The following is a 121863-nucleotide window of genomic DNA, read 5'->3' as shown; positions in this document are numbered from 1 at the left end:
CCAATCCCGCCCCGGCCACTTAGCCGTGGGACCTGGGCCGAGTCACTTCCTCTGGGCCTCACTTCCCTCCTCTGTACAATGGGGATGAAAACCTGGGACAACCCCAGTCCCTTCTATCCCCCCCCCCCAGCGCTTAGAACAGTGCGTGGCACATAGTAAGCGCTTAACAAATCCCATCATTATTATTATTATTAGTATTCTCTGGGCCTCAGTTCCCTCATCCGCACAATGGGGATGAAGACCGGGAGCCCCAACCTGGGACAACCCCAGTCCCTTCTATCTCCCCCAGCGCTAAGGACAGTGCGTGGCACATAATAATAATAATAATGTTGGCATTTGTTGAGCACTTACAGTGTGCCACGCACTGTTCTAAGCGCTGGGGGAGATCCAGGGTCATCAGGTTGTCCCACGTGAGGCTCACAGTCTTCATCCCCACTTTAGAGACGAGGTGACTGAGGCACAGAAAATAATAATAATGATGATGGCATTTATTAATAATAATAATGTTGGTATTTGTTAAGCGCTTACTATGTGCAGAGCACTGTTCTAAGCGCTAGGGTAGATCCAGGGTCATCAGGTTGTCCCACGTGAGGCTCACAGTCTTCATCCCCACTTTAGAGATAAGGTGACTGAGGCACAGAAAATAATAATGATAATAATAATGATGATGGCATTTATTAATAATAATAATGTTGGTATTTGTTAAGCGCTTACTATGTGCAGAGCACTGTTCTAAGCGCTTACTATGTGCAGAGCACTGTTCTAAGCGCTAGGGTAGATACAGGGTCATCAGGTTGTCCCACGCGAGGCTCACGGTCTTCATCCCCGTTTTACAGATGAGGGAACTGAGGCACAGAGAAGTTAAATGACTTGCCCACAGTCACACAGTTGACAAGTGGCAGATGCGGGATTCGAACCCATGACCCATGACTCCCAAGCCCAGGCTCTTTCCACTGAGCCATGCTGCTTCTCTATTTATTAACGCCTACTAGGTGCCAAGCACTGTTCTAAGCGCTGCGGGAGATAGAAGGGACTCGGGCTGCCCCACGCGGGGGCTCCCCGTCTTCATCCCCATTGTACAGGTGAGGGAACTGAGGCACTGAGAATAATAATAATAATAATAATGATGATGGCACGCTGTTTAGTGCCATTGTTCTCGTCTGTCCGTCTCCCCCGATTAGACCGTAAGCCCGTCAAACGGCAGGGACTGTCTCTATCTGTTGCCGACTTGTTCATCCCAAGCGCTTAGTACAGTGCTCTGCACATAGTAAGCGCTCAATAAATACTATTGAATGAATGAATGAATGAATGAAGCGCCTACTATGTGCCAAGCACTGTTCTAAGCGCTGGGGAGGATACAAAGTGATCAGGTTGTCCCAGGTGGGGCTCACTGTCTTCATCCCCATTTTCCAGATGAGGTCACTGAGGCCCGGAGAAGTGAAGTGACTGGCCCAAAGTCACCCAGCTGCCAAGCGGCTGAGCTGGGATTTGAACCCATGACCTCGGACTCCCCAGCCTGGGCTCTTTCCACTGAGCCACATCACTTCTCATAGTAAACGCCTAACAAATACCAAATTTATTATTATTATTGAGCGCTTACTGTGTGCCAAGCACTGTACTGAACGCCCGGGAGCGTCCACTAGAACAAGAAGAGCAGACACCTTCCCTCATGGGTCTCCGAGACGCCGCTTCCCGGGGAGCCCCTGCCTCCGGAACCCCCCGCCCCCAACTCCTGCCGGAGAAGCGGCCTAGTGGTTAGAGCCTGCGGCTCCTCCCCAGCGCTTAGAACAGTGCTTGGCACATAGCAAGGGCTTCACAAATACCAACATTATTAGGATTATTAAATTAAAAGTGCCGTCACATCGTTTCCGATTCATAGCGACTCCATGGATAGACTTTCTCCAGAACGTCCCGTCCCCCGATCAGGGAAAGAGGCCGGGCTGGGGAGTCGGAGGTCTTGGGTTCTAATCCCGGCTCCGCCGCTTATCAGCTGTGTGACTCTGGGCCGGTCGCTTCACTTCTCCGGGCCTCAGTTCCCTCATCTGGAAAATGGGGATGAAGACCGTGAGCCCCACCTGGGACAACCTGATCACTTTGTATCCCCCCAGCGCTTAGAACAGTGCTTCGCATATAGTAAGCGCTTAACAAATGCCAAAAAAACCCCAAACAGAGCAGCTCTTCTAAGGGTTCTTCCGTTACGGTCCTCCCGGTCCACCCGGTTGGCGGTCGGGCTGCCTCTTCCACCTTTTCCCCGGACTTTCCCTAGCGTTAGTGTCTTCTCCGGGGAATTCGTCCTCCTGATGATGGGTCCCAAATCTGCTCATCTAGGTGGAGTCATTTAAGAAATGCCACTTTTAAAAAAAGGAAGCGGTTCTCCGCAGCGGCCCGACTGCCGGACCCCCCCATTAGGCCACCCCTCCTTCGGGGCGGGGGCCGGACCAGGGGACCAGGGGACCAGGGGCTTGGGGGCAGTCATTCATTCATTCATTCATTCAATCGTATTTATCGAGCGCTCAACTCTGTGCAGAGCACTGGACTGTGCGCTTGGAATGGACATTTCGGCAACAGACATGGAGGGGTCCAGACCAGGGGAGCGGGAGTGGGGGCGAGGCCTGGTCGGGGGGACCGTCCGGGCCTGGTGGGGGTCCAGACCAGGGTGGGTGGACGGGGCCTGGGGACGAATGAGTGAATGAGCAGGGGGTGGGGCGGGGGAGGGGCCTGGGGACGATCGAATGAATGAATGAATGAATGAGCAGGGGGTGGGGCGGGGGAGGGGCCTGGGGGCGAATGAATGAATGAATGAATGACTGGGGGCGGGGCCTGGGGACGAATGAATGAATGAATGAGCGGGGGGCGAAGGCCTGGGGATGAATGAATGAATGAATGAGCAGGGGGTGGGGCGGGGGAAGGGACTGGGGACGATGGAATGAAAGAATGAATGAATGACCAGGGGGCGGCAGCCTGGGGACGAATGAATGAAGGAGCAGGGGGTGGGGCGGGGGGAGGGGACGGGGGACGATGGAATGAATGAATGAATGAATGAGCAGGGGGCGGGGGCGATGGGATGAATGAATGAATGAATGAGCAGGGGGTGGGGCGGGGGAGGGGACAGGGGACGATGGAATGAGTGAATGAGCAGGGGGAGGGGACGGGGCCGGAGCGGAGACCGTGAGCCGGTCACTGGGCAGGACCGGTCTCTATCGGTGGCCCAATCGTCCATTCCGAGCGCTCAGCGCAGTGCCCCGCTCGTAGTCGGCGCTCAGTAAACGCTAGCGCCGGCGAGGAGCGGGCGTGGGGGCGGGGCCGGGGCCGGGGCCGGGGCCGGGTGGGGGGCAGGGGCGGGGGGCAGGGGCGGGGGGCAGGGGCGGGGCCCGAGCGGGCCCCTGAAAGTGAAAGCATGAAGTGCGAGCGCGGAGGCTGGGCCGGGGCCGCAGGCCGGGCCTGAGCGGGAGGCCGAGCTCAGCATGGCGAAGGCTTGCGGCGTGCGGCTCAGCGGGGAGGCCCGCAGGCAGGCCAGTGCACGACCCCCCTCCGAAACCCCCAGCCCCTCCTCCCCCACGCACCCCCCTCCGGGGCGGATGCTCGGGAACCGGGGAGGGGGGCCCCATGAGCCCCGGGAGGAGGGACCCCCTCAACCACGTTCCCTCTCCGCAGGTCGATGCCTTCAGGGAGGGTCTCTTCAGAGAGGTGAGCCCCCCGTCCCCCCCCAGCATCCCTTGACCTCAGACCCCGGGACCACCCCCACCCCCACCCCCCAGCCTCAACCTTTCACTTGGTCCACAGGCGGAAGAGTTGCTGTCCGTATTCCTGCCCCAGAAAATCGCCCACTTGAATCAGCTCTTGAAGGTGAGCCCGGCGTCGGGTAGGGATCGTCTCCATCTGTTGCCCAAACGCTTAGGGCAGCGCTCAGCACGCCGTAAGGGCTCGGTCGAATGAGTGCATGAAGGAATGACCAGCCTGGCACCCCCCCACCCCCCACCTCCTGGGCCTTTCCCCCCCATCTCCTCCCCCACCCAACTTTTGGGTTCATCCCCTCCCGCCGCCCCAGATTTCCAGCCTTTCCCGCCCTCCTCCTCCTTCGGCTCGGAAGCAGCCGAGGGGCTTTCCCCATTTGGGGAGCGATCGGGGGGGACGGACGGCGTGGGGGAAGGAGGAAGGAGGGACGCGGGTGGGGGCTGGGGAGGCGAGGGCCCCGGGGGCCGGATGCTAACAGGACGTTCTGGGCAGAGCGACTCCCTGAACGTGGCGGACCCGTCTTCCCTCCGAGCCCCGTTGGACATCCCCATTCCGGACCCGCCGCCCAAGGAGGATGAGGTGAGTCCCCCCCTTCCCGGGGGTCGGCGAGTTGAAGCCGTGAGCCCCTCTCAACCTCGTCATCCGCATCGTTTATCGGGTGCCTACCGTAGAGCACCGTGCCGAGCGTTTGGGCGGGTACCGAGTCAGGAGGACCTGGGTTCTAATCCCGGCTCCGCCGCGCGTCTCCTGTGTGACTCCTGGCGAGCCGCTTCACCTTTCCGCACCCGTTACCTCACTTGCCTCTGCCTTCTCCCTGCAGATGGAGACGGACAAGGAGAAGAAGGAGGGTGAGTGGGACGGAGGGCCCATTGGCAGCCGGGCGGGCAGGGGCTTGGGTCTCCCTGGCTCGTACTAATAATGATGGCATTTCTTAAGCGCTTACTATGTGCGCAGCACTCTTCTAAGCGCTGATGCCCCCGTCCCCCCTTCCCCACAGTCCTCAAGTGCGGCTTCCTCCCCGGGAATGAGAAGATCCTGGCGCTGCTCGCCCTTGTTAAACCCGAGGTCCGGATCCTCAAAGAGAAGTGTATTCTGGTGAGGCCGGGGGCGGTCTTCCTCCAGGCCTCCGTCGCCAGGGCCGAGACCCCTTCCCTCTTAACTCCCCACCCCGATCCTAGCTGCCCCTCCCCACCGTTCGACCGGGTGGAGAGCTGCCCCAGGATCTCAGCGAATCTGTTTCTGGCTCAGGTGATCACCTGGATCCAACACCTGATCCCCAAGATTGAAGATGGCAATGACTTCGGGGTGGCCATCCAGGTAAAAAAAAAAAACCCCAAAACCCTCTTCCTGCCACGGGGAGGTGGCTGTGGGGGCGACGAGCCAAGGCCTGAACCCGTTCACTCGATGGACGCCATTTATCAAGGAGGTACTCTGTGCAGAGCAGCGTGCTAAGCACTAGGGAGAGGTCTAATGCTCCGTAGAGGTGGTAGACACCATCCCTGCCGGCAAGGTGCAGAAAATCCGGGGCGGGAGAAGAGGTGGCGGGGGGTGAGGGTGAGGCTGTGCGAAGCCCCCTCCCCTCTTTCACCCCCTCGCCCGCCTCCCCGACAGGAGAAGGTGCTGGAACGAGTGACGGCCGTGAAGACCAAGGTGGAAGGGTTCCAGACGGCCATCGCCAAGTGAGTCCGGCTGCGGAGTCGGGGGGAGGAGGCTGGAGGGGTCCCCCCCAGCCCCCCGACGCCTTGGGACCCCCGGGAAAAGAGAGGGCTTGATGGACAGCGCTGAGAAGGGAGCAGTCTGTCCCTTCAGGCCCCACCCTGTCCCCCCTCTTCTCTTCCGGCCAGGTATTTCAGTGAACGTGGGGAAGCTGTGGCCAAAGCCTCCAAGGAGACCTATGTGGTAAGTGCCACCCCGCAGCGTTATGGGAAACTCCCTGGGACCAGGGATAAATGGCTGTGGTCAGGGAGGGGCGACGCAGACAGCCCCATCCTCGTAGAGAAACAGCGTGGCTCAGGGGAAAGAGCCCGGGCTGGGGCGTCACGGGTTCAAATCCCGGCTCCGCCGCTTGTCAGCTGTGTGACTTTGGGCAAGTCACTTCACTTCTCAGTTCCCTCAACTGTGAAATGGGGATGAAGACTATGAGCCCCATGGGGGACAAGGGCTGCATCCAACCGGATTATCTGGTATCTACCCCAGCGCTTTGAACAGTGCCTTGCGCATAGTAAGCATTTAACATTCATTCATTCAATACTCTTTATTGAGCGCTGTATGCAGAGCACTGTACTAAGCGCTCGGAATGGACAATTCAGCAACAGAGACAATAAATACCATTAAAAAAAAAAAAAGCAAACAGGAGCGCAGGGGTGATCCTGTCGGGCTCCTTCCCTCTCCTCAGATGGATTACCGGACCCTGGTCCACGAGCGGGACGAGGCAGTTTACGGGGAGCTGCGGGCTATCGTGCTAGACTTGCGTGCCTTCTACGTGAGTGGGGCTGGAGGATGGACAAGACGAAGGGCAGTATTTGGGCGGGGGGAGGGCGGCGATGATTGGGAGGGGTGGAAGGTGGGCAGAAGCTCTGGCCCTGACCCCCTGCCCCTCCCGGCTCCAGGCAGAGCTATACCACATCATCTACAGCAACCTGGAGAAGATCACCAATCCCAAAGGAGAGGAGAAGCCGTCTATGTACTGAGCTGCCGGGGCAGACTGGAAATAAACTGGGTCCTCCCCGCCCTCTGCCTCTTCTGTCATGGCCTTGGGGACCAGTTGGGGCGGGAGAATACTGGTGTGGGGGCCCCAAAGCCACTGTGGAAAAGGGAGGTTCCACCTCTGCCATTCAGGGAGGGGACAGCAGGAATGGGGAGGGGAGTCAAAAGGTCCTGGTTCATTCATTCATTCAGTAGTATTTATTGAGCGCTTACTATGTGCAGAGCACTGTACTAAGCGCTTGGAATGGACAAATCGGTAACAGATAGAGACAGTCCCTGCCCTTTGACGGGCTCACAGTCTAATCGGGGGAGACGGCTCTGCCCCTTGTCGTGTGACCTCGGGCAAGTCACTTCACTTCTCTGGGCCTCAGTTTCCTCATCTGTAAAAGGGGGAACTAAGACTGTGAGCCCCCCGGGGGACAGGGACCGTGTCCAGCCTGCTTATCTTGTAATAATAATAATAATAATAATAATGTTGGTATTTGTTAAGCGCTTACTATGTGCCGAGCACTGTTCTAAGCGCTGGGGTAGACACAGGGGAATCAGGTTGGCCCACGTGAGGCTCACAGTTAATCCCCATTTTACAGATGAGGGAACTGAGGCACAGAGAAGTTAAGTGACTTGCCCACAGTCACACAGCCGACAAGTGGCAGAGCTGGGATTCGAACTCATGAGCCCTGACTCCAGGGCCCGTGCTCTTTCCACTGAGCCACGCTGCTTCTCCCCCAGTGCTTAGAACAGCGCTTGGCACAGAGTAAGTGCTTAACGAATGCCATCGTTATTATAACGGCCTCCAGCCTTCCCGGGTTGGGTGGAGGTCTTCTGCGGCGTGGCTCAGTGGCAAGAGCCCGGGCTTGGGCGGCAGAGGTCATGGGTTCGAATCCCCGCTCCGCCGCTTGCCAGCTGTGTGTGACTTTGGGCAAGTCACTTCACTTCTCTGTGCTCCAGTGACCTCATCTGTAAAACAGGGGATGAAGACTGGGAGCCCCACATGGGACAACCTAATAATAATAATAATAATAATGTTGGTATTTGTTAAGCGCTTACTATGTGCCGAGCACTGTTCTAAGCGCTGGGGTAGACACAGGGGAATCAGGTTGGCCCACGTGAGGCTCACAGTTAATCCCCATTTTACAGATGAGGGAACTGAGGCACAGAGAAGTTAAGTGACTTGCCCACAGTCACACAGCTGACAAGTGGCAGAGCTGGGATTCGAACTCATGAGCCCTGACTCCAAAGCCCGTGCTCTTTCCACTGCGCCACGCTGCTTCTCAATCAACCTCATATCCCCCCCAGCGCTTAGCAGAGAGTAAGCGCTTAACAAATGCCCTCATCCTCATTATTATTCGAGGTGTTTTTTTCTCTTTTTCCCACCCGGGTGCTGGAAAGACCCTCCTCTCCCTGAAGGGCGACGTCGGGGAGGGAAGGGGGTTGCCCGGGCCTTGGCAGGAAATGAAGGCTCAAAATGGGGGAGCCCCTCCCGGCCTAAGGATGAGGCGGGGGACCCCAAGTTTAGGGAAGTGGGATTTTTGGAGCGGTGGGATGAGGCGTGAGGGGAGACGCAATCCACCTCCACTGCCCCAAAATGGGGACCAAGAAACAGGTGGAAGGCAGGCGGGGCCCGTAGATGGCGCCGCTGTCTTTGTCTCCTTCCTGGGGACTAATAAAGTTGGCGCCGGTTTGAAACGAGCTGGCGAAGGTGGACGGCGGGACGCTCTACCCTGCAGTTTTCGTCTCTACTGCTCCGCGCCCCCCATGACCCAGCCGCCGGCGCAGGCGCACACCCATCCCCCCTCCACTTCTCCACCTCCTGGGCTCGAGGGCGGGGGGGGGAAAGAGGCGCGTCATCGGGTCAGGGGCCGGAGGTCCGCCAGCCAATCAGGGCGAAGCCAAGCGGCGGAGGACCAATGAAGCCTCGGGGGGGTTTTACCCAATCGGCAGGGGGGAGAGGCGGGGGAAAGGGAAGGCGCCGGCGTCGATAGGGCGACAGGAGAGGAGGCCGACCAATCAGAGGGAGGGGCTTGACCTAAGGGGCGTGGCTTAGAGGGGGCGGGGCCTCGGCCATTTGGGCCTCCTGCTGCATCCACCAGCCCAAGTAAGGGGGCTTAGAGAGGGGGAGGGGGAGAGGGAAGGGGGGGACACCCAAGCTGATTTATTATTATTATCATTATCACTAATATTATTTATTATCATTATCATCATCATCATTATTAAAGTGCCGCCCAGTCGTTCCCTTCCTAATCCAAGCCAGAAGGACCAGCACGGCCCCTTGGCAAGCCCCCCGGGCTTGGGAGTCAGAGGTCGTGGGTTCCAATCCCGCCACCTGACTGCCGAGTGAGCCCGTCCAAGGGCAGGGACTGTCTCTGTCTGTTACCGATCTGTCCATTCCAAGCGCTTAGTACAGTGCTCTGCACCGAGCAAGCGCTCAGTAAATACTAGTGAATGAACGAGTGACCTTGGGCAAGTCACTTCACGTCCCTGGGCCTCCGGGACCTCCTCTGGAAAAGGGGGATTGAGACTGTGAGCCCCACGTCATCATGCTAAATGAATAATAATGATGATGGTGGCATGGGTTAAGCGCTTACTCCGTGCCAAGCGCTAGGGGGGATGCAAGGTGATGAGGTTGGCCCCCGTGGGGTTCACGGTTTTAATCCCCATTTTAATGATGAAATAATAATAATGATGTTGGTATTTGTTAAGCGCTTACTATGTGCGGAGCACTGTTCTAAGCGCTGGGGGAGATAGAGGGTCATCAGATTGGCCCACGTGAGGCTCACAGTCTTCATCCCCATTTGACAGATGAGGTCACTGAGGCCCAGAGAAGTGAAGTGACTTGCCCACAGTCACACAGCTGACAAGCGGGGGAGCCGGGATTCGAACCCATGACCTCTGACTCCCCAGCCCGGGCTCTTTCCACTGAGCCACGAGATGAGGGAACTGAGACACGGAAAAGTGAAGTGACTTGCCCAAAATCACACCGCTGACAGGCGGCGGGGCCGGGATTAGAACCCATGACCTCTGGCTCCCCAGCCCGGGCTCTTTCCAGCCCGGGCTCAGTCGGCTGAGCCGCGCTGCTTCGGGACAACCTGATTACTGTGTGTTTACCCCAGCGCTTAGAACAGTGCTTGGCACCTAGTAAATGCTTAACAAAATGCCATCATTATTAATTATTATTATAAGACCAAAGGTTAGAGGTGTGTGGGGGGGAAACTTGTATCCATCCCGCCACTTAATTCCACCGCATTTAGTGAGCGCTTACTGTGTGCGGAATAATTGTACTTTCCAAGCGCTTAATACAGTGCTTTGCACACAGTGTAAGCGCTCACGCGATGCAACGGAATGGATGACTTGTAATGGCGGCATTTTAAGCGCTCACTATGTGCCAGGCGCTGTACTAAGGGCTGGGGTGGATACAAACAAATCGGGTTGGACACAGTCCCTGTCCCGCGTGGGCTTCACAGTCTCCATTTCCATTTTACAGATGAAGGAACTGAGGCCCAGAGAAGTGACTTGTCCAAGGTCACACAGCAGACGAGTGGCAGAGTCGGGATTAGAACCCATGACCTTCCGACTCCCAGGCCCGGGTTCTGTCCACTAGGCCCTGCTGCTTCTTATACTAAGGCAGAGTAATACAGTGCTTGGGACTTAGTAAGCGCTTAACGAATAGCGTTGTTATTACTATTAGCTCATGTCCGACAGCTAATAACTGTCCCTTCAAAGCGTTATGGAAGGCCCATCTCCTCCAAGAGGGCTTCCATTCATTCATTCAATCGTATCTATTGAGCGCTTACTATGCGCAGAGCACTGTACTAAGCGCTCGGAATGTACAGTTCGGCAACACACAGAGACCGTCCCCGCCCAACGAGGGGCTCACAGCTCCCCTTTCCTCTTCTGCCGCCCCCTTTATTCATCCCCACGGCACTGATGTCCAGATCTGTCATTTAATAATCAGAATAATAACATTGGTATTTGTTAAGCGCTTACTACGTGCAGAGCACTGTTCTAAGCGCTGGGGGAGAAGATACAGGGTCATCAGGTTGTCCCACGTGAGGCTCACGGGCCTCATCCCCCTTTGACGGATGAGGTCACTGAGGCACCGAGAAGTGAAGTGACTTGCCCACAGTCACCCAGCTGACACGTGGGGGAGCCGGGATTCGAACCCATGACCTCCGACTCCCAAGCCCGGCCTCCTTCCACAGAGCCACGCCGCTTCGGTTTCTGTTCACGTCCGTCTTCCCCTCTAGACCTTAAGCTCGTTGCGGGCGGGGAATGCATGTGTTTATTGTTATGATCTCCCAAGCGTTTAGTGCAGTGCTCCGCACACAGTAACTGCTCAATAGATACGATTGAATGGGGGGGGGGGGGGGCGAAAGGTTGAGGGAGGAGGAGAAGGGGAGGGGGCGACAGGTTGAGGGAGGGGGAAAGGGGTGGTGGAGGAGCCGGCCCCTCGACCCCACGACCCCCGCTCTGCCCCCCCGGTCCAGCCCAGGATGGCGGAAGTGGAGATCTCGGCCCGGGCCTACGCCAAGATGTGCCTCCACGCCGCCCGCTACCCTCACGCCGCTGTCAACGGGCTCCTGCTGGCCCGGGCCCCCCGCCCGGGGGGCTGCCTCTGCCTCAGCGACTGCGTCCCCCTCTTCCACAGCCACCTGGCCCTCTCCGTCATGCTGGAGGTGGCCCTGAACCAGGTAGGCCCCGCCCCGGCCCCCCGCCCGCGGCCGCCGAGGGGGTTCTGACGCTCCCTTCCCCGGGCCAGGTGGATCTGTGGGGTGCCCGCGGGAACCTGGTGGTAGCCGGCTATTACCACGCCAACGCGGCCCTGGATGACCAGAGGTGGGTGAGGGGAACGGGAGGCAGAGGAGGGCGGAGAGGAGTCGGGGGGCGGGGGGGCTTCGGCCAGGGGACCCCCGGGGGGGAGCCCCGCCGGCGGTACTTCCCGGCCGGCGGCCCGCACTCGCCTTGGAAACGTCCCCGCGGACCCTGGGCGGAGCCGGTGCCCGGGACGGAGCGGGGCGGACGATGAGTCGCGCACAGTAAGCGCTCAGTAAAGGCCGCCAAGGCCGCGCGGGTGGGGGGTCGGGAGCTGCCCTCGGAGCCTGGTCCGAATCTCCTCTTTCGCCCCCTCGCCCCGTTCAGCCCCGGACCCCTGGCCCTGAAAATCGCCGGGCGCATCGCCGAGTTCTTCCCCGAGGCCGTGCTCGTCATGGTGAGAGCGGGCGCGGCCCGGGGGGCGGCGGGGAGGCCTCTCCCTCCGACCTCTCCCCTCCTCCGACCGTCCACCCTGCCCCCTCCAGCTGGACAACCAGAAGATGGTGCCCCAGCCCCGGGTGCCCCCCGTCCTCGTCCTGGAGCAGCACAACCAACGCTGGGCCCCCAAGGATAAGAACGTGTGAGTGGGTCCCCCCTCCTCCCCACCGTCCGGTCCTCTTCCCGACCACCGAGTCCACCCCGCCCTTCCCCGTCGGCTTCCACGGCGTCTCCCCCATCACCCTCCCCTTCCGCCGTCCCCCAACCCCCCCCCCCCCCCCCCCCCGTCATCGCAGGGTGATGTGGCGGGAGTGGGAGGAGTCGCGGCAGCTGGTGGGGGCCCTGCTGGAGGGCCGGGCCCACCGGCACCTCGTGGACTTCGACGCCCACCTGGACGACATCCGGCGGGACTGGACCAACCAGAGGCTCAACGTGGAGATCGCCAGGAGGGCGGCCGCCGCCGCCAACGGCAACGCCACCGTCCAATAAAGAGGCCGCCGCCGCCGGGCACCGGTGTGGCGAGGTTTATTGGGGTCCGGGGGCGGGGGCGGGGGGGCGGGGGCCGGAAGGCCCAGGACGGGAGGGCGGACGAGGCGCGGGGGGGACGGAGCCGCGGCCGGACCGGTCGTCGCGGCTCCGGTCAGGCCCGAGGGGAGGGGCCGGATGCTCCGTCCGTCCTCCTGCCGCCCGGGGCCGGCGGGAGAGGGAAACGGCCGGCGTGGGCGGGGGGGGGGGGGGGGGTCGCTTCAGTAGATCATTCCCTTGGCGTCTCCCCGGGGCTTCTTTATCTTCTCGAAGTTCTTCAGGATGATGTCGTAGAGAACGGCCTGCGGCCCGGCGGGGAGAGGGGGAGGCCCGGTCACCCCGGGGGGTCCGCGGTCAGCGAGCCCCGCCCGCCCCCCCCCCCCGATCCCCGGTCCTCACGTAGGTGTTGCGGATCTCCATGGCCATCAGCCGCGTCTCCCCGTACTGGGCCTCGTCCAGCTCGTGCACCAGCTGCCGGTAGTCGCCCTGGGGAGGCCCCGGGATCGGGTCCGGCTTGCCCTCCCCCTCCGCCCCGGGCCCAGCCGAGCCCCTCCCCGACCCTCGGCCCCTCACTCGCGCTCACCACGTGAGGCTGCTTCGCCGCCTTGGCCACCGCATCTCCTCGCTCCGAGAAATACCTGGAGGGGCAGGGCGGGAGTGGGTGGGGACGGGAGGGGACGACGCGAGGGAAGGGGACGACGGGCCGGGGCAAGGGCAAGGCGGGGAGGCAGTGGCGAGGGCCGGACCGGGCGGGAGTCGGGGGCGCTCACTTGGAGATCTGGGTGTGGAAGCCGTCCAACTTGGTTCGCAGTGCAGTCATCAGCTCGAACACTTTCTCCTGGGGAAAGGAAGAGGCCGGGAGTGGGAGGGGAGGGTGGGCGGAGGTGAAACGCCGCGGCCTCGCGGATCGAACACGGGCCTGGGAGTCGGGAGGAGCTGGGTTCTAATCCCGGCTCCGCCCCACGTCTGCGGTGTGACCTGGAGCAAGTCACATCTCTCTGCCTCAGCTACCTCGTCTGCAAAATGGGGATTAAGATCGGGTGCCCTGTGTGGGACGGGGATTGCGTTTTAACTGATTAACTCGTACCTGGCCTAGCGCTTAGTTCAGTGCTTGGCACACAGTAAGCGCTTAAATGCCTTAAAAAAAAATGAATGGTATTTTTTGAGCACTTTCTATGCGCAGAGCATCGTACTAAGCGCTTGGGAGAGTGCAAGGGAGGGGTTCTCACCTGAACGGCAACGCCAAAGTTGTTTCCGTCTTCGATCCGGGGCACCTGCAGCTGTAACCACATGGAGACCTGGAGGAGGTTGAGCAGAATAATAAAAATATGAATAATAATAATGACGTTAAGTGCTTACTACGCGTCAAGCACTGTTCCGAGCGCTGGGGTGGATACAATCGAATCGGGTGGGACGCAGTCCCGGTCCCACGTCGGGCTCACGCTCTCGATCCCCATTTTCATTCCAACGTATCTTTTGAGCGCTTACTGAGCGCGGAGGACCGGAGTAAGCGCTTGGAAAACACAACGCGGCAATAAAGAGAGACCATCCCGGCCCAGGTGAAGGAACTGAGGCCCGGAGAAGTGAAGTGACTTGCCCAAGGTCCCGCGGCAGGGCCCCGAGCCCCGCCCTCCCACGCCGGGGCCGGGGGGCCGGGTTCCGGTCGGCCAAGGCGGCGGACGGAAGGGCAGCGGCTGCCGTGGGCAAGGGTGGGCACCGCGGCGGCGGGGGGGCCGGGGGAGGGACTCGCCAGATTGAGCTGCTCCTTGACGTCCCTGATCTCGGGCTTCAGCCGCCCCAGCAGCACCACGATCTTCTCGTTGCAGCTCACGGGCCCGCAGGGGGGTTCTGAGGGGACACGACGGGGTCACGACAAGGGTCTGGGGCGGGGGGGGGGGCACGTCCTACCCGATCACTCAGTGTTATTTACTGCACGCCTGCAGTCCTCGGCACCTGGGAGGGTCCAGCAGAGTTGGCGGGCACGATCCCCGGCCTTACGGTACGGCGGGGTGGACGCGCTAAATCGCAGATCGGAGATCGAGTGCCCGAGACCTACCTCGGGTCACTAATACTAAGCGGGAGGTGTTTGCTAAGCGTCTTCTACGCGATGAGCACAGAGGAAGAAGATAAAAGCCGAGTAGACACAGTCCCTGCCCCACCGCAGTCTAGGAGGGAGAGCGGGTATGGAATTCCCGTTTTACAGATGACTGAACGAGTACAGAGATGTTACGCGACTGGCCCAAGGTCACCCAGCAGATAAGGGGTAGAATCCAGGTCATTCGGTCGTATTTATTGGTGCTTAGGGTGTGCAGAGCACCGTATGAGTGTACACTGTAACAGAGTCGATACGCGCACGTTCCCCGTCCCCAAGGACGGACGTTAATATAAATAATTACGCCTATGTGCTGTGGGGTGAGTAGATGGTGCAGATCCTGGAGCAAGGACGACGCAGAAGGGAGTGGGAGAAGAGGAAAGGAGGGCTTAGGGAAGGCTTCTTGGAGGAGACGGGCCTTCAATAAGGCTTTGAAGGAGGGGAGGGCGACGGTCCGCGGACGACGAGGGAGGGCGTTGGCGGGACGCGGGCGAGAGGTCGGCGGCGAGACAGACGTGATCGAGGTGGAGTAGGTTGGCATTAAGAGGAGCAGAGCGGGTTGGGTGACAGGAGAGGTACGGGGTGAGGGAGAGGAGACTGAGGGCTTTAAAGCCGACGGCGAGGAGTTCCCGTTTGATGCGGAGGAGGCTGGGCCCCGACGGGGGGTTCTTGAGGAGCGGGAAGACGGAGACCGAACGCTTTCACATCAAAAGATCTCCCGCCCCACTCCCGTGCCCTTTCCGCTGGGCCACGCTGCTAAGGGAGGAAATGACCTGTACCTTTGTCTTCGTCGTCCTTCTTCTTCCCGTCCTTGTCCTTCTGGAGAGGGAGAAGCGCGGTCACACCTCGGGGCCCTGCTTGGCCTCGGCGCCCCCCGTCCCAGGTCGGGCCCCGGGGGACCCCCTCACCTCTTCCTGCTTCCTTCGCTCCTCCTTCTCTTTCTCCTTGGCCGGGTCTGGCAGCGGGATGTCCAGCGGGGCCCTCAGCAGGCTCAGGTCAGCCTCATTCAGGGAGGGATCCTGGCAGGGGCGGGAGGGAGTGTGGAAGGGGACCAGGGGGCTTCCCTCGACCCCAGTTCCATTATCTTCTATCTACCCCAGCGCTTAGAACAGTGCCCGGCACGTAACAAATACCACCGTCGTCATCATCGCTCGCTTGGGCCTTGAGTCTCCGTCCCTCACCCCCCGCTCCCCTTGCCCATCCCCCCGGCACGGCCTAGTGGAAAGAGCCCGGGCCCGAGAGTCGGAGGTCGTGGGTTCTAATCCCGGCCCCGCCACGTGTCTGCTGCCGCGTGCCCTCGGGCGAAGCAGTCGACTTCTCTGGGTGCCTCGGTTACCTCGTCTGTCAAATGGGAGATCGAGACCGAGAGCCCCATGGGAGACAAGGGCCGAGAGTTCAACCTGACGACCTCGCATCTCCCCGGGCGCTCAGAACAGTGCTCGGTACACAGTAAGCGCTAAACGAGTACCATCACTCCGGCGCTTAGAATAACGTTCGGCACACGGTAGGCGCTTAACCGACACTAACGGGCCAGGGCTCAGGACTGTGCTCGGTACGTAGTAAGCGCTTAACAAATACTATCACTCCAGCTCTTGGGGACCGTGCTCGGCGCCAAGTAAGCGCTTAATAAATACCGTCGTCATTACCTTCAGGAAAGCGTCCAGCTCCGCAATCTTCTTGGGGAAGTAGCTGCCCAGCAGGATCTCCGCCTGGGACCGGGGATGGGGAGACGCACGGGGGTCCCTCCTGGGTCGGGGCCCCTCTCCGCAAGCCCCGCAGACCGAGCCCGCCCCCCGCCCCTCCGGCCGGGGGTTCTCACCTGGGAGCACAGATCTTCCCGGAACGAATCCACCTGTGGACGGAGAGGCCGCTGAGGGGGGCCGGGCCGGGGCCGGGGGTCCGGACTCCGGGGGTCCCCGGGGGGAGGAGGGGATGGGGAGGCGGGACGCGACCCCCGGGGGTTTCCGCTTCACTTGGGCCCAGTGGGCCGGAGCCGCTTCGCCCGGCTTGGCGTGGCCCGGCCCGGCCCGTTCTGTCCCGGCGAGGTCCGTCGTGTCCCGTCCCCGCGTCCCGTCCATCCACCCGTCCGTCTGTTCTGTTCTGTCTTGTCCTGTCCCGGCCTGACTCGTCCTGTCCTGTCCCGGTGCTCCATCCATCCATCCATCCATCCATCCATCCATCCATCCATCCATCCGTCCGTGCATGCATCCGTCCGTCCATCCCGCCCTGTCCCGTCCTGGTGATGCTGACCCGGTCGGTCCAGTCCTGTCCCGCCCCGGCGCCCCTCCCCCCGCTCCGTCCCTCCGTCCACCTGCCCGGCGGGGCCCCCCCCCCCCCAGCCCCCCGGCCCGGGCCCCCAACCTTTGCTTGGGCCTCCGGGTTGACCCTGAGGGTGGCCATGGCGGCGGGGGCCGGGTCGGGGGGGTCTCGGTCGGTCTGCGGGCGGAGGGAAAGCGAAAGCCGCTTCGCTCGGCCGCGCTCCGCTCGCCGCCGCCGGGGACTTCCCGGGCGGGAGGCCGGGGGGGGGCGGGGCCTCGGTCTTGGGGGGCGGGGCCTCGTGCGCGGGGGGCGGGGCCTCGGACGGGGGGAGCCGAGGCGTCAAATGTGGGCGGGGACAACGCTCGAGGGGGCGGGGCTAAGGGGAGGTGGCCCCTAATAAATAATAATCACGTCGGTATTTATTAAGCGCTTACTATGTGCCGAGCACTGTTCTAAGCGCTGGGGTGGACACAGGGGGGGGGAATCAGGAGAAGCGGCGTGGCTCAGTGGAAAGAGCCCGGGCTTTGGAGTCGGGGCTCATGAGTTCGAATCCCAGCTCTGCCACTTGTCGGCTGGGTGACTGTGGGCGAGTCACTTCACTTCCTCTGGGCCTCAGTGCCCTCATCTGGAAAATGGGGATGAAGCCCGTGAGCCCCACGGGGGACAACCCGATTCCCCTGTGTCTACCCCAGCGCTTAGAACGGTGCTCGGCACATAGTAAGCGCTTAACGAACACCAACATTATTATTACTATTATTAGGTTGTCCCCCGTGGGGCTCACAATCTTAATCCCCATTTTACAGATGAGGGAACTGAGGCCCAGAGGAGTGAAGTGACTCGCCCACGGTCACACAGCTGACAAGGGGCGGAGCTGGGATTCGAACCCATGATCTCTGACTCCCAAGCCCGGGCTCTTTCCACGGAGCCGCGCTGCTTCAACGTTGGCATTCGTTAGGCCCTTACTAGGTGCCAAGCGCCGTTCTGATACTAATGTTGGTGTCTGTTAAGCGCTTACTCTGTGCAGAGCGCCGTCCTAAGCGCCGGGGGAGAGACAGGGTCATCGGGCGGCCCCACGTGAGGCGCCCGGTCTTCATCCCCCTTTTCCAGATGAGGGAACTGAGGCCCAGAGAAGTGTAGTGACTCGCCCACGGTCACACAGCTGACAAGGGGCGGAGTGGGGATTCGAACCCATGACCTCTGACTCCCAAGCCCGGGCCCTTGCCACCGAGCCACGCTGCTTCTCTGTTCTAAGCGCCGGGGGGATACAAGGTCATCAGATTGTCCCACGTGGAGCTCACGGTCTTCATCCCCATTTTCCAGATGAGGTCACTGAGGCCCAGAGAAGTGAAGTGACTTGCCCACGGTCACACAGCTGACAAGGGGCAGAGTCGGGATTAGAACCCATGACCTCTGACTCCCAAGCCCGGGCTCTTGCCACCGAGCCACGCTGCTTCTCTAAAGCCAAGTGACTGGCCCAAAATCACCCAGCTGACAGGTGGCGGGGGCCGGGATCAGAACCCAGGACCTCTGACTCCCAAGCCCGGGCTCTTGCCACTGAGACGCGCCGCTTCTCACAACAATTCGGTGCCTCGTGGAAGAGGAGGTGACCCCCCCCGACCCAGACTGAACCCCCCTTTTTCTCCGCTCCTCCTCCCCTCCCCATCACCCCGACTCCCTCCCGCTGCTGCACCCCCTTCCCCGCCCCACACCACTTCTATTTGTACGTACTGATTACTCTATTCATTTTATTAATGAGGTGTCTATATCTCTCGTTCTATTGATCTATTTCGATGCTATCGACGCCTGTCTACTTGTTTTCTTCTTGTCGCCTGTCTCCCCGCGACCCCCTAGACCGTGAGCCCGTCCTCGGGCAGGGATGATCTCTCTCCGTTGCCGTATTGGACTTTCCGAGCGCCGAGTCCCGTGCCGCGCACACAGTCAGCGCTCAAGAAACACGATCGAATGAATGAATGAATGAGTGGAAAAGGGCCTCGTGGAAGGAAAGGCGGGAGACGACGGGAAGAGAGAGAAGGTGAGGGAGAAGGTGTGAGCACCCGAGAGAGCACCTTGCCTCTGAAGGCCCCTGCCAAGTTTCAGCGTCTTGACCCTCCGGCCCCTTCCCCAAACCCCGTCCTCCGCCCCCTTCAGCCCCGACTCTCCCCCCGACTGCTGGCCAGAGGTGAGGATGGTGGATAAGACTGGATAAGATGACCCCCCTCTCGGGGCGGATCATCGTAATAATGGGATTTGATAAGCGCTTACCACGTGCCAGGCACTGTACTAAGCGCTGGGGCGGATGCAAGCGAATCGGGCTGGACACAGCCCCCCGTGGGGCTCACCAGTCTTCATCCCCACTTGACAGGTGAGGGAACCGAGGCCCAGAGAAGCGAAGCGACTTGCCCAGGTCACACAGCGGACAAGCGGCGGAGCCGGGATTAGAACCCATGACCTTCTGACGCCCAGGCCCGGGCTCTACCCACTACGCCATGCTGCTTCTCTAGAGGGGGAGGGCCAAGCCACCTTTTAAAGCTCCCCCCTCCCCCCGGCCCCTTCACCCCTGCCAAACCCAGCCCGTAATTTATTTTCTTCTGCTCTCGTCTATCAATCACCTTCCCTCTAGACCGGTAAACTCACCGGGGGCAGGGAAACGTGTCCGTTTATTGTTGTACTGGACTCTCCCGAGCGCTCAGAACAGTGCTCCGCACACGCTAAGCGCTCCGTAGGTACGGAGGCCGTTACTGGGAAGGGACTGTCTCCATCTGCGGCCGCACGTTCCTCTCCGAGCGCTTCGCACGGTGCCCCGCCCGCGGCAAGCGCTCCATAAATACGCCTGGGTGAATGAAAGAAAGAGAAGGAGCCAGAGCCCGGGTCCCGCGGCACCTTTATTGGCCTTCAGTCGTGCTTGGGGCCGGGGCGCGGCCGGGTGAAGAGCCCGGTGCCCGGGCGTCCCGGCGACCAGGGCTGGCGGTACCAGCTGCCGTAGGTGAGGTACCAGGCGAAGGTGCCCACGGCGGCGCCCACCACCTTGTGCGTGTACTGGTGGAAGTAGACGACGGTGCAGAGCAGGAGGAAGTTCCAGAGCGCCAGCAGCAGCACGTTGAGCAGGAAGACCAGGCGCAGGGGGGCTCCGGCCGGCAGCCCGTGGGCCAGGTAGCGGGCGAAGACGGCGGCCTCCTCGGCCATGAGCAGGCAGCAGAAGGTGAGCAGGAAGGTGTGGGAGGAGACGGTGTAGCCCCGCCACTGGTGGCCGGCGGCCAGGCAGCTGCGCCGGTCGGGCAGCTCGTGCAGGAGCAGGCCCTGGGGCAGCGGCTCCAAGCAGGAGCCCGTCAGGTCCTCGATGAGCAGGAAGGCCCGGCCGGCCCCACGCCACACGGCGGCGCCCACCACCAGCCGGCTCAGGTGCCGCGCCGTCACCGCCACCCGCCGCGTGGCCAGGAACACCACCAGCAGCACGAACCCGCCCAGGAAGGTGCAGGTCCAGCCCCAGGCCGAGTTCACGAACTTGCTGCGGGGACGGGGCGGGGGGACGTTAGGGCGGCCCGCCCCCGGCCCGCCCCGCCCGGCCCGGCCCGGCCGCCCCACGGCGTGGCCCCGTGGGTCGAGCCCGGGGCCTCGGAGTCGGAAGGACCCGGGTCCCGATCCCGGCTCCGCCGCTCGGGGGACCTCTTTCCCTTCTCCGGGGTTCCAGAGAAAAACGGGGACGGGGACCGGGAGCCCCGTGGGGGACGGGGACCGGGTCCAACCCGACCGGCCCGTGTCCGCTCCGGTGCGTCGCTTTTTGTATTATCATCCGTCAAGCCCCCGGTGGCCCATCCCCGGGGTCCCGTCTCTCCCCCCGTGATAACAGTCGTCGTCACCGTGGTATCCGTCGAACGCTTACCGCGGGCCAGGCGCTGTACCGAACGCTCCGTCTCGCCCGATCACCTCGTCTTTACCCCACGCTCGCCACAGGGCCCGGCCCGCCGTAAGCGCTCGGCGCATACCACGGTGACCGTCGGAGCGGACGCGGACGACTCGGGTCGGACGCGGTCCCCGTCGCATCTGGGGCTCGCCCTCTTAATCCCCATCTCAACACCCGAGGGAACCGAGGCGCGGAGAAGGGAAGCGACACGCCCAAGGTCACGCAGCGGGCAAGCGGCGGCGCTGGGCTGAGAAGGCGGGCCCTTTCCACCCCACCGGGCCCGGGCCCAATCCTCTAGGCCACGGCGCCTGGCTCCACGCCTTGAAGACCCCCCCCGAGGCCGAGCCCACCTTCCGGATCGCCCCCCGCCCCGACCGGCCACCGGTGCCCCGGCCTGGCTCCCCCGCCTCCCCTCCCCCACCCACAGCCTAACCTTCCCCTCCTCGTCCGGGTCTATTTATAACTTCGGGCTGGCGGGGGGTCAGCAGCCCGGCGCTGAGGGAGCCCGGGACGGAGGGAGCCGGCCCCCCGGCCCCCCGGCCCCCCACTCACATGTTGAAGAAGTTGCCGTGGCTGGCGAAGATGGTGCGGGGGTTCACGTGGAACTGCAGCAGGGGCCCGAAGATGACGACGGCGGCCAGCCAGGCGTGGTAGAGGCGGCGGAGGCAGACGCTGCCCAGGAGGCGGGCGGCCTGCTCGCTGCCCACGTAGAGCAGGGCCGACGCCAGCCACAGCAGCGCCCGCAGCAGCCGGCCCAGCGCGGCCCGCGCCGGGCCCCCGGCCGCGGCCCCCGCCCCCGGCCCCCGCTCCATGCTCCCTCCCCTCCGGCCGCTCGCTCTGCCGGACGGCGGAGGCGGGGCCCCCCGGATCGGGACGGGCGGCAGCAGGTGCCGGAGACGCAGGACGGGGGCGGGGGGCGGGGGGCGGGGGGCGGGGGCCGGCCCGTGGGCGCCTGCGTCAGCGAGGGGGTCCGGCTCGGGTGTCGGGCGCACGCTCCGGGCCCGGGGGAGCCACGCCGACCCCGACCCGCTCACCCCGAGGAGACGGGCCCGGGCCGGCGGTCCTTCGGGCCTGGGCCCAGGCTGCGGCCCTCAGGGGCGGGGACCGGGTCTCTCGGTCATCGTAATACTAGCGAGGATAATGCTATTTGCTGATGACGACGCTATGCGTTAAGCGCTGACTACGTGCCAGACACTGTGCTGAGCGCCGGGGAGGACAGGCGCAGATCGGGTCGGACCCAGTCCCTGCTCCGTGCGGGGCTCACGGTCTGGATCCCCATTTTTCAGAGGAGCGAAGCGACTTGCCCCAGGTCCGGGGCGGGGATTGGAACCCCCGACCTCCTGACTCCCAGGCCCAGGCTCCGGCCCCTATGCCTGCTGCTTACTACGTGTCAAGAGCCGTTCGAAGCGGCGGGGTCGATCCAAACTGATCGGGTCGGCCACGGTCCCCGGCCCCCGGGGGCCTCGCGGTCTCGGTACGGAGCTCTGGACACGTAGGGGTTCAATAAAGGCTATTTACGGATCGCTCGCTCGCCCCCCCGGGGTGAAGTGGTCTCTCCGGGTCCACCCCGGCCCGTCCTCGGCCCCGGGTCGCAGCGGGGCCGACGGTCAGCGGCGGCGGGGCGGCGAATGGGACTCCCCGGCGGCTCCCTTTGGCGCCCGTCCCTTTCCCGCTGCCATCCTGTCCCCACCGGAGCCATAGCACCGGATGTCTCGGCCCCGCTCCTCTCCCCGGCGGCGGCAGCCGAGAAACGTGTGGGTCGCCTCTTCCCGCTTCTTCGGCGGGGGGGGGGGGGCGGGGCGGGGCGGCCGGGGTCCCCTCCATCCCGGCGCCCACTCTCCGCTCCAGGCGCCGCTGCCCCCTGCGCTCCACGCAGGACAAACCAGCCGGAGCCCGGTTCCCAGCCTGGGTTTATTGAGGAGCCGAAGCCAGTGTACAGCCGGTGAGCGGGGACGGCGGGGAGGGGCCCGGCCCCCAGAGTGAGGGGAGATGAGGGGGGCGGGGGGGGCGGCAGAGAGCCGACGGGGCCGTGAGCCACCTCCCCCCGGCGCCCCCCGGCCCCGGCGACGTGGCCGGGGGAGAGGGCGGACTCCCGGGCCGGAGCGGGGGAGGAGAGGGTCCCCTCTGGAGGAAGCGGCACACGGGCCTCAGGGCAGTCTGGGGACGGGGACGGAACCGGACCTCCGAAAGGCCGGCCCGGCCCCCGGTCGAGGGGCCGGGGGAGGCGATTTGGGCGGGCCCGGGACGGCCCCCGTGGCTAGCGCCGCCGCGTAGAATCCAAACGTGAATAAAAAACACCCACGGGGCCCCGGCCGGCCCCGCTCGGGCCGGTGGGGGGACTGACGGGGAGGGGCGAGGCCGGCGGTAGCCCGGGCCCTCTCCGTGCCCTCCCACCGCCACCTCCCCTGCGAGACGGTGGCCGGCAGACCGGGAGGGCCGGGACGGGGCTACTGGGAGGAGGAGCGCGGTGCGGAGGGGTCGGGGGGGTCGGCCGGCGACGGGGCGGCCTGCGGGTGCGGCTCTTCGGCCTCCAGGAGGTCGTCGCCGTAGTACTCGGCCTGGAGGTACTGCCAAAGGCGCAGGTTCCCGTCCCACTGCGGCGGGAGGGGAGGGGGAGAACGGACCGGACCGGTCGGCGCGACGGGGCGAGAGGACGGAGCGGGGGAAGGGACCCCCTCCGCCAGCCCCCCGGCCCTCCGCCCCCCGCCGGCCCCCTCACCGAGCTGCTGACGATCTTCTCCTCGTACGGGTGCCAGCTGACGTCCCGCACGCAGGCCCTGTGGTCGGTCAGCTTCTTCACGATGCGGCCGCTGAGGAGGTCGTACACTGCGGGGCCGGGGGGGGGCGACGGGGCCGGGCCCCGGGTTGAGCCGCGAGGGTCCCCCGCCCTCCGGGTCCCCCCGGGACGGCCTCCTCCCCGACGACCCCGAACCCGTCCGCGCCGGGGCGGGGGAGGGACCGGAGGGGAAGGGCCCCCCCCCGGCTCCGGCCCCCCCTTACCGACCACTTTGCCCGTGGAGCACCCGCTGTAGATGTAGCGTTGGCCCGTGCTGTGGGCCGGGGAGAAGCGGCAGCGGATGAGGGTGTGCAGGACGCCGTGGCCTCGGTAGGTCATCAGAGAGCTGTCCCCCGGCAGTTTCTGCTTGCGCCAGGCTGGGCGGGCACCCCGAGGGCACGGGTCAGGGAAGCCCCTCCCGCCCCGGCCGCCGCCCACCTAGGCCCGAGGGCGGCCGGCTCCGCCCGGGCCCCCGCGGCCCCCCACCTGGCCAGGTCCGCCCGGTGCCAGGGTGCGCCCGACCCCCTCATCCCAACCCCTCTCCCTTCGGGAAAGAAAGCAGGGGCTGGGACTCCCCCTTCAAACCCAGCGGGTCCTCCCCACCTTCAGAGCCCTCCTCCTCGGGCACTCCCCGCCACCTCTAATAACGCTGACAACTGTGGGATCTGTTACTACGCGACGAGCGCCGTACTGAGCGCCGGGGTAGGTACGAGGAACCGGGTCCCGCCGGGGGCCCGCGTTCTCAGCAGGAGGAAAGCACGGGGGCCGAATCCCCGTTTCGCAGACGAGGCAACCGAGGCCCAGCGGCGTTCGGCGGCTGGTCCGAGGTCACGCGGCGGAGCCGCCCCCCACCCCCCCGCCCTCCTCCCCCTCACCTTTCTTGGGCACCTGCTGCCAGCGGTAATCCCAGTTCTGCTGCGTGGCGGCCTGGCGGGAGGCCTCCATCCCCTCGCGGCCCGAGAATCGCCGGATGTCCCAGAGCTTGATGGTCTGGTCCTTGGAGTTGGAGATGAGGTACCGGGCGTCGCCCTGCCCCGCAGATACGGACGCTGGCGTCGGGCCGGGCCCGTCGGCGGGAGCCCCCGTCCCCTTACGGCCGGCCGCCTGTCCGCCCCGGGCCCTGCCGCCTGCTCCCTTGGGCTGAGCAGCCGGGCCGCCCGGCGAGCCTTCTTTCTCGAGGACCGGACGGGCCTCGGCCGGCTGTGCCCGCTCTGGGGACACCATCCCCGTCCCGATCCTTCCCAATCCCCACCTTGCTATCGATGAAGGTGATGCCGTCCTGGTGCCCGGCCAGCGCGCCCACGGGCTTGGGGTCGTCCTCCCGCATGGTGCGGCGGTCCCACACCTTGCAGATGGCGTCGTCCCCGCCCGAGAACAGGATGTGGGAGCTCGTGTCAGCGAAGGCCACGGCGTTCACGTCGTCCTCGTGGGACTCGATCTGGGGGAGCGGGGCAGGGGAACCGGGTCAGCCCGCCCGGGGCCGGAGGGGAGGGAGGGGAGCGGAGGGGGGCCCGGCGGCGGGTACCTGCAGGGTGCGGCGGTTCTGCTCCCGGTCGAAGACGTAGAGGCAGCCGTCGTTGGCCCTGAGGGAGGAGCAGGAGGTGGGCGACGAGCGGCATTGGCGGAATTAGAATAATTACGGTGAATCGACCAACGGGGCGCGTATAAGGGAGTGACATTTATTAAGCGCTTACTAAGCGCCGGGACGGATACGAGCCGATTGGGTTGGGCGTAGCCCCTGGCCCACCTGGGGCTCCCAGTCTTATCCCCATTTTGAGCGACGTGGCACTCAGTGATGCGTTCTTACTAACAATAATAACGGTATCTGTTAAGCACTTACTACGGTCCAGGCGCCGTATTAAGCACCTGTACAAGTGCTTACAAGCACTTACAAGAGTACAAGCAAATCAGGTTGGACCCAGTCCGGATCCCACACGGGGCTCACGCTCTTAATCCCCATTTTACAGATGAGGGAACTGAGGCCCAGAGACGTGACACTCGTCCCAGGTCACGCAGCAGGCAAGTGGCGGAGCTGGGATGACAACTCGGGTCCTTCTGACGCCCAGAACTGGGCTCTGTCCACTAGGCCACGCTGCTTCTCTGGCTCGCCCAAGGCCGGACGGTGCAGATAAAGCCCGTCCGCGGTTTGTGCTGGGTCGAAGGGAGGACGCCCACCCTTCCCGCGGCGGCCGCCCGGCCCGCGAGCGAACGCCCCGCCGCTCACTGGGGCCTGCACCTGGGAGGTCTCGGAGACCCTTCTCGGGGCACCGCGTACGGGAGGGGGTCCTACGGCGCGACGCCGACCGTGGGGGTCCCTCGGGGCCCGCCCCGCTGGTCTGCCCCGGCCCACGGCCCCCGCGGGGCACTCACCCTCCGAGGACCTCCCGCCCGTCCGAGGAGACGGCGATGGAGAAGACGGCAAACCGCCGCTCGTCGGGCCTGGGGGAAGGAGAGAAAGGGAGCGAGCGGGAGACGCTCTTCCTCCTCCTCCTCCTCCTCCAGCCCGACTGCCACGGCAAGGCTCTGCGCCCCGATTCGGGGGAAACTGAAGCTCCCACAAGGTCTCACTGAAGGGACGAGAACCCAGGGGTCCTGCCGCTTGCCAGACCGCCCCCCTCACACCCGCTCAACTCCTTCGTTCTCTTTTCGGGGCCGCGTTCCGGGGGCAGGGGGGGGGGGGGGGGGTACCTCAACCGGCCCCGAAAGGCGACCCCACCTCGCCCCCGTAGCGCCAAGGGGCAGGGAGCTACCTCAGGTCCAGGGCAGTATGGGTGTCTCCTTCTCCGTAGATGTTGCAGATGTGAACTGGGAGAGGCAGAGGGGGACAGAGTCGGCCGGGAGTGAAGCCGGGGGGACGGGAGGCGGGAAAGGACAGGGCGGGGGTCGGAGCGCCGACCCCGGGGGGGCCGGGGATAGCAGCGGGGAGGATCGGGAGGGACGTTTGCGGGCCCGGGGTGCGGGGGCGTGGAGGAGACGCACTGTAGTCAGACCAGCTGGAGTACAGGAAGTTGTTTCCGTCGGGGGTGAAGGCCACATCCAAGACGCTCCAGCCCACGTCCCGGGCCTTGATGCTCTTGAACTTGCGGAAGCGGCCGTAGCGGCAGTCATAGAGCCGGATGGTCTGGTCTGGGGCCGGGGGGTGAAGAGGGGGGGGGGGGCACGGATCGCCAGGGGGACGGGGACACCCTTCACCTCACCTCCCGCCCCGCCCCGCGACGCGACCACCCCCTGACGGCAGAGACCCCCTTGGGGCCGCGCCCTCCCCGGGTGCAGAGGGGCATCCGGGGAGCCGCGGTCCTCCCTGGGACGCCGGGAGACGGTGAGCTCCCGGCGGGCGGGCCGGCAGCCCGGCTTTCACTTCTTTCGGTCGGGCTCCCCCGCGCCCGGTCCCGTGCTCGGCCCACGGGGGGCTCGGGCGCCGGCCTGCCGCTCCCCGTCCCGATACCTTGGCAGGCCGACATGAAGATCTGCCCGTCCTCGCTGTAGATGCCGCAGAAAGCCTTCTGGTTGAAGGAGTCCGTGAAGCCCAGGTGGTTGGGCAGGAAACTGGAAGAGAAAGGGGCGAGGGGAGGATGGGGCGGGGCGAGGTCGGCTACAGACCGCAGCTGGGGCGGGGGTCCCACGCCACCCTCTTTTGCCCCCTCTCGGATTCCCCGTGGGATCCCTGTCCCTCCCTCTCTCCCCGCCTTCCACCCGTGGGACCGGAGAGGGGTCTCTCCGGAATGACTCCCCCCCCCGCTTTCAAAGCCTTATTGCCCGTCTCCTCCAAGAGGCCTTCCCTGATTCCACCCCCCTTTCCTCTTCTCCCACTCCCTTCGGTGTCACCCCGACTCGCTCCCTCTCTTCGTCCCCCCTCCCAGCCCCACGGCACGTATCCGTCACTCACTGACTGACATTCACGTCTGTCTCCCCCTCTAGACCGCAAGCCCGTCGGGGGCAAGGGAACGCGTCCGTTCCCGGTTAGAGCGCAGCCTCCTAAGCGCCGAGTACGGCGCTCGGCACGCGGTGGGCGCTCACTAAATGGGACCGACCGAACGAGAGAACCCCGGGGCCCCCTCCCCGCCGTACTCACTGAGACACGACCCTGGACCGCTCTCCGGGGGAGAAGCCGCCATGGTGGCAGAGACCCCGCTCCCTCTGCGGAGAGGGGGCGGGAGTGAAGCCCCCCACCCCCGGGGCCGACCCTCCCCGGCCTCCCACCCCCTCCGGGCGCCCCCGCGAGGAGTCCCAGGGATCAACCCGGCAGAGACGGAGTCTCGCCCCGAAGGGCTGGAGTCGGGGTGTCCGGCGGCGCCCCCCGGCCCGCGTCCGGCGGCCCGTCCGCCCCCTTCCCCGGGGGTCGTCCTGCGGGATGCCCCGCCGGCGGGGCGGCCTACCTGCTGGAGCAAGCGGGGGAAGCTGCGCTCTCGGGCGGCCCGCCTCGGTCCCAGACACCCCGTGGCCAGCTCCACCTGGGTCTTGATTTCGTTGCGCTCCAGGTCCCGCGTGTCAGGGGTCGGGTCAACTGCGGCCGCGGGAGCAGACCGTCCCCGCCACCCCCGGCCGGGATCCCGTCAGCGCCGCCGGCGGCCGGCGCCGGGCCCGAGACGGGGGACGCGGGTCGCGGGGCCCCCTTCCCTCCCGCCCCCGAGACCCGCTCCCCCCTACGCTCCTCGAGGGCGGGGATCGCGCCCGTCCGCATCTCCGCTCCTCTCCCGAGGGCTCGGAGCGGCGCTCGGCGAATGGCGCCGCCGGACGGACCGGGCCCCGGGTCCCGCGGCCCCGAGCTCCGTCGGGGGGCTTGGCCGTCCCGCCCCCCCCCCCCCCAGTACCCGGAGGATTGTAGCGGTCCCCGAGGCGTCCTTCCCAGGCGCTGTCGTTATCCTCGTCCGAGTCGGAGAGCGTCTGGATGAGCTGCAGGCTGGCCGCGCCGCCCCCCTGCACCAGCCTCACCTGACCCCTGGCGAGAGAGGCCGGGGTGACCGGCCGGCACCGGGGACGGCCCGGGACGGCTCCCGGCCCGCGGCCCGTCCCTTCCCGGGCCTTCCCGCGGGCGGAGGTGAAGGCGTCGAACGCGACGCGTCCCCTCGGGGCCGTCACGCCCCTCCGCCCGCCGTCCTTCCCGCCGTCGCCGGCCGACGCCGGGTTGGGTCCCGACTCCTCTTGCGCGGATGATCCGGTGCCCTCGGGGGCGTGGATTTCGACGGTCGCGATTCCCCCCCGCCCTCCGTTCTTCGGCAGCCCTCGCCCACCGGTCTCCCCCTGGGACCGGCCCGTGGGCCCGTCGACGGGCGGGGACGGTCTCGGGGGCCGAACCGTCCGTGGCGAGCGCTCGGGTCCAGTGCCCTGCACGTAGTAGGCGCTCGATAAACGCTATCGGGTGGATGCTTGCTCACTGGGGGATGGGAGGGCCCACCGGCCGCCCCTCCAACCCCCGCGAGCCCCGGGTGCAAATCCTGCGCTCCGCCACCCGTCTTCCGTGCGACCTGGGGCTCCTCGGGGGCTTCTTCCGCGGAAGGGGGGCGGGGCCTCGGATCCGACCCGACCCGTCCGTGTGGCCTCCACCCCGGTGCTCAGTACGTCGCCCGGCCGGGGGTGGGGGGGGGGCTGTGGGGGAGGGGCCGAGCGCTGCAAAACGGCACGCTGGTTAGCGCCGCTCCGGCGGGTCGGAGGGGAGCGAGGGTCCCCCGAGGGGAGGGCGCCGGGGCGGAGTTTACCTGCGGAGGAGATAGGCCAGTACCTGGGCCAGATCCACATCTTCATCCTCCTCTTCCTCCTCCTGGCCGCGGGGCAGGCCCTCCGAGGGATCTCCGGCCCCTGACCCTGCGCTGCTGCTCCGCGACCCCATCTTCGGGTCACAGCATCCTCCGGGCCTCGACGGGACCCGCTCCCGTCGCTCTCTCCGCTCGGACCGGGCCCGGGGTCGGCGGGGGTCGCGGACTCCTCGGAGGACGCCTCCCCCGCCCCCGCCCCGGACGATGCCCTCTGACCCCGGGAGGACCCCGGCCCCCCTCCCCCCTCCCCGCCAATCGGCGGCCTGGGGATCGCCCGGCCGATGCTCCGCGGCGACGGAGCCCCCGGGGCCTGCCCCGCGCCCACCAATCAGAGGGCCGGACCCGGACGCGGGCCCCGCCCCCTCCCCGACATCCACCAATCAGCTTCCTCTCGCCGATTCTTGCCCGCCCATTTGACCGATCGGGTCTCTTTGGAGGGGGGCGGACGACGGAGGGCCTCCCCCCCCCCGCGACGCCCTCCTTACCCACCAATCGCAGCTCCCTCCAGCCCGGCCGGGAGGAGCGGCAGCCAATGGGGTTGGATTGCGGTTTAACACCGCGTCCCCCCCTCCCCCACGCACACTTACGCCGCCTGACGCCCACGTGGTGCTCCTGGCGCGCGACGGGGGGGGGGAGTAGTAAGCCCCGCCCACTGACGTCAGCGGTGTTATTTTTTTTTGGCCCCAGCGCGCACGCGCGCCCCCCCTCCCGCCGAGCAGCCGCGCCGCGAGGCCTTGTTTACGACCCCGGGGGCGGCCGGCCTGCCCGTCACGCGCCCGGCTCCACCCACCTGTGACGTCACGAGGCCCGCCGCGAGGGCGCGTGACGGGATGACGGACGGGGGGCGGGGCCTAGCCGAGTCCTCTCTTCCGATTGGTTAAGGGGGGAAAAGGAGGGAGGGAGGGAATCGCTCAATCCCGGCTGGGGATTGGGTAACGACCGGGGTTGCTGATTGGCTACCGACAAAACGGTCCCAGTTTAGGGTCAGAATTTCATTCATTCATTCACTCATTCATTCATTCGTTCGTTCGTTCATTCATTCATTCGTATTTATTGAGCGTTTACTATGTGCAGAGCACCGTACTAAGCGCTTGGAATGGACAAGACAAGCACAAGAACAGCTTTCCGTCGGCCTCGGTGCTACTTGTTGAGCGCCTACTACATGCACAGCACCTACTCTGTGCAGACCGTTCTCCTAAACTGCCCCAAACTTTGCAGACGCCCCCTGGTGTTTCTCTGCCCCATGTAATAATAATAATAATGTTGGTATTAAGCGCTTATTAGGTGCAGAGCACTGTTCTAAGCGCTGGGGGAGATCCAGGGTCATCAAGTTGTCCCACGTGAGGCTCCCAGTCTTCATCCCCATTTTACAGATGAGGGAACTGAGGCCCAGAGAAGTGAAGTGACTTGCCCACCGTCACACAGCTGACAAGTGGCAGGGGCGGGATTCGAACCCATGACCTCTGGCTCCCAAGCCTGTGCTCTTTCCACTGAGCCACGCTGCTTCCATGTGGCACAGGGGCTCTGTCCAACCTGATTAACTTATGATTATGATGATATTTCCTAAGTGCTTACTACGTGCCAGGCACTGTACCGACCGCTTAGAACGGTGCTTGGGACATAGTAAGCACTTAATGAGCAGCGGCTTAGCCGAAAGAGGCCGGGCTTGGGGGGCAGAGGTCGTGGGTTCTAATCCCGGCTCCGCCACTTGTCAGCAGGGTGGCCTTGGGCAAGTCACTTCACTTCTCTGGGCCTCAGTGACCTCATCTGGAAAATGGGGATGAAGACTGTGAGTCCTACGTGGGACAATCTCATTACCTTGTATAATAATAATAATAATAATGGCATTTGTTAAGCACTTAGTATGTGCAAAGCACTGTTCTGAGCGCTGGGGTAGATACAGGGTAATCAGGTTGTCCCACGTGGGACTCACAGTCTTCATCCCCATTGTACAGATGGGGTCACTGAGGCACAGAGAAGTTAAGTGACTTGCTCCAAGTCACCAAGCTGACAAGTGGCTGAGCCAGGATTTGAACCCATGACCAGTGACCCCCAAGCCCGGGCTCTTTCCGCTGAGCCACCCTGCTTCTCTACCCCAGCGCTTAGAACAGTGCTTTGCACCTAGTAAGCGCTTAGCAGATGCCATAATTATTATTATTATTATTATTACCCAAGCGCTAAATACAGCGCTCTGCACACTGGAAGCTCTCAGTAAATATGAATGAATGAATGAACAGTGCGGGGCACAGAGTAAGCACTTAACAAGTACCATTATAATAATAATTATTATTTAGTCCCCCGCAGTCCGGTCCCACCTCGTTCCTCGGGCTTTATATGTGTGTGTGGGGGGGGGGGGGTCCCCCAACAGTCCCGCCCTTCGGAATCTCCCTCCCTCCCTTTGCACCCCGTCGTTTGTAGACGGCCCCCGGGCCCGGGCATTCCTCCCCCTCTAACCGCCCCTGAGGTCCGGGCCGGGACCCCGGTCTCTCTCCGCCGGGTTAACGTGTAACCGGGCCGCGGGGCCAAGGCCGGGCTCTGCCACGTTCCTGGAGTCCGGGGCGAAGTCTCCCCTTCCTCCATGCCCGACCTGCTGAGCCAACAAGCCCGGATCTAGGGCAGGGGGGAGATCCCCTGGGGGTGGGACACCGGGAGACCCCGGGGATTGGGGTTCAGGGTGCGGGGAAGGTCCCGCAGGTCGGGCCGGATCCTTTTCCTCCCCCGGGGTATCGCTCTGCCTCTGGGACGGAGCCCCCCGCCGACCTTCCCAACCACAGGAGCTTGTCCTCAAGACTGAGGTCGTGTGGGCGGGAAATGTGTCCGTTTGTTGTTGAAGGGTGCCGCACGGTAATCATGATAATAATGGTATTTGTAAAGTGCTTACTATGTGCCAAGCACTGAACTAAGTGGGAACAAGCAAAGCGGGGTGGACGCAGTCCCCGTCCCCCACCGGGCTCGCGGTCTCAATCCCCATTTTGCAGATGAGGGAACCGAGGCCCGGAGAAGTGAAGCGACTCGCCCGAGGTCACACAGCGGACCAGGGGAGGAGCCAGGATTAGAACCCATGTCCATAAACGAGCTCCATAAATGCATCTGAATGAGCCAATGAAGGAAGGAGCCGACTCCAGCTCGAGTGTCCCCCGGGGGTCTCCCCGGCCCCCGCGGTGTTCCCCGCTTTGAGCAGGCAGCCGCCCCTCACCCTATCCGCAAAGGGGGTGCGAGGGAAGAGCATCCCCAGGATCGCAGGGTCCCCTCTTCACGTCAAAGAATTGGGGGAAGTTCTTCCCGTTGTCCTACCCCAGTGCATTCTCCTCTAGCGCCTTCCCGCCAACCGTCTTATCTGCACACGCATTAAGGCCGTTCTAAACCCTCCGCTCCCCATGCTCTCCCTTGGGCTAAATATGGTCAAGTTGATTATTTCAAGGGTCGGATTAGACTTCTGCCTCCCGCAAGCTCCATCCGGATCTCCGTCGGAGGGCAGGCAACACCAAGAAGGGGGCAGAAAACTCAGAGATAATAATAATAACGATAATGTTGGTATTTGTTAAGCGCTTACTATGTGCAGAGCGCTGCTCTAAGCGCTGGGGGAGATACAGGGTCATCAGGTTGTCCTCCGTGGGGCTCCCAGTCTTCATCCCATTTGACAGACGAGGGAACTGAGGCACAGCGAAGTGAATTGGCTTGCCTAAAGTCACACAGCTGACAAGTGGCGGAGCGGGATTAGAACCCACAACCTCTGACTCACGAGCCCGGGCTTTTTCCACTGAGCCACGCTGCTTCTCTACATACTCTATGTACTTATGTACATATTTGTGATTTATTTAATTTTTGTAATTTATTTGTTTATTCATATTAATGTCTGCTTCCCCCCAAACTATAAAAGATCATTGTGTGTGCTTATTATTAGATTGTATTCCCCCTAAGCGCCTAGTAGGGTGCTCGGAACACAGTAAGCGCTCAATAAATACGATCGAATAAATGAATATGTACCTATTTATTATTTTTATTTGATTAACGATGTGCATATACCTATAATTCTATTTATTGATATCGATGCTGTTGATGCCCGTCTACTTGTTTTGATTGGTTTGGTGGTCTGTCTCCCCCCCTTCTAGACCGTGAGCCCGTTGCTGGGTAGGGCTTGTCTCTATCTGCTGTCCAACTGTACTTTCCAAGCGTTTAGTACAGTGCCCTGCGCACAGGTCAAGCGCTCAGTAAATACGACTGAACGAACAAATAAATGAATTTAAAAAAGCATCCTGTCCGATTTCCCAGAGTCGTTTTCCACCGACACTAGACCGCTTTTCTCCGAGCACGACGGTAGGTAGAGAGCTCGAGGCGAGAGATGCTTGCCAAGAAGGAGAGCAGCAGCCAGGACGGAAATTTCGCGCATGGAACCAACTCCGTTCCCTCCACCGTCCGGGGCCCGAGATCACGTAGCTCACGGCCGCCTCGATCCCACATCCTAAACCTTGGTAGCAGTGACTGTATTTATTGAGCGTCGCCGGGCTCCCGGGACCGTGCCAAGCTCTTGGGAAAGTCCAAAAGAAGCATGAGAGGCCCGCTCAGGCTTTCACGGGGTGACCAAAGTAAACATTCTTTGCAAATAATCACAACACGTTAACCGGATGTCCATTTAATAAGAAGAAGAAGAATGTGGGTATTTGTTAAGCGCTTACTACGTGCGGAGCGCTGTTCTAAGCGTTGGGGGAGATGCAGGGTGATCAGGTTGTCCCTCGTGAGGCTCACGGTCTCAATCCCCATTTGACAGATGAGATAACTGAGGCACAGAGAAGTGAAGCGACTTGCCCACGGTCACACAGAATATACACAGCTACACGAATGCCCAGTATAACAGCGATCGTATTTAGTGGGGGCCTCACAGCCTGAGAGGGAGAATGAATATTTTATCCCCATTTTACAGATGGGTAAACTGAGCTACAGAGAAGTTAAAGCCCAAGGACCCACAGCACATAAGTGGTTGGAGCCTAGACAAGAACACTAACTCTCAGTCCTATATTTAGCTGGGCTCTACATGTAGTAAACGCTCAATCGATACGACTGATAAATTGATTTTTTTTTTTTCCACTGAGGCTATGCGCTTAGTACAGGACTCTGCACGTGATTAGAACAGTGCTTGGCACATAGTAAGCGCTTAACGAATACCATCATTATTATTATAAGAACTTGATAAATAGATAATAGGAGAAGCAGCACGGCTCAGTGGCAAGAGCCTGGGCTTGGGAATCAGAGGTCATGGGTTCAAATCCCAACTCCTCCACTTGTCAGCTGGGTGACTGTGGGCAAGTCACTTCACTTCTCTGGGCCTCAGTTCCCTCATCTGTAAAATGGGGATTAACTGTAAGCCTCAGGTGGGACAACCGGATGACCCTGTATCTTCCCCAGCGCTTAGAACAGTGCTCTGCACATAGTAAGTGCTTAACAAATACCAACATTATTATTATTATAAATATGACCGATGGATTGACTGATTTTTTTTTTTTTTTACTGAGGCTATGCCTGTGAGCCCATCATTGGGCAGGGCTTGTCTCTATCTGTGCCCAACTGTACATTCCAAGCGACCAGTACAGTGCTCTGCACATAGCAAGCGCTCAATAGATACTATAGAATGAATATGCCATCTCGGGTCTGTGGCAGATGTATACTTTTCCTGGTATAGATGAATGGGCAGAACCAGGCCAAGCCTCGCAAACATCGACCGAGACAAGGGACGAGCGCTTAGCACAGTAAACCCTCGATGGATTGACGGCCTTTTGTAGACCTCGTTGGCCTTCTTGATCTTACATTCCCTCACGGGGAAATTTCACCGTCTTCCAAGACCAGAGATGGTGGACCCTAAGAGACCCCCATCTCCTTGCAGTCCATCGGTTTCATCTCTGCTGCATCCTCTCATTTTCCATCCTCTACATTCCTCCATGACCAGCAGCGGGGCACAGGGGATAGAGCCCGGGCCTGGGAGCCAGAAAGTCATGGGTTCTAATCCCGCCTCTGCCACTCGTCTGCTGCGGGACCTCGGGCAAGTCGCTACCCTTCCCTGGGCCTCGGTTACCTCGTCTGTAAAGTGAGGATTGAGAGTGTGAGCACCGGGTGGGACGGGGCCGTGTCCAACCTCATTAGCCGGTATCCACCCCAGCGCTCAAGCCTCCTGGAGCATAGTAAGCGCCTAACAGACACCACCATTATTATTATTATTACCACCGTCGTTCCCCCCGGGGGTCCAGGTGTGTGTGGAGAGCTACCTCGGGGTCCGTAAATGTTCCATTCCTGCTTGGGCAACCTGGGATCCTGCTTGCTTTTCTCTAACCCGGGGACCAAACTACCGAGGGTTGCAGCCTGCGGCCCCCTCTGACCCTTGGATCCCTCTGTCGGGCCTCTAGAACATGAAGTCGTCGCGGGCGGGAGACGTCGCTACCAACTCCGTCGTCGGGTGCTCTCCCAAGCGCTTAGTTCGGTGCTCCGCCCAGGGTAACGCACAATGAACACCACCGATCGATTGATTTTTTTCCGCCCCGCAGGTCCGTAGCCGACTGGCTGGTAGGCGGGTCATCGGTCAGTCTCGTGATGAACGTTCATTCTGTCCCCTCCGCCCAGAGCCCGCAATTCCACTGAAATGGAGGATTGGAGGGGCAGAGTACAAGGTCGGAACCAAACGGCCCGAAAGCGTCTCGGCCAAGAAAGAAGCCTTCCTCTGGGGGAAGGTCAGAGCCGTGGCCGACGAGGAGAAGCCCAACTAAGACACCCAGACAGACCAGACGACCGGGAACGCGAGGGTTTCACCTGAGGATAGAGAGGCCGCTCTTTCTCCCCTCCGTCCTGCCTCTCCTCCCGGCTCTCGCCCGATCTTTCCTCTTTTTCTCGTCATGTTGTCATTTGTCTCTAAATCAGCCTTTTTTTTTTCAAATGGCATTTTATGGTATCCACCCCAGCGCTTAGGAGAGTGGTCGGCACGTAGTAAAGCCCTTAACAAATGCCAGGGTTGTCGTTATTCCATAATTCCCTCACCCTGCCCAGCACCAGGATGGCAGAGGCGAAGACGGCGGTGATGGTAGCCAGACTTTTGATAATAATAAGAACTATAGTATTCGTTAAGCGCTTACTATGTGCCAAGCACTGTTATTTCATCGCATTCGGGGTCTCTCTCCCCGTTTCTGGGTCTTTCCTGACTGGAAATGTGGCTGAGGGTGGAAGCCCTTGGGAATTCTCTTGTTCCTGCGGGGGATCTTCTCCTTTCCTCCCCTCCGAGCCCCCCTACCCCTTCCTACTGGGCAGCAGCACTAAGGAGCCACGGGGTTCTCCGAGAGCCACCTCTGTGTCCAATCCACCATCAGGGCAACGGTGCAGGGAACAAGGAGCCCGGGGCCGGAATCGACTAGTTCTGCCACCTGCCTGCTGCGTGACCCCAAGGCTAAGTCACTTCCCTTCTCTGAACCTCAGTTTCCTCATCTGTAAAACGGGGGCTTGATACTTATTTTCCCCCTCGCTTTGACCTTGAAGGAAACAGGGACTGCGTTCAGCTTGAATCTACCCCAGCGTTTAGTACAGTGCTTTACAAGTAGAGTAATCCAAAGTTGGTATTATTAGGTCACGGCCAGTGCTTGGCACAGAGTAAGCGCTTAACCGGTACCGTTATTCCTATTAGGTCAAGGCCTGTTGATTGATAGAGGCGAGAAGGGTAGTTGAGAAGTCACTGGGTGTAAACAGAGTCAGAGCCCGCTATTTGACGGAAGGAGCGGGCGCGGATGAGACCTCTCAAGGGTTCAGTACAGTGCTTTGCACACAGTAAGGGCTCGATAAATATGACCGAATGAAGGAACTCTCGACGAGGGTCAGGGAGGGGTTCCCTGAAGTGGAGACTCGGGTGGGAACAACACCGAAATGTGGCCCAGCCCACCCTGTCCCCAAGATTCTTTCCCCCATCCCGGGTCCCCCCGAACCCCGGGGCCGGAGGGACCCTCAGGGGACCCGTCTTCTTGGCTACGACGGACTGCTGAGAGGAAGGGTGTGATCACGGGATGGCTGCGTGCCCCGTTTCCACCCCCGGAGATGGTCACGCTTATTGAGAAAGAGCAATAAAGTCGAAACTGAGGAGACTGGAAAGAGCACGGGACCGGTAGGAAGAAGACCAGAGTTCAAGTCTCAGCTTACCAGCCCGAGTGACCTAGGGCACTCATTCACCCCTCTGGGTCGGTTTCCACAGCTGTAAAAGGGGGATGAGATAAATTACGAGTCCCGAGGCGGACAGTGTCTCGTGAACTCCCGTCTCCCTGGGGACATGACCCGCGCTTAATAAATGCCGTAATTAATTAAAGGAGGGTTCAGTCCCGAGCGCTGTTTGGGCCGCGGGGCCGCCGGCGGGAGCCGGTTTGGAGGAGTGATTAGAAGTCGGAGTCAGGGCTCACCTCCGCCTCCTCGGGCTTTATACTCCCCCCAGGGTGCTGTCGACCCCCTGAGAGGGAAGGGAACTAGTCTTAGAACGAAAACAGGGATCCTCCCGCCGACCGACGGGACCAAAAGGGCAAGAGAGCCAGACGGTCCCGTTGGATGCTCGGTGACATGCTGGGAGACGGGGACAGAGGGAGGCACTGGGGAATTGGGGGTGAGCGAGATGGGCAGCCGCTCCCTCAGCGGCGACCCCGCCCCCCTCACCCCACCCCTGCCAGCCACTGAGGCACGAGGAGCCAGGCCAGGGGCCGGGAAGCAAAACCACACCAAGACGCCACGTAAAACGGACGAGTACCTCTTATTGTCGAGTCGCCGGCCAGGCGTCCCCCTCTCCCCTCCCTTCCTCCCGTCCCCACCTCCCCCCAGGCCGCCCCCGGCTCACATCCGGCGCACCCGGTCCTCCAGGGCCTCCAGCTCGGCCAGCACCTCGCGGGGCAGGTCCCGGTTGACCTGCTCGCTGAGGTACCGGCGGACGTCCCGCACCTCCTGCTGCCAGAACTCCCGCGGCAGCGAGAAGAGCTCATCCACGTCGACGGGCCCCAGGCCCTGCAGGTTCAGGGCGCCGTCCCGGGGCACCAGGCCCACGGCCGTCTCGCGGGCGCTCTCCTCGCCCTCCAGGCGCCGGCAGATCCACTCCAGCACGCGGGCGTTCTCCCCGAAGCCCGGCCACAGGAAGCGGCCCTCCGCGTCCCGCCGGAACCAGTTGACGTGGAAGATGCGGGGGAGCCGGGCCCCCCGCCGCCCCTCCATGCTCAGCCAGTGCTCCAGGTAGCGCCCGAAGTTGTAGCCGAAGAAGGGCCGCATGGCGAAGGGGTCGTGCATGATGGTCTTCCCTGGGGGAGGGGTCGGGGGTCTCGTTGGCAGGGGAATGGGGGGGATGAGGGGGTCGTGGGGGCGGCCCCGGGGGACGAGGCCTGGGGGATGGGCCGACCGGAAGGGGTTTGGAGGCGAGGGCTCGGGCCAGGCCCTACGTCATTTTGGGCCGTGCAGGGGGCTGGGCGAGGGGGCCGGGGCCGGGCCGGGGACTCACCTTTGTGCTCCGCTGCAGCGGTGGACTCGGAACGCATGGCACTGCCCACGAAGACGCCGTGGCGCCAATTGAAGGCCTCGTACACCAGGGGCACCCCTGGGGAGTCAAGCGGCCCCGTCACGGCCCGCCCCTCCGAGCCCCTCGCTGCCCACCCTCCTCTCTCGCCCCAGTCCCTGCCCTTTCCCCTGGGGGTAGATGCCATCATGGAACCGGACTTCCCATCCTAGCCAAAGTGCCCTCCCCCAGGGTCGGGGAGGGCCCCCCACCTCGCGCCCAACCCGGATGCAGTTCCCCGATACGTCTCGAGACTCACCTTTGGGCCTGCGGCCCCCGAAGATGATGGCGTCGATGGGGACCCCCTCGGGAGCCTCCCAGGCAGGGTCGATGATTGGGCACTGACGGGCCGGGGCACAGAAACGGGAATTGGGGTGGGCGCAGGGCTCCTTGTCACCTGCCGCCAGGAGGGAGGGAGAGACGGACAGACAGACAGGCGGCGTCACCCTGGCTCCCACCGCCATTCTGCAACCCCCGCCCCTCGGCCAGAAGTCAAACGGGTCCCACAGGCGAGCGCTGGGCCCGACCGGTGGAGGTCCGGGGTCACGTCATCTCTGTGTGCCTCAGTTTCTACATTCCCCAAGGATGCTTGGTGAGTCGGGTTGGGAAGCAGGGATCCATTTTAAGACAGAGAGAAGCAGCGTGGCCAAGTGGATGAACCAAGAGCCTGGGAGTCAAAGGGCCCGGGGGTCTAAGCCCGGCTCCACCGTGGGACCTGGGGCAAGTCACTTCACCTCCCTGGCCCTCAGTTCCCTCATCTGGAAAATGGGGGTTAAGAATGTGAGACCCATGTGGCTGTGTCCAAGCCGCCTAGTTTGGACCTACTTCAGCGTTCAGTACAGTGCCTTTCACGTAGTAACAAATACCAGAAAACCAACCAGGGAAGACTAATGGGCCTCGGGGAGATTCTTCCAGCTTCGACCGGAGCCCCGACGGGAGGGTCGAGCCCGGTTCGGTGGTCAGAGCGGCTGAGACAAGCAGGCGACTGAGAGAGGGGCCAGCGGGGTGGGAGGGCGGGTATAATGGAGGGATTGGGAACTGCCCGCGTGGGAAAATCCAAAGACGCCGGGATGATCACGGCTCGGCAGGAAGGCCGAGAGACTTAATGACTGCGTTTGAGGCAATGAACGGTTATTATCCAGGCCGGGACTGGGGCCCGGCCGGGCTGACCTCTCGGGGAGGGGGAGACAGCCCAACTCGGAGGAGGAGGCCCCGGAACCGCGGCGGGGGCTGCCGGCCGCCTCCTCGCCCCTCACCGGGTTTCCAGGGCCTGCCGAGCCAGGAGGTGACGGTGACCCCGGGGGTCAGGGGCTGGTCGATGCCCTCCCAGTAGACCCCGCCGTCGCTGGTCTCCGCCACGTTGGTGAAGAGCGTGTTGCGGCTGATGGTGGCCATGGCGTTGGGGTTGGTGGTGGCCGAGGTGCCGGGGGCCACGCCGAAGAAGCCGTTCTCGGGGTTGATGGCGCGGAGGCGGCCTGGGCGGAGGAGGGGGCGGGACGTGAGCCGGCCAGGCCGGGAGGAGGGAGCTTTGGCTCCGTCCGGGGCCGGGGGGAAGGGAGAGGCCGGGGCAGCGGGAAGACGCCGTTCCCGGAGGGGAGAGTCGATGGGCGGGCACCCCCGAAAACCACGGGAACCCCAGGGGTCCAGCGGGGATCTATCTTAGGACTAATGGATTTCGCGGGGAATTTCCGACCGGATCCCGGCTGGAGCCCTGGGTCACTTCTGGAAAACCGAGGGTGGGCCGGGAATGGGCCCCGGAGGAGAAATCCGTCCGGCTCTCTCCCGTCGCCACTTCGGCCACCTGGGAACCCCTCCCCCCTCGACTCCCAGCAATTATGTACACATCCTTAAACTCCACGGCTTCCTCCTGCTTGTGATTTACTTCGGCAACCTCTCCACCCCGCTCCGACCATTCATTCGTTCGTTCAGTCGTATCTATTGAGCGTTTACTGTGTGCAAGGCACCGTTGGAAGCGCTTGGGAGAGTACAGTCCAACAACAGACACGTTCCGTGCCCGCAACGAGTCGATCGTAAACTCCTCGAGGGCGGGCAACTTACAGTGTGGGCAGGGAACGTTTCCGTTTATTGTTGTAATGTACTCCCCCGGGCGGTTCTAATCCTGGCTCCTTCTCTTGAGTGCTGTGTGACCTTGGTCAAGTCACTTGACTTCTCTGCTTCTCGGTTCCCTCATCGGTAAAAGGGGAATTAAGACGGTGAGCGCTACGTGGGACAGGGACCGTGTCCAACGCGATTATCTTGTATCTACCCCGGTGCTCAGAACGGTGCCTGGCCCACAGTAAGCGCTTAAACAAATACCTTAATTATTATTACGAGTAGTCGTAGCGATACAGTGCTCTGCACAGGGTAAGTGCTCGATAAATAGGATTGACCGATTGGCCGACTGCGACTCTTCCAAGAGCTCAGTCCAGTGCTCTGCACAGAGTGAGCGCGCAGTAAATACTGCCCGACTGGGTGATTGGGAAGGAGGGACCGTGGGCTTAGGTGAGGGCACTGGGCCCCTCTCGCTCTCCGACCGTCATCGTCGAACTGCATCCAGGCGATGTCGTCGCCCACGCACTCCACCTTCCAGCCGGGCAGCGCCGGGCGCATCATGGCCAGGTTGGTCTTGCCGCAGGCGCTGGGAAAGGCGGCGGCCACGTAGCGCTTCTTCCCCGCGGGGCTGGTGATGCCCAGGATCTGGGGGGCGGTGAGGGGGCAGTCAGGGCCACTACCAGGCTTTGGGACAGGAAGGGGAAGGGGATGTGCCCTGGAAACGGCTGTGGGAGGGCGGGGAGGGAGGGGGGCAGGGGCTGGGCCCTGGGCGATGATCATTATTATTACGGTATTCGTTAAGCGCTTACCATGTGCCAGGCACTATTCTAAGCGCGGGGGTAGTTACAAGGTAATCGGGTTGTCCCACGTGAGGCTCACGGTCTTATTCCCCCTTTTACGGATGAGGTAACCGAGGCACGGAGAAGTGAGTGCTTCTCGGCTAGTGGGACGGGGAAGGGGGAGGAGGGGCAGGGGCTGGGCCCTGGACTACGGGGGTGGGGAGAAGGAGGAGGGGACGGGCCCAGGGCTGGGAATTCCCCCGGCCCAGGTGTTTACCGGGAAGTCTGTTCCGAGAACCGCCCCACCTCCCGGTGCCACGCCACAGGTGCCGCGGGCCGGGCGGCCGCGTGGCCCCGCCGGGGGCCCGCCCCGGGTCCCGCCCTCACCAGCATGTGCTCGGCCAGCCAGCCCTCGTCGCGGGCCAGCCGGGAAGCGATGCGCAGCGCGAAGCACTTCTTGCCCAGCAGGGAGTTACCGCCGTAGCCGCTGCCGAAGGAGACGATCTCCCGCCGGTCCGGCACGTGCCCGATGAGGGTCTTCTCGGGGTTGCACGGCCACTGGTTCACCAGCTCCCCTGGGCGGAGGGAGCGGGTCACGGGGGGGTCTCCGCCGCGGAGCCTCGGCGGGGCGGAGGGCGGGGGCCGGGCTCACCTTCCAGGGGCAGCGGCCGTCCCACCGAGTGCAGGCATTTGACGAAGGGGCCGTCGCCGAGGGCTCGCAGCACGGGGTCCCCGAGGCGGGTCATGATGCGCATGCTGGCCACCACGTAGGGCGAGTCCGTGAGCTGCACCCCGACGCGGGACAGCGGCGAGCCCACCGGGCCCATGCTGAACGGGAGCACGTACATGGTGCGGCCTGCGGGGAGGGCGGCCGGCCGGGGTCAGGGGTCGGCCGGTGGGGGCTGGCCTCGGGGGGCCTCCGGCTCCCCTCCCCCCGCCCCCCGGGGTCCCGCCGGGGTTACCCCTCATGCAGCCGGGGAATCTCTCGTCCAGGGCTCTCTGGAACTCGGCCGGGGACATCCAGTTGCCCAGCTGCCCCCGGGCGCCGTCCACGGGGATGGGTACCGTGTCCCGCTGGGATTCGGTCACTATCACGGTCCTGCTCTCCACTCGGGCCACATCTTTGGGGTCCGTGCGGGCCAGCCAGCTGGGGGAGGGACGGGGCGGCTCAGGGCCCGGAGGGCGGGAGACCCCCAGATCCCCTCCCCGCGCGGTACAAACACACCGGAACTCATCTTCCACCGGGCCCTGGCCCACGGCACCCTTTTCCCCCGTCTCCCCACCCCGGCCAGCTTCCCCCGGGATCCGCGGCGTGGCCTAGAGGCCAGAGCCCGGGCCAGGCTGTCGGAAGGACCTGGGTTCTAACCCCGGCTCCACCACTTGTCTGCTGGGTGACCGTGGGCAAGTCACTTCACTTCTCTGAACCTCAGTTACCTCATCTGCCAAGGTAACAGATGAGGGAAGCGCTTAGTACAGTGCTCGGCACAGAGTAAGCGCTCGATAAATACGACCGAGTGAACGTAAAGTGGGGATTAAGACGGCGAGCCCCATGGGGGACAGGGACTGCGTCCAACCCAATTGGCGTGTGTCCACTCCAGCGCTTAATATAGCGCTCGGCACACAGTAGGCGCTTAAATTTATTAATTTATTAAGCCCTTAACCGCATTTATCATTGTTATTCTCTGGGCTTCGGTTGCCTCGTCTGTAAAATGGGGATTAAGAGCGTCAGCCCCCTGTGGGACAGGGACTGTGTCCATCCCGATTAATTTATATCTACCTCGGTGCTTAGAGTAGCCGTGAAGGGGAAATGACTCGACGGCACTCGATAATAGTAATGATACCTCAGGGCTTAGAACAGAGGTTGGCGCATAGTAAGCGCTTAGATGCCCCAATAATTAATAATAATAATTACTGCTGGTCTCGCTCACTGGCTGGTCCCACTAAATCAGAAATCGGGTGGTCTCGGTTAAGGGTCCAAGCGCACGGGCACCCACCCCTTGCCCTCCTCCACTCCCCCTCGCCCTGTTCTTGCCCCCCACCCGCCGCCCCGGCCAACCCGAGGACTCACCAGTTGTCATACTTGGGGAGGCGGCGGACGAGGCCTTGGCTCTCCAGCAGAGCCAGCGTGGCCGCATTCTCGGCCTCGCTCCCGTCACAGATGTGAATCCCCTCCGGCTGGCACAGACGGGCACTGCGCTCCACAAAGTCCCGAACGCCGCCGGGCAGCCGGCCCAGGTCGCCGCTGACCACCCGGAGAGCATGAGTGCCCCGGCTTGGGACGCCGCCCCAGGGGCACAGTCCACGCCAGCGCAGCCTGAGGGGGAGGAGGGGGCAGTGAGTGGGTGGGCAGTGGGACCGGGGGGTTGGCTACGTGGTCGGTCGGTCAGTCAGTCGTCTTTATTGAGCGCTTCCTGCTGACAGAGCACTGGGCTAAGCGTTTGGGAGAGGACAAAGGAACAATAAAGAGACACGTTTCCTGCCCGCAACAAACTGACCGTACAGTGTGGGGCGACACGCGGGCGGTCACGGAGCCGTTTAGGCTGTGGGCGGCGGACCGGAGGGTGGGGCTCGGGCTTTGCGGTGGAAGGACGTAGGCCTTGTGACCTCCCCTGGGAAGCGGGCAGCCAAGGAAGTAGGCCGGACGGTCAGCGATGGCCCTCCAGAGCCAGAATAATAATAATAATGATAATAATGTTGGTATTTGTTAAGCGCTTACTCTGTGCAGAGCACTGTTCTAAGCACTGGGGTAGATACAGGGTCATCAGGTTGTCCCGGGGGAGGCTCCCGGTTAATCCCCATTTTACAGATGAGGGAACCGAGGCACAGAGAAGCTAAGTGACTTGCCCGCAGTCACACAGCTGAGGAGTGGCGGGGCCGGCATTCGAACCCATGACCTCTGACTCCCAAGCCCGGGCTCTTTCCACTGAGCCGCGCTGCCTAGGAGCAGGCCCGCATGAGACGCGGCGTGGCTCAGTGGGTAGAGCACGGGGCTGGGAGTCAGAAGGTCCTGGGGTCTAACCCCAGCTCTGCCACTCGCCTGCTGTGTGACCTCAGGTAAGTCACTTCACTTCCCCGAGCCTCCTCTGTAAAATGGGGATTGAGACCGTGAACCCCACGTCGGACGGGGACCGTGTCCAACCCCATTTGTTCGTACCCACCCCAGCGCTTGGTACGGCGCCTGGCACGCAGTAACCGCTTAACAAATGCCATCGCCATTATTATTAGGTGAGGGCCCCGCGGAAGCCCGTCCGAGTCCCACGTGAGATCCCGGGCGGAGAGACGCGGGTGCCCACGTGGAAGCGTGTCCGGGTCCCATGGGGGATCGGAAGCGGGAGTCCGTGGGCGTCCGTGTGGAAACACGTCTGAGGCCCGCGTGGAAGTTCACCGACGCCCCTGTGGAAGCACGTCTGAGTCCCGTGTAGGATCCCGTGCGGAAGTATGCACGTAGACGCCCGTGTAGACGGATGTCTGAGCGCCTGGGCCCGTAGGAGCGAGCGTCCCCGCAGCCTCGGCGTCCGTAGCCGGCACGTGGGGCAGGTCTCTCCCCGGACTCCGCGGCAGGAGGGGGGCGGGTGAGGGGGAGGAGAAGCAGGGCCCCCGTTCTCCGCCCTCCTGGACTCCAGGCCCTGGGCTCTATCGGCTCCCGGGGCGGAGGGGGGAGAAAGCACGGCCTCATTGGCTGAGCCCAGCGGGAGCAGGGGGGGAGAGCAAAGGCCGGTCTGGGCCACCCCCAACCCCCTCCCGGGAAGCAGGTGATCCGGCTTTTTCCGATTCTCCCCGTGGGGTCCACCCCCGCCCCGGGAGCCCGGGCTGGAGGGTGGAGGAACAGCTGGCGAACGGAGGAAAACAGCCGAGGACGTGCCCCCCCCGGCCCGAATCACCTCCTGCTTGTTCTGCCCGGGCAGTCGGAGCGGCCGGGACTGACCCGAGCAGGATCAAACCCCTGGGGCGCAGCAGGGCAGGGGGAGGGCAGGCGGGATGGGAGACTCGGGTCTGGGCAACGGGGCCATCCCGCCCGCTCCCAGGCCCGCGCCGCGGCCGGCTCCGGGGCGGGCAAGGCCCCGCCCGCTAAAATGGGACAGAGGGGCAACGCGGCCTCGGGTTTAAAGCACGGACCCGGGACAGGGGAGGACCCGGGTCCCGATCCCGGCTCCGCCACTTGTCTGCAGTGAGACCTCGGGCAAGTCACTTCACTTCCCCGTGCCTCGGTTCCCTCCTCTGACAAATGGGGGATTAAGAGCGCGAGCCCCACGTGGGGCAGGAACTGGGACTGGCCTGATCGGCTTGTATCTACCCCAGCGTTCCGAACGGTTCCTGGCCCTTAAACACCCTCATCAGTCATCATTCTCACGGTCTCCAGCCTTCTGGGTTTCTCCTTCCCCGGGTGCTCAGAACGGTGCCCGGCATATAGTAAGCGCTTAACTGGCACCATTTAAACGACTTCTCCGTGCCTCGGTCGCCTCATCTGTAAAATGGGGGTTGAGACCGTGAGCCCCACGCGGGGCGGGAACCGTGACCGACCCGATCTGCCTGTTTCCACCCCGGCGGCTCCGTACGGTGCCCGGCACACCGTAAGCGCTTGACGAACACCATCGCTATCAGTTAAACGTCACTCTTTCTTGTCGTACTGTACTTTCCCAAGCAGTCAGTGCGGTGCTCCGCACACAGCGAGCGCTCAGTAAATGCGATTGCATGATTTTTTTGAAAAAAAGAAGAGGAGCCCGGGCTCAGAGGGATGGGAAGGAGGAGATGGCGGGGGGCACTGTTTTGGGGAGGGGGCTCTGATGAGATGCCACCTCTCCGTCCATCCCTTCCCGGAGGCCGACCACCCCGGGGATGACCACGATGGTATCTGTTGAGCGCTCGCTCTGTGCCAAGCTCCGTTCTAAGCGCTGGAGAGAGGAGTCTTCAGGGGAAGAGGTGAAGGCTGAGTAGATCGGGGGGGGACCGGGGGGGGCGGGGGGCTCGGGGGCGGGGGGTCTGGGAGGAAGGGACCTGGGGACACTCTGTCCCCCCGCACTCCCGGGTCTCTCCGGCCGGGCCCGGGGAAGATGGGGAGGGAGGAGGGGATGGGGGGCTGTTTATCCCCCGGGACCCCCCGAAGGGGGAGGAGGAGTCTCATCTTGGGGGGGGGGCCGGGCCGGGGTGGGGGGGGGCGGCAGGGAAACACCGAGAGCCTGAGCGAGGGCCCGGGGGGAGAGGAAGTTAGGGGCAGGCACGGAGTCACGTGGCGGAGAAGCCCCCAGCCCCCGGCACCGAGCGGGGGCGGCCGACGGCCGGGAGGACCGCCTGGAGGAGGAGGAGGAGGAGGAGGAGGAGGAAGGAAGAGAGTCGGGGGAAAGGAGGGACGGAGGGTCGGGCCGGTCCCGCTCACTCACCGCAGGGCGGGGCGGTAGCAGGCGGCCATGGGGCCCAGGCGGTGCCCGCGGGCAGGGCAGGGCAGGGCAGGAGCGGGCCCCGGGCGAGGAGGGCAGCGGCGGCAGGATGGCCGGGAGGAGGCGGGAGGCGCTTAATAAGGAGGCGGGGAGGGGGCGGGCCGGACGGGGAGGGGACGGATCGCCCCGCCCCCCGCCCCTTACCTGGACGCCCCCGGCCTTCGCCCCCAGAGCCCGGCACCGCTCCCGGGACCCCCCGGGACCCTCCCATCCCCTATCCCTCCCCCGGTCCCAATCTCCTCCCCTGGGAGGCTCCACGACCGGCCCCGTCCCCTCCCCCAGGACCTTTCCATCCCCCGTACCTCCCCCAGACCCAATTCCGGCCCCATGACCGGTCCTCGGACCCCCCCGGGACCGTCCCATCCCCTGTACCTCCCCCAGACCCAATTCCCTCCCCCCGGGCCGCCCCATGACCGGTCCTCGGACCCCCCCCCCCCCCCCCCGGACCGTCCCATCCCCTGTACCTCCCCCAGTCCCAATTCCCTCCCCCGGGCGGCCGACGACCGGCCCCCGGCCCCGCCCCAGGCCTTCCCCCTCCCCGCCCTCCGCATGATGTAACACCGAGGACCTGTTGCCCCCGCAAGATAAGAAGCGGGAGACGAGTGGAAAGCGAGCAATCAACAAGGAGGCAGGCGGGTCCGACGAGTCCGGAAGGCCCCGGCTCCTCGGGAGAGCCGCCAACCTTCCCTGCCGCTGGCGACCAAGCGCTCAGTCCAGTGCTCCGCACACGGCCGGGGCTCAGGACGTACCCTCGATTGACGGGCTCAGCATTCGTTCGTTCATTTAATCATTCGATCGTATTTCTTGAGCCCTCGCTGTGTGCGGAGCACTGGACCGAGCCCCGGGAAAGTATAATTCAGCAACCGATAGAGACCAACAACGGGCTAACGGTCTAGAAGGGGGAAGACGGCAAAACCAGGAGATAGGCATCGATAGCATCGATATAAATAGAATTATAGATATATTACATCATTCATAAAATAAATAGATTAATAAATACGCACCTATACGCACAGTGCTGTGGGGAGGACCAACCCCCCCCCGCCCCGGGAAGAAATAGGGCGAGGGTAGGGGTGATTGTTGTTCTCCCACCCCCCGCCTCTGGCCCCCCAAAAGTCATCCGCAACTTCTCTAGTCTAACTTCCCTCCTGGAAGGGCCCGGCTTAGGGGAATCCCGAAAGGAGCAGTGTGGCCTAGTAGGTTGAGCCCCGGCCTGGGAGTCAGAAGGACCTGGGTTCTAATCCCGGTTCCGCCACGGGTCAGTTGGGTGACTTGGGGCGAGTCACTTCCCTTCTCTGGGCCTCAGTGACCTCATCTGTAAAATGGGGATGAAGACTGTCAGTCCCCCGGGGGACAACCTGTTAACCATGCATGACTTGTTAACCTTGTCAGCGCTTAGAAGAGTGGTTGGCACATAGTAAGCGCTTAACAAATACCATCGTTGTTGGTCATCCACTCATTCATTCATTCATTCAATCATTCATTCGATCGTATTTGTTATTTATTTTTGACGGTGTGCAGAGCACTTTTGGGGCAGACCCGTCTCACAGTCCCGTTGAGGGGCATCGACGCTCCCCTCTTTTAGGGGGAGGAGGAAGGTCCTTATGTCTCCCCCTTCTAGGCTGTGGGCCCGTTGTTGGGCAGGGATGGACTCTCTCTGTCGCCGAATTGTCCTTTCCAAGCGCTTAGTCCAGTGCTCTGCACACAGGAGGCGCTCAACAAATACGAATGAATGAATGAACAAAAGGAGGAGTTCCGGGTGGCGTCCGAGAGGGCTTTGGCCGCAGTAGCGGAGAGTGACCACCAGAGGGCAGGACGCCCGTCGCCTCGCGGCCCACCCGTCGCCCCATCCTCTTCACGATAATAATAATAATAATAATAATGGTAATAATATTTGTTAAGCGCTTACTATGTGCCAAGCACTGTTCTAAGCGCTGGGGTAGATACAGGGTAATCAGGTTGTCCCACGTAGGGCTCACAGTCTTCATCCCCATTTTCCAGATGAGGTCACAGGCCCAGAGAAGTGAAGGGACTGGCCCAAAGTCACACAGCTGACAAGCGGCGGAGTTGGGATTAGAACCCACGACCTCTGACTGCCAAGCCCGGGCTCTTTCCACACTGCTTCTCTGAGCTGGATGCTCTCATTGTCCAGATCTCCCCCGGCCCTGGGAGTCATGGGTACCAATCTCACCTCTGACACTCAGGCCTTGTGACCCTGGGCAAGTCCCTTCTGACTCCCATTTTACCTCATCTGCAAAATGAAGATTGAGGGTGTGAGCCCCAAGTGGGACGGGGGACTGCGTCCAACCTCATTAGCTTGTATCCGTCCCGGCGCGTGGTCCAGAGCCTGACACATAATAAGCATTTAACAGTGTGGCTTAGTGGAGAGAACCTGGGTTTGGGAGTCAGAGGACATGGGTTCTAATCCCGCCTCTGCCACTTGTCTGCTGTGTGACCTTGTGTGACAAGCCACTTCGCTTCTCTGGGCCTCAGTGACCTCATCTATAAAATGGGGGTTGAAGCTGTGAGCCTCACATGGGACAACCTGATGACCTTGTATGTACCCCAGCTTTTAGAACAGTGCTTGGCACATAGTAAGCGCTTAATAAATACCATCATCATCATCAAATACCGCTATCATTCTATTATTATTATTATTATTATTACCATCCCCACCCCCACGGGGCTCCAGTTTTATTTGGAGAGCTCCCGCAGGGTCCCTAGACATTTAATTCCTGCTTCAGCATCCTGGGATCCTTGCCTTTAACCCTGGAACCAAACCGCTGAGGGTTACAGCTTACGGTCGCCTCTGACCCTTGTGGCCCCTTCCCCAGCTCGCTGTAATTTATTTATTAGATCTGTAATTTATTTAAATTAATGCCTCCCCCCCTTATTGTCTTATAAGCACTCAATAAATATAACTGAATGAATCGAATGAATGAATTCCAGCCTGTAAGCTCGATGTGGGCGAGGAATGTGTCTGCCCGTTACTGGGCAGGGATTGTTGCTGAATTGTACTTTCCAAGCGCTTAGTACAGTGCTCTGCACGCAGCAAGTGCTCAATAAATACGATTGACTGAATGAATGTTTATTTCTGTACTGGACTCTCCCAGGGACTTAATACAGTGCTCTGCACACAGTCAGTGCTCAATACATACGATTGAATGAATCCAATGATTGAATTCTAGACTGTAAACGATCCCAGGCCACATAACAATAATAATAATAATAATAATGATAAACTCGCTGTGAGCAGGGAATGTTTCCATTGTTGTATCAGACTCTCCCAAGTGGTTAGTACAGTGCTCCGCACACGGTAAGGGCTCAATCAATAGGATGGAATGAATGAATGCCCCGCTCTGGCTATCCTGGACTCCCCCCGGCGCCCTTAGGAGCCCCTCACCCTTCGTCCCCCCATCCCAAGCTGCCCCCGGCCCCGGCCCCGGTCATCGGACCGTCCCCCACCGACCCCCAGGGTGGCTCAGCCGGTCCTTTCCCTCGTTAAAGGCGCCCGGTTTGAGCCCTTGATCCTTCCAATCCCCCTGAGCTTGTTTAGCGCGGCTCCTCCAACCCCTTTAGGCGGCTTAGGCACCCCCTCCTCCCATCCAACCCCTTCCACCCTGCGGTAAACAACGAGATCAGGGAAGGGGTCCCTCCTCCAGGCTTCTCTCTGGGCCTAAGTGACCGGACGCTGAAGGGCTCCAAGAGCCGGGAGTGAATGTTGACCCCCAGCTGGAGGTCTTCGGGGGTGGCTTTTGCCCCTGCGGTTCCCCCTACAGGGTGGGTGGAGTCGAGGGCAGGTGAGATGGGGGACGGGTAGGGGGAGGCTGGCAGGTTTAAACAGCTCCTGGCTAATTCCCCCCACAGGTCCCCGCCCTGGCCACTCCCCCGGGATGGTAGCCCTAAGAGGTGTTAGGGGATTAGGCGGGAAATGTAGGTCGGACGGGGCCTTGGTGGGGGTCGGGAGGGTCGGTGAGACCCGGCCATCTGGGGAGAGGGGAGACTCAGGGTCTGAGATAGAGAGAAGCAGCCAGACGGTCAGCCCGGGGTGGAGAAGCCGTGGAGACGAGCCGCAAGAGCAGCCGGATTGGGAACCCGAAAACCCGGGTTCTAATCCCGGCTCCGCCACCTACCCTGTTGAGTGACTTCAGACAAATCACTTCATTTAGCTGAATCTCACTTCCTCATCTGTAAAATGGAGATTAAATGCCTATTCCCCCCTCCTCTGGAACTGCGAGCCCCACGAGGAACAGGGACCTGCGTCCGGTCCGACTGAGTGTATCTGCCCCGGCGCTTCTCACAGCGCTCGGCACATCATAAGTGCTTAACAAATATCACTATCATTATTATTATTATAACTTCAAAGGGGCCTAGAAGGATGAAGGAGAGAAAGATAGCCTGGAAAACAGAGAGAGAGAGAGAGGCTCACAGAGTAGAGTGGTGGGGTGACATGGGCAAATAGAGAGGGGTTTGCTTGTCACGGAGAAGCAGCAGAGCGTAGTGGCCAGAGCCCGGGCCTGGGAGTCAGCCGGTCATGGGTTCTAATGCCGCCTCTGCCACTCGTCTGCTGTGTGACCTTGGGCAAGTCACTTCACTTCTCTGTGCCTCAGTTACCTCACCTGTAAATCGAGGATCGAGACTGTGAGCCCCATGTGGCGCAGGGACTGTGTCCAACCCGATTTGCTTGTATGTACCCCAGCTCTTAATTCAGTGCCTAGCACAAAGTAAGCGCTTAAGAAATAGCACAATTATTATTAATCGTGTGCAAAAAGGGGTATAACTATCCGAAGGAGCCCTCGATAACAGAAGGCTTTGCTATCTTGATCCGGTGGAGGGTGTTGTGGGATAAGGGTGCCGAAGGGCCCAGTTTAACGGATTGTGGCTAGGCTGGGGGAGGGATGTAGGAGGGGGAGGATGGGTTCAAGGAGAGGTTTTCTGCCGAGAACACTGGTGGGTTGGGCTGGACTTCCTGGGGTGTGTGGGGAAGGGGAGCAGCTCATTTCCTGTCTGGCCCAGGCAACGGGGCCGCGATGGTCCCGACAGGAAATGAGTTGGCGTAGCGGATAGAGCCCGAGCTTGGGAGTCAGAAGGTCATGGGTTCTAATCCTGACTCTGCCACTCGTCTGCTGGGTCACCTTGGGCAAGTCACTTACCTTCTCTGGGCCTCAGTTACCTCTTCTGTATATTGGGGATTGAAAACTGCGAGGCCCATGTGGGACGGGGACTGTGTCTCCAACCCGATCAGCTTGTATTCATTCATTCAATCGTATTTATTGAACGCTTAGTGTGTGCAGGCCCTTATACTATCTATCCCAGCGCTTAGTACAGTGCCTGGAGCGAGTTGGTCTGATCGACTGGGAAGGATATCTGCCTTGGGGCCGGGCTGGGAAGAAAGGAGGAAGGGCAGGAAACCTTCCGACCGACCCCAGGACCTGGCTGAGGGAGGGAGGGATGGGAGGAGAGGGCTAGGTGGATCCCCAGATAATCCCGGACCAGCGAGAGGGGGCTGGGGAGAGCTGGGAAGGAAGGGAAAACGGGCCTGGGGGGGTGGGGGGAGTGGTCAGGAAGGGGGTCCACGATTGATTCAGAGCATCATGGGGCCGGAGGGAAGTTCTAGTGGCTAGGAGGGGTTGGACCCTCCTGGACTAGACCCACTGGGAGGCTTAAATGGGGGACAGCTCCCAGGATGACCCCTCCCAGAGGAGATAGGCATCCCCCCGCCCCCCGCCCCCTGCCCCTGTGTACAATTGAGCCCCTACTCCATTGGCTGGAGGCTGGATTCAGCCGGTGACCTCAGCCCCTGGCCCTTTAAGAGCACCCACCTGTCTCTGGACAGGCAGCTCCTCACCGCGCCCCACCAGGGCCCCTTCCCACCCAGTGGGGCCATCGCCCCCGCCCTGCCCGGGGAAGCTGTGCCTGCCAGCCCTTGACGTCCTGCGCCCGCCCCCCAGAAGTAAGTGGATCACCTGGGCCGCCCCGGGCACCCCGTCCCCACCCCAAACCCCATCTCAGTCTTCCCGGCCCTGTTTTCGGCCCCCTTCCTTGGACCCATTTTTCTCTATCCTGGCCGGCCACCCTCCTTCCTTGGGTCTCAGTCTCCCTCCTTACACAGGTCCAGTCCCCTGCCTCTGTTCAATGTTTCCACCTGTTCATTCAGCTACTCAGGAAGCTCAGGGGTACGAGGGGCGGAGGTATGGAGGGGCTGAAGATTAGGTCTGGAGGAGGGTGGGGAGGGGGAGGACCTGACCCCCTCCTGAGAGGTAGAGTTGGGGGCCGGGGGGAGGTGGGGGAAGGTGTGAAAGGGGAGTAGGCCCCACCTGTGTTTGCAGTGAGTCTGCAGTCCTGAGTGTGGACCCGTATCCCGTCCCTGCTGCCCCACCGGAATCCCGAGGGTGGGGTTCGGTTGGGAAAACACTCCCGGGGACTGGGTGGGGGACAGCCCCCCGAGATTGGAGGGAAGGGAGGTCCTGCAGGTGGGAGGTGGTCCGGTCCTGGAGTCTCATCAGGGCTGTCTCTGTCTCTCCCTTGTCTGTAAGGGGGTCCTAGTCGCCCTGGTAGGACAGTTTCGAAGTCTTGGTTTCTCTGGGGTGGTCGTTCCCCTATAGAGCTTCCCCCCAGTCCAATTCCCTTCCCTCTATAGAGCCACCTCCCTCCCTCTGTGGAGAGCTGGCTGTGGTGGCCCTTCTTTATAGCCCCATCCCCTGTTCCCCGTGAGGAGCCGATGGGCAGAGGTGGGAGCGGGTGAATCCGGGCATGGGGTAGGCCCCATCCTGTTTCCACTGCCCTGCCAGGATGCTCTGCGAGGGGCCGGTCTTTAGGTCAGGGCTGCAGGAGCTTGTGGGGGTGTCAGCAAGCACGTACCGGTGCAGGGTGGGCAGGGCGGCATCTCTGATGGGTGGCTCCTCCCTCTGTCCTCCAGGGACCCCCCCCTCGCCCCCGACATGGCGCTCCCCCCCAGCCCCCTGGCCATGGAATACGTCAATGACTTTGACCTGATGAAGTTTGAGGTGAAACGGGAGCCCTCTGAAGGAGGGGGCGGCCTGTCCGAGACCTCTCTGGGCTCCACGCCCTACAGCTCCGTGCCGCCCTCGCCCTCCCTGAGCGACGCGGGCACCGCCGGGGTCCCCGAGCGCGCCCACCCGGCCCCGGAGGAGCTGTACTGGCTGGCGGCCCTGCAGCAGCAGCTGGGGGCCGGGGCCGGGGAGGGGGTGGGCCTGACCCCCGAGGAGGCCGTGGAGCTCCTGCAGGGTCAGCTCCCCGCCCCGGACGAGTCCCCCCACCCTCACGGCCTGGGACCCCTGGACCAGCCGGGCACCGGGCACACCCAGGTGAGCACAGGGGAAGACCAGGGTGGGGAGAGTGGAATGAGGCCGGTGGGAGGGAAAGGCGCGGGGCCTCTGGATCGGCTGGGCATCGGGGACCCTCAGTTGAGCAGAGGTGGGGGAGAGGAAGACCAGTGTGGGGGGCGAGCGGAATGAGTCCAGGGAGTCGGGGGAGGCCCGGAAACCCCTTCCAGGAGAAGAGAGAGCCAGGACGCAGCAGGGCCGGATGGAAGAAACCTGGGTCCTTGTGTCCTCGGTCAAATCACTGCACTTCCCTGTGCCTCAGTTGCCTCACCTGCCAAATGGGGATCCAAAGCCTCTTCTCCCTCCTGCATAGACTGCGAGCCCCATGTGGCACCTGATTCCCTTGTATCTACCCCAGCGCTCAGTACAGTGCGTGGCTCAGAGTAAGAGCTTCATAAATGCCCAGAGTTAATATTCGAGAGGGGGTCGGGGGAGGCTGAGAGGGTCGGGGGTGGCACTGGGATGTCAGTGGACTGTAGCTATTAATTATATTAATCCTATTAATTATAGACACAGACAGGCCGGGTTGCAGGTTGAGGAGATTATGAATAATCTAAATCCCCCTCCACCCCCCGGACCCTCGGGTCACAGGGTGGGGGAGGACCAGACGAGGGGATAGGAGGTGGGCCCGGACCCTGCCGTGTCCACCCCGATTTGCTTGTAAACACTCCGGCGTTTAGTACAGTGCCTGGCACGTAGTAAGCACTTAACAAACACCACAATTCTTATTATTAGGAGGGAGGGTCTCCTGTGGGGAGAGGGCGGTGGTCTGGGGATGTGGGGGAAGAGACCAGGGGAGAGGGAAGGGTCTGTCCTTGGGACGAGCTGGTCCCTGAGCCCGCCCCTCGGCCCGGCAGCTCCCGGACCCGTCGGAGAGGTTCTCGGACGCGGCGCTGGTGGCCATGTCGGTGCGGGAGCTGAACCGGCGCCTGCGGGGCTGCGGGCGGGACGAGGCGGCGCGGCTGAAGCAGAGGCGGCGGACCCTGAAGAACCGCGGCTACGCTCAGGCCTGTCGCTCCAAACGGCTGCAGCAGCGGCGGGGGCTGGAGGCCGAGCGGGCCCGGCTGGCCGCCCAACTGGACGCCCTGAGGGCCGAGCTGGCCCGCCTGGCCCAGGAGCGTGACCTCTACAAGGCCCGCTGTGACAAGATGGCCGCTGCGGCCTGCCCTGGGGACCACCCCCACTTCTTCCTGTGACCCCCCTCCGTGGGGGTCGGGGCATGGCTGGGGGCTTCCAACACTCTGGCTCTTCCCCCCACCACACACACCCACACACACCCACACAAAACACCTCCCAAGCCTCACTCAATCACTTTCATCATCATCCGGTGGGCATCACCTCTAAAGAAGCTGTTTTTTGTGTCTGCCACATAAATATTCTTTTAAAGGGGTGTGTCATCTTCCTTTTGGGGTCCCTGCAAAGAGGGGAGGGCCCCGTCAAGGGCTAAAGAGACCTCCCCCTTCACGTCCCACTCATCACACTCTCCCGGAGCCCACCGTTTCTCCCCTGGACATGGTTGCCATGATGCTGACCACACCCCAGCCCCCCTGGAATTGGGGGAACATGGAGAAGGTCCCCGGGGTCCCTTAGGTGGGAAGTGAGCCCGTTGGGGGCAGGGATTGTCTCTATCTGTTGCCGAAGTGTACTTCCAAAGTGCTCAGTACGGTGCTCTGCACACAGTAAGCGCTCAGTAAATATGACTGAATGAATTAAGTGGGTGCTGAAGGAAGGGTCCCGTATGTTTGGACTGGAGAAGGGGTGGCCCAGGCTGGGGGACCCCCACACTCCACTTCCTGACCTCCAGATTCCGGCTCTGGGGATGTGGGGTCAGAAGAGGGGAGCCTGCCGAAGAGGGAAGGTCAGGACATCTTCCTGGCGGTCCACGGGAAAAGCAGTGTGGTCTAGGGGAAAGAGCACGGGCCTAGGAGTCGGAGACTCTAATGCCGGCTCTGCCAATCTCTTGCTGTGTGACCATGGGCAGGTCACTTCACTTCTCTGTGCCTCAGTTTCCCCAACTGTAAAATGGGGATTAAAAACCTCTTCTCCCTCCTACTGAGACTGTGAGCCCCGGGCGGGACACGATCTGAGTCCGACCTAATTAACTTGTACCTACCCCAGCGTTTAGAACGGTGCTTTGACACGTAGTCAGTGCATAATCCATACCATCAAAAAAGCCTGCTATTGGGTGGCTGCCGTAGTTAAACTTTGCCTCCTCCTGCTCTCCTGTGCATCACCAACCCCTGAAAATGAGTATGGCCTACAGGATGGAGGGTCACCCTGCCCCCCCCTCCCGATCTCTGACCCCTCCTCCCTGTTGACCCCAACCAGAAAGTATCCAATTAGTGTGTCTGTCTGTCCCTCTGTCTGTCTCCTGGAGGCAGTTTCTTCTGTCTGGGCTGGGGTTGTGGGGAGGGGGGCTCTGGGGAAAGAGGGGCTCTTAACAGTGACCGCCTCCCTGGCCCACCTCTGCGAAGTCTGTGAGCCCCGCTGGTGGGGGGCTTCCTGGCTCCCTCGGGCCAGGACCCAGGCGGGAGGAGGGGTTTGATCCATTTATCAATGGTATTTATCGAGCGTTTCAGGGGTGCAGAGCACTGGCCTAAGCGCTTTTCACCTTCATTAGCCAATGGAGCCCCAGCTGGGCTGGGGAAGGAGGTGCATCAGAGTGGAAGAGGGGGAGTCGTGGGGTGGGTGGCCTCGTTCTCCGAGTCTCCCCCATCTCTGCGCATAGTAAGCGCTTAACAAATACCAACATCGTTATTATTATTATTATCTCCCAGGGCAACGGGGAGGGACGCAGAGGGTCGTCCTTCCCCGCCTTCCTATCCACCCAGACTTGCCTCTTCCCCCTCGCAGGAAATTTTCTCCTTTTCTCAGGGGCATCTCCCGCCACCTGGGCCTGTCCTTCTCAACGCCACCACCCCTTCTGTCCCCCGAGCCTGTCCCCCGTGGCGGCGCTGGCTTTCTGACCCTTCCCACCCTTTCCAGGTCTCTTGCCTGTCTCTCCCGCTGCCCCTGCCTCCGTGTCTCTGCCTTCTCTCCCCTCCTCCCTCTCCCCTGGCACATCTGTTGCTCTCCTTCTTCGGGCTAATGTGTGGTCTAAGAGATAATTACTCCCACTCTGTGCCCTCCTTCCCTGCCTCCTCCTCCCTCCCCTGTCACCGCGCAGAATGGGTGAGGGCGGCACTAAATGGCGCAGATGTGCCCTCACCGGGGGGCAGGACAAGACAACGCCCCCTGCCCTCCTCCCGACACCCCTCTCCCGCCTCCCCCACTCTCCCCCTAGGGTCCCGCCCCCACCAGCGCACGGATCATCTTTCCTCTCTGCTTAATCCCCACCTCACCCTCCACAACACCCTTTCCCGCAACCCTCCCTCCTCTCCTTAGCTCCCCGCTCTTTCCTTACCCACCGCCCCCTTTCAACTCCCCATCCCCCCCATCTTCCGTAATGTATAGAACACAGGCCTGGGAGTCAGAAGGTCATGGGTTCTAATCCCGACTCTGCCACTTGTCTGCTGTGCCACCTCGGGCAAGTCACTTCACTTCTCTGGGCCTCAGTCACCTCACCCGTAAAATGGGGATTGAGACTGCCAGCCCCCCATGGGACAGGGACTGTGTCCAACCCGACTTGCTTGGATCCACTCCAGCCCTCAGAAGGGTGCCCGGAACATAGTAAGCGCTTAAAAAATACCACGATGTTTGCTATATGAGGGAGACGCCTAATGGATAGAGCAAGGGCCTGGGAGGACCTGGGTTCCAGACCCGGCTCTGCCACTTGTCTGCTGTGGATAAGACGCTGAAATAGTCAACCCCCCCCCACAACTCTCTCCAGAGCACACAAAACACATATGTACAGCCCAGGACTTTCAGATCTACTAAGAACCTTAGACATGAAGAACTCACGCGTACGACACACATTCACACCCACACGGCCACACACTCCACTGGGACTCCGGGCCCTGCAAAATTCCATATAGGGAAATCTGGCACCCAATTTCCCCTTCCCTTCCTCCTCCAGCTCAATTCTCCTCCAGCCAGCTGGGTTTAGTGGGGAAGGGGTGGTGGGTTGGGGGGGGGAGGGGGAGGGTCCCAGCTGGGCTTCCCCAGAGACAGCTCCACGAGGGGATCAACCCACCCCTCTGACAGCTCCTCATTAACCCCTCACTCCCCCGCTTTAACCCTCACGGCGGCGGCCGCCGCGAGGGGCAGGGAGAGATAGGAGCCTCTAACTGAGCTGGGGGGGGGGGGGGGCCGGGAGCCAGGTGCCTGGGTCTCATCCCGGCAGGCGGGGCTGGGGACGAGCGCCTCGGCCTGAGGTTCAGCGAACACAGGGGATGGAGACGGGGCAACAGGGTCCGGGTCGTTTTATTGACCGACTGGGAACTGTGGGAATCGGGAGGCTTGGACCTTGGAGGGGCGTGGGTGAGGGTCCGCGGCCCCCTCCGGGGCTCCCTGGGGCAGGGCTGGTCCGAGAGGCAGAGATATCGGTCACTCCGGTCACAGAGGGCTGGACAGGCGCCTGGGAGGGGGGGTTGAAGTAGGGGGCTGATTTCAGACCCCACCTCTCTGGCCTGCCCCATCCCCTCACCGAGCCACAGCCAACAGATGTCCAGTTTCAGCCTAGTCCTGCCCCTTGACCAACCTCCATCCTCCCCTCCCCGGCCACCCTCCACCCTTGCAGGTCCTCTGTCCACTCCCCCCCGAGACGCACACAAACACACACACACACACTCACAAAATCCCAGGGCCCGGCTGGTTTGGACTTACTGAGAGGCGGCGGCGGGTGGGGTGTCACTGGAGCGTGGGGGGTCACGGGCTGGGGGTGGCTGCGGGGGTGTCGGTCCGCGGGGTCCCAGGACTGATGCCCTGGCTGGCATAGTACTCCACCACCTGCTTGGGCACCTCGGCCAAGACACACTTGGCCAGGGCTGACGGGGGCGCCTGGAGTGGAGACAAGGCCAAAAGGAGTTGAGGGGGCTTGGGAATCTTGGGATCTGAGGCAGGGGACTGGTGTCATTCTGAACAGTGGGGTCCCAGAGGACGCCAGGGCGTTGAGCGGGAGGTGTCCCAGGTCGGGAGTCTGGTGGGGGTTGGGAATCCCGGAGGGTCGGGAATCCCAGCGTTGGAAGTCTGCCACTTGTCTGCGGTGTGACCTGGGGCAAGTCACTTCACTTCTCTGGACCTCAGTTCCCTCATCGGTAAAACGGGGATTAAGACCGTGAGCCCCACGTGGGTCAACCTGATTACCTTGTGCCTACCCCAGCACTCAGAACAGTGCTGGGTACTTAGTAAGTGCTTAACAAATACCATAATAATAATAATAATAATAATTATCATTATAAGGATTGAGACTGGGAGCCCTATGTGGGTCGGGGACTGTGTCCAACCTGATTTGCTTTTATCCATCCCAGCGCTCAGAGCAGTGCCTGGCACGTAGTAAGCGCTTAACAATTCCATCATTAGTATTATCACGACTGTCATAAATATGACCTCGTATCTACTCTTACGCTTAAGAACAGTGCTCGGCACATAGTCAGCGCTTAACAAGCACCCTTATTATTCTTAGGGACGGGAGTCCCGGGCCGGGGGGGGAGAGGGGGTGGGGATCGAGGTCCCGGGGGTCAGGGCGGCGGGCCCGAGGGGGGTCACACTGACGTCCTTGAAGTCTCTGAAGGGCACGAACTGGACGATGTCGCGGGCGGCGGGGACGCCGCGGGGGCAGCGCAGGAGCCCGTCGTCGCCGTCCAGCAGCCGCATGTCCGAGAAGTCGGCGTTGCCCACGCCCACGATGATGATGGACATGGGCAGGCGCGAGGCCCGCACGATGGCCGCCCGGGTCTCGGCCATGTCGGTCACCACGCCGTCCGTCAGGACCAGCAGCACCGAGTATTTCTGCAGGGGACAAGGGGGAGGGACAGACACCCACGCGTGCTCGGAGCCCCACAGGCCCCGTCCCCTCCACCCCGGGGCCGGTCCGGCCCTCCCTCTCACCGTGGCCTGTCCGCTGCCCTGCTCCCTCTGGGCCGGCTCGGCCACGCGGTTGATGATGGGGGCCACGTTGGTGGGCCCGTACAGCTGGATCTGGGGCAGACAGCGGCGGTAGGAGGCGATGACCCCAGAGATCTCTGTCGGCCGGGCGGCCCCGGGGAGAGACACAGAGAGAGCAATCTCATTTTAGATCTGGAAGGACAGGGGAATCCGACCGGAGAGGCAACCTGGCTTAGCGGCAAGAGCACGGGCTTGGGAGTCCGAGGATGTGGGTTCTAATCCCGGTTCCGCCGCCTGTCTGCTGTGTGACCTTGGGCAAGCCACTCAACAGCTCTGGGCCTCGGTTACCTCATCTGTAACGGGGGGATGAAGACCGCCAGCCTCACGAGGGACAACCTGATTATCGGATTACCCCGGCGCTTAGAACAGTGGTTGGCACATAGGAAGGGCTTAACAAATACCGTTATTATTATTAAATCCCCGCCCGCCTCGCCCCCGACTCTGTAGCCCCCAGAGAAAGCTCCCAGGGAAAGGGCCCTTCGGGGGGGTGGGGGCGGGGGGGGAGAGGAAGGGTCTCTGCCCCTTTCGGGGGGTCCCTGGTCAGTCTGGCCAGATGCCAAGGTCCGGAAGGAGTCCGGGGCCGGGGGTCCCTAGGGGTCGGGAGGGGATGGTGGAGGTTCTCACCTTCGCACTCAGCGTTGTCCGGGTCGAAGTTGATGGCGAAGTCGTGGGACACCTGGGGAGAATGCGGGGAGGGGGGCGGCGGTTGCCCGTGTCCTGCCCACCCCCCGCCCGCACCCCGGCTTCCGCGGCTCCCCGCCCCAGCCTCACCTCAAAGTTGGGGGGGATCCGAGCCCCAAAGCCGAAAGCCGGGAATCTCTTGTCACTGGGAGAGGAGAGGGGCCCAGTTGGGGGTGGTGGATGGGTGGGCGTCCCCGGGATAATACTAAAGATGGTATTTCTTAAGCGCTTACTATGTGTCAAACACCGTTCTAAGCGCTGGGGTAGATACAAGGTCATCAGGTAGCCCCACGTGGAGCTCCCAGCCTTAATTCCCCATTTTACAGAGGAGGTCACCGAGGCCCAGAGAACTTGAGTGACTTGCCCGAGGTCACACAGCCGACAAGCGGCGGAGCCGGGTTTAGAACTCACGACCTCTGACTGCCCAGCCCTTTCTACTAAACCACGCTGCTTCTGATGGGATGGGAGGGCCGAGTGGGTGGTGGGGGGTATCTCTGGGGTGGGGGTCGCCCTCCCCCCTCCCCCGCCAGTCCCCCCTTACCTGTCATAGTCCTGGCACACGCCCCCCACGGCTCTCAGAGCTTGCAGGTAATGGTTAGGCTGCCGAGGGCTAAGGCAGTGCAAGGACTGGCTACTTCGCGGGTCTCCATTGGACGCCGTGAAGTCGATGGCCACCTGGCGAGGGGCGGAGGGGGCCGAGGGAGGGGTCACCGGGAACCCCCCCTCCCCCACCCCGTCCCGCCAGCTGGGGACCCACACATCATTTATTCATATCCATTCATTCAATCGTATTTATCCACTACAACATTCTGGATGCTTTCAATCAATCGGTCGCATTTATTGAGCGCGTACTGGGTGCAGAGCACTGTACTAAGCTTGGGAGAGTACGGTACAACAATAAGCAGACACATTCCCTACCCACGGTTAGCTTACAGTCCAGAGGGGGTCAGACATATCAATGCAAAGAAATAAATGACAGATATGGACATAAGTGTTGTGGGGCTGGGAGGGGGAAGAACAAAGGGAGAAATACGTCCATCTCCCACTCTGGACTGTTAAGGGCAGGGAACGGTCCACTGATCCTGTTGTCTTGTAATCAGTCAATCGATGGTGTTTATTGAGCGTTTACTATGTGCAGAGCCCTGTACTGAGCTCTTGGGAGAGGACGATACAACGGAATTAGCAGACACGATCCCTGCCCATAACGAGTTTACAGTCTAAAGATGAGTTTACAGTGTAGAGAGTCTAAGGTCTTGTAGTCTCCCAAGAGTCTAGTACAGTGCCCTGCTCAAGGTGAGCGCTTAATAAAGAAATTGATCTATTGATCTTAGGGCCCACAAATCCAGCTGCGTGGTTGAGGTCTCACCAACGAACTCTCCTCGCCAGGGCTCCCCAGTGACCCAGGCCATAGAGGCCGGACCAGACCCCCCTCCCGCCGCCCCCTCCACACCCCCAACTCCTTGGGCTCCCCGCGGCCCACCAGGAGACCTCCGCCCCTCGCCCCCTCACCGTGAAGCTGATCTGGCACCCGCCCATGATGTAATCCAGAAAGGTGTGAACTTTCTCCACCTGCGGACCAGCGGAAAGGGGTCAAGGAAGGGGTGGGACCGGGGAGGGGTCGGGCGTCGGGCTGAGAGGGTCCCAGGGCCCCGGCCTGGCCCTGAGGTGGGGTCGGGGGGGGGGGTGGACTCACCTTGCACTGGGTCAGCACGACCGTCCCCGAATTCTTGTAGTTCTTCTTCTTGTCCCGATACTTGGGGTTGATGCAATCCCACTGCAGCTGGATGCAGCCCCCCCGAGGAGAGGGGGGGGGAGGTCAGACCCCTCCCAAAACCCTATCCCACCTGCTCCCCACGCCCACCCGACACGGGGAGGAGATCTCTGAGCCCCATCGGCCACCCCCCAACTCCCCACAATCCCGGCCCACCCCACCAGGCCGCTGGGCCACAGGCCTCGGCCAGAGGTCAGAGCCTTGGGGCCGGCGTCGGAGGAGCCGGGGGAGGGGGCGTTGGGGAGGGAGCATTGGGGAGGGGCCGGGGGAGGGGGATCTCCGGGCACCTCCTGCCCCGGCCCCGCCGTTCCTGCTTGCATCTCCTGGAATGTGCTGGAGAACTCGCCGATAAAGTCGTGCTTCCCGCTGGAGTCGTAGTCGTAGACCAGGAACTGTGGGGTTCAGGGGTGGGGGAAGACAGACAGTCAGGGGGAGTAGAAAGGGGTCTGGGGTCTGGGACCGACCCTCTCCCCGGGGCCTTGGCTCACCTTGAGGGGTCGGCTGATGTCACAGCTGCACAGGCAATGCAGAGAGAGGCGGAAGGGCTCCCAGCACGGGTTCAGGTTGTTCTTCACCACCTGAACCGGACCGGGGACCGGGGAACGGGACCGGAACCGGATGGGGAAGGAACAGGGACAGGAGGAAGAGAAGAGGATGAGACCGGCAAGGGATGGGACCGGGGATAATAATAATAATAATATTTGTTAAAGCACTTACTATGTGCCAGGCACTGTACTAAACGCTGGGGTTGATACAAACAAATGGGATTGGACACAGTCCCTGTCCCACGTGGGACTCATAGTCTCAATCCCCATTTTACAAATGAGGGAACTGAGGCCCAGAGAAGTAAAGTGATTTGCCCAAGGTCACACAACGGACAAGTGGCGGAGCGGGAAATTGAACTCACAACCTTCCGACTCTCAGACCCGGGGTCTATCCACTACACCATTCTGGACTCTTTCAATCAATCAGTTGTATTTATCGAGAGATTACTGGGTGCGGAGCACTGTACTAAGCACTTGGGAGAGGATAACAGAACAGACACATCCCCTACTCACAGAGACTTTACAGTCTAGACTCTAGCCTCTGGCGGGCCTCTGGATCTTCTGAGATTGCACCTGCTCCGTTCATCCCAGCCCCCAGACTCCCAGCCCCCCAACCCCCAAAGTCCCAGGCCCCAATCCCCAGCCCCCAACCCCGGCGGCCTCCCCCACCTCGGTCCTCCAAACCAGCTGCTCGTTCTGACCCCCGTTGGTCTTGTAGATTTCCATGAAGGGGTCAGATTTGCTGAACAGATCCTGGGGGTGAAGGAAGCAGAAAAATGTGTGTGTGTGTGGGGGGGGAAATCTGTGCTGCCCTGCGCTGAGATGCCAGTGATGCCCAACCCCATCCAACCCTGTCTAGCCCGGCCCAGCCCGGCCCAAGCCAGGAAAGGGTCCTGAAGGGGAGCCCGGCGGAGACCCTGTTGGGGCTGAGCCGTGGTGGGTGGGGAAGACTCCCCGGGCCTTGGGGCCAGCTGTCGCGGGTTCCGTCCGGCGTTCAAGAGAGGATTTGGGGTCGGGGGACAGGCATGGGGCCTGGCCGCCTGGGTTCTGACCTTATTGTCCAGCTTGTGGGCGCGGAAGGTGAGCTGCACGTAGTCATTGGTGCCAGACACCTCCTCTGCCACGATCTGGGGGGATGGGAACGAGCGGGGGGAGATCCCCTCCTCCAGCCCCAGCCCCCCGCCCCGTGCCCCACCGACCCGCCCAGACCCCCAACCGGCCCCAGTCCCCTGGACCTTCCCCCCACCGCCTCGGCCTCCTCTTCCTTCCTTCTCTAGGGCTGTGCCAGGGTGAGGGAGGGGCTTCCTCGTGCCCGAGAGGTCCGAGGGGCAGGGGGATGGGGCTGGGGGCTGGAATTTAGGGGAGAGGCAGAGGGCCGGATCATTCACTCATTCATTCAATCGTATTTACTGAGCGCTTACTGTGTGCAGAGCACTGTACAAAGCGCTTGAAAAGCACAATTCAGCAACAGAGACAATCCCTGTCCAACAACCGGCTCATAATCTAGGAAGGGGGGAGTCGAGATTGGGGAGGGGGTTTCCATACCGTGATGGTGGATTTGCCAGCGTTCTTCCCGTTCTTGAGCAGCAGTGGCTTGGTCACTCTCGTCTGAGACACGATCTGGGGGTGGGGCAGGGGTCGGGGTCAGGGAGAGAGACCCTTTAGTCATGCCCGGAAAAGGGGGAGGGGGAAACCTGAGATGGTGAGGGGGTGGGGGAGCTATGAGCAGGAGAGAGAAGATGGACAGGTTGAGGAGGGGGTCTAGGAGTTGGTGGGCTGATTCGGCATTAATTACTGTTATTATTATTATTTGTTTAGCTCTTATGATGTTTCAAGCACAGTTCTAAACTCTGTGATAGTCCCTGTCCCACCTGGGGCTCCCAGTCTAAATAGGAGGGAGGACAGGTATTGGATCCCCATTGTTTCTGTGACCGAATTGTACATTTCAAGCGCTTAGTATAATGCTCTGCACATAGTAGGTGCTCAGTAAATGCCACTGAATGAATGAATTGTATAACTGAGGAAACCGAGGCCCGGAGAAGTGAAGCGTCCCGACCCAGCTCACACAGCAGGCAAGTGGCAGGGATCAGAACCCAGGTCCTCCATGAGAGTCGGTGAGGCCAGGGACGTTGGTGGGGGCGAGGAGGGCAGACCTAAGGGTCGGAGGGGGGGGGGTGGGGGTTCGGGGGTCTCTGACCTGGCCCAAAGTGCACTCGGCGGAGCCCAGGAAAGTGCGACTGGTGGGGCTGGAGGTGCCGTCCTCGGCGTCGAACACGTGGAACTGCAGCGGCTGCTTCTCCTCGAAGAAATACTCGAGGGCCAGCACGCGGGAGAACACGGGGCTGGAGCAGTTGCGCAGCACCTCGGTGCGCTCCGCCTAATTATAATGTTGGTATTTGTGAAGCGCTTATTACGTGCCGAGCACTGTACTGAGCGCTGGGGGAGATACAGGGTCATCAGGTTGTCCCACCTGAGGCTCACAGTCTTCCTCGCCATTTGACAGATGAGGTCACTGAGGCACTGAGAAGTTAAGTGGCTTCCCCAAGGTCACACAGCTGACAGGTGGCAGGGCAGGGATTGGAACCCACGACCTCTGACTCCTAAGCCCCGGCTCTTTCCACTGAGCCACAGTGTTTCCCTCGGGGCAGGGGCCGCGGGGCGAAGGGGCAGCGGGCACGGGAGAGGGGCACGGGGAGCGGGAGGCAGGGAAGACAAGCCCCGCGTTCCCCCTCCCTTCCATGGACAACCGGAGACACCCCCTCCCCCCAAGCAGAGCCCCCGGGGGATCAAACTGGCCCCGGAGGGGTCCCGGCGACTGCTGAAAGCCTCCCTTCCCCAGGAGCTCAGTTTTTCCCGCCTCCCTCCCACCCCAAGAACTCACTTACTACCCCTTCCCTCCCCCAGGAGCTTAGTTATTTCCCCCTCTGTCCCTCCCCCGGGAGCTATACCCACTCCCTCCTAAGAACTCAATTACCCACTCCCTCCCTCCCCCTGGAGCTTAGTTATTATCCCCTCACTTCTATCCTAAGAGCTCAGTTATTACCCCCTCTTTTCCTCCCCCAGGAGCTCAGTTATCACCCCCTCTCTTCCTCCTCCAGGGTCTCAGTTATTACCCCCTTTCTTCCTCCTCCAGAAGCTTAGTTATTACCCCCAATTCTCCCATCCCAAGAGCTCGGTTTTTACCCCCTCCCTCTCACCCAAGAGGTCAGTTACTAACCCCTCCTTCCCTCCCCCAGGAACTCAGTTTTGACCCCCTCCCACCCCAAGAGCTCTCTTATTACCCCCTCTCTTCCTCCTCCAAGATCTCACTTATCATCCCCTCCCTCCCACCCGCAAAACTCAGTTATCACCCCCTCCCTCCCGCCCCCAAATCTCACTTACTACCCCCTCCCTCCCTTCCTCAGGAGCTCAGTCAGCGCGGCTTAGTGGAGAGAGCCCGGGCTTGGGATTCAGAGGTGGTGGGTTCTAATCCTAGCTCCACCACTTGTCGGCTGGGTGACTTTGGACAAGTCACTTCACTTCTCCGGGCCTCAGTTCCCTCATCAGTCAAATGGGAATGAAGACTGTGAGCCTCGCGTGGGACAAACTGAGGACCTCCTATCTACTCCAGTTCTTAGAACAGTGCTTGGCACGTAGTAAGCGCTCAACAAATGCCATCCTCCCCATCAGTTGCCGCCCCCTCCCTCCCCAGCGACCTGCCTAGTTATGGCACAATCCACGCACACGGTCTCCCTAAACGATCCGCACAACCGTCTGTGCTATCTTGGAGTTTCCCCGGAGTTATCGCACACCGACCTCTCCGAATGAGCCACGCAACCGTGTGTTATCACACCTCTCCGGAGTTATTGCCGTGTTATGGCACCCACACCCCTGGAGTTATCACACCGTTATCGCCCTGCCTCTCCACCACCCGCTCCTCACGCCGGGCCAGGACTGACAGTCGGAAGATCTGGGTTCTAGGTTCGGCTCTACCGCTTGTCCGCTGTATGACCTCGGGCAAGTCACTTGACTTCTCCGTGCTTCGATTTCCCCATCGGTGAAAGGGGATTCGATACCCTTTCTCCCTCCTACTGAGACTGAGAGCTCACGTGAAGCTCCAGGAGAAGCAGCGTGGCTTAGTGGCCCGGGCTTGGGAGTCAGAAGACGTGGGTTCTAATCCTGGCTCCGCCACTTGTCTGCTGTGTGACCTCGGGCAAGCCACTTCACTTCTCTGGGCCTCAGTTACCTCATCTCTAAAGTGGGGATTAAGACCGTGAGCTCCACGTGGGACAGCCCGATCACCTTGTATCTGCCCCAGCGCTTAGAACAGTGCTTGGCGCATAGGAAGCATTTAACAAGTATCATCGTTATTATCATTACATCGGTCTGATCTAACTATAATCATTATGACTATCTGTTAAGGGCTTACAAAGGGTCAAGCACTGTGCTAAACGCTGGGGAAGCTACAAGTTAATCAGGTTGGACGCGGTCCCCGTCCCATTCATTCAATCAGTCGTATTCACTGACCGCTTGACTGTGCGCAGAACACTGTAGTGAGCGCTTGGGAGAGTACAATAGAACAATAGACAGACGTGTTCCCTAGCCGCAACGAGCTGACGGTCTACAGGAGGAGACGGACATTAATAGGGAGAAAGAAATTCCACATAGGTGCGACTCATAGTCTGAGGAGGAGGGAGATTCGATCTGATTGTGTTGCGTCTACCCTCAGCGCTTAGCACAGTGCTTGGCACTTGGTCCCACCGAAGTGATTATGATCCTCCCGCGCTTACCTCCAGCCCGGCCGGGGTTTGGAGCCGGACAGATCCCTCTCCGCCCACTTACCTCCACCCACTGGTCCTCGGAGAAAGTTTTGAGCATCACGCAGGGGTGGGGTTTGCTGAGCGTGTCCCGGTCCAGGAGGCTGCGGCAGGACACCCGCAACTCCACCCGCGACGCCCCCAGGGCCATGGCGGGACGATCCGCCCACTCGGGCTCCGCCTCGGACATGCCGCTGCCCGGAGAGGTGGGGAGGAGATGGGGAGAGGGGCTGCCCCGCGCCCCGCCACCCCCATCCCCGGCCCCCGGGACCCCCGGGAGTGACCGCAGTCCTCCCTCGTCCTGGGGTACGGGGCCCCCGCTCGCTTCAACCCACCCGCACACGCTCTCGCACGGAGACCAGATGCCCACACGCCCACTCGGACCTGATCCCCGTGGTCTCCCACCCAGCAGGGGCTGTTCCTTCCCCGGCCCCCCCCCCCCCCCCGATAATAATAATGATGATGATGTCATTTGTTAAGCGCTTAGTTTATGCCGGGCACTGTACTGAGCGCTGGAGTGGCTACGGGCAAATCGAGGTGGGCCCAGTCCCTGGCCCGTGTGGGGCTCACAATCTCAATCCTGCTGGTTGAGGGGACGAGGGGGAGGGGGCGGCCCTCCTGGGACTCTCTCCGGCCCCCCCCAGGCTCCCTCACGCAGGGGAGACTAGGTTGGGATCTCAAGTGGGTGGTTGAGGGTGGGGAGGACCCAGGCCTCCCCAGGCCCCCAGCCCCCGGGCTCGGGGCCGTGGAAGGGCTGGGAGGGGGCGAATCCTGGCAGCTGTGAGCCCCTCGGGATCATCGATCGACCTCTTCCTGCCGCCTCAGCATCTTCCGCTCCGGCTCCCGTCTCCGGGCCAGATCAGCACTCAGCCTTGGCAGGAACAGTGCCAGGACCAGTGCCAGGGCTTGGAGGGGTGGAGGCAGGGACGAGCCATCAGGGGGTCACGGGAGGGGACCTGGGGGGCCGGGCTGGAGTGGCTGGGCGGTGGGGAGGTGGCCGGGGGGGGGGACGGAGGACCGGGTGGGGGGCCTAGACCTGGGCTAGATGTGGGACGGAGGGCAAGAAGCCAGGAACAGAGCCAGGACGGGACGGGGGGCGGTGGGGTGCTGGGAGCTGGGGGTCCCAAGCCCCCCGCGGAGGTGCCGTTGGGGTGGGCGTGGGGAAGGGGCGTCGGGGCCTGGACTCGCCCGGAGGAGGAGTTGGGGTGTGGGCTGGGCCCCCTCCCCCCGGGGAAGAGGGGGAAGCTCACTGTTTCGCAGGGGGCAGCGGGGCAGGCCTGAAGGTGGGGTTCGGCCCCCCCAGATCTCGGCTCGGACGATTCCCTGAGTCCCCGCAGGCTCCGGCTCCGGCAGGCTCTCAACCTCTCGCGTCCCCCTCCCCCTTTCCCGCACCCCCCCCACCCCCCCCAAGGATGTTCTCACACTTCCCAGCAGCCCTGGCTCCGTCTCTTAGCGACGGGGTCTGGGGGGGTTGTGTAGTCCCCCTCCCCATCCCCCCCTCCCCCAAAGTGTCTCCACTGCCAGGTTCTGCAGGTGGCAGTGGGGAGATGGGACAGAGCGTGCGTGTGCGTGTGTTGACTCGTCCTTTTTGGGCCCGTCCGCCTCCCTAGGTCCGGACGTGCATTTTTTCTAACTGTGCACCTGAGTTAGTGTCTCCGCGTCCCCCTCCCGCGGGTGGGAGAGGCCGGGTGATGCCCTCGGTATTACCCGGCCTCCGTTCGCTCGTGGGCCCCTCTCTGGGAGTTGGGCGTCCCCCCTCCCCGTCCCGGCGTTGTGATGTTGCGTGTCCTCCCGCCCCTGAGTTCGTGAGCCTGTGGCCACCTCCCGCGGGTGGGAGCGACCGGGTGGTGCCCTGGCTGTGACCCGGTCCTTCGTGGGCCCCTCTCCTGGACTTGTGCGGCCCCCTCACTGCCCCAGCGTCGTGATGGGATGTGTACGTGTGTGTGTGTGTGTGTGTGTCCTCTTGCACTGCCCCATCCCCTCCCGGGCCGCCCCCCCCCCACACCCCCCCAACCTGGCTCCAGGATCCGAACGCAGAGAGAGAGAGGGAGGGGCGGGCAAGGGCTGGAGAGACCCCCTCCCCATCCCTTCCCAGGGGACGTTGCCATGGAAATTGGGTCAAACCCCAGGGATGGAGTTGGGGGAGGGGGCGGAGCTCACCTGGGGGCTTCAGCGGTCAGCGGCGGGGCTGGGGGTCAGTGTCGCTGGTTGGGTCCGGATGTGGCCGGGGTCTGGGGGCCCTGGGGGGGCCGCGGTGGTCAGTGATGGTCGCCCGGGCGATCTCCGGTGCTCGCTGTGGCTCTCGCTCCCGCCGGCAGCGGCGGCTCGGTTGCTATTTATGGGCCCGGGATGGGGAGGGGCTGGGGGGGGGGGGCCGCAGCACAGACCTCACCCTCCCCCCTTCTCCCTCCCCACGGGGAGGGGCAGGGACACGCCCAGGGGGACGCGGGACTGGGGGAGGCGGGAGACACCCCCGGAACACACACACACGCACACGTACCGGGCCACACATCCCAAACCTCCCCCGAAGCTCACTTACACACGCACATTCAGGGACAAGCACCCCAAAGCTTCCCCAAAGCTCACTTACACACTCACACACAGGGACACCCCCCAAACCTCCCCCAAAGTTCACTTACACACTCACATACGGGGACACACACCCCAAAGCTCCCCCAAAGCTCACTTACACACGCACACACAGGGACCCACACCCCAAAGCTCCGCTAAGAAGCAGTGACCCCCACGCCGAGACGGCAGTGACCCCCACCTCGAATAAAACACCTACATCCGATCGATCGATCGATCGTATTTATCCCCATCGTAATTATCCACCGCCACACAAGCCTCCGTATTGTATAGACACAACCCCAAGCTCCCAGTAAGGGCGACCCGATCAAGGTGTCACATACACTGACCCTCCCCATATACATACATACGCTGCGCACGGCGTCCCATTCAGTGATGGGCATGTCACACACATCCACACACCGAAACCACGTACACGTTCCCGGGTAAACATCCCTAGAGTAGACACTGTCAGAGCCGTTTTCACTGGTTCACGCAGTGACCCAGATAAGTACACAGTGAATCACCATGCCCAGATGCACACTCTTCCCAATCACACAAACGCGCGGACACCCTCCTGCTCTCTTTCAAAAACTCAAAAATGCATCTCTTTGTCCATCTTTCACACCCACGCACACACGCACACTTCCAAAGACTGGCAATTTGCATCTCTCTGTCTCTCACACACACTCAAAGACTCACAAATGCATCTCTCTTTGTCTCTTACACACACACACACACACACTTTCGAAGATTGACAAATGCATCTATCGCACACATACACACTCACACTCTCAAAGACTCATAAATCCATCGATCTCTGTCCGTCTCTTTCAACCTCTGTCTCCCACACACACTTTCAAAGATTCACCGATGCATCTCTCTGTCTCTCTCACGTACACACTCACACACAACTACAGCACCGCCACACACAGACACACACACGCGCTGAGGATTGCCTGGACGACTCTGGGGTCCAGGTCTGCAGTCTGCAGGGACCTGGTGACCTTCTGCCCCTTTTCCCCCTCAGATCCAGTGCCCTCTTGGAGTGACACCCAAGAAAACAGCACACCACCAGCGGAGACACACAACCGGGTGACCTCCCCATCACACGAGACCTGAAAGTTGAGAAGCGGTGTGGTCTAGAGGATACAGCACGGGCCTGGGAGTCAGAAGGACCTGGGTTCTAATTCCGATTCTGTCACCTGTCTCCTGAGGGTGTGACTTTGGGCAAGTCACTTCACTTCTCCGGGCCTCAGTTCCCTCCTCCGGAAAATGCGGATGGAGCCAGTGAACCCCATGTGGGATTTGGACTGTGTCCACTTGACTAGCTTGTATCTGCCCCAGCGTCTAGTACAGTGCCTGGAACGTAGGAGACGCTTAACATATACCATTAAAAAAAACAAAAGTTAAGCAATCAGCCCAAAAAGTTGTTTTTTTTTTTTTTCCATCAGGACTCCCCTCACACACAACACGCAGCGAGCTATACAACCCCGCACACTGGGGTGCTTGAGAAGGGTGGGGGTCCCGTCGTGGTTCGCGAGTGAAGAGGTCTGATGTCGTAGAGATGGCCCGACTCCCCAGATTGAATTCCTATTGTCCTGTCCCCAGCGCTTAGTACAGTGTCCGGCACACAGTAAGCGCTCAGTGGTATTTATGTATTTATCTGTTTATTTTGGTAAACTGTAGACAAATAAATCCCATGGATTGATTATTCATTCATTCGTTCATTCAATCGTATTTATTGAGTGCTCACTGTGCGCAGAGCACTGTACTAAGCGCTTGGAAAGTACAATTCAGCAATAAAGAGAGATAACACCAGCCCACAACGGCCTCACAGTCTAGAAGGGGGGAGACAGACATCAAAACAAGTAAACAGACATCAATAGCATCAATATAAATAAATAGAATCATAGATATATATAAACATCAAAAGAAGTAAATACGCATTAATATAAATAAATAGAATTATAGCTATGTACATATATTCACAAGTGCTGCGGGGCGGGGAGGAGGGGCAGAGCAAAGGGAGCGAGTCGAGGCGATGGGGAGGGGAGGGGGAGCTGAGGAAAAGGGCGCTTAGTCTGGGAAGGCCTCTTGGAGGAGGTGAGCCTTCAGTGATCGTTAAGTGTTTAATCTGCCCCAGGCGCTATACTAAACGCTGGGGTAGGTACTAGATAATCGGGCTGGACACAATCTCTGTCCCACGTAGGGTTCACAGTTTAAGTAGGAGGGAAAACAGATGGTATTGCATCCTCATTTTACAGTTGAGGAAACTGAGGCACAGAGAAGTTAGGTGAGTCACAGCAGACATGTGGCAGAGCGGGGATTAGGACCCGGGTCCTCTGATTCCCAGGCCCGGGCTCCGTCCGCTAGGCCACGCTGCTTCTCATTGATTGGTCGATTAATTCCTGGAAGTGCTCCTGGCTTTAGGGATTCCTCTCTCCCTCCCCCTCGCCGAATTCCGGGCTCCCTGTAGTCCTGGAGGGAGACCCCTCCCCACCCTCCCCCCTCCCCGGGCAAAGAGCAGGGGATGGGAGGAAGGGGGGAGATGGGAGGGGAGGGGAGGGGGCTGCAGGAAAGACACTAGGACGCGGAGGTGGTTTTGGTTTTTATTCTGTACAAGAGGAGACAGACCCCTGAGGGAGACGCCCCCGGCTCCCCCGGGGAGGGGCTGGGTGGGGGTCGGAGGGCCGCCTCCCCCCCTGCCCAGGAGCGCCGCCCCTCCCCCCCCCAGGACCGGTCGCTGGGTGGGGGGTCGAGGGGAGGGTCAGGGCAGGGCGGAGGCTCGGGGCAGGGGGCGGCGAGGAGAGGCACATGGCGGGAGCTTGGAGAGGCCGAGGGCCGGGTGGCCTGGTGGCCCGGTGGCCAAGGTGGCCTGGTGGCCGAGGTCAGTCGGGTCCCGGCTCACTGCTCCCTGCGGACATGAGAGGCGGGGAGGGATCCTCTCTGCGCCTCAGCCCGGGCTGACGACCACCCTCCCCACCCCCCGGCCACAGAGACAGACACGGACAGGGGGAGATTATAATAATAATAATAATGATGAGGGCATTTGTTAAGCGCTTACTCTGTGCAAAGCACCGTTCTAAGCGCTGGGGAGGATACAGACTGATCAGGTTGTCCCACCTGGGGCTCACAGTCTTCATCCCCGTTTTACAGATGGGGTAACTGAGGCCCAGAGAAGTGAAGTGACTTGCCCAAAATCACACAGCTGACAAGCGGCCGAATCGGGATTTGTACCCCTGACTCTGACTTCCAAGCCCGGGCTCTTCCCACTGAGCCACGCTGCTTATGATGGTATTTTGTTAAGCGCTTACTACGTGCCAAGCACTGTTCTAAGCGCTGGGATAGATACAAGGTCATCAGGTTGGACACAGTCCCGGCTCCACATGGGGCTCGCAGTCTCAATCCCCATTTGATAGATGAGGGAACTGAGGCCCAGAGAAGTGCAGTGACTTGCCTAAGGTCACCCAGCAGACAAGTGGAAGAGCAGATCCGGGTGGGGGGTGGGGGGGCCGGAGAGGTCAGAGGGACTGTCAGCTCGTTGTCGTAGTTCCCCGGGTCTGGGAATCAGAAGGTCACGGGTTCTGATCCGCCTCTGCCACTTGTCTGCTGTGGGGCCTTGGGTAAATCACTTCACATCTCTGGGCCTCAGTTCCCTCATCTGTCAAATGGGGATTGAGACCGTGAGCCCCATGTGGGACAGATACCGTGTCCAACTTGATGACCTTGCATGTACCCCCGGCGCCTAGAACAGGGCCTGGCACCTTGTAAGCGCTTAGCAAATACCATCCTTATAATAAGTATTATCATGGGCAGGGAACGTGTCTGTTTATCGTCCTCCACCGGGCGCTGGGCCCAGCGCTTCGCCCACAGTGAGCGCTGGAGAAATAGAATGAGCGTCCAGCTCGCACCTGTGTGGTCGGGGTCGGGGGTCCGGCTGTGCTGGGGGTCGACCCTGTGTCCGGCCTGGGCCCTCCGGGTGCGCCTGGGTTTGAGGGGGGCCACCCGGGACCCCGGATCCGGGAGACCTGCGGGCGGGGGGCGAGGGGTCACCGCGGCCCCGCGGGCGGCGCCCCCTCCTCCCGGACGCCCACCGCCCTTTACCTTCCGAGGCCTCCCGCTCCCTGGGCGAGTCGAGCGGCGGGCGCGGCCTGGGTCCCGGGGCCGCTGGGACCCCCGGCTCGCCCTCCTCCCCGCACCCCCGCTCCGGGCCCGGACCCCGGCTCCGGGGCACCGACACACGCTGCGCCGGGCGGGGGGCTGCAGAGGGGTCCTGGGGGAGGGGACACCGACGGACGGCTCACCCCCACTCCGCCCCCGCCCCCTCCCACCACCCCCTGCCCGCTCCCACTCCCCCGTCCCCTCCCAACACCCCCCTGCTCTCACGCCTGGCTGCTCCGACGCCCCCTGCCCCCTCCCACCACCCCCTGCTCTCATTCATTCAATAGTATTCATTGAGCTTTTACTACGTGCAGAGCACTGTACTAAGCGCTGGGAATGTACACTTCGGCAACGGATAGAGACAATCTCTCACACCTTGCTGCTCTGACCCATCCTCCCCCCCCTGCCCCCTCCCCCCCTGCTCTCCCCCCCCCACTACCTCGCCCTCCCCACCACCCCCCTGCTCTCACACCTTGCTGCTCCGACCCCCGCCCCCTCCCACCTCCCCACCCCTCACGACCCCCCTGTCCTCACACCTTGCTGTTCCTAGCTGGTAACTCCCTCTCGGGGGGCGGGGGCGGGGGCGGGAGGGGCGGCCTTCCCTCCTCTTCCTCCTCATCCTCATCCCGCAGGGCAGGGCTGGGGCTCTGCCTGCTACTGGGGGCGCTCTCTTCAGCTGGGGGGGGGGGATGCGGGTAAGAAATTGGGGGGGGAGAAGCCGTCTTCCCCTCCCACGCGAATCCTCCCGCCCCCGAAAAGGGGTCCAAGGGGTCCAGGGCGAGCAGGGCCTCTCCCGGGCGAGTGGAAGCGGCATCTCTACTCGCCCCGGGCCTGCATGCACCCCACGGGGATCGGCTGGGATCCGGGGGCCCCGCCGCACGCGACCCGGCCTCGGACGAGAGACTGTCCATCCGCCCCGTCCGTCTGTCCGACCGGAGGATGAGGGTGTCCGGGGAGGGGAGAAGGTCCCCAGGGAAGAGGAGTCGGAACGAGACCTTCAATTCTGGTCTGCCGGAGGGGTTTCGGGGTGCGGGGGGCCGCTGGAGGCCCCCGGGTCTGCCCCGCAGACTGGGGACCGGCTGGGGACAGGGGGAGCCAGTGGCAACCGGCAGGGACTAGCTGGAACCAGCGGGAGCCAGTGGGAACCAGCAGGAACCAGCTGGAACCAGTAGCAACCAGTGGGAGCCAGGAGGAACCGGCAGGGACCAGCGGGCACGAGGGGGAGTGAGTGGGCAGGGGGCCCGGCCCGGCCCGGCCCGTACCTATGTGCCAGGTGGCCTCAGCTCTCCGCATGGTGCTGTAGGTGGGCTTGCTGCTCTGAGGGGGCGGCGGGGGCTTCCACGACCCCGGGCCTGCGGGCAGACGAGGCGGAGGGAGGGGGCGGGGGCGGGAGAGGAGAAGGAGGGAGGGGGAAAAGGGGAGTGGGAGAGGAGGAGGAGGAGGAGGAGGAGGAGGAGAGGATGGGAGGAAGCAGGAGAGAAGGAGGAGGGGTGGGAGAGGAGGAGGAGGGGACGGAGAGAAGGGGGGGGGGGAGAGGAGAAGGAGAGGATGGGAGGGGGCGAGAGAGGAGAAGGAGGGGAGGGAAAAGAGGGGATGGAAGAGGAGAAGGAGGGGAGGGATAAAAGGGGTGGGAGGGGAGGAGGAGGAGAGGATGGGAGGGAGCGGGAGAGGAGAAGAGGGGGGTGGGAGAAGAGGAGAGGATGGGAGGGAGCGGGCGAGGACCTTGGTGGGGGTAAGGGTGGGCGGGGGGTGGGGGGGGGAGATGTGTCCTCTCACCTGCGTCCTCCGAAGAGCGCCGCCTCTGGCAGGGGTGGGTGGTGCCTTCGGGGGGCGGGTCCGCGCTCTGAAAGGGGAGCCGGGGTTGGGGGTGCAGAGCGGCCCGCCCGGAAGCCCCCTCCCCTCCCTCCCTCATCCCCACCCCTCACCCCGGCCCCAGAGAGCGGGCCCAGGCCCCCAGACCCTCTCACCTCTCGCCTCCCTTCGAAGGTCCAGCCCTTGACCCGGCCCAGGCCCGGGAGGGCGATGCCCTGGAGCCGCGGCGGCTGCAGCAAAGCCGCCTCTGGCCCCGAGGACGACCCCAACGCCGACCCCAACGGCTCTGCCCCCTCCGGGCCCTGGAATAGTCCCGGCCCCGCCCCCCGGCCCCCCGGGCCCCTGTCATGGCTCAGCAAGGGCAGGGCCCTGGGGGACCCCCACCCCATTACTCACAGCTTAAACAGGGCAGAGTCTGGGGGACCCTCCCACCAACCTTACACAAAGCTCAGTAATGGCAGAGACCTGGGGGACCCCAACCCGTTAAACGCATCTTAAACAGGGCAGAACCCTGGGGGTGGGGGACCCCCCACTCCCATCACACACGGCTCAGTGATGGCAGAGACCTGGGGGACCCCCCCCCATTACAACAGTTCGAACAGGGCAGAGCCCTGGGGGACAACCCCCCCCCCCCCAACTGCCCAGAGGATTCCCCTATCCAGCAGGCAGGGAGCCGGGGGTGGGGGGAGGCCCAAGACCCTCCTCACCAGCTTCCTGCGGAAGGAGAAGCCCCGGGCCCCCACCAGCCCGGGAAGGGGGCCATACTCTTCCTCGGGGGTCCTGCACGGAGTGATGCTGCCCTCGGGGCTCGGCGGGTCTGGGGTGGGGGGGCTTTCCCGAGGCGGGGGCGGGGGCGGGGGCGGGAGCATCCCGGGGGTGGGGGACCCCGGGCCCCGCTCCCCCTTGAGGCTCCGGGGCCGGCGGAAGTGGAACAGGCCTCTTCGCCTCTTCTTTTGCAGCGGGGGGTCGGGGGGCCCGGGTCGCATGGTCCGCAGAGTCCAGGGGCAGCTGGCCGGTGGCGAGGAGGAGGGGAGGATCAGGGAGAGACAGGTCCTCACCCTCGCTTTCCCCTGGGGGCCCATCGCTAAGCCCCAAGTCCAGTGGCTCCGTCTTCTTCCCTCCCCTGACCCTCTTCCCCCAACCTCTTCCCCTGGGGTCTGGGGCCTAAGACGGGGACAGGATTTTGGTTTAGGATTCAGGATTCTGGATATCGTTTGCATCTAGGGTCGCCTCCAGATATTATGACTACGGTCGGCTCTGGGGGCCCGCTGACCCTCGGATCCCCCCCAGCACAGCTGGGCCTAGACAGGCCCTCTGCCTCTGCTACTTGTGGGGCTGGTTTGGCCCTCTCTAGCAGTCTCACGGGCAGGGAACGTGTCTACCAGCTCTGCTGGAGTGCATTCTCCCAAGCGCTTAGTACAGTGCTGTACGCGCAGTAAACATTCAATAAATAGGATTGCTTGGAAGGGAGTTAGGGTCCCCGGGGTATGACGGCAGGGACTGTCTCTATCTGTTGCCGACTTGTTCATCCCAAGCGCTTAGTACAGTGCTCTGCACATAGTAAGCGCTCAATAAATACTATTGAATGAATGAATGGCTACCGGGGAATGAGGAGAAGTCACTCGCCTCCCTCCCTCCCTCCATGAATTATAGGAGGGTCCACTGCGTGGGACCCCTGGGGAGAGGTGCCGGAGGCCTAGGCCTCGCTGGCCACCGCCCCCGTTCCCTCCCTTCACACCTGGCGCTCTCGGCCATGACCTTGCGGCTGAAGAAATCGTCCAGCCCCTCGTCCAGCCTCGTGGCCATCCCGTTCTCCTGCCGTGCCCCGGGCCCGGGCATCTACGGACAAGAATGTCGCTCAGTGGGTCGGGCGGGCCACCCGGCCTCGGCCGGGGCCTTCCTGTTTCTGTGGTTGGGGGGTGAGGGGGCTGGGGGAGCGGTCCCAGCGGGTCCTGCTGAAGCCAGGGGTCCGGGACAGCTCCTCCTCCCAGCTCGCCCCCTCCCACCCTCCCGCCTGCCCATGAGGTGGGGGTCGGGTCAGAGCCCCCGTTCCAGGAATCTCCGGCGGATGCGCGATCTAGTGGCCCCGTGAGGCCCCGCCCATAAGCCCCTCCCCCCACCCATCAGCCTGTGAGACCCCCCTTCCACCTAGTGATGCCCCGCCCCACGAGGTCATGCCCCCGCCCGGGTTGTGGGAGAGCACTCACCGTGGGCCGGCTTGGGCCTGGGGCGGTGGTCCTGGGGGGCCGGGGTCGCCCGGCGGTCTGGTGCAGCAGCTTGTGGCCGTGGGTGGGCAGGTCCATCAGACCCTCCCAGGAACCGGGCGGGACCGGCGGGCCGACCCCCGGGGCGGGGAACCAGGCGGGGGGCACTCCCGGACCCCCCGGGCGCCCCTCTGCATCCTGTGGGCTTCCGCCTGCAGGGACGGCATGGTCGAGGGGTGTGGGGGGGGAGGGGGATGGGGGTCGGAGAGAGGGGGCGGGCAGGGCGGGAGAGGGGAGCGATGGTGGGGAGGGGCGGTCGTTGATGGAGGAGGGGAGGAAGGGGGGGTGACTCACTGATGAAGGCTGACACGGGCCGGATCCTGCGACAGTGTTTCTGCTTCTTGATGGCCATGGTGTCCTAGGGGGAGGGCTGCAACTGTGACCCGGGACCCCAAAAGTCACACCCGATGTCGCCCCGGGATCCGCACTCCAGGATCGGTCTCGCCACGGGACCACTAGATCCTGCATCCCCGGAAAATTCCAGGAACAGTGGCCCCTGACCCAACCCCCCACCTCACGGGCAGGTGGGAGGGGGCCGCGCTGGGGAGAGGGGCGGCCCGGGACCCCAAGCCCTCCTCCCCTTCGTGGTCCAGGAGGCCGGAGTATGTGGGGGTGGGAGGCAGGGGTCTCGGGTCGGGGATGGGGGTGGGGGCGGGAGGGCGCCTCACGATGCTGGTCCCGAGCTCGTCATCAGTGGTCTCCTCGTGCTCCCGGCTCCGGGGGGAGAGCTCCTGCCCGGGACCCCCACTGCCCGGGGCTTCCGACAACGCCCTCAGCTGGGCCAGGTGGCGGGCCTGAGGGGGTGGGGGGAGAGAAGAGCTTCTGAGCAAAGCCAGGGCGGTGGGGGTAAGGCCAAGAATGCGGGGCCTCGGCTAGCCACAGCTCAGCTGTTCCAGGATTGGTGGTTTGGGCTAATAATAAAAAATAATAATTATTATCATTATTATTATTACGGTATTTGTTAAGCGCTTACTGTGTGTCAAGCCCTGTTCTAAGCGCCGGGGTAGATACAAGGTAATCGGGTCGTCCCACGTGGGGTTCACAGTCTTAATCCCCATTTTACAGATGCGGGAATGGAGGCACAGAGAAATTAAGGGGCTTGCTCAAGGTCACACAGCAGACAAGTGGCGGAGCCGGGATTAGAAGCCACGTCCTCTGACCCCCCAAGCCCCATTCGCTCTCCACTAAACCGTGGCTAGAATCGAGTCGCTGAGGGAGGGTCCCTGGGGGGGTGTCACTATCCACGGAAGGGGATGCTCACAGGCTCTTGTGGGAGTGGTCCTGGGGGAGAGGGGAGGGGGCTTACCAGGCTCTTGTGGGAATGGTACAGCTCCTGCAGGATCTCATCCACGATGGAATTGGTCAGGTAAGTGACAACTGAAAGTTTCACCTCGCTGTGGGCACAACTCCGGCTTAGCCCACCCCGGTCCCCCCAACACACACGCCTGTCCTGCTCAGCCTCCCCCTTCCCATCCCTCCCCCCGCCCCGACCCCTTCTCCGGAGCTAACAAACCCTGACTGGGCCGCAACTTGACTCCACGCCGCGACCCCTCCCGGGCCCTGCCCGGCCCCACCCGCGGCCCTCACTCCAGCTTGTTCTGGATGTCCTGGCCGGCCTGCTCCAGCAGGACGCCACGGATGAAGTTCCGGGGGACGGTGACACGTTCAGCCACGTTGCTCAGGGTCTTGTTGTGTCCCTCGGCCACTCGCATGGCCACCGGGCACAGCTCCTGGGTCAGGCTGACCATCGACTCCAGGATCACCTGGCCCGGGGGAAGAGGGGAGGCAAGGTGTGGGGGAGAAGCCACGGTCTGGGGGAGGGGTCACGGCCTGGGGGAGCAGTCAGGCCCACCCCGTGTCGGGGAATCCCCCCACCCCGGTCCCCTCACCTGCAGCTCCTTGTCCACGGCCTTGGACACCTCGCTGGCCACCGACTCCAGCCTCTGCCGGACAGGCCCATCGCTGGCCAGGACGTGGCCCAGCTCATAGAGGCTGGGGAACAACTGGGCACGGGGACACGGGACCGGGTCAGGGGGCAGCCGGGGCCACAGGCCCGAAGCCCGGCTCTACCCCGAAGACGTCAGTTGCGGTAACTGTGTCATGCGTTAAGCGCTTCCTACGCGCCCGACACTCTACTAAGCGCTGGGGTGGATACAGGCAAATTGGGTTGGATACAGTCCTGGCTCACAATCCTCATCCCCTTTTTGCAGATGAAGTAACTGAGGCCTGGAGAAGTGAAGCAACTAGCCCCAGGTCGCACGGTGGCGGGGCCGGGAGTAGAATCCAGGTCCTTCTGACGCCCAGGCCTGTGCTCTATCCGCTGGGCCACACTGCTTCTCATCGTGGGAAGGGGGCGTTGGGGCGAGGGAAGCCACCCTTGGCGTGTGGGGAAGAGGCAGAGGTGGGAGCTGGGGGGTGGGAAGAGAAGAGGAGGAGGTGGAGGAGGGTGGTCCTGGGGGGCGGGGAGGGGCTCACCGCACGAGAGTTCTTGGCGTCCTTGATGAGATCCCGCACGTAGAGCAGCTCGTCCTGCACGGGCTCCAGCGGGCACCGCCTCAGGGCACGCACCTCCTCCTGCACCCGCCCGCACAGCCTCTGCAGCATCTGGTCAGCAGGACCCCGGAACGTCAGACCGCGGGAGCGTCAGGCCGGGCACCGGGCCCCCCATCTCATGCCCCCTCGAGGACTCCCCCAGGCTCCAGCAGGCCCCGTCCGCCCCCCCGCCCCCTAACCGGGGCCTTCTGCCACTGTCTCCCACTGTGCCCACCAAGGCCCGCCGTCGAGGAGGGGCTCCCCGGACCCCCATACGCCCCTTGGGGTTTCTCCAGGCCCATGACCCTGCGTGTCCTGGATCCCGCGTGTCCCGGGCGTGTCCCAGGCGTGTCCCGGGCGAGGGGCCCCGAGGGAAACGTTTACTTGCTCGGCGCTGCTGGTGACGAGGCCATGCTGCAGGCGGAAGGCCTGCTCCTGGGGGCACGTCTGGGAGTGGTTGTTTCGAACCAGGCACCACTGGATCTGCACGGGACCCCGGGGCCGGGGGGCAGACGGGGACCCCGGGGGGAGGGACAGGGTCATGTCTCGGTGGGCAGCCGGAAGGCCGCTCCTCCTCTCCGGACCCTCGCCGGTCCCACCCCGCTACCCCCTCTCCCTGGATCCTCATATTTACACTCTCCCAAGTGCTTACTTTAGTGCTCTGCCCAAAGTAAGTGCTCAATAAATACCATTTATTGGTTGATTTGCTCCACCCTCCACCCCACGGCACTATGTCCCTATCTTTAAACTGTATACTATAAATCACTTATTTATATCAATTTTTCTCTCTCTCCCCCTCTAGACTATAAACTCGCTGCGGGAGGGGAACATGCCCGCTGACTCTTGTATTGTCCTCTCCCAAGCGCTTAGTACAGTAATCTGTACAGAGAAAGCCCTCAATAGATACCATCAATTTATTGATTTGCTCCACCCTCAACGCCACAGCACTTATGTACATACCTTTCGATTATACATTATAAATCAATTATTTATACTAATGTCCATCTCTCGCTCTAAACTGTAAGCTCACTGTGGGCAGGGAATGCGTCTACCAACTCTGTTATATTGTAGTCTCCCAAGTGTTTAGTACAGCGCTCTGCTGCACGTAGTAAGCGCTCCAGAAATACCATTAATTGATTGATCGATTTCTTCCCTTCCCTTCCACCCTTCTCTCCCCTCCGTCGTTCCCCCCACCCCCGCCAGCGCTCAGAACAGTGCTTTGCACATAGTAAGGGCTTAACAGATACCATCGTTACTATTATCCTCCCTCCCTCCCGGCCCTCAGCCCCCCACCTTCTGCCACACGTCCTCGGTGCGCTCCGGGGCACTGCGATACGCCTGCGAGATGTCACTCACCGGGAAGGACATGAAGCGAAGTGTGTGGTTACTGCCCAAGGGGTGGAGCGGGGAAGGAGACTCAGGCCAATGGGACCACCGCCCCCATCCTCCATCCCCCATCCTGCTCCCACTCCCACCCTCTAGCCCTGCTCCTGCCTTGATTACATCCTTGCCACCCCTCCCCCCTATTCCACTCCCCACCACCTAACCCCGCTATTAAGCTCCTATCGGGGGAACGGGCTAGAAAACCGGTCGGGTGGTGGCTGGGGCTCTGAGGCAGGGTGGGGCGGGTTCCGGCCGGGCAGCTGATTTAAAATAATAATAATAATAATAATAATGGTTACAGTATTTGTACAGTGCTTTCTATGTGTCGGGCACTGTTCTAAGCACTGGGATAGATACAAGGTAATCAGATTGGACACAGTGTCTGACCCACATGGGGCTCGCAGTCTAAGTGAGTAGGATGTAACCCCCATTTTACAGATGAGGAAATTGAGGTACAGAGAAGGGAAGTGACTTGGCCCAGCTCTGACAGCGGGCAAGTGGTGGAGCCGGGATCGAAACTCAGGTCCCCTGTCTCCCAGGCCGGCCCGGGCTTTTTCAACTAGGCCGCACTGATAGAAGATGAGAGGTCAGGGGTCGGGGCCGGAGGTCAGGCAGGGTCGGGCTCACCTTTCCAGTGCCCGGGCGATGTCCAGGAAGCCCAGAGCGGACGTGTTGTTGCGGTCCCACAGGATGGTCCTGGGGGAGGTCGGGGACTCTGTCGCCTGGGTTCTGTCACCAGGTTGCTCCCTCCCCCACCCCCCCGGGGTCTGCGGATGGCCGGACTGCGGGCGTTGAGGGGCCCGGGGTCCCCGGGGGGGCCGGCGGCGGCCGGGGCCGGGCTCACCTTAGGGAGGAGTTGATCTGCAGGGCCTTGGACAGCATCTTGGCCCCGATGTCCTCCATGCCGTTCCCGCTGAGGTCCACCTTGGCCAGGCACGTGTTGCTGCCCAGGGCGTTGACGAGGATGCTGGTGCGCAGCTTCAGCCGCGAGTCCGCCACCGACAGCGACTGCAGAGACTGTGGGCCGGGGACGGTCATCACCGGGACCGGTGGCCCCCCGAGGTCCCCCGGTCCCGGCCTCTCCCCCGGGCCCTGCCCCGGCCCCATGCTCACTCACACAGTCCTCCTCCTGGATCAGCTGCACCAGTTTGTGTAGAATTTCCTCCAGGGTCCTGGGGTGAGGGGAGGGAGGGAGAGAGGAGACTTTGGGGGGCTGCCCAAACCTGGGGGGGGGGGGGACGTCTTTGGGCTGCTGGGGGCAGGGGTTGCCCGGCAAGGAACCGGAGCGGGCGACCAGGTGCGTAGGAGAAGCAGCGTGTCCTAGCGATTAGAGGACAGGCTTGGGAATCCGAAGGACCTGGGTTCTAATCCTGGCTCTGCCGCTTGTCTGCTGGGTGTGACCCTGGGCAAGCCACTTTGCTTCCCTTGGCCTCAGTGACCTCATCTGTAAAATGGGGATTGAGACTGTGAGCCCCACGCGGGTCAGGGGCTGTGCCCAACCTGATCACCTCGCATCTACCCCGGTGTCTACAACAGTGCTTGGCACGTAGCTAGCGTTTAACAAATACCATAAAAACAGAGGGTACGACTGAGTTAGGGCTAGGGAAGATGTGGCTGAAGGAGAGGTCTGCGGGGGAGGAGGTGGGCAGCGTGAGGGTCAGGGCGGGCCGAGGGCCGCGGCATCGGGGTTGGGCGGGGGCGGGGAGGATGAAGGGGGGTCTCACTTAGCTTTGACGTTGAAGTTCTTGCCCAAGAACAGGTGTTTGAGGGCTTTGTTCTTGCCCAGCGCAGGCACCAGGGTCAGGAGATCAGAGTCAAAGCCTGCACCCGGGAGATGCTTGGGTTGGGGTCCCCAGCCCGGCCCGGCCCAGTCCGGCCTCTGCCCCCACCTCCTCCCTTCCTCGTCCCCGGAGGGGCCGGGGCGGGCGGGGGGCGGGTCCCCTCTCTGGGACTCGGGTGCCAGGCCGGAACCCAGGTCTCCGACATCCCAGACCACCGTTTCTCCGCCGCTTCCCCTCCTCTCCATCCCACCTAGTCCGGTGCCGGCCCACGTTCCCTCCTCCGCCCCTCCTCGTCTCCGGTCCCCGCCCCGTCCCTCCTGCGGGCCCGCACCGTTGTCCGACAGGTCGAGGCTGCCCACGGCGCTGACGGCTCCCAGCTGCTCCTGCAGGATCTGGGCTCCCGCTGAGCGAAGCTGCGGGGGGCATGGGGAGGGATTTGGGGGCTGGGGGCTGGAGGCCGGGAGCTGGGGGTTGAGGTTTGGGGCTGGGAGGCTGGGGGCTGAGGTCTGGGACCGGGGGCTGGAGGCTGGAGATTGGAGGTTGGGTTTGGAGGCTGGGGGCTGGGGGTTGAGGTCTGGGGCCGGGGGCTGGAGGCTGGGGGCTGGAGGCTGGGGGTTGAGGTCTGGGGCCTGGGGCTGGAGGCTGGGGGCTGGGGCTGGAGGCTGGGGGATGGGGTTTGAGGTCTGGGGCTGGGGGCTGGGACCTGGGAGCTGGGGGATGGGGTTTGAGGTCTGGGGCTGGGGGCTGGGACCTGGGAGCTGGGGGCAGGGGCTGGAGACTGGGGGTTGAGGTCTGGGGCCGGGGGCTGGAGGCTGGAGGCTAGGGTTGGGGGCTGGGGGCCGGGGGTTGAGGTCTGGGGCCGGGGGCTGGGGGCTGGAGGCTGGGGCTGGAAGTTGGGGGCTGGGGGCTGGGACAGCAAATCGTCGCTCCAAACCTCCCCGTGCCCACCCCCTGCCACGGGCCCCCCGCCCGGCCTCTCCCGCCCCTCGTAATGTCGTCTCCCACGCGCTTACTACAGTGCTCTGCAAACAGTAAGCGCTCAATAAAAACCACCGATTGATTCGGGCGCAGGGGCAGGGTCCTGCGCCCCCTGGTGGGGCTGCGTGGGACTGCCCATCGAACAGGCGACCCCTCCAAATCAATCAATCGATCCGTGGCGTTTATCGAGCTCTCACCGAGTGCAGTCAGTCAGTCAGTCGTATTTACCGAGCACTTATTTTGTGCAGAACATTGTACTAAGCGCTTGGGAGAGTACAATATGCAAAGTACTAAGCTTTTGGGACAGCTCCCGGACCCGACCAGATGGCGCCAATCTCCCCCCTGGACCCTCATCCTTCATGGTTCACAAGTGCTTAGTACAGCGCTTCGCACATAGTAAACGCTCAATAAATACGATTGAAAGGATGAATGAATGCAGCCTGGTTTAGTGAAGAGAGCACAGGTTTGGGAGTCAGAGGTCGTGGGTTCTAATCCCACTCTGTCATTTGTCTGCTGTGTGACCTCGGGCAAGTCACTTCACTTCTCTGGGCCTCAGTTCCCTCATCTGTAAAATGGGGATGGAGACTTGGGAGCCCCACGTGGGACAACCTGATTACCTTGTATCTAGCCCAGCGTTTAGCACATCGAAAGCGCTTAACAGATATCGTCATCATCAGCTCCGGACGGGGGGTGGGGGGCGAGAAGGGACAAGGGACAGCTCCAAGGGGGTAGGGCTTGTCGAAGCGGGTGGGGCGAGGCCAGAAGGAGGGGAGACACTCACCTCGCAGCTGCTGAGGTCCAGGTGCAGGTCGCTGAGGTGGCTGTTGAGGGAGAGACCCTGCAGGAGGGCCCTGGAAGAGGGAAGGGTCGTCAGGGCAGGGCACCCCCCTCCTAGGCCCGTGCCCAGTGCCCCCAGCCCCATACGCCCCCAGCCCGGCGCCCTCACCTCAGGGCCTCCAGAGGCAGGCGGGTGGCCGCAAGGTTGACGTGGTTCAGGGTGTAGGCGCTGCTGAAGAACTGTTTGAAGGCTGGAGGGGCCTCCCGGCCCTTCCTGCAGGGACCCCCGGGCAGGGGGACCCACAGAGATGGAGACACAAGGACGTGGGGAGCAGGGGGAGGAGGGGCAGGGACCCAGGGACCCGAAGGTAGGACAGGACACGGGGCGGGACGTGGGGCCCACAGACATGAGGACACGGGCACGTGGGGCGTGGAAACAGCGGCGGGACACAGGAACGAGGGGTCCAGAGACGGGACACAGAGACAGGGGGTCCAGAGACGGGATACAGAGATGTGGGGTCCAGAGACAGGACACAGAGACATGGGATCCAGAGAGACAGGACACGGGGAAGCGGGGCCAAGAGACAGGACCCAGCCTGACCTTAAGGCTCCTGCCCCGTCCCCCCACCCTGTCCCCGACAGAGGGTCGTCCCCCGCAGCCCCTCCTCCAGCCGTCTCCCCTGGGTGGGTCCCCCACCCTCGACCCACCTGTGGGAGCAGCTGTTGCGGGCCAGGTTGAGGTAGGTGAGGTGTGAGCAGCAGCCGTGCAGCAGGGCTCCCAGGAGCTGGGGGCACAACCCGACGCTGGGCCAGGGGTCTGGCCCGGCCCAGAACCCCTCGCCCAGAAGCCAGGAAGCCCTGGCCCATCGCCGGCTTGGAGTTCCTTCTGGCCCAGCCCCGGCTCTTCTTCTGGCCGGGCCCCCACCCCGGCCCGCGCCTCTCTCTGCCCGCCTCTGCCACCGGCTCCTCACCAGGTCGATGGAGCAGTCGGTGCCAGCCAAGTCTATGTGCGCCAGGGCGTTGGGCTGAGCCAGGAAACTGTACAAGGCCTGGGGAGACGCGGCGGGAGGGGAGGGCCTGAGCCGGGCCTGGGGCAGGGGGCAGCCCGAGGGGAAGGGATGGCAGCATTCCTCTAATTTATTTATTTTTGTATGGTATTTGTTAAGCGCTTACTATGTACCTGGCGCTGAGTTAAGCGCTGAAGTAGTTACAAGCTAATCGGGTTGGACGTGTCCCTGGCCTTCAGTTCCCCCCTTTCTAGACTGTGAGCCCGTTATCGGGTAGGGATGGTCTCTATCTGTTGCCGAATTGTACAGTGATCTGCACATAGTAAGCACTCAAATACTACTGAATGAATGAATGAATTAATTAATACAGTGCTCTGCACACAGTAAGCACTCAATAAATACGATTGAATGAATGAATGAATTCAGTCCGTCTGTCAGTCAGTCAATGGTATTTTCTGACTACTTACTGGGCGCAGAGCACTGAACCAAGCGCTCGGGAGAATCCAATACATCAATAAAGAGACACAGTCCCTGTGCCCCCTGGGGCTCCCAGTCTTAATCCTCATTTCACAGATGAGGGAACTGAGGCACAGGGAAGTGAAGTGACTTGCCCAAGGTCCCACAGCAGACAAATGGCAGAGGCGGGATGAGAACCCGCGTCCTCTGACTCCCAAGCCCCTGCTCTTTCCACTTTTCCTCTGCTTCTCTATGCATCCGCTGCCCCCGCCCTGTCCCTCCTGGCAAACCAGGAGGCCAGGCAGGGGTAGGGGTGACGGGTGGGGGTTGGATTCCAAGTGGCTCTGCCGGGAATCGAACCCAGCGTCTCCTCCCTGGCAGGCCAGCAAGGCCCACGGCGGGGACCTGGACTCCTGTGGGTGGTGAGGGGTGTGCGGGGGATAAGGGGGGGCTCCTCGGGACGGGAGGATGGGGCTGGGGCCTGATGGTACCTGGAGGTGGGGATTTCAGGGGCTGGATGGGGAAGGACCCAGGAAGGTGGTTGTGCCTGGGGGGGGGGTGGTGTCGAGCTCTCAGTGTCCGGCGGGAGGGTCTGGGGGTGGGGGAATCTCACAGTACCTGGGGGCGGGGCCCCTCAGGGGTTGGGGGTGGGGGTCGGACTCACATTGGCTTCATCGGTGGCCAGCAGCCCCGGGTTTTTGCTCAGATCCAGGTGACGGAGGGAGCTGGCAAATGCTGGGTTGGCCCCAAAAGTCTGGCCCAGAGCCAGGAGTCCTGGGCACAACAGGCTGAGTCACTGCCCCTCCCACCCCCCCCCAACCACCCGGTCCCCCCCGGCCCCTCCCCGCGGACACGGCCCGCTCCAGCTCAGGCCCGGCCCCAGAGCTCAGAGCCTACGGGTGAGAGTGTGGGGAGGGGGCCCGGCCCGGGACGAGGGGCCTCTGGGGTGGCTCCCTGGTGGGGAAGGGTCTGGGGGGGCCGCTGCAGGGGCTGGTACCTCGTGGGGAGATGGCGGTCTTGGCCAGGCACAGTTTGGTGAGGCCCGGGGGGAAGCAGAGCAGCTGCTGGCTCAGGCTGAAGAGGCCTGGGAGACGTGGCACAGAAAGGATTGGGAAGTGCACGGTCAGGGTCAAGGGGCGGAGGGCAGGACAGGACCAGGATGGATGTTGGGTCCACGGCTGGGATTATGGCGTGTGGAAGGCAGAGCTGGGGTGGAAGTTGGGGCTGGAGATGGGGGTCCAGGTGGGATCAGGGGGTCGGGGCCCGGGGTCGGGACAGAGGGGCGGGACCGGAGCCAATTCTCACCCTTGTCATCGATGGGGTTGTGGGACAGCGTGAGGGCGTGGAGCACGCAGCCCCCATTCTCCCCAAACACTCCGGCCAGCTTCTGGGCAAAGTCCCTGGCGTGGGGGGAGAAGCCGAGGCCTGAGCTGCCCTCGCCCTGACCCACTGGCCAGCCCCAGTCCCCCTGCCCCGGCCCCTTCCGTGGGCCCGACCGTAACACCAGGGGCCCGGAGGAAGGGGACGGAGGGGGATGCCTCGGCCGTCGGGGAGGGGGTGCTCCTGGTTGGAGAGGCGGGGGGCCAGACGGGGGGCGGAGGGCCAGGGCCTAGTCTCACGTCTTGAGCCCGGCGTTGTCCAGTACGAGCTCTTCCAGGCTCCCGGACTTGCTGAGCGTGTGCAGCACCTGGTCCAGCACCTCCGAGCCCTGGCGGGAAGGGGAAGGGCCCGGGCTCAGCAGCCAGGGGTGGAGACCCGCGCCCAGCCCAGCTCCGCCCCGCCCCACCACCTACCAGCCTCAGGTCTCTGCAGGAGAGCTTGGTGAACCACTGGTTGTAGGCTAGAGCGGCCACCATGAGCGCCAAGTCCCTGCGGGGGAGAGGTCAGGGAGGATGGCTTGGGGAGGGAGGGGTGGCTGGAAAAGGGGAGGGAAAGCTGGGCAGGAGGCTGGCAACCAGAAGGGTGCGGGGCCAGGCTGGGCTGGAAGAGGCCATGGGGCTCAGGACAAGGCCAGCAGGGCAGCAGGAGAGCAGGGTAAGAAGGGATGGGAAGTGCAGCAGGGGAAGAGGGAAGCAGGGCATCGGGGGGGCGGGGGGCGGGCCGAGCCCTCTTCCCTCCTCCTCCGGCCCCCACCGGCTCTCCAGGTGGCTGAAGTCCAGCAGGTTGAACTCGCGGTTGTCCTCCGCATGGTAGATGGTGTCCACATCCTGGAGAGGGCAGGGACGTCAGCCCCCTTCCACCCCACCGTTCCCCCTTTCTCCCAGCTCGCACCTCTCTTCCCGGGCCTCTCCGGCGAGGGTCCCCGGGACCCTCGGGTCTGCCCTCCCTGGGCGCCCCCACAACCTCACGTACCCACTGCACCTCCTCCCGGCAGCACAGTCCGTTGTAGTCACACAGGGCGGCGTACGTCTCTGAGAAGCCGCCTGAGGGAAGGGGGTTACAGCCGAAGCGGGGGTCAGGATGGCAGAGTCGGGGCATTCAGGGAAGGGACGGGGGCCGGAGCCAGGGTTGGAGCTATGGCTGAGGTCAGGTTAGCGGTTGTGGCCACGGCTGAGGCAGTCGGTCAATCAGTCGTATTTATTGAGCCTTTACTGCGTGCAGAGCACCGTACTAAGCTACTATAACTATGTAACGGACACACTCCCTGCCCACAACGAATTTACAGTCTAGAAGGGCAGGACCAGTGCTGAGGGTAGGGGTTAGTGCTGGGGTCGAGGTCAAGGCTAGGGTCGAGGTCAGGGCCGGGGTCAGCATTGTGGTTAGGGTCACGGCTGAGGTAATAGTAATAACTGTGGTATTTTTAAGTGTTTACTATGCGCCTGGCACCCTACTAAGTGCTGGGCGTTGGGGGGGAATAAGCAAATCGGGTTGAACACAGTTGAACACACCCCCACAGTCTCGATGCCCATTTTACGGCCGAGGGAACTGAGGCCCGGAGGAATGAGGTGAGGGCCCGTGTTGCAGTTGGGGATGGGGCCGGGGTTGGGGTCAGGGCCGGGAGAACGGGTTATCCCCATGCTCACCGCAGACGCTGTGGGTGGTGGACGTAGATGTTTCCGAGTTGGGGGATGTGTCTCGGGGCCCCTCGGGAGTGTCCGGGTTTCCCCGCCGGATCAGACACCTGGAAGGTCAGCGTCTCCGTCCTCCGTTCCCCACCCCCGTCCCCTTCCCCATCTGCGTCCTCGCTTCGAGGGAGAAAGAGGCCTTGTCTGGGACCCGGCTGCCCGGACTCACCCTGGGCCGGGGCGGACCTTGGCCAGGGCGGCGCTGACATGGCGGGTCACCTGCTCCACGCTCTCCGCAGTGGGCAGCCACAGGCTCACCGACCCACGCTCGGTCTCCACCAGGATCTGCTGGGTGGGGCCTGAATGTCTACCCCGTCCCAGCCCTCCCACCTCTCACCCCACCCCACCTCGCCCACCCTCTCTCGAACCCCCGGGCCCCGCCCTGCCTTCCCCACCCCATCCCGGTCCTCCGTCCTCGCCCCCGAACCGGACCTCAATCCACTCTGTCCCCGCCCTCCCTCGATGACCCCAAACCGGACCCCGGCCCGCCTGGCCCAGACCTGGTTCTGGATCAGGGTGCTGAAGGCCCGGATCTCTAAGACGTTGAAGGAACTCTCCACCTGGGGCATGGAGGCGACTCAATCAATCCATTGATTGGTCAATCGATTGATTACTGATTGAGCCTCCACTGCGTGCAGAGCACTCTACTGAGGCCGTGGAGTTGGCAGACGTCACCTCTGCTCTCAGGGAGCAGCTACTCTAGCGGGGGAAGTGTGACCTAAACTACTACTGGGAAAGCAGCGCGGCCTAGTGAGTCAGAAGACCTGGGTTCCGATCCCCGCGCCACCACTTGTCTGCTGTGTGACCCTGGGCAAGTCACTAAACGACTCGGGGCCTCAGTTACCTCATCTGTAAAATGAGGATTAAATCCTCTCCTTCCGATTTAGACTGTGAGCCCCATGTGGGACAGGGACCGTGTCTGACCTACCCCAGGGCTTAGTACAGTGCCTAGCACGTGGTAAGGGTTTAACAAAAATACCATAAGAAAAAGTACTAAGGGCAGCAGTGAGCCCAGGGGCTGAGGAGGAGAGTCTGACTTGGGGAATAGAACGGTGAGTCAGGGAAAGCCTCCTGAAGGAGGAGAGATTTCAGGAAGGCCGTGAAGAGGGGTTCAGCTCTGGACAGAGAGGACGGGGGTTCCCGGAGCCCAGAAATCTGCCCTGCCCCCTGCCCCCATCCCTGCCTCCACCCCAATTCTCACACTGACCTTGGCTGGGATTTTCAGGGGGAAGAGATGAAGGCGCCAAGCAGTCAGGACCTGGGGGAGGGGGAGGCGGGGGGGAGAGGTGGGGAGGGGTCCGCACCTGAGAGAGCCTCCCGAAACCCACCCCTCACAATCCTTGCTCTCCAATCTTGGGCCCTGGTTTTGGCCTTTCTCTCCACTCCCCTTCAAACCTGGCAGTCCCCTTAGCCTACCTATTTCCAGAGCCCACTCCTCTCTCCGTCCAGCAACCCCCTCTCACTTCCTCCACCCCCTGGGTCTGTGCTCCCTCCCCACTTATATCCCCCTCCCCAACCCCCCCACCGGCTCTCACCAGGACCCTCTCCTCAAACTTCTTAGGCTTGGTCTCCAGCTTCACCCGATGCTGCTGTTGCAAGGCCCCTTGGCTCAGACACCTCCGGATGCTGTCTACAGCCAGTGAAGGGGGCGGAGGGGCTGCTCAGAGTTCCCCCGCCCCCCCCCCCCCCCAAACACCCCCTCCCCAGTCCCCTGGGATGAAATAAGAGACACGGACACCGAAACAGAAGAGAGGTAGAGAAAGGAGAGAAAGAGAAAAGAGGCAGAGGAGAGAGGAGACATCAGAGAGAAGAAAAAGAGAAAAGAGACAGAGGAGAGAGACAGGGAGAGAAAAAAGAGGTGGAGAGGGAAGAGAGACGGGAGAGAAAAAGGAGAGGAGAGATGAAAGACGTAGACAGGAGAGAGAGAAGAGAGACCGGAGAGAAAAGAGACAGAGAGGAGAGAGAAAAGAGACAGAGTGGAGAGGAGAGGAGAGATAGAGGAGAGAGAGGCAGAAAGGGAGAGATAGGGCCTCCACCCCTACCCACAGGTTGCCCCAGGTTTTACTGCTATATGTGCGTATGTGGGTGTGTGTGTGGAGGGGGAGGGGGGCGGATGGATGTTCAGCGAGTAACAGAATTGGTGGGAGAGTGGGAGACTCTCGGGGTGCGTAACAGGGGGTCGTGTAGGTAAGTGTATCTCGGGGCTCAGTGTGTGTGATGGGGAGGGGTGACCTGTAGGGGAAGATGAGAAGATACACGAGAGACGGTGGGGACATCTATGGGTCTGAGAGAGACTGGGTGAGGGGAGGGCGAGTGTGTGTGCGTCTCTGTGTGTGTGCGTGAGTGTGAGACCGTGCTGGTGTGTGTGAGACCGTGTAGGTATCCGTACGGTGACATCCGTGACCGTGTGGGTATGGATAGGAGGTGTGGAGGGGTGTGTTCGGGGGGGACTGTGGGGTAGGCCTGAGGAGGATTTTGTGTGTGTGCGTGTGTAGGTCGGTGTTTGTGACGAGGAGCGTGTCTCCCAGAGGACTCTGGAGATGAGCAGTGATAAGATGGGGAGACGTTTCCGTGCAGAGACGGGGTCGGCCGGGCCGGGCCGGGCCGGGCCGGGCCGGGGGAGAGGAGAAGGTCCGGCTGCTGCCGGGGAACGTGCTCACGCTTAGCCATTGTCCGCTGTGCTGGCTTCGTTGTGAGTCTTTGTGCTGTGTGGGTGCGTGTGTGTGAGTGTGAGTGTGTGACCCCCCCCCTCCCCGCCCCCTCTCCGACCCCCCTCCCCGCCCCTGCTTCAGCCTGGGCTGCCCCCCTGCCCTCGCCCGGGGCGGGAGGAGACGGATGCCACACGAACAGGGTGGATGGGCAGGGGGCGGCGGGCAGGGCGGGGGGCGGAGGGGCAGCGGGTCCGCCCTCCGGCCCCCTCCCCGCTGTCCCGCTGCCCCGCCGGGGGGCCGTCCCGCCCCAGCCCGGGCCGGAGCCCTAGGCCAGCCCCAGAGGCGGCGGCGGCGGCGGGGCCCGGTCCGGTGGGGTCCGGTCCGGTCCGGTCCCGTCCTGGGCGGCGGCCGTGAGCGCCCGACAGCGGGCCGTCAGCACCAGGGGCAGCTCCCGGGGCCGGGCGGGGGCTGAGGGCTGGGGGCTGGGGGCTGGGGGCTGGGGCCGGGGGTCGGGGGTCGGGAGTCGGGGGTCGGGGAGCCGCCCCGGGAAGGACCGGGCCCGGGGTCAGCGCCGGGGGCGCGGGCCGGGAGGGGCGGGAGACGCTCCAGGCCTCGTCCAGGCCGGGTCCGTCCCGGGGGTCCGTCCCGGGGGTCCGTCCCGGGGGTCCATCCCTAGGTCCGTCTTGGGGGGGTCCGCCCGGGGGGATCCGTCCCGGGGGTGGGCGATGCCGCCGGCCAGGGGCGGCGTCCATCCCCGGCCGTCCTTCCTCCGCCCGTCCCTCGGTCTTTCCTACCTTGCAGCTCGCGGGTGAGCTCGGCGTTGGGCTTGGCCATGGCGCCGCCGCCGAGGAGCCGCCGGACCCTCGGGACCCTCGGGACCCTCGGCGGGAGGAGCCTCGGCGGGAGGAGCCTCGGGACCCCCGGGACCCCTGGCACACGCCAGGCCGGGGCTCCGGCCGGGGCGGGACCGGAGCGGACCGGACCGGGCGGGACCGGACGGGCCGGGCCGGGCCGGGGCTGCGGCGGCCGCCCAGGCTCCGCCACCGACCCTCCCCCCGCCCTGCCCCCGCCCCCTCCCCTTCCCCCTCCCCCCGCCGGACGCGCGGAGCCGGACTGAGCATGCGCGCGGGGCCCAATTCCCCCTCCCCACCTCCCCACCCCCGGGCCCCTCGACCCTCCAAGCTCGTCGTGGGCCACGGGACGCGCCTACCGTTTGCCGTTATCATCGTCAGTATCAATACGCGATCATTTGTTAAGCGCTCTCTCTGCGCCAGGCGCTGGACTAAGCCCTGGGGTGGATACGCGCACGTCGGGTCGGACCCGGTCCCCGTCCCTCGAGGGGCGCGGGGTCTCCATCCCCCTTTTACAGATGAGGGAACTGAGGCCCAGGGAAGCAAAGCGACTTGCGCAAGGTCGCACGGCCGAGCCGGGACCAGGACACCCGGGTTGGACTCTCAGGCTCCAGCCAGTACGAGTGCACTGCTCACAGTAAGCACGTAAATGAATGCCGTTGAATGAGTGAATGAATGAATGGATGAATGGATGGATGAATGAATGAATGAATGAATTCCCCCAGACCCACATACTCCAAGACTGGGAGCTGGGTCCCGGGTCCCAAGGACTAGGCGTCCTGTCCGGCCCCGAGACCACCTCTTTGAGGGGGGAAGCGGTGCTGCCTCCCGGACAGAGTCCAAGCCTGCGAGTCACGAGGACCTGGGTTCTAATCCCGCCTCCACCCCTTGTCTGCTGTGTGATCTTGGGCAAGTTCTTTCACTTCTCTGGGTCTCTATTCCCTCAGCTGGAAAATAATAATGATGGTTGTGGCATTGGTTAAGCGCTTATAACGTGCCTAGAACCGAATTAGGCAGTGGGGGAGGTACAAGCAAATCGGGCTGGACGCAGCCCTGTCCCACATGGGGATCACGGTAGTGATTCCCCTTTTACAGGTGAAGTCACTGAGGCCCTGAGAAATGAAGTGACTTCCCAAGGCCACTCGGCAGACAAGTGGCGGAGTCAGGAGTAGAACCCAGGTCCTTCTGACTCCAAGGCCCGGGCTCTATCGGATTAAGACCGGGGGAGGGGGGTCTCACGTGGGATACGGACTTTGCCCGGTTTTTCTGTTTGTACCGTAGAGTTGGCTGCAGCGCCTTGCGCACAGTAACTGTTTAATAAACAAGAAACACTTGGGGGGCCGCGTGGAACCCTCCCTCCTCGACCCAACCAGTTCTGCGGCGCCACAGCTGCCAGGGGCTGGAGGCTGGGGGTGGGCAAGCCAGGGGTCCCATCGGGCATTCGCCACCTGGCTCTCCCCGCTGCCGGCACAGAGGCTCGCCCCCTCCCCACACCCCAAGTCCGAGCCTAAATGGTCTGCCGAGTCCGAACTGCCTAAGCAGCTCCTGGTCCCTCAAAAATAAAAACCCTCAGCAAATGTTCACACCCCTGCCCCTGCCCCCCAGCGGGGCAGTAAGCATTTACTGTGTGACAAGCACTGTGCTATTCCGCGGTGATTCGACAACACGATCGAGTTGGGCTCAGCGCCCCCTTCCCTCCACGCCACGTGTGAGAGACACAGAGTGACACCCAACTCCGCCCACTACACAACCTGTAAGAATTTATTCATCCTACGGTTTCGGGAGCAGTGGGCTGGGCAGAGAAGAGGGCCTAGGGCCAAGTCCCAAGACCAGGACCCAGTCGTCCCGCCCCGCTTTGCCCCGCGGGTGCCCATGGCCCCGCTGGGCCCCGTCAGAGTCGCGAGGGGGATCCTCCGCCCACCACCACGGTCTCGCCCATGATGTAGCTGGCATCCGGGCTGCACAGGAAGGACACGATGCCAGCGCAGTCTTCCGGCTCTCCAATCCTGGGGAAGTCACCACGTCAGGGAGGGCCGACTGCCAGCCCCTAAGGACCAGGTCCCGGAGCTGACCCCCAGCCCCCCAGCCCCTAACCACCGGGCCCCAGGGCTGACCAGCCCTGAATCCCCGTTTCTTCTCCATCGGGACTTGTGCCTCCTCTGGGGGAAGGACAGGCTGGTCGGAAACGGGGGTCAGTTTGGGTCGGCAAAGCGGGGGCATAGCCTCCCCAAGTGCCCCCCCCGGCTCCCCTTCCCCCTTTCCCCCTGTTTAATGGCTCTCACCTATGGATCTTCAAGGCTTGATGGCTACTAGCCTCTACAGCTTGGTCCTTCCAGAACTGTGAGGAGCGGCGGGGGAGATGGGGGGAAGATCAGAGTGGCAATAAAGAGTGACTGGGCAATTCTCCCCATGTTAAAAGGGATTTTTTTTTTTACTGGCATTTGTTAAGGGCTTACTATGTGCCAGGAACTATACTAAGCACTGATTAAAAGATGATCGGGTTAGACACAGTCCCTGTCCCACATAGGGTTCACAGTCCTAATCCCCATCTTACAGATGAGGGAACTGAGGCCCAGAGAAGTGATGCAACAGGCCCAAGGTCACCCAGCACACAGTTTAAGTGCTCAATAAATACGACCGACAAGTTTTGGAGTCTGGATTAGAGCCCAAGCCTGGGTTCTTTCCACTAGGCCGTGCAGCTTCTCGGCCCTGAGGCGCAGAAGGGGCGGGGGCTGGACCACTGCGTCTCAAAGAGGTGGCCATGGGAAGCAATACGGAGTAGCGGATAGGGCAGGCCCACCTCGGCTCAGAGAACGGGGACGGGGGGTCAGGGGGAGGAGCCCCGAGGAGGGGGAGGGAGGGTCCCCCCCATCCTTACCACAGAGCTGAAGTTGGTCTTGATGAGCCCCGGGGCCAGGCAGTTCACTCGGATGCCCCTCGGGGCCAGCTCCAGGGCCAGGTTCTTGGTCAGGCCCAGCAGGGCCGTTTTACTGACGTTATAAGGGCCCAGAGCCTGGTGGGGCGGGAGGAGGCAGAGTGGGCCCCCCGCCACCATCCCCCACATTCGGGGTCTTCAAAGACCCAGGGGCTGGGGTGGGGAGGGCTGTCACACCAAGGGAAAGACTCCTGACCAGGGTGGGACTGGAGCTGGGTCTCCCCTAGGGCCCCAAGAGATCTCTGACTCAGTATGGGCAGGTCGGGGTTGGATTATCCAGGGAGTGGGGGCTCCTGGGGTTCCTGGGAAGCGGAGGGGAGGGTGGGCCCGACCAGCCGGGGTCGGAGGGGAAGGGCACTTACAGGAAAGGGGGAGAAGGCTGCAATGGAGGATACGATGATCACGGAGCCACCGCTGCAATGGCACAGAGACAGTGAGACAGCCGCTGCGAGATGCCTCATCTTCCCTCCCCCGACCCAGAGCTGCCAGGGCCTCCTGACCCTCCCCGGGGGAAGGAAAGGAGGAAGGGAGGGAGGGAAGGACAGATTGTGCTGCGAGATGCCCCTCGACTTGCCTCCCCTGTCCCAGAGCCACCAGGACCCCGACCCTCCCCCTCCCCCAGGGCTCCCGTTACCCCCGTTTCTCCATCTCGGGGACCACCGCCTTCACCAGCAGGACTGTAGCCTTCACGTTAATATCCAGAATCTGAAAGCGAGAGAGGGGGCGGTGAGGTCAGAGCTAGAATTCTGGGTTCTTTTTAATTTTTTAAGGTATTTGTAAAGTCTGTTCTACGTGTCAAACACTGTTCTAAGCACTGGGGGTAGGTAAGAGTTAATGGGGTGGGGCACGGTCTCTGTCCCGCATGGGGCTGGGTGGTGAAGAAACTGAGGGACAGAAAATTTAAGTGACTTGCCTAAAATCACAGAAGTGTCGTGTCTTAAATCTGGTACCACTTGTCCTAAAGCCAAGATTAGAACCCGGGTTCTAATCCCGGTTCTGACGCTTGTCTGCTGAGTGACCTTGGGTAAATCACTTCGCTTCTCTGGGCCTCAGTTACCTCATCTGTAAAATGGGGCTGAAGACTGCGAGCCCCACGCGGGACAATCTGATCACCTTGTATCTACTCCAGTGCTTAGAACAGTGCTTGGCATATAGGAAACACTTAAACAAATACTCTTATTTCCCCTGGAGTGTGTAAGCCTGTTGTGGACAGGGATTGTCTCTCTTTATGGCTGTATCGTACTTTCCAAGCACACGGTACAGTGCTCTGCACACAGTAGGCACTCACTTAATAAGATTCAATGAATGAGTGGCATCTCCCAAGGTCCCTGGGGAAGGGCAGCCATCTGTTGGGAAGCAGAGTTCCGGCTTGCGGGGCAGCAGGGCTGAACTCTGCCCTGTGCCCACAACGAGCTTCCAGTCTACTGTCTACTCCTCTCCCACACCTGCACCTGACCTGGTCCCAACTCCTGCCCCTGGCCTTGCCCCTACCCCGCCCCTCCCCCTGCCCCCATCCCACCCCTCGCCCCGCTCTTGTCCCACCCCCTTCCCCACCTCACCTTGTCCCACACTTCCTCAGAGGCATCGAGCAGGTTCCCGAAGAAGGGATTGACAGCCGCGTTGGAGACCAGGATGTCGATGCCCCCGTAGCGCTCCAGGGCCTGGCGGGAGGGGACGGTATTGGATCTGGAGCTGCTGGCACAGCCGGATGCCACCCCCCCGCCACGTCCCCCGTGTCCCTCCCAACTGGGCCTGGGAAAAGGGCATGGCTTGAGGCACAGGAACCAGGTCCTCATGGTCAGCGTGGGGACAAAGGGGCGGGATTCAAACAGTGAACAGGCCAGGAAGCCGCCATTTTGTGTCCTTTCAGTCCTGACTGGAAACTCTTGGGGTTCATCAGAGAGCTCGGGGGGGGGGGGGGGGAGGCGCGTGAAGCTGGGGTTCTCCTCAGACCTTGCCCCTTCTCCCCCGTCACCCGGCACCAATATCAAGTTTTGATAGGAAGTGAAACTCTCACCTGGCACCAATATCAAGTTTTGATAAGAAGTGAAACTCTTTGGAACAGATACAAAGACACAAGCGGCGTGGCCTCTCCGGTTGCTAAAGACCTGTGTTCTGAGCCCCGTTTTTCGCTACCTACCCGCCGTGTGACCCTGGACAGGTCACTTCCCTTCCTCCGCGTCTGTGTCTCCTCATCTGTAAAATGGGGATTCGGTACCCGTGCTCCCTCCTACTTAGACTGGGATCACCAGGTGGGTGGGAGACTGTGTCGGGCCTGATTATCTTGTATCAACCCCAGCGCCTGGTACGGGGCTCGGCGTACGGCAAGCGTTCAACAACTCCCGCAGCTTTGGCGCTTTGGGCCGCAGCGGCCGAGGCGAAGGGAGGAAGGACTGGTGGAGAAGGACCTGCCCTTCTTCTGGCTGGCGCCACCGGGGCCTCACCGTGGCCACCAGCCGCTCCCGGTCCTCGGCCTTCCCGACGTGGCACACGGTGCCCGACACGCTGAGCCCCTCGGCCTGCAGCGCCGCCACGGCCCGGTCCACGTTCTTCTGTTTGCGGCTGCTCAGCACCACGTGCGCCCCGTCCCGGCCCAGCCGCCGGGCCACCGCCAACCCGATCCTGGACCAGCGGACGGAGCGGGAGATCCTCTCAGTGGTGGTTAAAACAGTGCTCGGCACGTAGTAAGCGCTTAGCAAATATCATCATGATTATTATCGTTATCCTCGGTGCCCGGCCTGGGCCCCTTCGGCCGGAGGGGACGACCCTCCCGCATCCCTCTCGGGGGGCACCGGGCCTCGACCCGCTGGGACGGGGGCGGAGGGAACCGGACCGGGGAGCAAAGGGGCTGGCGAGGCCTAGCCCGGTCGTGCCCCGGCAAGCCCGGCTGCTCCTCCCGGCCCCGGGGGCGAGGCCGAGGGGCCGGGGCTGGTGGGGGGGACACTAGGGGAGGGGTCCTGGGCCCGGTGGGGCTGTGGGAGTGGAGAGGACGGGGCAGGCCTGGGGGCCTGGGGTGGGTGGGTGAGTGGGGACGGTCGGAGTTCTGGGTTCGAGTGTAGGGGGGCGGGAGGAGGGGGAAGAGGCTGGAGGTCAGGCTGGAGGAGAGGCCCAAGGTGGGTTGGGGGTCTGGGCCGGGGAGCCAGGGTTGGGGGACAGGGAGGGAGCAGGGTCGGGGTTCTAGAAGTTGGATAGGGGGCGGGAGGTGAGTGCAGGGGCCCTGGCCACCGCCGGGGGAGGATCCCTCAGCTCACCCGTCTGTGGAGGCCGTGACCAGGGCCACTTTGTTGGCCAGCAGGTCCCGGGGGGCCGCCCTGCTGCTGCCCATTCTGACGGACCTCCAGAGGGCAGAGCTCGCCCGCAGCAGGGTCCGTTGCATGCCTTCCCGGCCGCGGGGGGGCCGTCGACTCTGACCCACTCCAGAGGTGGAGCTCCCGGCCTCCGCCCCGCCCCCTGCCCCCTGCCCCGTGCCCCCTGCCCCGTGCCCCCCGCCCCTGCCCTCGCAGAGCAGGCCGGACCGGCCCGGCCCGGCCCTAAGTCAGCGGGGAGCCCAGCGCGGCCCCAGGGCGCCCTCTGCTGGTCCTCAACTGGGCCCGAACCCGCCCCCGGCCCGGCCCAAGGGCGCCCTCTGCTGGCCACAGGCGGCTCCTCGCCCTCGGGCGCCCTCTGCTGGCCCCCGCTGGGTCCTGCTCCTCGGGCGCCCTCTGCTGGCCCCAGGTGCTTATTAATAATAATAGTAATAGTAATGTTGGTATTTAATAACAATCACGGTGGTATTTGTGGTAATCACTGTTCTAAGCGCTGGGGGGATACAAGAGAGGTGAAGTGATTTGCCCAAAGTCACACGGCTGGCAAGCGGCGGAGCCGGGATTCGAACTCATGACCTCTGACTCCTAAACCCGGGCTCTTGCCACTGAGCCACGCTGCTTCTCTATTTGTTAAGCGCTTACTTAACGCTTTACATTCTAAGCGCTGGGGTAGATACAGGATAATCAGATTGTCCCACGTGAGGCTCACAGTCTTAACCCCCATTTTACAGATGAGGTCACTGAGGCACAGAGAAGTTAAGTGACTTGCCCCCCAGTCACACAGTTGACAAGTGGCAGAGTCGGGATTCGAACCCATGACCGTTATTATTAAGGTGCTTGTTAAGCGCTTACTATGTGCCAAGCAATAAGAGCTGGGGTGGATACAGGGTAATCAGAGTGTCCCACGTGGGGCTCACAGTTTAAATCCCCATTTTAATAAATAATCATCATCATCATGTTGGTATTTGTTCAGCGCTTACCCTGGGCCGAGCACTTTACAGATGAGGTAGCTGAGGCGACACAGAGTAGTGAAGTGGCTTGCCCAAAGTCACACAGCAGCCGAGTGGCGGAGGGGGAATTAGAACCCTCGTCCTCTGACTCCCAGACCCGTGGTCTTGTAGGGCAAGGATTGCCTCTCTCTGTTTCCGAATTGTACATTCCAAGTGCTTAGTACAGTGCTCTGCACACAGTAAGCGCTCAGTAAATACGACTGAATGAGTGAGTGAACTAAGCCACGTTGCTTCTCTGCCCCAGGCCCGCCTTCCACCCCAGCCCCAGCCCGGCCCAAGGGCTCCCTCTGATGCCTATTTGTTTTGTTTTGTTTTCTGTCTCCCCTCTTCTAGACTGTGAGCCCGTTGTTGGGTAGGAAATGTCTTTCTCTGTTGCCGAATTGTACTTTCCAAGCACTTGGGACAGTGCTCTGCACACAGTAAATGCTCAATAAATACGATTGAATGAATGGATGAATGAATGCTGGCCCCAGGTGGGCCCGGTCTGCTCCCCTCCCCAGCTCGGGCCCTTCCTCCACTGCCACCCATGAGGTACCGCCCTTGGGAGCCCTTCTGGAAAGGGGGTCGCTCCCCCGAACCCCCCCTGCTCCCAACCTCAGTGTCCCAGTGTGCGGCATCCTTCTCTGGGAGTCCCTGCAGAGGTAGGGTGGGTGAATCTCTAAGAAGAAGGAGTGGTCGAGGGGGGCAGGTCCCTACCCACCTGCCTCTTTGCTAGCCATTCCCAGTCTCCCCAATTTCACCGGCCCCAGGAAGGGAAATAAATATGGTCTAGTTGCCACGGTAACCACGGTGGACAACCCAGACAACCGACAACCGAGGCTCTCAGATCTCTCTGACCCTGGCTGGAGGGAGAAACTGGGCGGATACGGCTCTGTGTGTCCCCTTGTCCACCCCCTACTCCTGAAGAGACCCTTCGCTACGCCCCAGACCCAGGAGACTAAGTCCCCCAGGTGCTGGGGAAGGACGGTGGGATGCTAGACCTGCTCTGAGTTTAGCTGGGGGTCTTTTCTCCCCTTCTCCCCACCCCGTTGCTGAGGGGCTGCTAATATTCCTCCCTCAGACACCAGGAAAAAAACCCAGAAAGCTGCTCAATAGGGCCCGGGTCTGGGGAAAATCCTCCCACCATTCCAAGTGGTCTTCCCTTAACTTCCTGGTCACCATGGTAATAAGGAAACCCGGATCACCTCATTCCTTTCCACAGCGGCTTCAGGGCTGTGGATGAATCTGATAATAATTGTGGTATTTGTTAAGTACTTATTATGAGCCAGGCACTCTACTGATCGCTGGGTTGGATAGAAGAAAACCGAGTTGGACACAGCCCCTGTCCCACTTGGGGCTCTCAGTCTTAATCCCCATTTTACAGATGAAGGAACTCAGGACCAGGGAAGTGAAGGGACTCGCCCAAGGTCACATAGCAGACAAGTGACGGAGCTGGGATTAGAACCTACGTCCTTCTGAGTTCCAGGCCCCCACTAGACCATGTTGCTTCTCAGTTGGTCCTCTTTAATAACTGAGGTATTTGTCAAATGCTTACTATAAGCCAAGCACTGTACTAAGCACTGGAATTGATACATTCAATTAGTACAATCAGATCAGAGTCCCTGCACCACATGAGGCTCATAGCCTAAAGGGGAGGGAGAACAATTAATAGTATTTACTGGACATTTACCGTATTTACTGGACATACTGGTTTTTACTATAAGCTCGTTTCGGGCAGGGAATGTGTCTACCAACTCTGTTGTTTTGTATTCTCCCATGCACACAGCGCTCAATAAATACAATCGATTGATTTACTGAGCGCTTACTGTGTTCAGAGCACTGTTCTAAGTGCTCGGGAGAGAACAGTGTGACAGAATTGCCCACAACCAGCTTACAGTCTAGAGGATATTTAACCGTCTCATTTTTACAGATGGGGGAACTGAGACCCAGAGAAGTGAAGTGACTTGCCCTAGGTCACTCAGCAGGCAAGTGATAGAGCCAGGATCAGAACTCAGGCCCTTCCAACTCCCAACCCAGGCCCTATCAACTAGGCCACGAGGCCTGCGGTCACCCAACACCCAAGGGCCCAGCTGGATCTAGACCCCACTGGGATCGAATCTGCTCATGGGGGTGCTGAAGGGTCTGCTCTCCTTTGAGCCGGTGGAGGTCAGTCGGTCAGTAGTAGTTACTGAGAACTTAAGCTCTTGAGAAAGGACAATACAACAATAAACTGACAACAGTAAACAATAGAATAAACTCTTGTCCACAACGAACTTACAGTCTAGAGGGGGGAGAAAGACATTAATATAAAGTACAGGGAGGGAGGCTGTTCTCTCTGACCCCCCTTCCCCCCCCAAAAAAGTGGGGGTAACCCTGCCACCAGCTGGTAAATGAGGACATCCACTGCTGCAGGGGACTGCGAAGAGCTGCTTTCCAACTGAGAGCCGGTCCACCCCTGCCTGGGCAAGGTCGATAGTTGGCCACCAGCCCCTCTCCAGAAATGGGGGAGTGGCAGAGAAGCCAGGAGGCCCCTGACTTTATTTTCACAGCTCTTGGATTCGGCTGACCCGAGGCCGGCTATCTCTCCGGGCCAATGGTGTCTGTCTCCTGAGAAAATCTGGAACCCTGGCTCCTGGGAGCCTGAATTTCACCCATCACGCTTAGGGCTGGGTCAAGTCAGGATGGGGGGCATGGTGGCTGCCTAGGTGCCCTACCCAGAGACACCTGCCACTCTCCCCTCTCCCTCTTCTGCCCGGAACGCCCCTCTTTCCCTTCCCTGCTGGATCGATTGATTGATCGACTGACTGATCGATTGGATGAAGGAGAAACAGCATGGCCTAGTGGATAGAGCACGGGCTTGGGAGTCAGAAGGATTTAATCTCTGCTCTGCCACTTGTCTGCCATGTGACCTTGTGCAAGTCACTTAACTTCTCAATGCTTCAGTTACCACATCTGTACAATGGGGATGAAGACTGTGAGCCCCAGATGGGACAGGAACTGTGTTCAACCTGATTGGCTTGTATCCACCCCAGAGCTTAGTACAGTGCCGGGCCCACAGTGAGCGCTTAGCAAATACTGTTAACAATGAGAGACAATCGAGAAGGAACTGGCCTAAACTTCAGCAGGGGATTTGGGGGTTAGACTTGAGGAAGAACTTGTCGACTCAAAAGTTTAATGATCCTGGAATAAGCCCTTCCATTCCCCACTCTCCCAATCTCTCTCACTATCTGGCCTGGAGGCAGGGGAATGGTCTAGGTGACCTCTTCTCTTCCTGCCCGGGGACAAATGATCTTGGCATTTGTGCAGGTTGAACCCTATCAGACCTGCAGCTGCCAACTCTTCCTCCCTTTTGTTTGCTGGAGTTGAGTGACTGAGTATTTACTGTGCCTTACTTTTGTTTATCTGGGTGGCTAATTTAGGATTGGGGCTGGATTTGTCTGTAGCTGTGACAGTTAATGGATTAAAGCGATAAATAGGAATTTAAGTCTGCCTTGGCCTGGGGCTTTGGGTATCCTGGTGAGGGGGTTGTGAGGGGAGGAAAAGGAGCGGGAGAGTTTGGGTGGAAGAGGACAAGGCAGGGGAATCCTCATTAATCAGGATCTAAGGGAAGAGGGTAAAACAGACTTTGAATGAGCTGATTCATGGAAATCTGATCTGTTTTGCAAACAACCACAGGAGGTCAACACTAAGGGGGACTTTGAGTAGCTGGCTTTTTCAGGACGCTGTAGCTGGGTGGATCTGGCCAGTATTCACAGCCCTCTGCTTGTGTCCCTGTTGTCTCCTCAGGCCCCACTTCAGACAGACCAAACTGGTTGGATTGTAGCTTTTTGGTGGGGAAGGGAAAAGAGGTCAAGTCCTTAGTGCTTAGGTAGTTACCAACTGACCATGGACCCCTCACCCACATCCTGCCTCTGGCCTTGGTCTCCCTTCCCCTTCCTGTCCAAAAGAAGGATCACTCTCCCGGCCTTGGAAGAGACGTGTCCCTCTTCCCGACTCGCTCCCTTTATTCACTCCGCCTCCCAGCTCCACAGCACTTATGTCCCTATCTGTCATTTATTGATTTCTATTGATTTCTATTCAAGTCTCTCTCCCCCTCTAGACTGTAAGCTCCTTGTGGGCAAGAAATGTTTCTGTTTATTGTTGTATTATACTCTCTCAAGTGTTTAGCACACAGTAAGCACTCAATAAAGATAACTGACTGACTCTTAATAAGGCTTCCAAGTGGGGGGAGAGTAATTGTCTGTGGGAAATGAGGAAGGAGAGATTTCCAGGGAGGTGAGATAGATGAGATCAAGGTACAGTGAGAAAGCTGGCATTAGAAGAGTGAAGTGTGCAGGTTGGATTGTAGTAGGAGAGTAGAGAGGTAAGGTCGGAGGGGGGCAAGGGGATTGAGGGCTTTAAAGTCGGTGGTGAAGACTTTATATTTGAGGCGGAAGTAGAGGGGCAACCACTGGAGGTTCTTGAGAAGTGGGGAAACATGGACTGAACATTTCTGTAGAAAAATGGTCGGGGCAGCAAGTGAAAATCAGCTTGATGGAAAGAATATGGGTCTGGGAGCTTGGATACCTGGGTTCCTGTCCAGCCTACTGACCTGCTGTGTGACCTTGGGACAGCCACGTTACCTCTCTAGGCTTCGGCACCCACATCTGTAAAATGGGGATAATAATCTCTTCCTCTTCCCAACTGTTTTTGGTGCCCTTTTTCTTTTCATATCTGCCTTTTAATTTTGTCTAGTTTTTTGAGGGCTAGGGCACGGCTCATTGTGGAAAGAGCAAAGGCCTGGGAGTCAGAGGACCTAATCCCCACATCATCCACCACTTATTTGCTGTGTGACCTTGGACAAGTCACTTCACTTTTCTGGGCCCCAGTTACCCATCTATAAAATGGGAATTAAGACTGTGAGCCCCATGTGTGATAGGGACTGTGTCCAACCTGGTTTATCTTGTATTTACCCCAGTGCCTAGTAGAGTGACTGGCACAATGTAAGTGCTTAACAAATACAATTTTTAAAAAAGGTAGCCTGGGGCTCTCTCACAGGGAGTATGAATTCCAAATGGAGGCCCTGGGGGTGGGTAAGGTCCTCTGGGGCAAAAATGTCTCTCTGCCCATCTGTGAGTACAGCATGTCTGGGTCAGAAAGATCATGTCAGACCCTGAAGGGGCATTAGGATGTGTCCGGCCAGGGGAGGGGCAGACCAGCTGATGCTAGAAATCAGAGCTGTTCCCACTGGTACAGATGCTACCTTGTTGAGGAGGCTGAAAAGTACTAGGACCATTTATTAGGCACCCCCTTGGTGCGGTGTCCTGTCAGAGGACCTGAATTCTATTCCCAGCTCTGCCACATCTGCTGTGTGATCTTGGGCGAGTCACTTAACTTCTCCGTGCTTCAGTTCCCTCGTAATAATAATAATAATAATAATAATAATGGCATTTGCTAAGCACTTACTTGGTGCCAAGCACCGTTCTAAACTCTGGAGTAGTTACGAGGTAATCGGGTTGGACACAGTCCCTGCCCCACGTGGGGAGCACAGTCTTAATCCCCATTTTATAGATAAGAGAACTGAGGCATGGAGAAGTGAAGTGATTTATCCAAGGTCACACAGGAGGCAGGTGGAGAAGCCGGGATTACCTGTAAAATGGGGATTAAGACTGTGAGCCTCATGAGGGACAGAGAATGTGCCTGACCTGATTATCTTGTATCTACCCCAGCTCTTAGTACAGTGCTTGGCACATAGTAAGTGCTTAATAAATACTACAATTACTATTATTATTATTACTACCAATGCTTGGGAAGCACAGGGAAGCAAAGTGAGTTCCCTATGGTCACATAGCAGACAGGCGGCGGAGTCAGGATTAGAACCCAGATTCTCTGATTTTCAGGCCCATGCTCTATCCACTAGTCCACACTGCTTCTCAGGCGTTGGAGGGAGATGGAGGTGTCGACTTCCTGGGGCACAGTGTGGCTGTGAACCCCCTTGTCGGGAGGCCGCCGGGGGCCAGAGAGTGGATCTGGGACAAGGTGAGATCTGGAACTCACCTTCTAAACTGTAAACACTTCTGGATTGTAAACCCAGTGTAGGCAAGGATTGTCTCTATTTACTGCTGAATTGTGCTTTCCTAGCGCTTAGTACAGTGCCCTGCACACAGTAAGTGCTCAATAAATACGATTGAAGGAAGGAAGAGAAGGACTAGAGTTGGAGAACCCCATGGCCTGACCCCCATTCCCCCCACAAAACACAACTCACTCTGTTTCCGGATTCTGGGCATTTAACGTGAAGTCACCAACCTTTTTCCTGAACCTGCTCGTGCCAACTACAGAAAAACATCCATAAGAGGTAAAGAGGGGACCACTGGGAGAAGAGGGTATTTGAAGGACATGGCTCTGCTCACTGGTCCCCCCAGGAGAGGCAGCCCCCTCCTGAAGGGTTGGGGTCTCTCATCCTGCCGGGATCCCGAGGTCTCCCTCTGCCCCTTCGGCACCATCGGAGTAGAGGAACCAATCGCAGAAGGGGACAGTGGTTGGGGAAGGGCCGGCTTCTGGAGTCAAAAGTGCTCCTGGACTCAGTCATGGGTTCAGGTGGCCTTCCTAGACCTGCAGCTACTAGTCCCGAGGGCTCAATCCATCCATCAGAGGCCCTGGCTCCCTGCCCCTCCTGACTGGCATCTGGCCATTGGAGGTTTCCTCCAGCCCTGAGTCTCTCCCCTTACCCTTCCCTGGCATCCGTGGCTGGATGGATAGTCCCCCTACCCTTCCCCAGCAGGACCCCTGATCAATAATTATAATAATAATAAGAAGAAGAAGAAATGTGGTATTTGTCAAGGGCCATGTGCCAGACACTTATGCTGGAGTAGATACATGGTAATCAGTTTGGACGCAGTCCCTGTCCCACATAAGGCTCACAGTCTTAATCCCCATTTTACAGATAAGGCACTGAGGCACAGAGAAGGGAAGTGACCTTCCCAAGATCTCACAGCAGACAAGTGGCGGACCTGGGCTTGGAACCCAGGTCCTTCTGACTCCCGGGCCTGTGCTCCATTCACTAGGGCACACTGCTTCTTCTACTTAATTCTACTTATTAAGGTCAAGAGCCTTTTGACAGTAGTAATAATAAGCTCGCTGTGGGTAGGGAATGTGTCTGTTTAATGTTGTACTGTACTCTCCCAAGTGCTTAGTGCAGTGCTCTGCACCCAGTAAGTGCTCAATAAATACGATTGAATGATGAATTAATGAATGATCATGGAATGTGTTAAGCACTTGCTAGGTGCCAAGCCCTGAACTAAGTGCTGAGATAGATACAAAATAATTGGATCAGACATATTGGTGGGAATGTTGGGCTCTGAAGAGGACAGGGAAGGGGATCTTGAATGGATCTTGAACGAAACTCACAGCCTCCGGCTGGGACACAGAGGAGAATTCTTTCTGCCTCCTTATTCATCTTCGCGGGCTACATATAATAGTCTTTTTCCACAAAGAGGGAGGCATCTTTCCCTTGGGTCTTCCGACCTCTCAGAGCCCCTTCGGATTGCTGCCCACGAGGGTGCGGGCCTGGGAGGGAGGAATCGTCGGCGCATCCCTGAGGAAACTTCTTCCCAAGTAAAGATGAGAAATGTAATTGCTGCAGAGCTGGAGCTCATCAGGGAGGGATCGCAGAGAACTGGAAATGTGCTTCCAGGAGCCCAGGGCTGTTCTAGTCTGGCTCAAACTCCTCGGGGACCAATCGAGATCGGGCCAATTTGGGGGATGGGGTGCAAGTGGGGAGGGCCAGAGGGGAGAGGGAGGGGACAACCTGCTGCTTGTCAACCTTCATTTTCTGCCAGAAACTGCAGTTGGAGGGAGGTGGGGGGAAGCAGCTCCTGGCTGCTGGGCTGTTGCTGCTATTGTCACCCCAAGTGGGGGCCCCCCCTAAATCGATCAGTAGCATTTATTGAGCACGGGCGATATGCAGATCACTGTACTAAGCACTTGGGAGAGTCTAATAGGTTAGTAGGCACGATCCCAGCCTTTAAGTAGTATTAATAGTAGTGGTAGCATTGTGCTAAACGCTGGGGGAGATACACGATAATTAGATCCCACCAGGGGCTCCTTAATTAGGAGGGAGAACAGGTATTGAATCCCCATTTTGCAGAAGAGAGAACTGAGGCACAGGGAAGTTGAGTGACTTGCCCAAGATCACAGAGCAGACAAGGGGCGGAGCTGGGATTAGAACCCAGGGCCGGCGACTCCCAGGCCCCGGGCTCTAGCCACTAGACCACACTGCTTCTCAGGATTATTGAGTAGCCACTGAGGGTGAAGCACCGTACTGAGGAGTTCACAATCTAGCAGGGATATTTTTAAAACCCGCAGTGCAAAACAGCATAGGAACAGCCAACAGCAAACACAACTGCCTGAAAAGGACAGACCAAGAATGGGCCTTTTGTGGGTTCCAATCTCACAAGTTTCCCGAGGCAAAAGACATTGCAGGTGACATCATGTATGAATTCCGACAACCAAAATCTATTTGCTCTGAGCAGCTTACTCCAAGATTGTCAACTGTTGGGTCAACAAGCTCTTTCTCGAGTCTACCCCAAATCCCCCCACTGCAGTCACTTCACATCTCTGGGCCTCAGTTCCCTCATCTGTAAAATGGGGATTAAGACTGTGAGCCCCGTGCAAGTCATGGACTGAGTCTGACCTGATTAGCTTGTAACTACCCCAGCGCTTAGTACAGTGCCTGGCACGTAGTAAGTGCTTTACAAATACCATAACAAAAATATAGGTATATACCACTGATTAGAGGATGACACGCTCAACAACTACATAAATTCTGTGAAAGTCTGCAGAGAACCTTTCGGTCTGTCTCCTTTTTTGCAACAAAATGTCTTGTTTGTACAGAGATGGAGGTGGGCAAAGGGGAGTCTGGAATTCTTTCAGCACCAGTGGCTACCTTGGGTCTACGGAGTAGAAGGGATGACTGCAGGGGAATGGCAGTCTGCCCATGGTGGGGGCTGGCAGAGCAGGAGGGACGCTTTTGGGGAGAGCCGCGGGGTAGCTCAAGGCAGGGTGCCCACACTTCCGGGTGTTTCCACATTTTATTTCAGAGAAGAACGAAACCAGACCCAGGGGTGAACCACTTCACCACAGCCCCGCCCCCCACCACATCTCTCTCCGGCCGCGTCGACCCTCCACCCGTCCCTGCCCGCTCTGGATCCCCGTCCTGTGGGGTTATGGTCCCTACTGCTCCCGGGCCCATGTCGGAGACGGGATGAGAGACAGCAGCAGGCTGTCCACAGACCCAAGAGGGTGAGTCCCAAAGCCCCGGGCCTCTGCCTGGCGGTCAGGGACCACCGCCCCCCTCCCTCCCTCCACCGTCCCGCTCGCAGGCTCCCAGTCAGGCCCCATCAGAGCCGTGGGGAGCCCCCGGCCACCACGATGGTCTCTCCGGTGATGTAGCCGGCGTCCGGAGAACACAGGAAGGACACGACGCCTGCACAATCCTCCGGCTTCCCGGTTCTGGGGCAGAGAGAGGGAGGCGGCCTGAGAGCGGACCCCGGCCCAGCCCTCCGGTCCTGCCTTTGGTTCCCCAAAATGGAGTCGAAGGAAGGAGGTAGGGAGACTCAGGATCTAGCCATGATCGTGGAGCCCCAGGCTAGGGCAGATATTGGGGGTCTGGGTGGGGGGGATGGGGTGAGTTCTCCCTCCCTCCGCAGTGCCATCCTGAGCCTACTGCTCCACCGCCCTATTCAGGGCCCCATTATCTGACCTACCTCGAAACTTGGTGTAAGTTTTGAATGTCTTTTAAAATCTTCTCATTTTTCCAGAGCTGAACAAAAGACAAAGGCAAAGGATCAATGGTCAGAGGGTCATGGGGCCATTGTGAGGGCCAAGGAGCGGGGTATCTCATCTTATCCAGTTTGACCTTCCTCTTCCTCCCTCCTCTGATGGCCCAGGAGTTCTAGGACTCCTTTAGGGAAAACCGATTCTCCCTAAATAATAAAAACTGAGGTATGTGTTAAATATTTCCTATTGCTACATGTTGGGATAGATACAAGACACATCAGATACACTCCCTGTCGCAGGGGTATTAAATCTCATTTTACAGATGAGGAAACTGAGGCACAGAGAAGTGAAGTGACTTGCCCAAGATCACCGGGCAGGCAAGTGGCAGAATGGGAATTAGAACTTGGGTCTAGGGGAAGCAACGCGGCCTAGTGGAAAGGGCATGGGACTGGGAGTCAGAGGACCTGGTTTCTCATCCTGGCCCTGCACTTGTTTTCTGTGAGAAGTCAAAAAAATCACTTAAACTTCTCTGAGCCTCAGTTCCCTCAACTGTAGTGGAGATTCATTGTCTGTTCTCCCTCTCACTTAACTGTGAGCCCCAGGTGGTACAGGGACATTGTCTGATCTGATTATCACGTATCTACCCCAGTCTTTAGAACAGTCCTTGACACACAGTAGGTGCTTAATAAATATCATTATGTCTCTTGGCTCCCAGGCCCATGCTCTTTTCACCAGACCATGCTGCTTCTCACTGCTGAATCTGGGGGACGGGGCGGGGGCTCTGAAGTCGATGGCACCTTGGTTCTCGGTTCTGGATTGGCGCGGAGAACGGTGGCAAAGGGGTCACCCGCACCGGGGTCGTGGGGGCGAGCGGGGCTGGGGAGGGGAGGGCCGATCCTCACCACTTGACTGAAGTTGGTCTTGATGAGTCCCGGGGCCAGGCAATTCACGCGGATGCCCTTGGGCTTCAGTTCCAGGGCCAGGGTCTTGGTCAGGCCCAAGATGGCGGTCTTGCTGACATTGTAGGGGCCCAGGAGCTGCAGGCCGAGGTCACGTGGTTGAGGGTGGGGAGGGAGGGGCCTCCAGGGACTCTGCCCAAGTCCCTCGCCTTCCAGCCCGGAGAGACAGACCCGTGCCGGGAGCGGAGAGCGGAAGCGAGGGGGTGGTCCCGGCTGGCCTCGGAGGGGCCCCGGGATGGTATTGGGAAGAGCTGTAGGCTAAGAGGGCGAAGGTCTGTGCAGGATAGCAGATGTGGAGCTCAGGGTCGTCCTCTGGGCCAGGAGGAGAAGGGGCCCCGGCCCTTTCCCTGCCACTGCTCATGAAGGGGCGTGGAGGGTCCCTTACCTTGAACGGAGAGTAGGCTACTGTTGATGAGACTAGGACCACGGCGCTGTTCCTGTCAGGTGAGAGGGGATGGTTAGGGCTCTGGGCTGCTGAAGCACAGCAGGAAACACTAGGGGCTCATGGGGTGGGACTCGTCCAGGACGTCAGGCAGTGGGAAGAGAGTGGGGGACTCCTGGATACGCAGAGGGAAGCTGGGGAGTGGGCCTGGGAAGGGCAGTACGTTAGCCCTACTTCTGGGTGTCCTATAGGTCTTGACTACTCACTGCCACCCCACAACCCCCAGGCCAGTGACATATCCTTGGGCAGGCCCAGAGGAGGTCCATGGTGCCCAGTGTCTGACCCAGCTGGCAGTGACTCAGGGAGAAAGCTGAGGGAGAGAGAACCCTGGCTGTCAAATCTCCCGGGAGGAGTCAGAAAGAGTCTTCCCGTGTTGATGACCGAGGACACCCGGGACCCTTGGCAGTGCCCAGGCCGGAAAGCCAGAACGAGGGTAGGGGTTGGGCCCAGAAGACTGGACCCTCATAGTACCAGAAGGCCGCCTGAGTCACAGGGGCAGCTTAGAAACCCTGTCTCTCCGGGGGAGGAGCACGAAGATTACGGTTACCGGTCTGCCCTTCCGCCCCACCAGCTGGCCCTTATGCCAGCCCTGGGGGGTACTGGTTTCCATCCAGCTGTCCGTCCCACGAGCCCCTCCCCAGCCCCAGACTCCCCCTCTCCCCTGAGAGGCTGGTCAGTTCCCTGGGGGTGGCAGAGGCCACTGGCGTGGTGGAAATGGAGATGGACACAGGTCCAGGAAAAGGGCAGCCATCCCTCTAGGAGGCTTCCATCCCAGCTGGACCTCACTCCCTGGGATTATCCTGCACCCCCCGCCCCACTGCACGCTCCACCCCCTCGGCCCGTACCCCCTCTTCTCCATGTGTGGCACCAGCAGGCCCAGCAGCAGAGCGGGAGACTTCACGTTCACATCCAGGATCTGAAACGCAACAAGCCGGGAGGCAGGGGCAGCCTGAGCTCCGTCCGTGCCCCGTGGGGATTTAGCTCCGTCTCGGGGTCTGAGGGTATGGCCCGATAGAGAAATGACTCCCGCGGGGCCTCACCTTGTCCCAGATCTGCTCGCTGGCTTCCCAGGTGCTCCTGACCAGGGGGTTCACACCCGCTACACACACCAAGAAGTCGACACCCCCAGAATGCTCCAGGGCCTGCCGGGGAGACGGGGAGATGCGGAGAGGTTCGGTCAGGTCTGGGTGGACAGGCTTCTTGGGAGTTGCTCTCATCAGTCGCTTCGTAATTGGGATTTATTGAGCTGTTACTGGGCTCTGGGCACTGTAATAGGTGCTGCTGACTGAGCCACTGTATTCCCGTGGGCACAGACGAGACGTCTGGCAGGGGAGACTGCTGGAAACGGAGGCACCCCCAGGCTGAATCCCCCCTCGCCGTCCCCCTTCCACCAGCTCCGCCCTCCTCCTCCGGGACTTCACCTTGGCCACCAGCCGCTCCCGGTCCTCGGTCTTCCCGATGTGGCACACGGTGCCCGACACGCTGAGCCCCTCGGCCTGCAGCGATGCCACGGCCCGGGTCACGTTCTCCTGCTGGCGGCTGCTCAGCACCACATGCGCCCCATCCCGGCCCAGTCGCCGGGCCACCGCCAACCCGATCCTGGACCGGCAACCGGGAAGACCACGCTGCGGCTTCGGCCCTCGGATCCCCAGATCCCGAGAGTAGAGTTGGTCCCCTCCTCCACCCAGGGCAGGGTTGGGCGGCACGTGCAGCCCAAACGACACCTCGGTTCCCCATGCCACAGCGTCCACCCCGGCCACTCCCTCCCATAGCCCGTGGCTCTGTTCACTCACCCGTCCGTGGAGCCCGTGATCACGGCCACTCTGCCCGCCAGTGGGAACCTCCTGTCCGCTCCGTCACCGCCGCCCCCGCCGCTGCACATCCTCCCCGAGACAGAGGCCTCCGGCCCCCGCAGCCGCCCCCCGGCCCAGCCCAGAGCCCTGCGCATGTCCCCGCTGCTGCTTCCACGTCCGGGCCGGACCCCTGGTCAGACAGAAACCAGGATCACTCCCTGGAGGCCCCTAGGACCCCCAAATGGGGAGGTCTGGAGTGAGGCTCCCAGCTGATCCCAGGCCCTCTTGTTCCACCCCTGCTGCCTGAGGACATTAACCTGTCCGTCGGGATCATTTCTCGTGTCTGTGGCAGCAGGGATGGGATTGGCAAGGAGGGGATCCCCCAGGGTCCCCCCTCTCACAGACGTTGAGGGAGATGCTGACCATCAGAGAGAAGGAGAGATTACCGTAATTCCCTGGATGGACTTTTCATCAACCACAAGTGAGAATGCTTGCTAGGCCCGACAACCCACGTGGCATCCGGCCTTCCAGGGTCCAGGCAGGGCGGGGGAACCGTGCACGTGACTGATCCCCCGCCACTTTCAAACTCTTATTGAAGGCCCATCTCCTCCAAGAGGCCCTCCCTGACTAAGACCTCCTTTACTCTTCTTTCTCTCCCTTCTGCAATGTCCCGACTTGTTCCCTTTATTCATCTCCCCCCTCCCAGATCCACGTATCCATATCTGTAATTTTATTTATTATATTCATGTCTGTGTCCCCTTCTAGACTGTTAGCTCACTGTGGGGCAGGGAATGTGTCTGTTATATTATTCTGGTATCCTCACCCAAGCGTTCAGTACAGTGTTCCACACACAGTAAGTGCTCAATAAATACAAGGGACTGACTGACCGATGGACTGGCTGCTGTGGTCTCCCCCGAACAGGTCTGTGCCCCTCAGGGATCTTTGGGGCCACTCAAGGAGAACTGAGTCGTGGCCCGCTGCCTGGGGGCTGCAGCCTTAGCCCCTCCCCAAACTCTGATCTTCCCCTTTAGTTAAGACCCAGAGATCCCCTCCTAGTCACGGAGCGCTCCCACCTTCAAAACCTTCCAACAATCACATCTCCTCCCAGAAGCCTTCCTAGACTGAACCCTTCATTTCTCCTATCTGCCCTCCTCTCTGCATCGGCTGTGAACTTGGCTGTGTACCCTTGAAGCGCTCCGATCGTAATCATAATAATAACTGTGGTATTTGTTAAGCGCTTACTAAGGGTCAGGCACCGTTCTAAGATCTGGGGTAGATAGAAGATAATCAGGGTGGACACAGTCCCTGTTCCACATGGGGCTCACAGTCTTGAGGCATACAGAAGTGAAGTGACTTGCCCCAGGTCACATAACAGATAAGTTCGCCCTCCTCCCCCCCAAAGAACCGTGAGCTCAGTGTGGGCAGGGATTGTCTCTATTGCTGCATTGTACTTCCTCAAGCGTTTAGCCCAGTGCTCTGCACACAGTAAGTACTCAATAAACACGATTGAATGAATGAAGAAAGTAGCAGAGCAGGGATTAGACCCCAGGTCCTTCTCACATCCAGGCCTGTGCTCTACCCACTAAGTCACACTGCTTCTCATACTCACCCCAGCCCCACAGCACTTATGTAAATATGCTTATACTCTATTATTTCCCCAATCTGCCAATTATTTTAATGTCTGCTCCCTCTATAGACTGTAACTTCCTTGTGGACAAGAATCGTATCTACTGACTCTGTTGTATCTTCCCAAAACCTTAGTAGAGTACTCTGCACACAGACAGTGCTCGACAAATATTACCGATTGATAAGGCACATTTGATTTCTTTCCAGTCAAAACTTGGCTGAGGTTCTGGTGCCTATTATGTTTAAGAAATTATGGTAAGCGGTCTACAGAGAGGGAGGGGGGGAAGGGGTGAGATAGAGGCCATCAGTCACTCCGTCGATGGCATTTAGAGAGCGCTTACTGTGTGCAGAGAACTATACTAAGTGCTTGGGAGAGTACAATACAGCAATAAACAGATGCATTCCCTGCCCTCAACGAGCTTACAGTCTAGAGGGGAGACAAGCATTAATATCAATAAATAAATTACAGATATGTTCAGTGCTGCATGTAATGAAAGCCCAGGCACCAGAAGCTTAAAAACATTTGCCCTGATTGCTCCCAAATCTGGTAAAGAACAGCAAGTAGCAAGAGATAAGGACGAATTAGAGCAGCAGGAGATCACAAGGAAGAGTTGGTAAGATTCCCAACCAACCCCTCGCAGGTAGAATCTCAAGACGATTGAATTCTACCACAAGAGCAGTCCTAAAGTTGGTTCTTGTGAGGAGAGAACAGATGGTCATTTTGGCCTCAGAGTTGAGCGGAGTCATTGGAATTCCCCACCTGTGGTTGCAGATTCCTCCTTCGAAGGGCTGGAAACGAAGCCGTCCCCGTTTGAAACTTGGAGAGACATGGAGGCGTTTGGGTGGGCTTTTCAAACGGAGAGAAAGAGAGGGAAAGGGAGCGAGAGGAAGAACATCCAAATCTGAGGCAGAAACGGAAGCTATCTGGCAGAGAGGGAGAGAGACCAAACAGAGATGGAGGGGGAAGGAGAGAGAGGGAGAATGAGAAATACAAGGAGGAGAGAGGAGAGACAGAGAGGGAGCGGGACTGAAGGAGAACACCGGAGAGACTGAGACAGGGTCAAGTAGAAGCAGCAAATGGAGGTGTGGGAAGCCTGGGTTCTCTTATCCCTTCTCTATCCATTGGCCCCCTGCCTCGACGTCACCCTTGGGCCCAGCCAGGGGCACAGTGGAGATGGGAAAAGAACCCAGGTGTCGTGGTTGGCTTCACCTCTCTGGACTCCCAGATCCAGATTCTGGCCGCAGGTGACAGCAGCAGGAGGGATTGGGGGCAGCAGCGGCGTGCGGCCTGGAGGCGTCTCCAAGCTGCGACCCTCAGCTCCACACCAGGCGAGGCTCCGCTCAAAAACCGGATGGGGCTCTTGCGTGTTGCGGGTTGGGGAGGGTCCGTGGGACCCGAGTCGGGAGAGAGATGCCCCTGGTCCCGGCCGAAGAGATCAGGAGGGTGGGAGAAAGGGGATGGAGGATGGAGAGGGGGCCACTGTGCTGGCTGGTTTTTAAATGAATCTCTGCCCAGATAAAATGCAAATGAAGATCTTCTTTCCAATCTGTACACTGGGTTTCCCGGAGCCGAGGCCATAGGGTCCTCAGTTTCAGGAGCTCAGAGTGGGCCAAGGACTTGAGCCAAAAAGGGTGGGAAAAGAATTTTCAAAAGTAAATAGCCGGGAGGGGGCTGGAGGGAGAAAGGAAGGGGTTGGTTACACACACACACACACACAGACACACACGCACACACGCGCGCACCCGCACACGCCCAGCCACGGGAAGCAGCGTGACCTAGTGGAAAGAGCAGGGGCCTGGGAGCCTGAGCACCTAATAATAATAATTGCGGTATCTGTTAAGCACTTACTATGTGCCAGGCACTGTTCTAAGCGCTGGGGTGGATGCAAGCAAATCGGGTTGGACACAGCCCCTGTCCCACGTGGGACTCAGGGCCTCAATCCCCATTTTACAGATGAGGTAACTGAGGCCCAGAGAAGTGAAGTCACTTGCCCAACGCCACACGGTTCTAATCCCGAAGTCTTCTATGTGACCTCGGGCAGGTCACTTTACTTCTCCATGCCTCAATTACCTCATCTGTAAAATGGGGATCGAGACTGTGAGCCCCATGTGGGACAGAGACTGTGTCCAAGCTGTTTGATTGTATCTACTCCAGTGCTTAGTACAGTGCCTGGCACAGAGTAAGCCTTTAATAAATGCTATAATTATTATAATTATTATTTTATTAAGTGGCAGAGCCAGGATCAGAACTCAGACCTTCTGACTCCCAGGCCCGTGCTCGATCCACTAGGCTACACTGCCTCTCTAATTAACCAGGTGCATGGTCTTCCCCGCATTCTCCCCTCCCATTTCCCACACCCTCTCCTGTCAGTCTTCTCGCCCACCCGCTGGCTTCTGCAGCAGCGGGGAAGGGAATGGCGAGGGAGGGGATCCCAAAGGGTCCCCGGTTTTCCCTGCCCCTGGAAAGAGCCGACGTGGGGACCCTAGTCAGTGGTGCCCACACCTCTGAGTGTTTCCACTTTTTATTTCAGAGAAGAATCAAAGGTGAACCCCCACCCCCACCCCATTTCTCCCCAGCTGCGTCAACCTTCCACTCCTTCCTTTCCTCTCCGGATCCCAGTCCCATGGGACAACGAGCCCTGCCGCTCCCGGGGATGGGAGATGGGATGGGAGACAGCAGCAGGGCGCCCACAGACCCAAGAGGGCAAGTCCCAAAGCCTCCTGGAAGATAATCTCCATGGGCAGCGGCAGGGACACTGCCAACAGCCCTGGGGCTCCGCTGCCCCGGCCCCCACTGATCCCGAGCCGTCCCTCCCTGGGCCTCTTCCCGGCATCCGCGGACCACGGCCCCCTTGCCCCCCACCCCCAGCCCGGCTCTCAGGCTCCCAGTCAGGCCCCGTCAGAGCCGTGGGGAGCTCCCGGTCACCACGATGGCCTCTCCGGTGATGTAGCTGGTGTCCGGAGAGCCCAGGAAGGACACGACGCCCGCACACTCCTCCGGCTTCCCGCCTCTGGGGCAGAGAGAGGGAGGCGGGTGACGGCCTGAGAGAGGACCCCAGCCCAGCCCGCCGGTCCTGGCTTTGGCCCCTGAGGCTGCTGGGGAAGGAGGCCAGCAGGTCCTCACTCCCAAACTGGACTCGCAGAAGGGAGGCAGGGAGATTCGGGGTTCACATGGGGCTCCGTCCCCCAATGCCACGATCACGGAGCAGAGGCTGGGGTGTCTGGATGTGGGGGACGGGGTGAGTTCTCACATCCTCCTCAGCCCCATCCTGAGCCCACTGCTCCCCCACCCTATGCAAGGCCCTAAACCCACTTCCCTACCTCTACGTGAGAATTAATTCCTTAAACTGGTCGAGGTAAATATTATCTTTCCAGAGCTGAGGAAAAGGAAGACTAGAATCAATGGATGAGAGAAAGCGCTCAATAAATACGATTGAGTGAATGAATGAGAATGCTTAGGGAAGCAGTGTGACCTAATGGATAGAACACAGGCCTGGGCATCAGAATGACCTGGGTTCTAATCCCAGCTCCACATCGTATTTGTTTAGCGCTTACTACGTACTAGGCACTATTCTAAGCACCGGGGTGGATACAACCTAACCAGGTTGAACTCAGTCCATGTCTCACATGGAACTCACTGTCTTAATTCCCATTTTTCAAATGAGGGAACTGAGGCACAGGGAAGTGAAGTGACCTGCCCAAAGTCACACAGCAGACTGGTGGTGGAGCCGGCATTAGAACCCAGGTCCTTCTAACTCCCAGGCTAATGCTGTATCCACTAGGTCAAGCTGTTTCTCATGTCTGCTGTGCGACCTTCACTTTTCTGGGCCTCACTTCCCTTATCTGTAAAATGGGGATTAAGGCTGCGAGCCCCGCATAGGACAGGGACTGTGTCCAGCCTGTTAGCTTGAATCTACAGCATTCAGTACAGTGCCTGGCACACACTAAACGCTTAACGAATACCATTAAAAAGAAAAAAGCTTTGTGGGTGCATGCAGTGAGGCACAGTTTGATCTCTAGACTGTAAGCTTGTTGTGGACAGGGAATGTCTGTTTATTATTATATTGTGCTCTCCCAAGCACTTAGGACAGTGCTTTGCACACAGTAAGTGCTCAATAAATATAAATGAATGAATGAATCACCCCCAGTGGGAAGGATTCCACTCAGAACTAGGGGAGGGAATCAGTGAGGAACTGAGGGAGGGGTCTGCCGCTGCGGAGCACAGAAGTTCTAATTTCCTGCAGGGGAAGATGATTCTCCTTGAAGTCGGGCTCTGGGGGCGGGGGCTCTGAAGCCGACGGCTCGTTGGTTCCGGGTGCTGGATTGGCATGGAGAATGGTGGGACAGTTGCTCACCCGCACTGGGGTCATGGTGACGAGCGGGGCCGGGGTGGGGACGACCGATCCTCACCGCTTGGCTGAAGTTGGTCTTGATGAGTCCCGGTGCCAGGCGGCTCACGCGGATGCCCTTGGGCTTCAGTTCCTGGGCCAGGGTCTTGGTCAGGCCCGAGATGGCGGGCTCGTTGACGCTGTAGGGGCCCAGGAGCTGGGGACCGAGGCCACGTGGTTGGGGGTGGGGAGGGAAGGATCTGCGTGGGCTTCACCCAGGGCTCTTGCCTTGCCACCCAGAGGGACAGAGGACCTGGCCTCGACCTCTGCCGGGGCGGAGAGTGGAGGCAAAGGGCTGGTCCCGGCTGGATTCGGCACCAGGAGGAGAGCGGGCGATTGCAAGGCCGCAGGTCTGATCAGGTGAACGGATGTGGAGAGTGGGGTTGCCCCCTGAGCCCGGGCCTGCCACCCCCCGACAGCACCAAAAGGAGAAGGGGGAAGCAGCCTGACCTAGTGGATAGAGCACAGGCCTGGGAGTCAGAAGGACCCGGGTTCTAATCCCCACTCTGCCACTTGTCTGCTGTGTGGCCTTGGACGAGTCACTGAGCTTCTCTCTGCCTCAGTGACCTCGTCTGTAAAATGGGGATTGAAACCATGATCCCCACTTGGGACAGGGACTGCGTCTACCCCCGTTTGCTTGTATCCACCCGAGGGATTAGTACAGTGCCTGGCACATACTAAGTGCTTAACAAATATCATTATTACTATTAGAGGCCCCAGTTGCTTCCCACCTCTGTCAGAAAGGTTGAGCTGGAAAAATCCAACCTGGGCCCAGCCTGGATGATCTAATCTGTGGAGGACCTGGGCCCGGAAGTGGGTGTGCCTGGCAGCCAGCCGGGATCTGATCAGATTAGCGTGGAGGCCTCCAAGTGCCCAGATGAATGATAGAAAAGCCAAATACTGAAGATACACAGCAAAGTTCACTGCGGCCTCTGCCCGGGAGAGGTTCAGAGCACACGCTCGTTTTTCACTCCCCCACCGAACAGCTCCAGAGCCTCCTTCAGCAGCGGAAATCACGGCGGGCGGTGGGTTCGCAGGCCGAGTCGGGGAGTCAGGATGGGAGCAGTTGTGGTCTCTCCAACCTCACCTCTACCTTCTCCTTAGACTGTGAGTTCACGGTCAAATCATATTTGCTGAGCACTAACCTTTGCGCAGAGTCTAAGGGGAAGGTAGAACCGATATTGAATCCCCACTTTACAGATGGGGTAACTGAGGCACAGAGAAATGCAGTCACTTGCCAAGAAAATCTAACTCGAGATCTTGGATTAGGGGTATATATTTGCATTGCCAGTTGATCGTTCAGCTATGTTTACTGTGGGTTTTTTATCACTATTTAAAGTAAATTTACATTGTTTTAATCAATTTTGACGGATTTGCCAATTCATTAATCACC

The 121863-nt window shown here is 61.0% G+C and overlaps 11 protein-coding genes across 16 annotated transcripts; 3 read left to right on the top strand and 8 right to left on the bottom strand.

Annotated features, from left to right (window-relative positions):
• Positions 1-3365: 3365 nt before the first annotated feature.
• Positions 3366-6466, top strand: PSME2 (proteasome activator subunit 2). Its single transcript, XM_029077938.1, has 11 exons — positions 3366-3512; positions 3655-3687; positions 3784-3846; positions 4228-4314; positions 4556-4583; positions 4733-4830; positions 4984-5052; positions 5347-5414; positions 5580-5634; positions 6131-6217; positions 6345-6466. Exons 1-11 carry the CDS (start codon positions 3465-3467, stop codon positions 6423-6425), a joined length of 717 nt encoding a protein of 238 aa, XP_028933771.1. The 5' UTR covers positions 3366-3464; the 3' UTR covers positions 6426-6466.
• Positions 6467-8471: 2005 nt separating this feature from the next.
• Positions 8472-12198, top strand: EMC9 (ER membrane protein complex subunit 9). 2 transcript variants are annotated; one of them, XM_029077939.2, is made up of 6 exons: positions 8472-8536; positions 10926-11129; positions 11198-11274; positions 11578-11647; positions 11736-11830; positions 11985-12198. In XM_029077939.2, the coding sequence occupies exons 2-6, from the start codon at positions 10932-10934 to the stop codon at positions 12175-12177; spliced, it is 633 nt and encodes a 210-aa protein (XP_028933772.1). In that variant the 5' UTR covers positions 8472-8536; positions 10926-10931; the 3' UTR covers positions 12178-12198. The 2 variants fall into 2 exon arrangements, with proteins under 2 accessions (XP_028933772.1, XP_028933773.1); XM_029077940.2 differs by lacking the exon at positions 8472-8536 and adding an exon at positions 10071-10089.
• A 50-nt stretch (positions 12199-12248) lies between these two features.
• PSME1 (proteasome activator subunit 1) lies at positions 12249-16815 on the bottom strand. 2 transcript variants are annotated; one of them, XM_029077937.2, is made up of 11 exons: positions 16667-16815; positions 16125-16157; positions 15952-16014; positions 15214-15324; positions 15085-15121; positions 13964-14061; positions 13443-13511; positions 12984-13051; positions 12797-12851; positions 12613-12699; positions 12249-12515 (listed from the first exon to the last, which is right to left on the bottom strand). In XM_029077937.2, exons 1-11 carry the CDS (start codon positions 16703-16705, stop codon positions 12435-12437), a joined length of 741 nt encoding a protein of 246 aa, XP_028933770.1. In that variant the 5' UTR covers positions 16706-16815; the 3' UTR covers positions 12249-12434. The 2 variants fall into 2 exon arrangements, with proteins under 2 accessions (XP_028933770.1, XP_028933769.1); XM_029077936.2 differs by having other exon boundaries at positions 12250-12515; positions 15085-15124.
• Positions 16816-19428: 2613 nt separating this feature from the next.
• Positions 19429-21358, bottom strand: FITM1 (fat storage inducing transmembrane protein 1). Of its 2 annotated transcripts, none has more exons than XM_029077904.2 (2): positions 21018-21358; positions 19429-20069 (listed from the first exon to the last, which is right to left on the bottom strand). In XM_029077904.2, exons 1-2 carry the CDS (start codon positions 21275-21277, stop codon positions 19457-19459), a joined length of 873 nt encoding a protein of 290 aa, XP_028933737.1. In that variant the 5' UTR covers positions 21278-21358; the 3' UTR covers positions 19429-19456. The 2 variants fall into 2 exon arrangements, with proteins under 2 accessions (XP_028933737.1, XP_028933738.1); XM_029077905.2 differs by lacking the exon at positions 21018-21358 and adding an exon at positions 20445-20800.
• A 1000-nt stretch (positions 21359-22358) lies between these two features.
• On the bottom strand, positions 22359-29197 carry DCAF11 (DDB1 and CUL4 associated factor 11). Of its 2 annotated transcripts, none has more exons than XM_029077902.1 (14): positions 28938-29197; positions 28053-28180; positions 27618-27745; positions 27314-27378; positions 26687-26787; positions 26221-26367; positions 25992-26046; positions 25612-25680; positions 24767-24824; positions 24494-24679; positions 24117-24270; positions 23466-23618; positions 23185-23291; positions 22359-23059 (listed from the first exon to the last, which is right to left on the bottom strand). In XM_029077902.1, the coding sequence occupies exons 1-14, from the start codon at positions 29066-29068 to the stop codon at positions 22913-22915; spliced, it is 1629 nt and encodes a 542-aa protein (XP_028933735.1). In that variant the 5' UTR covers positions 29069-29197; the 3' UTR covers positions 22359-22912. The 2 variants fall into 2 exon arrangements, with proteins under 2 accessions (XP_028933735.1, XP_028933736.1); XM_029077903.2 differs by having other exon boundaries at positions 28961-29085.
• An 8635-nt stretch (positions 29198-37832) lies between these two features.
• PCK2 (phosphoenolpyruvate carboxykinase 2, mitochondrial) lies at positions 37833-46843 on the bottom strand. Its single transcript, XM_029078048.2, has 10 exons — positions 46748-46843; positions 43438-43683; positions 42332-42516; positions 42022-42225; positions 41757-41944; positions 41073-41235; positions 39795-40013; positions 38798-38935; positions 38485-38580; positions 37833-38287 (listed from the first exon to the last, which is right to left on the bottom strand). Exons 1-10 carry the CDS (start codon positions 46774-46776, stop codon positions 37833-37835), a joined length of 1923 nt encoding a protein of 640 aa, XP_028933881.1. The 5' UTR covers positions 46777-46843.
• A 6896-nt stretch (positions 46844-53739) lies between these two features.
• Positions 53740-55346, top strand: NRL (neural retina leucine zipper). The gene is made up of 2 exons (XM_029078437.2): positions 53740-54132; positions 55008-55346. Exons 1-2 carry the CDS (start codon positions 53746-53748, stop codon positions 55344-55346), a joined length of 726 nt encoding a protein of 241 aa, XP_028934270.1. The 5' UTR covers positions 53740-53745.
• A 3148-nt stretch (positions 55347-58494) lies between these two features.
• On the bottom strand, positions 58495-70313 carry CPNE6 (copine 6). Of its 2 annotated transcripts, none has more exons than XM_029077303.2 (17): positions 70149-70313; positions 68014-68186; positions 65390-65569; positions 64738-64812; positions 64245-64319; positions 63862-63945; positions 63136-63225; positions 62935-63039; positions 62570-62656; positions 62386-62445; positions 61418-61551; positions 60967-61021; positions 60820-60871; positions 60139-60272; positions 59803-60039; positions 58915-59088; positions 58495-58666 (listed from the first exon to the last, which is right to left on the bottom strand). In XM_029077303.2, exons 2-16 carry the CDS (start codon positions 68176-68178, stop codon positions 58957-58959), a joined length of 1665 nt encoding a protein of 554 aa, XP_028933136.1. In that variant the 5' UTR covers positions 68179-68186; positions 70149-70313; the 3' UTR covers positions 58495-58666; positions 58915-58956. The 2 variants fall into 2 exon arrangements, with proteins under 2 accessions (XP_028933136.1, XP_028933135.1); XM_029077302.1 differs by lacking the exon at positions 70149-70313 and adding an exon at positions 69239-69356.
• A 2843-nt stretch (positions 70314-73156) lies between these two features.
• CARMIL3 (capping protein regulator and myosin 1 linker 3) lies at positions 73157-94397 on the bottom strand. Its single transcript, XM_029078441.2, has 40 exons — positions 94221-94397; positions 92311-92405; positions 91983-92033; positions 91276-91335; positions 90945-91060; positions 90734-90831; positions 90063-90133; positions 89844-89917; positions 89504-89579; positions 89330-89418; positions 89016-89110; positions 88708-88794; positions 88375-88484; positions 87219-87296; positions 86956-87032; positions 86417-86521; positions 86252-86321; positions 84824-84905; positions 84436-84532; positions 83829-83883; positions 83556-83728; positions 83339-83407; positions 82622-82715; positions 81713-81811; positions 81272-81400; positions 80686-80799; positions 80384-80559; positions 80103-80190; positions 79465-79590; positions 79091-79154; positions 78740-78948; positions 78271-78371; positions 77240-77540; positions 76688-76834; positions 76497-76563; positions 75983-76072; positions 75257-75396; positions 74664-74832; positions 74471-74587; positions 73157-73473 (listed from the first exon to the last, which is right to left on the bottom strand). The coding sequence occupies exons 1-40, from the start codon at positions 94258-94260 to the stop codon at positions 73448-73450; spliced, it is 4125 nt and encodes a 1374-aa protein (XP_028934274.1). The 5' UTR covers positions 94261-94397; the 3' UTR covers positions 73157-73447.
• A 1614-nt stretch (positions 94398-96011) lies between these two features.
• LOC100092951 (dehydrogenase/reductase SDR family member 4-like) lies at positions 96012-100667 on the bottom strand. Its single transcript, XM_029078359.1, has 8 exons — positions 100464-100667; positions 99657-99834; positions 98772-98873; positions 97847-97917; positions 97575-97626; positions 97156-97290; positions 96560-96615; positions 96012-96283 (listed from the first exon to the last, which is right to left on the bottom strand). The coding sequence occupies exons 1-8, from the start codon at positions 100586-100588 to the stop codon at positions 96169-96171; spliced, it is 834 nt and encodes a 277-aa protein (XP_028934192.1). The 5' UTR covers positions 100589-100667; the 3' UTR covers positions 96012-96168.
• A 10216-nt stretch (positions 100668-110883) lies between these two features.
• LOC100092944 (dehydrogenase/reductase SDR family member 4-like) lies at positions 110884-116912 on the bottom strand. The gene is made up of 9 exons (XM_029077393.1): positions 116843-116912; positions 114457-114646; positions 114085-114262; positions 113704-113805; positions 113509-113579; positions 112607-112658; positions 112165-112299; positions 111250-111305; positions 110884-110995 (listed from the first exon to the last, which is right to left on the bottom strand). Exons 1-9 carry the CDS (start codon positions 116910-116912, stop codon positions 110884-110886), a joined length of 966 nt encoding a protein of 321 aa, XP_028933226.1.
• Positions 116913-121863: the final 4951 nt, after the last annotated feature.

Source organism: Ornithorhynchus anatinus, chromosome 13 (genome assembly GCF_004115215.2).
Source record: "Ornithorhynchus anatinus isolate Pmale09 chromosome 13, mOrnAna1.pri.v4, whole genome shotgun sequence".
NCBI lineage: Eukaryota > Metazoa > Chordata > Mammalia > Monotremata > Ornithorhynchidae > Ornithorhynchus > Ornithorhynchus anatinus.
Note: the sequence above shows the minus strand (reverse complement) of the source record. Positions and strands in the feature narration are given on the sequence as shown.

Excerpts from the sequence above, each read along its gene's own strand:
- CARMIL3 (XM_029078441.2), bottom strand. The coding sequence starts at position 94,260 with ATGGCCAAGCCCAACGCCGAGCTCACCCGCGAGCTGCAAG. Across the intron at positions 90,134-90,733 it reads CACCACCCACAGCGTCTGCG|GCGGCTTCTCAGAGACGTAC; the intron begins GTGAGCATGGGG and ends CCCTTCCCTCAG. Across the intron at positions 78,949-79,090 it reads GCCCGTGTCAGCCTTCATCA|GCGGAAGCCCACAGGATGCA; the intron begins GTGAGTCACCCC and ends CCGTCCCTGCAG.
- PSME2 (XM_029077938.1), top strand. The coding sequence starts at position 3,465 with ATGGCGAAGGCTTGCGGCGTGCGGCTCAGCGGGGAGGCCCGCAGGCAG. Across the intron at positions 4,584-4,732 it reads GGACAAGGAGAAGAAGGAGG|TCCTCAAGTGCGGCTTCCTC; the intron begins GTGAGTGGGACG and ends CCTTCCCCACAG. Across the intron at positions 5,053-5,346 it reads ACTTCGGGGTGGCCATCCAG|GAGAAGGTGCTGGAACGAGT; the intron begins GTAAAAAAAAAA and ends CCTCCCCGACAG.
- FITM1 (XM_029077904.2), bottom strand. The coding sequence starts at position 21,277 with ATGGAGCGGGGGCCGGGGGCGGGGGCCGCGGCCGGGGGCCCGGCGCGG. Across the intron at positions 20,070-21,017 it reads CACGGCAACTTCTTCAACAT|CAAGTTCGTGAACTCGGCCT; the intron begins GTGAGTGGGGGG and ends CCGTCCCCGCAG.
- DCAF11 (XM_029077902.1), bottom strand. The coding sequence starts at position 29,068 with ATGGGGTCGCGGAGCAGCAGCGCAGGGTCAGGGGCCGGAGATCCCTCG. Across the intron at positions 24,680-24,766 it reads AGAACCGCCGCACCCTGCAG|ATCGAGTCCCACGAGGACGA; the intron begins GTACCCGCCGCC and ends CCGCTCCCCCAG. Across the intron at positions 24,271-24,493 it reads TCACCTTCATCGATAGCAAG|GGCGACGCCCGGTACCTCAT; the intron begins GTGGGGATTGGG and ends TCTGCGGGGCAG.
- CPNE6 (XM_029077303.2), bottom strand. The coding sequence starts at position 68,178 with ATGTCCGAGGCGGAGCCCGAGTGGGCGGATCGTCCCGCCATGGCCCTG. Across the intron at positions 63,040-63,135 it reads ACATCAGCCGACCCCTCAAG|TTCCTGGTCTACGACTACGA; the intron begins GTGAGCCAAGGC and ends TGAACCCCACAG. Across the intron at positions 62,657-62,934 it reads CGGCGGGGCCGGGGCAGGAG|CTGCAGTGGGATTGCATCAA; the intron begins GTGCCCGGAGAT and ends GGCTGCATCCAG.
- PSME1 (XM_029077936.2), bottom strand. The coding sequence starts at position 16,705 with ATGGCCACCCTCAGGGTCAACCCGGAGGCCCAAGCAAAG. Across the intron at positions 12,852-12,983 it reads TTCCACACCCAGATCTCCAA|GTATTTCTCGGAGCGAGGAG; the intron begins GTGAGCGCCCCC and ends CTGCCCCTCCAG. Across the intron at positions 12,700-12,796 it reads CGGCGAAGCAGCCTCACGTG|GGCGACTACCGGCAGCTGGT; the intron begins GTGAGCGCGAGT and ends GGGCCTCCCCAG.
- PCK2 (XM_029078048.2), bottom strand. The coding sequence starts at position 46,776 with ATGGCCGCCTGCTACCGCCCCGCCCTGCG. Across the intron at positions 43,684-46,747 it reads TGCTACCGCCCCGCCCTGCG|GCTGCGCTGGCGTGGACTGT; the intron begins GTGAGTGAGCGG and ends CCTCCCCCTCAG. Across the intron at positions 38,581-38,797 it reads CGGGGGCCGCAGGCCCAAAG|GGGTGCCCCTGGTGTACGAG; the intron begins GTGAGTCTCGAG and ends TTGACTCCCCAG.
- NRL (XM_029078437.2), top strand. The coding sequence starts at position 53,746 with ATGGCGCTCCCCCCCAGCCCCCTGGCCATGGAATACGTCAATGACTTT. Across the intron at positions 54,133-55,007 it reads CGGGCACCGGGCACACCCAG|CTCCCGGACCCGTCGGAGAG; the intron begins GTGAGCACAGGG and ends TCGGCCCGGCAG.
- EMC9 (XM_029077939.2), top strand. The coding sequence starts at position 10,932 with ATGGCGGAAGTGGAGATCTCGGCCCGGGCCTACGCCAAGATGTGCCTC. Across the intron at positions 11,130-11,197 it reads TGGAGGTGGCCCTGAACCAG|GTGGATCTGTGGGGTGCCCG; the intron begins GTAGGCCCCGCC and ends TCCCCGGGCCAG. Across the intron at positions 11,831-11,984 it reads GCCCCCAAGGATAAGAACGT|GGTGATGTGGCGGGAGTGGG; the intron begins GTGAGTGGGTCC and ends CCGTCATCGCAG.
- LOC100092944 (XM_029077393.1), bottom strand. The coding sequence starts at position 116,912 with ATGTCTCTCCAAGTTTCAAACGGGGACGGCTTCGTTTCCAGCCCTTCG. Across the intron at positions 114,647-116,842 it reads GGAGGAATCTGCAACCACAG|GGGTCCGGCCCGGACGTGGA; the intron begins GTGGGGAATTCC and ends CTGTCTGACCAG. Across the intron at positions 113,580-113,703 it reads GCGAGCAGATCTGGGACAAG|ATCCTGGATGTGAACGTGAA; the intron begins GTGAGGCCCCGC and ends GTTGCGTTTCAG.
- LOC100092951 (XM_029078359.1), bottom strand. The coding sequence starts at position 100,588 with ATGCAACGGACCCTGCTGCGGGCGAGCTCTGCCCTCTGGAGGTCCGTC. Across the intron at positions 99,835-100,463 it reads GTCACGGCCTCCACAGACGG|GATCGGGTTGGCGGTGGCCC; the intron begins GTGAGCTGAGGG and ends CCGCTGGTCCAG. Across the intron at positions 97,291-97,574 it reads CAGCCTTCTCCCCCTTTCCT|GCTCTGGGCCCTTATAACGT; the intron begins GTAAGTGCCCTT and ends CCGCCCCACCAG.